The sequence below is a fragment of the Ailuropoda melanoleuca genome, chromosome 6, assembly GCF_002007445.2.
Source record: "Ailuropoda melanoleuca isolate Jingjing chromosome 6, ASM200744v2, whole genome shotgun sequence".
In the NCBI taxonomy this organism is placed as follows: domain Eukaryota; kingdom Metazoa; phylum Chordata; class Mammalia; order Carnivora; family Ursidae; genus Ailuropoda; species Ailuropoda melanoleuca.
This window is the reverse complement of record NC_048223.1, coordinates 61,162,772-61,293,964: the sequence shown is the minus strand read 5'-3', so window position 1 is coordinate 61,293,964 and position 131,193 is coordinate 61,162,772. Positions and strand designations below refer to the sequence as shown.

Genomic DNA, 131,193 nt, shown 5'->3' with positions numbered 1-131,193 from the left:
ACCACGGGAACCCCGCCCCCGAACCCGCCTACTCCCGGGAACCCTTTCCCCGCCCCCACCCAGAGCCCGCCCACTGCCGAGAACCCCACCTTCCACGCCCCTCTCCCGCGGCCTGATCGCGCTCTCGCTTTCCAGCCGCTCCCGCACTTTTCAGGGCTCCCCTTGGGCCGCTCAGGAAGTGACGGACGCGCCCCCCAAGTCCGCTCCCGGCGGTCTGACGGGGCTGCTGGTGGGGACCACCATAGCGCCACGTGGTCACATGTTTGACAAAGGAAACTTTTCTCCCTCCGATGCCGCTGAGAAAGTCCGATTTCAGGACCGAGCCACCGGCAGCTTCATTCCTGTCCTGTCCCTTTCCCTGATGGGCCAGCGGAGAGAGAACTAGCGTCGGGAGCGTTCAAAGAAAATTAGTTCCCGCTCCTCCTAAAGAGAGGAGTGAAATAAAGTGCCAGGTGGCTCACAGTGCCTTTCCCTAAATGAACGGCAGGACAGGCGTCAGGGCCGGCGGCTGGCGTACCTGGACCGGGTTTTGCCAGCGCACGTGAGGTTTCCCCCAAGCGGCGGCGTGGTCTTAACGCTTTCTCCCAAACCACAGGTGAAATGACAAGATTTACTTTGGAATCTCAAAAATCACAAGAACTCTCAGCAGCTCGGTATTTGCGAACTGAAGGAGGCAGAAAGTTTTCACAGGCAGAGAAGCAACATCCCAACAGCAGTAGGGACAGATTTGTCGTTTTCAAGTATGTCCCAGACCACAAAAATTAAAATTATACGGAGCCCTCATCTTCTTGCTGTCAGGCAGTTTTGTTTTGTTTTGTTTAAGATTTTATTTATTTATTTGAGAGAGAGAGAGCATGAGCAGGGGGAGGGGCAGAGGGAGAAGCCGACCCCTCTACAGGGTTCTCTGTCCCAGGACTCCCGGGATCATGACCGGAGCTGAAGGCTGACGACGCCTCACCTACTGAGTCACCCAGGTGCCCCTATCAGGCTGTTTTGAACAAGACTGTAAGGTCTCAGATGAGAATGTCCGCTCTAAGAATAACAAATTTGCATTTCAGCTTTTACTTAGGGTCTTTGCCTCTAAAATAACACTTGGATAGTTCTGAACACAGTCCTAGAAATAACGTGCAAATAACTTGTTTTAAATATGAGATAGCCTTTCATAGTCTGGCCCAGAAATCCTAAGAAAATATTTTTGGAATGTCATGAATGTGACAAGATCTGCAAGAAAAGATATTGCTATGACAGTGTTATCAGCATAATATACTGAAGCAGTGGGAAAAGCCACCAGATAATAGCCTGGGTTGCACAGTATGAAGGACTATTTATGAAGCCATCAGGTTGAGAAGAGCTTGATATTATTAGTCTCTATTTAAATCAATGCTTATGTATATGCTCAGTACACTAACCTGAAGGCAAGGGACCTTATCTGTCTTGTTTACTGCTGGGAACAAGAATGCCAGTTCGGAGTAAGTGCTCAGTGACTCTTTGTCGAATGAATCATGAATAAATAAATGAATGTTACATAGTTTGCATTATTATCCCTCTAATCCTCATTTCATAATGGGTATGGGTCCTGTTTAAAGATGTCTTCTGGAAATTTAACATCTTCTAGCTTGCTTTGAAATTCATATAGGAAGGATTCTGTGCTATTAGAAACTTGGTCCCATGTGGTTTTCCAAGCAGTTGCAAAAATAAATTTTGCTTTCAGAAAAGCACAATCTGATTAAGTATATTTCAGATCAGATATAACTTATTGCCAGAGAGGTCATCATCTGAATATGATAGGAGATAAATCAGGGCCATCAGCCAAAGCATGTAAAGTCCATGATCTGGGTGATCAGGCGTAACTAAAAGGAAACTTCTTCCAGATTATAAGTAAAAACTCCCAGGAAATAAAGCACTCTGACAGAGACGTGACCAAAATTGGAGGTGGGGTGGATTGTATACACACACACACACACACACACACACACACACACATATATGGCTATATTTGTCATATTTCCCTACATAGAAGGTCCCTTGGTGTTTATGTATGGCTATTTCAGGATTTGATCTTACTTGAGGGTAAGGGCAGGGCTCCTTTCTGTTGCCCATCCCAAATCACCCTCTACACAGCTGAATGTCGAGTAGGCTCTCAGTACACGGTCTGGTGAATGAATTCGTTGTCCCAAACAAGTAATTTGTGCGTCCGCTCTCCCCACAGAGATACCCCCCAAGGTACTGGAAAACCACAGGGCAAGCGTTCTAGTCCTGCTTCTAAGAGTTGATTGACCAGCTGTAACATTTTGCGAGGCGGTTGCCAAAACTTATGGTGAAATTCCAGACACTACGGCAAACAGATGACTGTTTTGGGAAGGGATCCTTCTGATGACATGACCGGGCAGTGTACTGGTGGATGAAGCTGGCCTTCCTTACAGAGGCTTTCAGCTTGGATGCAGGCGGGCTCCCTGAGTCCGATGATTCATTACTACATCTGTTACTGGTTATTCCAGCTGCTGACCTGCGGGAGGATTGTTCTCTGCTGTTCACTCCCACACTCAGAAAGAATGGGCGATGGGCCGAAGTGAGCCTGGTTTATTTAGAAGACTGGTACCCTGGCCAATGAAGGGCCAGTGTTCATGACGAAGACAAGGGAGAAAGAAGGGAAAGAGAAGATGAATTTACAAATCTCCTCTTGGCAGAAAATGTGCTTTGAATATTTTGAGGATAGGGGTTATTTTTCCAATTGGAGGAAGGGCTTTCGCTGAGACAGCCTTGGTCTGTCCCCAAGTCCGGGCAGGTGTGAGGCACTCCCTGTGCCTTCAGGAACACAGTCAGCTTCTCTGGGCAGAGCCACGTGACCCACATGAGGCTCAAAAGTGGGTCTTTCTCCGTGGACATCATATTTTACAGAGCAAAGACAACCGGCTTAACTGCTCTGTGAAAAATGCTAAAAGGCCTCTTGAAAACAACACCAAATCTCTTCTACCTGCCTGAAACCTTACCTGCAGAAAAGTCTCTGGGATTTTTAGCCTCTGTAAGAATCTAAATCAGTCTAGAAGCAATTGTTCATTCTTTTTTTCCCTTCATCTGAAATTTCTACCCCACTAGCTCCAAAAATAGAAATCTCATTCTTAAGCCCAGCTCAAATGCCCCCTTCTCCATGAAGTCCTCATGATTGCCTGAGTTCAAAAGAAGTAGGTAGACACAAAAGAGATGGTTCCTCTCCTTTATAGCTTGATCTCAGATAGTCTTCAGTGTCCCGGGAAGAGCGACACCAACGTTTTTGGCATTATACATGCGTTTGATGGACCGCATGTTGCATCCCCCAACCCCTACCCCCACCACCAAGTTCATGTGTTGAGTACCTAAACCCCAGTGTCTGGCACTTGGAGGTAGGGCCCTTGGGAGGTGATTGGGCCATGAGCCCCCACAATGGTACATTGTCTTCATAAGAAGATGGGAGATCGTGTGCCTCTCTCGTTGCTCTTCACCGCATGAAGGAGGAGGCAGCCATCTGCAAAAAGGCTTCAAATTCATATCAAGTCTTGGTTTAATAAGTGTGTATAAATGTAGCAATGTAGCTAGAGGGAGAGAGAATAGGGAGGGGAGCAGATAAAAGTGGCCGCTGGAGAAGAGGGTGTGAAAGAATGGGCAACGATTTATTGACAGAGAAGTCAAGGAATTCCTCTTTCCTCTAAAGTGTTCTCAACTTCTAAACACTCCTGGATGTGGAATGCATTTTCCTGCCTTCTGTCCTTCTCTTCAGGCTGCCCCTACATTTGTTAAATGAGCTCCTGGCTCTTGGCTTATAAATGTAGATGGTTATCCCAGCTGTCTTGGGGATATTAGTGGAATCCACTAGAGCTCTCTGCTTGGCAGGAGACATGAGTCTGTTTGTTCCCCTACCTCTTTCATCATTAGCCAGAGCTCAGGGACTTGGTCAAAACTCCATGCAGTAAAAAAGACAGACTTCTGGTTACCATCATATTTTCACTATATGGTCCCTGCTGGGACTGAATCTATGTCCTTGAATCCCTTGAACCTGAAATGCTATCAAAAACACCAAGATGCTATAAAAAAATGGAAACAAATATGGAAAAGTGAAAACAGTTGTCTGTTACGTTTCTGGGATTGTATTTTATGTTTTAATTTCTGTGGAAATATTGATTTAAATTCTGTGAAAATATAGAAACATTAAAATTGGCAAGTGCTGTGAGTCATTCACATCTCCAGAGGGTGAGATGCTACACGACACTGAAAACACGAACTATGTGTGTTCGTGTCAGTGATCTTGTCATCTATCTAACGCAAGACGGGCAGGGAGGGTGGCTTGCACCTCTTCCGAGGGCTCCCGCTTCTGAGTAAATGAAAGTCACTGGCCAGTGCCCAAGGGGAGCCCTTCATACATACTTTTTAAATGCGAGGTGGATGGAGGGGGAAATCATGCCGATAACTTGGCCTTCACATTTCACGTGGTAATGCAGCTCGCCACTTCTCCGGACAGGACCACGCAAGAAAAGAGCTGAATCATGCTTGTAATGCTCTTCCCAATCTCTATTGTCCGTTGCCACCACTGCCACCGTACAACGCCAGTTCTTCCCGTCCATCCTGGCGCAGCCGGCCTTCCCATCTCCAAGCCACTCCCTGCGAACTACCCTGCATGCCCCTGCCAGCCTCCTCCTCCCTCACAAACCCTCTGCTTGGTGTCTCCCTTTTTGTTACCACTGGAGGTCTAACTCTCTCTGGCCTTCACTGGCCTCCCTCCCTCCCAGCACATCACCAAAGCCTCAGATAAGCAGATCTTTCCTCCCTTCTAGCTCTGTGCCCATCAGTCCATTAGCCCTCCTTCCTCGTGTCCGCTCATCCAAAGTTTCCTGACGCTTGACCATTTGGCTTAAATGCCATCTGGATGACGGTCACCGCATCCCCTCTACACTGGTGGCTTTGCATGCATGGCCACCGGTACAGTAGAAAGTATACTGTAGGCGTTAACTGCTACATAAGGACAGTGGCCAAGTGGCTCCAGGGACAGCCAAGAGGCTGCAAGGAGGCCAGCGTGGTCACAAGGTGGCTCTGTGCCCACCTGTGGGCAAGCTGTCCCCAGGGAGCCTCTCTGCCCACCTCTTTGTCCCTTCTTCCTGCTGGTCTGGTACCTCCAGGCTGGCACCCTGCACACGGCCAGCGTGAGCTCCCTGTCCACAGGGTGTAGCGGAGCTCCTTTGGGTCTCTAAAAGAAGTTCTTGCTGGAGACCCGGAAATATGGACAGCTCTGATGAGGCTGCTTGGAAAACACCATAAAACAGAGACCAGAGAGTTCAGGAAAGTACATTCCAGACCTATTAGCTATGTTCCTACATCAATAACCAATAACTGCATGGCATCAGCGACGGACAATCTCTGTGCTCTTGTCTAAACCAGTCACAAAGAGCAAAAGCCAGGCTTTCCGTGTATCATATACGTGGGGGCAAAGTCAAGGAACTTCCTGAAGCGAATCCTGTTTAGTAGAAACGTCCATCGAAGCAGCTCCGAGCGCTGGAGACGTGTCAACACCCCTATTAAGAAGAACGAAGCAGTAAAAACATCTTATTTGATGTTACGAAGAACGAAGATACATTTCCCTCCGCTCATGGTTGGCAGCACTAGTATAGACAGAGAAGAGTGACTTGCTCAAGCTCGCGGATTACAGGGTTGAGACGGGGACCTCGGGCTAGGGTGCCAACACCATGCTCCTTGATGCTCGTGCCCTCGCTCACCCCCTCACGATACGCCACACACTGTGCTAGTCACTGGGAAACGGCAGTGGCCAAGACCCTGCCCTCACCAAGTTGATCACTGAACAGGCGAGGCAGAAAATGAAAAGCAACCAGACAAAATACCCAGAATGCGTATGAAGGAAACGCGATCCCTGCAAGGAAAGGATTTTATGTGGGAATCCGGGAAAGCCCTAAAAGGTCAGGCACGGGTCCAAAGTCTCCCCATTAGCCTATGCAGAACAGGAATCTGGCACACTGCTGTTTCCCCCCAACACCCGCCCCCCCTATGGAGCCAAGTTGTCCCCACCCGAGTCGCGGTGCCCGCCTGCAAAGGGCAGAGTAGTCCAGGCTCTGGGCGACAGCTCCCTGCTTTTTCTTGAGTGCTGGTTGGATGACCCTCTTCTTGCCCATTCATCAAGGAGAACAGGGCCCCGGGGCAGTGCAGCCTAAGGAAGGGAATGAGCTCCATCCTCCCGGCTCAGGACCTCACGGCCTGGGGGAGACTGCAGGACGTTCCCCAAACTTCCAGAGAAGCCAGCAGGAGCAGGTTTCTTTGACATTGCCTGAACCCTGCTGCATCCTCACAGCCTGGTGGGAGAAACCCGCTCTCGCAGGGCTGTCTTCCCCCGGGTGCCCTGCCTCCCCGCCGCCACCTCCTTCTGGGCGAAAGGAACCTTAGCTCACGGTGCTGTAGGACCGTGCTCGGGCTTGTGGTGCAAGCTCTGTACATGCAGTGTTGGCCTGCTGACACACAGAGCTAAGCTTCTGACACAGAACAAAACAAAAACCCTCTCTCTCATCTAAACACACGGAGCCTGGTACTAATAAACCCAAAGGCACCCGCTTACCAACCGGCCTGCTTTTTCCAGGACTTCTAGATGTGCTGAGAGAGACACGTGGCCCTTTGTTCTGCTGGGTGCTTTTGGGGCTGCCTGTCCTTGGTGCCAGTCTTTCCCCAGCCAAGGCTGGGCGCGTCCCTCCAAAGAGGCCGGGTGTAGGCTCGGAAGCCAGACTGCCCGCGTTCCACTGCTCGCATCACTGTGCACGTGGTGTGACGCACACCATCTCCTCCCTGTGCCTCAGTTTCTATATGTGTTCAGGGAGGATAATGATTCCGAATCAACTACTTCAGAAAGTTCGTATTTGGGTTAAAAGAGAGAAACCACATATATAAAGTCCTTGAAAGAGTGCCTGGCAGGGATGCCTGGGTGGCTCAGTTGGTTAAGTGTCTGCATTCTGTTCAGGTCATGATCCCAGGGTTCTGGGATCGAGCCCTGCATCGGGCTCCCTGCCCAGCGGGGAGCCTGCTTCTCCCTCTGCCTCTGCCGCTCCCCCTGCTTGTGCTCTCTCTCACTCTGTCAAATAAATAAAATCTTTAAAAAAAAAAAAAAAGCCTGCCTGCCTGGCACATAGGAAGCGCTGAATGCTATTAGGCTCGTGAAATTCAGTTCCACCCCAAGAGCAGAGCAGATGTGGCTGGATGGCTTGTGTGTGTTTACAGGAGATTGTCCACCACCCCCCAACTGTCCCCACTCTCGGGGACTGGAGAGGATGTGTGGGAGCTGCTTTCAGAGAGGCTTTAAAGGTTTCGGAAAAGCTATAAAGTGGTTCTGAAGGGTGGAGGATCAAGCAGCCCGGGAGATTGGGATCATGGGAAGAGGATAGGAAGGAAGGGAGGGAGATTTCCAAAGAAGAGGAGGGCTGCCCGGCGCAGGGGAGGAAGGCCAGAGCAGAGGATGGGGGCCTGGGGGAGCTCCATGAATTGAAGAGGTCTCGGGATTCCAAGAGGTGACCTTGGCTTGCCCTGGGAGAACTGCTGCTACCCCAGGAGTCTCTGGCGTCAGGACCTTAGACAAGGGAAGGGGCACCTAGGTGGCTCAGTCCCTTAAGCGTCAGACTCTTGGTTTTGGCCCAGGTCATGATCTCAGGGTCCTGAGATCAAGCCTCGCGCCGGGCTCCAAGCAGCAGGGAATCTGCTTGAGAGTCTCTCTCCCTCTCCCTCTGCCCACCCCTTGCCCCAGCTCACACGTGTGCTCTCCCTAAAATAAATAAATAAATATTTTTTTAAGAAGAAAAAAGAGCTTTAGGCAAGGGACATGGCCCCCAGGGAGGGCCTCAGGTGGCCCCCACCTAAAAGAGCACAGCCTCCTGGCTTGGAACCTGTCCTGTCTCCCGCAGACCGAGATTGTCCTTACTTAGCCCAGGCAAGCAGGTAAGGGAGGAGGGCCCTCTGTGGCTTAGCTGGGGGCGCCTCTCAAGGCTCAGGGGGCTGGGCCCAGGAGGACAGACACATGCCGTGGACAGGGCAGCCTAGTGTGGGCAGAGATGTGGGGCGCACAGGGTTATTCTAGGGGGGCCAAGCGTTTAGACCTTGTGAGGGACCAAAGCTGCTCCTTTGTCTCCAGGTGACAAAGATTGTTGGCTTCACCCAACTTTCGTCAGCCTCCTGAACCTTCTCCTACACTCATCTGTGGCTTGTAAAAGCCAGTTTAGCAAGAATCCGGCTGAGTCAGTTTAACCCGAACCCCCTACTGTTGATATCTGATCTGGTACTTCATGCCCCCCACCCCCCCACCCTGTGAAATCTGCTCAGGCAGGGCCCCTCCACCCCCAACCCTGATGTTTGCTCTTGGTAACCTGCATCCACTGCCCCCCACCTGCTCCTGGGCTATAAATCCCCACTCACCCACACTGTATTCAGAACTGTGCCTGGGGAGGGGGGGGCGCCTGCGTGGCTCAGTCCTTAAGCGTCTGCCTTCAGCTAAGGGCATTCTGGGATGGAGCCCCACATCAGGCTCCTCCGCTGGGAGCCTGCTTCTTCCTCTCCCACTCCCCCTGCTGTGTTCCCTCTATTGCTGGCTATCTCTCTCTCTGTCAAATAAATAAATAAAAATCTTTAAAAAAAAAACAAACTGCACCTGGGGCTGTGCTGAGGTCTCTTTTCCCTGTTGCAATAGTCTCAAATAAGATGTTTTTACTGCTTTAACTACCGTCCGGCTCTGGTTTTTCTCAGACACAGGCTGCGTTCTCTCCCTTGGCCCAGGATCCTTCTCTGCATCCCCAGAAGCCCGCTGGGTCGACACTCTGGTCCCTTTACCATTCAGATGTGTGTGCCACATCTCCTATCCATTTCCTCTTGTCTCCTCAAAGTGGACTGAATTCCTGTCCATTCCCTCCCTTATTTTGTCCCATTTTCTCACCATTTCCAGGCTCTTGTCATCTCCTCCTGCCCTCTGTCCCTAACAGCCAAGGCCTCCCCTCTGTACCACTGGCTGTCATACCCTGCCCCCTGAGTGCCCAGCCTCAGGGCTCCTCTAGCTCTCACCCTCCTAAGCCCCCTCTGCTGGATGAGACGGAGACCCTTGGTGGCTGCAGGAAACTTGTCTCCCAGGATGGTGCTGCTGTGCTGCTGTCCTGAATTTATTTCTGCTTTTCTCACCATTCCACCTTGTTGCCTTACTCTTGCCCAGAGCCCAGTCTCCTCTGTCTCCCCTCATCTCTCATCACCTTCCCTGCTCCAGGATTACCATAGCATCCATAGCATCGACGCTTCTCCTCCGGCATTTCCCAAATGTGTCCCTGAGGGTTCCAAGGAATAGTGCTGTCACTCAGGCAGCCAAGAGTCTGCATTTCCACCCAGCTTGGAGCTGATTGGGATGCTGAGGATCTGGGAACGTCTGTGAGGAGCAAGGGTTGAAAAACAGAGTGCCACGCAGAAATCTAAAATCTCTACCTAGCAAAATTGGGAGCATTTGGGGTTTCCTTGCAGTGTAAAAGGGTCTAGGAGAGAGAGCCAGAAGGAGCCCCGAAGATGTGGAGACAGACAGTGAGAATAGCCCCAGGGCTTCCCCACCACAATTGGAAGATGTTTATGCTGTGTGGTTGTGCACTAAGCCCCCACTGCTGTTTCTCCCTCCAGTTCAAGAAAATGAGCTACATATAGCCAGCCACCCTAATATTCATGGGGGCTAGAGCAAGAGTACAAAGAGTGGGTCATCTACCATATGTCCACATAGTTAAAAGTTATTAATCAGGGTAATGAAAAATTATATATTTATTATATATAAATTATATATAAAGTATATTGTATATTTTATTTATTTTATTTATATTTATATTATACTCTTAACTTGAAAAATGTACCTTCATAAAGACCTAGAAGACCAAGTTTGAATTTAGAAGTTTTGGAATCCTTGGAGTTCACCTGAATTGGTGGCACAGGGGGTGGACTCCAGGTACCTTCTCTGCCCACCCAGCTCTGACCAGCACAGTGAGGGGCCTCACATGCAGGCATGGGACCCACTGCCCCATCCATCTGAGCCATGGCAGTGAAATCTCTGCTTAACTCCCACCTACTGAATTATAGATCTCAGCAAATATTTTTTTTAAGAATTTAAAGGACAGGGCCAGTATGGGAGATGTTACATGCCATATTTTCCATAAGCATGTGTCCAGAGTGAGTGTGAGAGAGATATGAATAGGCTGTGCTCTTGGTTAATCTTGAAGGGCGGCAGAATACTCCAACCTCCACAAAAAGCCTTTTTGGCATAAGGATTATTTTGAGCTGAAGACAACTGAAAAGAAGTCCATACAAGAAAAGTTCCCTGGCCTCCCTCTACGTGCCTAGAAGCAGGACATCAATTTATAAAGATGTCCCTTCTCTCTTCCTTATGAGGAAAGATAAAGGCTAATCCCCTGAGACAACATTAAACCCTTATCGATGGAGAAGATATAGACTCATATCTGCATAACAAGCCTTACTGTTGATTTCTATGCTTTTTTTAATAATCTCTCAAAACTCTCTTCCTCCACACCTTTTTTTTCCCTTGTATTTAGTTGAAGATGGTATTTAAGCCAGAGTTCTAAGCCACCTCAGAGTATTACTCATTTTTTCCTGAGTATCTTTCATGTATACAGGAGGTATACATGTCAATAAACCTGTTTGGTTTTTTTCCTCTTAGTCTGTCTTTTATTATAGGAGTCTCAACCAAGAACTAAGAAGAGTAAAAGGAAAATTATTTTTCCTCCCCTACAGTTTCAATTATTTCTTGTTCACCTTTCACAGAAGGAATATTTAAAAATACATTTGCCCTCCCAAAATGAGTTCTAAATGCAAGCCAAATACATTATTTAGTGCTGGACAGAAGAAAGTACAATCTATTCCTATGTTAGAAGAAAAAAATTGTGTTTCATTATTGTTGTTTTGGGGGGCACCCAGGTGGCTCATTGATTAAGCATCTGACTCTTGTTTTTGGCTCAGGTCTTGATCTCAGGGTTGTGAGTTCAAGCCCCACATTGGGCTCCACAATGGGTATGGAGCCTACTCGAAAAAAAAAAAAAAGCTTCATTGTTGTTGTTGGATTTTTAGAGAGATGGTTTGTCAGACCTCAATATAGCATCTTCCTAAGGGACTTTCAAAAGTAATTTGGACCATGCTCAATATCTACCTTATACGTGGCCCTCTATAATCAAGACAGAATAGAAACTATACCAGAACAGGACCATCCAGGAGAGCCACTGGAGACCTTGGGACACCAGCTGGGATACTGTTGTTACTATAACAGAATTGGGGGGTGAGGAGGGTCTCAGGTTGGATGGTTGCAGTTGGACTGGGAAGCCACAGATGTCAGAAATCACAAAGAAATCTTGACAGACTTAAACATGGGTTGAACATGAGGGCCAAAGAAAGGTGCAAGTAACAACCAGCAAACTCTGAGCTCAGGTAATATGGAGAATGGTGGGACAAAGGGCAGAAACGAAGAATCAGGGGAAGAACTGAGTGTTCAGGGAAGGATTCAGAGAGTTTGGCTACACACATGTTGAGTGTGAGGGACTGGGGGTGCATGTCGGTACACAGGGTTGGTAGTCACCTAGAAATGCAAGGCTAGGGTTGACAGGGAGGTCAGCACCAGATATTGTGTCAAGATGAGGGTTAAAACCATGAGAACAGACGTGGGACAAGAAAAGGCCTAGAACTAAACCATGGAAGAACACAGTCCCCATTAAGGATCTGACTGGGCACGAGAGGGCCAAGGCTGCAAAAAGAGTCAGGGATGGGAGCCAGAGGGACCTGCCCCTTTCAGCCACCCTTGGTGACAGAGCAGAACCATCTTTTTAAATGATTCTAATCAAGTCCTCCCCATGCTTTAAAATCTACCTTCGGCAACTGCAAGACTCTCCGCCTTCTTCTGTTCCATGCTGCCTCTCCAGCCCCATCTACAAGCCGCCCTAAGGATGCCATGTACTTTCTCATCTCTGATTCTTTTCTCCCAGTTTTTCTTCTTCTGGGAAGTTCCTTCCATCCTACCTGGCAAACTCCTACTTATCCTCCATGGTCCAAAACACTCATCACCTCCTCTGGGTAGCCAGCTCCCAGAAATCCACTTCAGGTGGAAATAATTAGGTCCTCTTGGTTTTCCCACAGCACTTTTTATGTTGTGTTTTGTTTTTTCTTTTTACAGTCACTGTCATTTTGTATTATTATTATTATTATGTCTTCATTCTGAACCAAGCCCAAGATCAAGCAGTCCAGACTAGGGAAGCAAGAACAGGTACCCAAAGAAGACAGCAGAAACCAAGGCAACACTAGGACTATGGACAGAGTGAGAGAAGGTATCAAATTGGAGGCTAAGATGGAAACAAGAGACCATCTGAAGCTGGTGCTGGAGCACGTTCTAGAAACAGCAGATCTGGGAGTGACAGCATTTGGACTTTTAGTTGCCTTGATTAGCTGGTGAGAAGGGCCTCTTGAAGTCCTCCCTGATCTTCCAGAAGCTCTGCCCTCATGGGTTTGGGGAACAGAATGAGGCCTGACACACTAGTCTCACCTGAGATTTGATAAACATACTTTTCTAACTCACATTGACACTTTCCCTGACTTTTCCAGATTTGATCACATCCCCAAGACTCCTAGTAAAATCTGTACCAAAACCTCTTTTAGGATGTTCCCATCAATAGCTTTAGTCTTTTTGGAGCTTCAAATACCAGTTACATAATGGGAGAAGGGTCCATCTAACTCAAGCTCTCTTTCAGTGCTCATCGCCTGAGAAACTCTCTGGATGTTTCTCTCACTTCACCATAAAGAAAGAAAAAGCAGTGGTTTATGTGGGATAATGTGATTGTCCTTTCACTCTCAAATATGTTTCTTTGACTTGCCCACATTTTTCAATAATACCTATCTCTAGAATTATTATTCCTAAGTTGCAAATGATGTTTAAATTATGTCTTGAATACTACAGACACAGGTTTTCAAGCTGATATCTAAAACAAGGTGACTTCAGGCTGGGAGCTTTTCAAAATCTTGACTTTAAAGGAAGCATTTAAATGGGACGTTACAAAACTTTAAAGCAAATTATTTCCCCAAACGATTCCTAAAAAGAGACACTTACTCTTTTTAGGTAAACTTTATTGCACTTGTTTTTATGGTTTTATAAATTATAAAATATCTGATTCAGGATATAAGAGGATTTTTTTTTCATTTCCATTTCATATGATTTTACTTACAAAATTTGTCAATTAAAATTAACTTCGACCATAGTTAAAAATTCAGTTTAAAAATTAACGTTGATCATAAAAATAATAAATTTCAACATAAACATATTTGAAAAATAGAGAAAACACAATATAACTATGTAAACATTCAATTTCGTTTCTTTTCTCCATGCATACGTATACAAACTACAAATATTAGTAAAATTATTTTCATTATATAATAAAGTTCTTTTTATTATATAATAAAAAATAAACGTTATTCTGTAACTTGCCCCTTTCATTCAAGAATGTTATGAACATTTTTCTAATTTTGTTAAATATTCTAACACATGATTTTAATAGTCATCTAGTATTCCAAAATAAGGGAATACATAATTTACTCAACCAAACTCATATGTTGGGACTTTTATAAATGCCAGAAGGAAGGTCCTTAGTAAGATTCACTTTTCTTGAAACCCTATCTCCCTCTCCCTCAGTGGGTGGGCGTGGTCTTATACCTGTCTCCCTGGCAACAGGGCAGGGCCAATCAGAGCACTCTACTTAGGAACCTAAGTTGGGGCGGGGAGACAATCTGGGAGCAGCAGACACACACACACACACACACACACACACACACAGAGGCTTATTCTGTCAAAGGGAGAGAACATAAACATCCTGGTTTCTCTACAGCCAGCCCCTCACTTCCGGTCCTTTCCTGAGGCCTGGGTTTAGGAAACATAAGGGCTGGACTGTCCTTGTAGGAAATTCTCCCTTTTTTTCCTAAGTTAGCTTGAACAAGTTTCTATTTCTTGCCCTTCAAAGGGTTCCATGTAATGATAAAGGAGTAAGCATTTTTATGGGTACATACACCAATGCTTTTCTCCAGAAAAGTCATGTCTACCTATGAGTCTCTTGAATTTTGGCACGGACGATCTTCGTTGGAGATAGTTCTCGCTAGAAAGCCAGTCCACAGTTTACTATTAAGAGCTAGCAGAGGGAAAGAAGCAAACATATCCATTTACAAGGTATTAACAGAGCCTTAAGTTGCATTCACAGGGATACACATTGTAATTATAGTTGACATGCGTGGGCACAGGATCAGTACAAGTGGAATTTTCCTTTTGAGAGGCTGAGGCTAGGGTAATTTTCCTGACTAATTTGAAGCAGAGAACTGTTCCTGCAAATTGTAGTAATCTAACCCATTTGCCTAGGGCAAAGACTTACGGGCTTGTTTCTGTCATCTAAGCTCATTTTAGGTGCTAAATGTTAAACCCTGGCTTCCTGGTAAGGGGGTCTCTGCAAAGAAGGACCGGAACACAATAAAGCTGAGGCAGGTCTCTGCAGAGCTTTTCATAGCCACACCCACCATATGGACTGTAGAAGTTATGACCCTGTTCTTCACGAGTCCTCACAGTCAAACCTTCCATGACTTGCTCTTTTCACTTGCTGTCTTGCCTCTCATGATTTTCAACAGGCTGTTTGTTTAGTAGCTGAACACTGCCTTTACACCAGGGACAAGTGAAGAATGATAAGGGAAAGAAACTCACGTACTAATCAGGGTCTGGCTGGACCCTACAACTCAGGCTGCTTTCCTCGTGCTCCTTTAAAAGGAGAGATTCCTCAGCAGCTCCTCGGGCTCTCAGGTATCTGCCAAGGGCCACCTAGCCAGGACCATCCCATTTTTTTAAAGATTTTATTTATTTATTTGACAGAGAGAGAGAGACAGCCAGCGAGAGGGAACACAAGCAGGGGGAGAGGACCGCCCTCATTTTACAAACAGGGAATCTCCCTAGTGCCCAAAGTTAGAAAGTTGGTGAATGCCTTTTCCCCAAGCCTTAACACTAGTTTATTTATAATGCTCCAATGCCACATTAATGAAACTAAATTAAGGCCAGAAGTGTCTGTCAGGGCATGGACTGAATCGTTTGTCTACACTCCAGACAAGAACTCCCCCTTGCTCTGGAGGGCATCTCATTGAACCCTACTACCAAGCCACTCTTGAAGAAGCATTTCAAGATGTCAGTGTCCCCTTTCACCCTCTGTCATTGCCCTCTCCCATTTGATCATAATTACTGATTTCCTCCGGAGACGACTGTTGAAGTTTGTAAAGACATAGGCTCTGGGTCGGTCTGCCAAGATTCAAATCCCAGGTCCACCATCTGGTGGCTGTGTGATCTTATGTTTTCTGTGCTTGCATTTTTCCACAGGTGCTATTTGCTGACACATTCTGTATGTCTCACATGAGGACTAAATGAGAGAATACAAGCAAGTGCTTAGCGCAGTGCCTGCCAAAGAGTAAGTGCTCCACAATTCGGAGCTAGTATTATTATTATTTACTGGTCTATTTCCTTTTTAAAAAAAAACATTTTATTTATTTATTTGAGAGAGAGAGAGATCGAGTGGGGGAGAGGGAGAGGGAGAAGCAGACTCCCCGCAGAGCAGGGAGCCCAACGTGGGGCTCAATCCCAGAACCCTGGGATCATGACCTGAGCCAAAGGCAGATGCTTAACCAACTGAACCACCCAGGCACCGCCCTACTTGCCTATTTCTTAACTTGGCTATGAGTCGACAGAGACTGTGTCTTTTTCTTTTTGTTCCCCGGCATTTAGCTCAGTGCCTGGCACCTATGGTGAGTCCTCAGTGAACATTTGTTGTGGATGGATGGGATCAATGAATGAATGAATGAGCTAGAGACAAACTTTTGTAAGCAGTGTCCATGTCCCATCTTGTTTCTTTTTCTTGTGTTGGAAGGACAGGTGCAACACTGAGAAAGGATCACAGAGAAAGGTTTTCATGGCATGTGCTCTTCCTCATCTCTGTTGGATTCCATGTAGATACCATGTCCTTTGTCTACCATGTGATGATCTGAGAACCGTCTTTTTGCTATTGTCACCAATGGTTTTCCCTAGATAAAAATTAATGGCCTACAGCTATGATGAAGAAGGGAGAATAGGTATTGAACTATAGGGATTAAGCTACCTCATGGAAAGCATGGATCTATAAGATCTGTTTTCTAATGAAGCAGATTGCTACAGATACAGCCATAAGCAAAAAGAAATAGTAGAGAAACGCATACGTGTAGTAAAAATATAAAGAGATGCACAGGTCATAAGATCTCAAACCTGAGGGTCAAGGTTACCTCTTGGGTATGGCAAGGGCTGCTGCTGAGATTGGGGGAGAGAGCATGGTGGGTTTCAGTTGCACTGGTGATGGTTCCTGAAGCCAGGTGATCAGCTCCTAGGTGTTCATGTATCATTTTTTATACTCCTTGTGTGTTTCACATATTTCTTAATAAATCGGAATTGACAGCCAAAGATCATGAAGACAGTTCAAAAAAGGAATACAAATGGCCGATAAAAGCATGAAGAGATGTTTAAGTTGGTTGGGGGAAGGGGAGGGATATCTATCTATCTATGTGTCTATATATAGACATAGATATGTGGAGGGCGGGGAGACAGAGAGAGATACCAAGCAGAAAGAAACCCTAGACAAAGCGGATAATAGGTCTACCAACAAGAGGAAGTACTCTACAGCAATAGCTTCCATCTTATTGTGCTTCTGGACAGATCAAGGAGTACAAGGCAAAGAGTCAGACCCACACACTTTGCCTCCAGCTCCTGACACTAAGGACAGAGGGAGGGATCTGAAAGGCTCTCCTGAGAGTGCTTGAGTTTTGCTCATCTACTCTGAGGAGGGAGGAAAAAAAGCAAAGTTGAGACAGTGACATTATTTCTGGCCCTTGCGCCCGGCACGGGCTGCTTTAAGGAAAGCAAGAGTCAGAACTGTATTATTCTGTAACACGTTTCCCCTACCTCTGCCACACAGGATTCAAAATGCAGAGGTCATTTGATAAAGGTAAAGTTTATCTGTGTGAAAGCCTTTGTGGCTACGCTAAATGTATATAGAAAAGAGAAACTATCTTAAAGTGGCTCTGATTGTTTGAAAGAATCTGCTTGAATTAGCTAATTAATTAGAGATAATTTGATTTAAGGATTTGTAGTTGGCTCACTCTACAACACACAGAAATTTTAAAGCTGGAAGAAACACTGTGAATCATTTAGTTTCACAGTTGTGTTTTCCAGATATGGCTAGGAAGATTAAGTGATTTGCTTGATGGTAGGTGGCTGGGTTGGCTTCCGAGCTCAGGTCTCCCGACTGAATACTTTGCATGGTTCTAGACCAGCCTCAGAGGACACCGACTATGAAATCTGGCAGGTGCCTCGGCCAGGGACTTGAGGACATTCTGGTAGTCCTATGTGGGGCAGAAGTACATCCCACTCTGCTCTCCTCACTACATGCACTGGAGACACCTACTCCAAGACTGACGTTGGGGATGAGGTGACCCACATTCATTGCTGGAAAGGCATCCCGGCTCTGATTCTCTCATCAGTGATCATCTGAGCAATGATGAACTTCTTGGTTTTGGATTATGTAGCTAATAAAAATAAAAGGTATATCTCAATATGCCAAATCAATACACTAAAGTCAGCCATGTGGAGATTCATGTCATCTGGTCCAATGTGTCATCCTCTATGGGGTCTTTCTCAGTTTTCTCAGGCAGAGCTACTCCCCCACCCTCGGTTCCCACCAGATTTCTTAGGCTGTATTATAATGACCTGATTTGTGTTCTCTCTCCTAGTAGAACCGTGAGCCCCTTCAGGACAGGGTTTCTGTCTTACTCAACTGTATCTCCAGCATCTAAGACATTGCTTGGCCTCTAGCAGTTGCAGGGACCAAAGGAGGAAAGTGACATGTGGGCCAAACAGGAATATAAATTAACTTTCATGCTACCAAACATAAAGTCACTATAATTAGGGGTATGATATGAGCTATCACCTAAACCAGAACACCTCTGAATGAGACACTGTTAATAATTACAGTGACACAACAGGTGTAAATTGAGACTGTTCCCAGAAAACTGGGATGGATGGCCATCCTTCTCGTAGCCTAGGCTTAAAAAGCTTTACCTCTGGAAATTACATTCAGTAAGAGACATTATTAAATGTGTGACTTGAAACCACTAAGAGAGGTCGGTTAAAAAAATAAGACCACTTTCTAGCAAAGTGTATCGGACAAGTCAGGGATGGTTAGCCCAGACATTGCCAGGACACCCCCTTTCTGCTGTTGCTACAAGGTTATCAGGTGATGACTGGCGACAACTGATGGGTCTAAGTGGTCACCGACCATGACCTAAACTGGCCCAATCAGAGTCCTCTCCCTGAGATTCCAGGCCTAGAACTGAGGGCAAGAGCCTGTGTGTGGGCCCAGGATGCAAATGCTTGTGGTAGCCTTGCACCCAGCAAGTGGGGAGCACGGGTTTGCAGACAGCAAGAGAGAGAGACAGGCCCCTGCGGCCCATCCCTAACACTGTGAGGGCCCAAAGCAAGACTACGAATGTCTGAATACTTGGAAATTATAATTCCATTGTCAAATAGAATATGTTCTGTCCTCCTATCTGAATACATCTTTGTGACAACATAGATGAACAAATATATGTAAGGCTACAGGTTTTATATAATCAAAAGTTGGCAAAATACCAAGGACAGTTGAATTCTTTTTTAAGATTTTATTTATTTATTTGTCAGAGAGCACAAGCAGGTGGAGTGGCAGGCAGAGGGAGAGGGAGAAGCAGACTCCCCACTGAGCAGGGAGCCCGATGTGGGGCTCCATCCCAGGACCCGGAGATCATGAACTGAGCCGAAGGCAGACGACTTAACCGATTGAGCCACTCAGGTGCCCCCCAAGGACAGCTGAATTTAATCATAATTACACATGTCTGGGTGCTCCCATAGACAGAGAAGTCCACCGGAGTAATAAAGATATGCATGATTCATAAATCATATTAATTCCATAAAATTATTCTTCTTGTTTTAATTTCAGCAAAATCAGTAATGTTATATTCAGGATTTTCACTTAATTTGTGCTCTAGTAATAATCTAAAGGATTAAAAAGATGTAATTGAGGTCAACATAGACAAAATTTGAATATATTTTCATAACATGTAAAAGTGTAAAAATGTTTTAAACAAAATACTTGCTTTCTAAAATGCTTAGTATGATCTAATAAAGGCAATAAATTATCATTCATAAATATCAAATTTAAAATCAAACCTCTTTAAATAAAGCTGAATTTCTCATTTGGTTTTGGAATATAACTTCGATTTTAAATACAGAAACATGCAGCTCCAGCAATCAATGTCCATCTAGTTGCCTGTGTAAAGAACAGGTATCATACTCCATGTAAGTCATGCACAGCTTACCTCTTACCTTGAGCAACTGTTACGAACGCCATGTAAGTTCATGAGACCCTCCAGAGTCTGGCACGGAAAGGACTCAGCACTACTAAGACAAGACACCTCCCCATGGAAAAATCCATTGCATTCATACTATGTGAAGGGAAGAATTTGACAAGACAGTTTTTGTCTTTTATCTCAGACATTCTGGCTGCTCAGAAAAGTTCTAAGAGCAATGTACCAGGGCATAATCTCAGTACTTCCTGGTCTCTTCATGCGCATAGGACGTTGGGAAGCTCGGGGAGGCTCAGGTCTGCATGTGCATGACTGTGTTTGTGCCTTTACCAACATTCGGGTATCAGTGGCCCTGACCCAAGATATAGAAATTAGAGGGGTCAAGTAGTATGGGGATGGATGAAGATTTTTTTTAATGAAAATCTGGATACTAAATGTTGTTACTAAATGAATTGCAAAAGTCAAGATTTTACTAGTTACCTAAAGGCACTTAATGCAAATGTTGATTGACAATAAATTTTTAGAGTCACAGATAGAACGAGAATGTCAATTGTGTTATGATAGGAGAACCTTGAAAAAAAATATTTTGGGGGCACCTGGGTAGCTCAGTCGGTGAATTCAGCGTCTGCCTTCGGCTCAGGTCATGATCCCAGAGGCCTGGGATCAAGCCCCTGTTGGGCTCCCTGCTTAGCGTGGAGTCTGCTTCTCTCTCACTGGCTCACTGTCCCCGTCTTAAATAAATAAGTAAGTAAATAAATAAATAAATAAAAATCTTAAAAAAAAATATTTGGAGGTATCAAGTCTAGAATAAGCCTGAGAGTACATATACTTTTCCTTATTGGATTAATCCCAGTAAGAAATCACTTACTGCTGACACAAAACTGAAAGGGTAGGTAACATACTGGATTCAGCCAGATTCTGCAATGTAATGAAGAAGGACAACAGCTGTTAGCAAGAACAGACCAATGTTAATACGATGATGCTTTATGGAGATAAAACGATCAACTGGCAAAGCTTTATGAAACAAACATTGTCACAGCTGGGGAAGACTTAGAAGTTTTTAATTGACTTGGGTCAATAGTGTGATGAAAGTGCCTTAAAGACCTACTTGTCATCTTCATTACACTTATATAGATTTTATGGTATATATTCAAGTATGCATATATACCTAGGTGTATATAGGTGTACATAACAAGGCATGTACATAATACATGTATAAGTATACATTTTAGTAGAGTTCATTCTTCCCCCACTTGCATCGTTCTTTGGTGTTGTACATATTTGTACATGCTATTCTAAACCTTTGTGAAACGGGGCCCATAGTTAACATACATGGATTTGCCTGAAGGACGAGGTTGCTTTGCTTCAGAAGTTACTTCTACACCAAACCAGTAATTTAGGACTTAATTTGCATATAAAAATGTTCTAGACCTAAGCCTACTAATTAAAAGATTCATTGATTCAGACTCTATTTTTGGACAGATGTTATTTATTTTAAATTCTGATCCAAATAAGTGACAATTCCTAGTCTTAGTTGAGATTACAAGCCTTGACAAATTTGCCCATTCTCAGGTGATCTCTAGAATTGCATTAAATAATAAGCCAGTCTCTATTGTCTCCTGATGGGCTGCTGCTGGGAAACCCTTCAATATAGTGGTGGCATTTCTACCTGGTGGATGGCTGGAAGCAATCAGTCTCCTTTATGTGTTTGTCTGATTGATTTAGTGAGTGTACCTATTCTTTGGGGTTAAGATCAAGGGTGCTGGGTTGATCCCTACCACCCCCTTCCCAATCACCTTCCCCCAGGTTCCGTGAGTGCTCATGAGGTGGCAAATTTTCAAGGGCTGTTATGGGTGTAAGTGGCTTCCCTATGTGAGCCCTCAAAGTGGGGATAACACAAGTGCTTACCTGTAGTATAAACTCTTTTTTATAATGCACATGCCTGCCTTAAGCTTTGATGGCCCAGGTTTCCACTTCAAAGAGGTTATCTGAATAAACACATTGACAGCCAGTCACTCAACTAGGTAAAGAGCCAGGCCACCTTCCCCCACTGAGGCTTCTTTGCATTAGGGATCTTGGTTGGTTTCCATAACTTACCATTTGGGCCTCTTACTTTTTTTTTTCTCTTCCTGTGCTTTAAATTCCTGCTCTTATGTTTTAAATTCATCGACAGAGTGAACCCAGAAACCCTAGGTCCTCCCATCCTCAACCGCAATAAAAGCAGAACCCCAGGTCCGTGGTCTTTCTCCTCCCAGGACCTTGTTGTGTGGCCCCGTGTGTGCTGTGTAATTTTCAGGTCCTGTAAGTAATAAACCTTTATTTTTTCAAAGTTTCTCAATGGTTATTGCTGTAGGGCACCTTGCAATCATGGTAAGAACCACAAGGGCTGGTCCAACCATAACAATGGTTATTGACAGACTGGGACTGGCACAAAACATTGACTCGTGGGGTTTTTGAGAGGATTAAATAAGTTAATAATGTTCAATGCTATGAAAAATGCTACCTTGAGTACCTAAATACTCAAAATGTGTTAGTTCCAGAATGGCCTCTCCCCCTGGAGAGGGAAGCATCTGGTTTTAATCTCCCTAGAAAAGATGGCAGCAAGCCTCATAGAGAAGGCAAAGCCCAGGTTGGCACCCAAGAACAGAGAAGCAATGGCCAACAGGGGAACCTCCACAGTGTTTGGGCAGTTCAGCTGAGTCTTATGCTCAGCATGGTGCCTGGTAGGCACCAGGAGTCTGGAGTGTTGACAGACCAGTGGCTGCAAGGAGGAAGGGGAATAGGTGGTGTATGCCTGGACTCTTGCTTAAAACCACAAGGGCTCCCATTACACAGGGACACAAGTGTGGAGGGGCTGTTATTCTCTTGAGGGTAACAGTACCATCCAGTAGAACTTTCTGTGATGATGGCAATGTTCTGCATTTTCCCTTTCCAATATGGTAGCCACCAGCCACATGTGGCTACTGAGCACTTGAAATGGGGGTAGACTTGTTGAGAAAAAGCATTTACTTTTAATTTTTTTAAAAAGTAATCTCTACACCCAACGTGAGGCTAGAACTCATGATCCTGAGATCAAGAGTCACATGCTCTACTGACTGAGCCAGCCAGGCACCCCTACTTTTATTTAATTTTAGTTAATATAAATTTAAGTAGCATGGGCTGGGGAATGACTGGAATGATGGCCAGACATGAACCTATCTGGAGTATTTGGAGAGGTAAATTGTACTGGACATGATGATGAACCCGGTAGTGATCTGGAAACTAGGGAAGAGCCAGTGTAGATCCAAGGAGGCCATCTAGGTTTCTGGCTGGAGCCACTGGGTAGAAGGGTGCCATTTATGAAATAGGGAAAGGTGGGGAAGGAACAGACTTCCAGGCAAGGAATTAGCAGCTCCAACATGGACATCTTAAGTTATGTTCACAAATTCAGCCAAATCTGGTCTGGGACACACTGGCTTTTTAATCTATGGTCTGATCCCCATAAATCTCCCTTCCTTATTTACAAATTACTGGAAGGTAAGTATATCAGAAAAGTTTCACATACAATTCCTCCTTTACTAACAAGTTTTATCTAGAAGATCTTTTTAAGTTTAAGCCTTTGGAAAGTTTGCATATTAAATTCTTCGGAGCAATTTTATAAATAGAGCTCAGCTATACAGATAAGTCTGTAAACATCAAGTTCATATTAATTGCCAACAGAGAACATCATTTGGGAATATTTCTGTGGAAAAAACTTTAATCCTAAAGTCTAACCAGGGTCTCTCTAAGCTGTGCTGTGCCTTAGAATAGCCACTAGCTACATGTGGCTATCTAAATGTAAATTAATTAAAACTGAATTACAATCTCAATTCCTCAGTCACACTGGCTCTCTTTCAAGTGCTCAGTGGCCAGATGTGGATGGTGACTACCATATTGGGCAAGGCAAACACAGAACATTCCCACCATCGCAGAAAGTTTTATTGGACAGCAGGAAGAAAAAGCCTCGGTGAATCACTGGTACAAACAAGGCGCATGGCTGGCTCAGCCGGAGGAGCAAGTGACTCTTGATCTCAGGGTTGTGAGTTCAAGCCCCACATTGGGTGTAGAGATTACTTAAAGAAATAAATTTTTAAAAAAGGAGGAGAGTGTGGTTAGAGCACATGGATGAGGGGAGTAGTAAGAGGCGAGGCTGGAGAACAGAGAGAGGCCACATCAAGTGGGCTATTTGGGCAGACTAGGTTTCATTTTAGGGCAGTGAGAGGCTGGGAGGGATTTAAGCGCAGCAGTGGGAAGATAAGCCAGAGACTACCGAAGAGGTCCCGCAAGAGTACAATCTGGGGAGGTAGCAATGCAGCCAAGGAAGAGGGGGGCGGAGTTTTGTGGGAGGGACAGAAGAGCTGCCTTGCTACTGGACGGTGTTGGGCCTCGAGGAAAAGAGCTGGGTTCTGGGTGACATTTCTGGACTAATCCATGGTCCCCTCTAACACACGTTTCAAATTCTCTAGTGGATAAAGGGATTCTAAGACTGATGAGTAGGAGGCAAGTGAGTTATCTGAAGGCCCTGTATTGGAAATAGCTGTAGTATAAGAGAACCAACATGCATGCACCCAATTGGACCCACCTGCGTGACGCTGGGAACACAGCCTCTCACACTCGCATCTGACCGGGGCAGAGATGAACCTCTAATGTTTCCAGTTCTTCATCGCAGAGCTGCAGGGGGAAGAGGCTGAGGATGTCACCCACCTATCAGGAGGGCCTTAATTTTACGCCATAAAATCAAAAGGGTAAGAGTAGCTAATGAGGTAAAAACCAAACACAGACAAAAGAAACATGGCAGTCTTGTTTCCTCAGAAAGACCAAAAGGTTCTGATACGAAATTTTAAGGATAAAAGCAAACTGAATTCTAATTTTTAAGAAAGAAATTTATGTTTTTTAAAAAAGCCTTAAACAGAGAATAACTTGTATGACGGGACTGTGACTGATTTTTAGGTGCAATTTTTCAATGTAATAGAAGAGGTGATGAGAGAGCTTTAAATATTACAACGTAAAAATGCATTTCAAATCTTCTTGTGACAAGAGCTCTTAAAGATGGGAACGGGAGCGCCAGCGGTTAGCACCGTCTTGGCCACCAAACAGAATTACCTGTAGTATTTTGTTCAGACTACAGTCGACTTGGCCTGAGTATCTTAGGACTCGGGGCAGAAGATGGAATGTTCTCCCAAAACATCTTGAAGTCACAGAATTTAGCATGTCAGTACTTCTGATGTGATAATCACCTTACCTGAATGAGGAGAAACTGGGCTTTCTAAATAAAAATTGAAATGTAGGAATATGGAGTTGGTTTTAGGAAATGTTTCAAGAAAAATATGTTCTAACTCTGGGGTTTAGACATAATTGTCAGATTTTAGAAAAGTCAGGGGTACCTGGGTGGCTCAGTGGGTTAAGCGTCTGACTTGGTTTCGGCTCAGGTCATGATCTCATGGGTCCTTGAGAGAGAGAACTCAGCTCAGGGCATGGAGCTCTGCACTCAGCAGGGAGCCTGCTTGAAGAGTCTCTGCTCTGCCCCTCCCCCACTCACGGACCTGCACACACTCTAAAATACATACATAAATCTTAAAAAAAAAAAAAAAAGAAAGAAAAAAGATGGCAGTTGCCATCTTGCTTTGCAATCCTGCACAGCATGTCTGGATGCAGCCCTTCTGTGGTTAAGTCATCAGCTAGGTCAGTTTGGCCAAAACAGCACAAAGCTGAGAGCACCAAGAAACACAACAGATACGTGCAGACTCTGCACCGTGCCGTGCTATGTGTTCTCTGAGTCTTGAGAAGAGCCTGTGAACTGAATCTTTGGTCCCGGAGACCACAGTGGGGCAGGGCAGGCCCTGGGCTCGGAGAGGACCGGCTGGAAATCAGCACCGGGCATCAACAGTTCGGGGTCTCGGGAGCGTCAACTCCCTCCCAGAGTCTCAGCTCCCTCACCTGCAAAATGAAAACAGACCCTTGTCTTCGGGGAGCACAATGCTGGTCTCAGGAGAAAAACCGACCTGTGGGTGTGAAACCTGCTCATAAAATGGGGTGTGCCTGATAACTGGGATCATTATTGCCCTCCCTCAGAGGAGACGAAAACAGGAACACTCGGTGGCTGTCCTGAAGCGTGTCAGTACTCGGGCATGTGTCCGAAGGGCTGGTTGTCTCTATCAAACAGCTGTGTTCTAGCAGACAACTGCTCCTGTCCAGTGGTGCTAAACTCCCCACGAGCCCCGACGCCCCGAGACACTGAACTGCTACTCTTCCGTGAGATTTCAAGACCAAAACTAAATAGCAGAAAGCAGTGAACAGTTCAACTCTTTAACAAACACCAAAGAAAAATGAAAATGATTTGGAAATGGCAACAATTTAATGAACCCATTTTACTCACTGTCATTTACCCTCTCTTGGGAGAAAAAAAAAATCCATCATGTTCTGGAAGTTCTTACACCTGAAAGCAAAACTAGTTCACAAAACAAAAGCATACATAATCCAGTGTCAAAAACTGGTGATTTATAGAAATCACCCCTCGTTTATTTTTTCCAACACAGAGAAAAAAAAAACATGGTTCAATAATTCAGTGTTTGGGTCACTGGCAAATACTGTCTGCATCATTCAAAACAAACGTTTGCAGCGGTGAGTGCGGCAGTGAGCTTGGCGGCGCACGGGGACAGCGCACAGGACGGCCCACGAATCTTCATCGTTCAAACAGAAGGGAGAACCCACTCGTGAAGATTATGCGAGGGAAAAACACGATGCCCTATCACAATGTGCATAAAAAGGCCTTGAAAAATCTCTAAATCTTTCAAGGAATGAAAACACTCCCATTTTGTTGTTGGTTTTGTTCCTTTTAATGATTAATTTTTGTTTTTGAAGTCAACTTTTTTGCTGTGAGGAAGGAGTTTTAGGACCTTAAGTGGAAAACAACAAGGCCGCTGGCCTCTACACACACTTTCCTGCCCCAACATAGAGCTTTTTTTCCCCCAAAAAAACCCTCTTTCATGATTTTTGTTATGGTTCGAAAAGTAAAGAAAATGATTTCAAGTATTCAATTCCTATCAAAAATTGGTATCAAAAGTAATAAAGGACCTAGTTTCTTTATAATTCCATGTTTTAAAAAATAACTTAAGAAGCAAGAGGTCCGGCCCTTTACTCGTATAAATACCACAGCATAACTAGAGTTTCTTAAGACAACGTGGAGAGGAGTCAGTGTTTAGCACCTCGATCATTGATCTTAATGTCGGGAACGTCTCTGACACAGATGGGAGAGCCTTATAAGAAGGTGAAATACTGGAAAAGAAAAACACAAAAAGGAATATGAAAATTAACACAATTTCACAAAAAAGGCATTATTCCTATTTTAATAGTCTCTTTCCAATGACCCCATATGTATGCTGTCAGACAATTTTACAAAAGCAGGGAGGAGCTGTGACCAGAACAGATGCTTCTATGGCTGGGGACCTGATATCCAGGGGCGCCCATAATGGGCTGCTGGCCAGTTCAGCCAGAATCTTCGGAAAGGAAAATTAAGCTCTGTTGTATGCGTGACTGTTCACACATGTCCCGCTGGGGAACCGCTAGACTTGAATCAGAGACACAGGGTCCTGGCTGGCCTAGCTCCTTATTGGCTACAGCCCTTTCTCCGGCCCCACTGCCCGTATCAGCAGGACCAGGCACAGTCTTCTTAACTCGCAGGGGGACCCTGAGCCCAGGACAAGATCACGCATGCCAGAGGGCGGTGTGAAATGGCACCTGGACAACGGGAGGCAGGTTTTTATTCATTCCTTAAAATATTGTTGGAAGGTTCACATTGTAAAACTACAGAAGAGACAGAAGCAAGATGTTTGACCCCACGGTCATATTATACTAAAGCACGTGTGAGCCAGTAATCCTGAAACGGGAATACACTGGAACAAGGAGCGACTGTGAGAAGCGATTGTTACAAAACTAGTAACGTACTTACACCTTGAACAAGACTGCACTACAGACATGAATTTCTCTGTTTTAAACAGAGCGCAAATTACCCAGCAATTTTTAGAGCGGCTGCTGTGTCCAACAGATGGGAAAGGCAAAACTGGAGGGGGTATGATGGAGAAAACACGGAGAAGGAGCAAGAATAAAGAAGGTCAGTGACATGTGCTTGTTCTTTCTTAACTATTAACGCATCTATGGGTTTAATTTCATCCCAAATTTCCTGGAAACAAGAGCCAGGAAAGATCAGGGTGTGCTGGACTCGTGATGGTAGCCACAGGGGATGATGTCTGGTTAGTGTTTACAGACTCACATGCACTCCTCGCCTACGTTACTGTGAAGTGCCACCTTCTCAAAATCTACTGTGCAGTAAAAGTGTGCTCCCACTCAGGGCACGTCTGAAATGGGCGCAGCTCACAGTTTTCAAGTTCCTTCCTGAATACCGAACCTAAGAGTTTGGGATAAAGGGTAAATTAGCCAAGAGAGATGAATGCCTGATTACACAAAGAGGACATGTATCACTTTGCTTTTTATTCATTACTTATTTTTATCTGTAGACTCACATGTTCAGGGGTCCTACACGACAGAACACCTTAGCTTCAGAAAAGGGATTACATCCCTTGCAGAGTAAGAATTCAGGAAAGGGAGCGTACTCTCAGTATCACACAGCTAGCTCCAAAGGGAGGGGGTCCCGATCCTCCTGTACAGGTAACAGCCCTCTGCTGACCGCCACCAAGTAGTTACCTTTTTAGGTTCATCCAGCTTTTGGCTATTTTGCTAAAGGCCTCTGAACCAGGGGCTGTCATAGCTTCAAAGTCAACTAACTGAAAAAGAAATTTAGGAATGTAATTAATATGGAAGAGAGAGGCTCACTTTGAGATCTGTTTAACTTCTGGATCTTAACACAAAAATCCGAGGGCTGGGATTTAAACACACAGCAAACCATCTGCCCTTCCAGATTCAACATACCTTCCCTTTGGGGATTTTTCCTGCTACTTCCTTTCCACTTGCCATCAATGCTCCCACGATCACGGAGTAAGCTATTACGCTATGTAAATAAAGAACAATTACCAGTCAGTCCTGGTTTCCAAACAGGGATCACATGAAAAGCTCACTATGGACTTTCTATAGCAAAAGATGAAATTTTATTTAAGAATTCTTTAGAAATTAAACTAAAAAATATTTTCACATCTTAAAAATATTTACTAATTTACTACTAACAAAAATATTTAGATTCACTATTTTAAGGGTAAATGCGACCCAGAATATTCTTATTCTGGGGAAAAAAGGTGTTTCTTTTAATTAGGAGTTTTCTTCCCACTTGGTTTTTCTATTCTTATGAAATAATGAATTAGAAGATGTGTCTGCTTCTATTTCTAGCAACTTCACAAGGCCCGGCTTTTAAAATGCATGTATACAATACACTTTGTAACGCAAACATATTAATCTTACTGTTTAAGCATTAAAAACTTCAGCCCCCAAAGAAGAAAAGCAGAACATATACTCAGAAGGTGCCAACAAACTGGTTTGAAAGCTGATGTATTCTATAAATTCCTTTCCTGGCATATAACAGACTCACTCCTGCTTCTGACATATCTACTACACACGGGCCACGTGTGCCCCATGCAAGGCACTCTGTGTGAAGATAGCCAGAACGAGGCTCTCGCCTCTGAGAGCAAGCAGGCTGACCAGGGAGGCAGATAGCATGCACGTCTTGGAGAAAGCCTGCAGGTGCAATGAGTCAAGCCCAGGGTGGGGGGCAGTGAGCCCATGGGGAAGACCCCACGGAGGCCAAGGGCATGCCTGCCACATCTTCAGGGCCCAGGCAGGGCATGGGGGGCAGAGGTGAAGGAAGGGAAATGGCTGGCACAGAAGGAGAGCCTGTGTGGACACGAAGGTGTGAGGAAAGGCAGGGAGGTGCACTGGGAGGGGCAGGGGAGGACCTGCAGGGAGGGGCAACAGGAGGACCTTCAAGAAGGTCCACAGGGTAGTAAAAGGGCAGATAAAGGAGAGCAGTGATGAAGCCAAGAGAGACCAGGACAGGACACAGATGGGCACTGTGCCCGGTGCCCCCGAGCTTGCACCTGAGCCACCAGGTAGAAAGAACTGGGGCAGAGATGCTGAGTCTCTACACTGTACGCCCGAAGCCAGTGTAACACTGTATGTTAACTATACGGGAATTTAAAAAAAAAAAAAAAAAAAAAAAGAACTGAGGCAGAGAGGGGAAGGAGAAAAGCCTGGAAGCAGGGAGAGGAGTCAGAAAGGCACGGGGTGACGAGGGTCTGAACTACAGTGGTAGCTCTGAGCACAAGAGAAGACAGAACCAACGGGATCAGGGACTGAACAGATACAGCTCCAAGGGAAAGAGTGCAGGTGACGAGAGCTGCACTTCCTTCCCGTGTCACCTCCTTCCTGTGTCACCAGGAGCCAACACAGCTGCTGTGAGGACAAAGGGGAAAATGCTGGTTGTGCTTGACTGAAGGGGGTGTGCGGAGAGCGTAAGCACATCACACATTCCGTGCCTGCTAGTACCAGTCATGCTGATACTACAGTATTTATGCTCCTAGCTTGTTTCCATGCCTTTGTAATATCACAACATCTACTGCCACATTTAGGAGAGTTTTACTTTTTAAGTGTTAAAGACAAGAACATTCAAGTAAATTGTTTTAGCTCAAACATCTTAAATTCAAATTCCGTGATCTACTGCACATCGTGCTGGCTAACAGAGAACAGACAGAAACCCTGGTTTTAATGACACCTAAAAAGCTCCTGATGGATTCGTAAACAGCAAGAATTGATTCACAATCGTACAAGTAGTACAGAGTGGCTGGTGACTCTAAAGTATAAACCATTAGGACTGGAGGTCGAGTGACGGACAAAAACTGGGGGAAAGGGGAGAAGAGGGCAGGGTAACAGCCTGGGCAAATATCAGAAGTTAAAATACAGTGAGTGCATTGCATGCACATAGTAGGCCTTCAAGACATTTGTGTTGTCGAGTGAATGGATCCCCAGCCTGTAAAACGTAAGCACACTATCTTAGAAAAATCTTTCATAATTCTTTTGATGGTGTGGTAGGTCAAGGACATAATTTCTGGGTGGATTTTGAAAAAAACCAAAGGGGACTTCTTGTGACTGCTTGGGGTACTTTTGTACCCACAGCCACAGCAAGTAATGCAAGCAAAAAAGAACATGTTCTTCAACGTAAAAACTTTCAAAGTATAGGCTATCACTCACCTGGATCCTCGAGAGAGTGGCATTAAATTATAAAAGTAATAAACTAAGGATAAGATTAAGTTGCAAACAGCATCAGCCTCCTAGAAAAAAAAAGACACATGCTCACGAATTTAAATACTAGATTATAAACTAGTTTTTTACAAGGTGACAAGACATAAGAATCATTTACTACAGGAACCTACTTTCACATTCTTGAATATTTTATACTCTGCACTACCATTTTTTCCTAACGAAAGGGTATATAGACAGTTCGGTTTAGAGCAGTATTTTCTGAGCTGTTTCTAAGACTGAAACCTTTTCAGGGCACCTGGGTGGATTAGTCAGTCAAGCAACCAACTCTTGGTTTCAGCTCAGGTCTTGATCTCAGGGTCATGGTATCGAGCCCCAAGTTGGGCTCCGTGCTCACTGGGAAGTCTGCTGGGGATTCTCCCTCTCCCTCTCCATCTGCTCCTCCTTCCCCTCCCTCTCTCTCTCAAATAAATAAATAAATCTTTTTAAAAAAACACCTGAAACCTTTTCTGATAAACATAAAAATCTAAGCCTCCTTTAACATTACTTGCAATGTCAAAATATATATTAAGATTAAAATAAAACAAAGTAATTATTAAAACTGAATATGGTTTCCCAAGATTCTGATGAGCACACCCTCTGAGATTTAGGTGATAAATACACTTAATAATGTAAAAACCTGGAATGCTTAATTATAGGTATGAACTGATTAGATGCAAGAGAAATGAAGCAACTTCCCAGGGGCCACAGCATCCACTCCAGAACGCCGACGGAGTGCCTGTGATACTTCCAGCACAGCGGCAGCTGCTGCCACGAAGGTGACAGGCCAGATCCTACCTCCGAGGAGCTCCCTCAAGTCAGGTGGGACACGGAGGGAAGAGCCACAGACCAGGAAAGGTCCACCGAGAGCCCCACAGGCCACTGTCACTATGGACCAACTATGGACAGAGCCCAGACTCACCATAGAACACAGTAACTGTGTACAAGGATCACGTCCCTTCCTCAATGACTACTCTTATTAAATATGGGAATTGGGGGCACCACGTGGGTGGCTCAGTTGGTAAAGCATCTGCCTTCGGCTCAGGCCATGATCTCAGGGTCCTGGGATTGAGCCCCGTGTCAGGCTCTCTGCTCAGAGGGGAGTCTGCTTCTCTCTTATACTCTCCCTCTGTGCGCTCGCTCTCTCTCTCTCTTATATAATCATACATACATACATACATACATACATACATAAATAAAGGAATTGTTTCTATAAGAATTTTTTTTTAAATTTTTTTTTCCCCTCCTCATCGCCCCTCTCTATAAGAATTTTTAAAAGAAGTCCTTATAGGTCATCAGTGAAAGCCGATCTCAAGCATAAGCTGCATAATAACCGTGAGCGGGTAGAGGCTTTGAAAAGGTTGCAGGAGAATCCTAGGAAGCACGGATAAAATGGAAAAACACAAAAACCTACCCCAAATTCTGATGAAAGAATCAGTACTTTTCCTTTTGCTGTGAGGTCTTTATAAAGTGCGTCTATCTCAGCATGATAGAATTGTGTTCTTTCTTCTGTGGTTTGCGTTTCCACAGAAAACAGTATGTTGCCAACCCTAAAAATACAACAATGTGTGTCAGAGGCATGTATTATACAATTCAAAGAGCCAAACATGGAGAGAGAAAAGAAGGAAGGGACTGGTATGCTGATGTGGCACAAGACATATCTGAGAACGTGTCCCACCTGTCCCACCTAACTACACACACACAGGGAGGCGTGTTCCGTATGTAGGCACATTTTCCATGAAACACGATATTTTGTTCCGTCTAACCATATGTACGTATTATAGGAGCTTAAGCTACTACAGAAGGAAACAACTACACATAGGCAAGAATGAATGCATCATAAAGACTTTCTCAGACAGCCTCCCTATTATGATTGAAGATCGGGAGCCAGAACTGTGTGCAGAAGTTCACAGACTCTACTGTGTTTTTTTTAAACTTCTGCTGCATGCTTAGCTCCATGACAGGCTTTATGGAGGAGATAAACTGATGCAACAGGCATGTATTATATAAATAAATAGTTCTTAGATCCTAGAAAGAGGAACATGGCGCAGCTGCTGCATTTATGAGAAAGGAGGGTGAACAGAGGCCATGAATTAGAAGACCATGTGCAGGGCGATCACACAGCGAGTCAGGGTTCAAAAGCAGGAGATCAGGTCTCATCTGGAAGACATGGAAGACAACAGGAAATACTTCACGGGGGAAGGGGCCTGAATGTGAAAATCAGGATGGGAGTGAGAGGCTCAGAAGCAGGAGGTGGGAGGTGATCTCAGGGAACGAGCAGTCCAGCTGAGTTAGCAGGCCAAGCCCTGACAGGAAAACAGTTTAGGCAAGCAGGAAATGTTTTGGGAGGCCACATTATAAAAGGCCTGGAGTGCCTGGCAGGGGAGCTGGTCCTGGTATCTATGGGCAGTGGAGGGGATGGAGTGGGGAGTGGTTTAATACCCAGTGGAATGGGGCCTCAGGGACACTGACAAAGCACTGTAAGCCACCAGGACACCAGGGACAGAGACACCAGAGTCTACTCGAGGGGTTAGAGCCCAGAGCAAGAGGTAACAAATATGGTGACACAATGGAGGAAAGAAACCACGTTTCAGGGGGAAGGAACTTTCCGTACTCTCTCACATGGTCAGTCCCTTTCTGCCTGAGGAGATTCCTATCTCACAAGTGGGTGGGAAGGCAGGGGAGTCATTTTTACATTAATAGCAAACCCTAGAATTCCTTCTGGGGAGGGGAGTGTGCTATTTGTTGGGAAAAATACTTTAATAAATGGTCTGGGATAGATTGAGACCTCAAGGATACGGAAAGGTCACAAAATCTGGAAGTTGCTAAGCGGGTGCTTCCTCATGGAGGCCTGTGTGGGTTTTGACAGAGAACATGACAGAGATGCTCCTGTGGTTTGACAGTAAAGCATATGAGAAAGCTGGAGCCCAAGAGGCGGAGGGGTTGAGAGAAAGCAAGTCATAGCCCTACTGCGGAGCTGGCAGAAACCAAGCCGGAAGTCCCGATGCAGAAATCATGGCGCCTTGCAGGCTACGCAACTGAGGGATGCGTGCTGTGGGGGAGGGCAGCACATGGGGAAGGGGCAAGGTTATCCACCCAAAATTCAAGGGGTATGGAGGCTCCTAGATGAAGCTTGGGCTTCAGAGGTAAATAAGTCTGGTTAATAAAAACAGTCACTGTGAAAAATGAGAAATACTCTACATGGTCGATAACAAAATATTAGGAAAAACTCTACAAAGTCCATAAAATGGAATACTATACAAGCATTACAAATGCTCACAAATACATGAAAAAATGTTCATGATCAAGTAATGGTAAGATACGAAAGAGGCGGGCTCTAACTGTGTGGAGTATAATCTCCGTTTTTAAAGAAAACAACTCAATGATTTTATTTTTTATCTTTGCTTATCTGTGTATTCTAAATTTTCCATAAGACTGCACTGCTCTCATCATATATTAATACCTACATTTAAAACTCTTACAATGGCCTTCAATCTACCAATCTCTCATCTCTTTTCATTTTATTACTAAAAGTGTTACCCACAAGGAATTTTAAGAACCCAGAAGAATGCTTTCCATATGAGATATTATACTTAATATCTAAAAAGCTATTAGATCCAGCGATCAGAAAATGTATCTGCTGGCATAATATTCTATAAAGTCATGTCAACAAAATAACTGGTTATAGCTACACACTGGACCTTGACAATTTTCATTTCAGGATAAAGCAAAAGCTGGTACGTCTAAACTTCTGCGGCAGTATCAGACAGAGCCCACCTTGACACTCACACTTAGGAAGCATACATACTTGTCTCCTGTAATTGTGATCGTGAATCCATCATATTCCTTCCCTTGATCTTTGAGGCTGGGAACTTTTGTGTTCACCGTGAACCCATCCTTTGTTTTAGTATTAAACTGCTTTCAGGGAAAAAAAAACTCACATTACTTGTGTGTAATTCATTGTAAACCCCCAAGCGCTCTTCTGTAGCACTAACCCCGCCTTCCACGTCTCTAAGAAGGGTCACAGAGTTCCTGATGCAAGAGGCCATGACCGTGCACACCTCTACCGTGACCAGGGACGCCTCTGCCCGTCCCCAGGACCCCACACAAACGCCAGGCCCATGCGGCACCCCCTGGGGCCCCCACCAGAGGCCAGCAGAGAGCCTCCGCCACAGGTTCCCTTAGACATCGGGGGTGCCGCTCCCTTCTAAGAGCGCCCTCTGGGTTCTTCTCATGTTCATCTTAATTGGCAGCAGCTTGGATTCTTAGCAGAACGGTTGTACCCCGAATCCCGTAACTCAAAAACATCTTGTGCTCCTGCTCGTGCTCCTTCAAGGCAGTCTGATTTGTTCTGAAAAGTACTCAGAATTGTATTTGTAACCTGGAGAATTTCATACACACACACACACACACACACACACACACACACACTCACTCTCCCTCTCTCTCTCTCCCTCCCCAACTCTGCAGAGCACAGAAAAGTATATTAAAGGAATGACAGAGCCAAGAATGGCCTTTGGGGTGACAAGTCTGAAGGTAGTTTCAGATGTCAGCTTTTTGTTTAAGATATTTCAGACAAAACAAAATATTTCAGATTCTGTCATTACTCCAGAAGAAATCCTCCCCAGACTGTTATTTAGTGTTGCCAACTTTTCTGAAGGGCTGATAAGACTTGAATAAGGGAACCAAGGATAAAATAAGAGGAGGCTGTGCTTCAGGTAAGCCACTACTGGGGGAAAGGTTGTCTAAAACCAGTAAGACCCAACAGGTGGTCACGAGTGGTGCAGAGAAGAACCGGGGATGAACAGACATGAGGCACCAGCAATCAGAGCCAGCACTGGGACCTGGAACAGGAATATCTCCCATGAAGAAGGGGCTTCTAGAGGAAGACACGTGCTAACCCTAGACGCCGATTCTCATCTAATGCTCACAATGAACCAGTAAGACAGGGCGTGGTCTCCATCTTACAGAGACCAGCTGGGAGGGCAGGTCCTGCCCGAGTTACTGAGTGGGGAGTGGCAGCGTGGGAACGTGGACCCGGGCCTTCATGACCTCCAACCACATTATTTGCCAATAAGCTTCCTCAAGAAGAGCTGAGGTATACCGTTGACCTTGAACAATATCAGTGATAGCTGATCCCCCACTTGCAGTCAAAAACCTGGGTATAACTTTTGACTCCCCCAAAACTTAACTGCTAATAGCCTACTGCCGACTAGAAGCCTTACTGATAACATAAAAGGTTGATGAATATATATTTTGTATGTTGTATTCTTTTTTTTTATTTTGTTATGTTAGTCACCATACAGTACTTCATTAGTTTTTGATGTATGTTCTATGATTGTTTACATATAATACCCAGTGCTCATTGCAATACGTGCCCTCCTTAATATCCATCACTGGGCTACCCCCTCCCCTGTGAAACCCTCAGTTTGTTTCCCGGAGTCCATAGTCTCTCATGGTTCATCTCCCCCTCCGATTTCCACCCCCTTCATTTTCCCCTTCCTTTTCCTAATGTCCTCCCTGCTATTCCTTATGTTCCACATATGAGTGAAGCTATATGATAATTGTCTTTCTCTGCTTGACTTATTTCACATAGCATAATCTCCTCCAGTCCCATCCATGTCGATGCAAATGTTGGGTAATCATCCTTCCTGATGGCTGAGTAATACTCCATTGTATATATGGACCACATTTTGTATGTATTCTATACTGTATTCTTACAATACAGTAAGCTAGAAAAAATAAAGGTTATTAAAAATCACAAAGAAGATACATTTACAGGACTGTGCTATATTATTGAAAAGAATCCACATATAAGGCCCAAACAGCTCAAACCCATGTTGTTCAAGGGTCAGCTGTATTTTAACGCGGTTTTTCACCAGAAGAATATTTCAGTGGAAGCTATCATGGCATCACATTGCACCAAACACTTTAAAACCAAAGGTATTTATATACTTCTACATGTGCCTTAAAAAATATGAAGATGCCCACAGTCCCCGGTGCAAGCTAGGCGTCCAGCGCTGCCGGAAAACGGTCACTTCCACACTGCAGCCGGACACGCAGGGACTCTGTACCGGGAGGCCGGCCCTGGGTGGGCGGGGGCCTCTCGGCTGCACCAAGTAATCGCAAGCTTGGAGCCCGCTAGGCTTTTCTTTTTAAACTAAGACATACATAAAACATTAAAATCCCCCTCAGTTGAGGGGCGCCTAGGTGGCTCAGTCGGGTAAGAAACCGCCTTCAGCTCAGGTCATGATGCCAGGGTCCTGAGATCAGGCCCCATGTCGGACTTCCTGCTCATCAGGGAGCCTGCTTCTCCCTCTCCTTCTGCCGTTTCTCCTCCTCTCTATCAAATAAATAAAATCTTTAACCAAAAAAAAAATCCCCCTCAGTTGATGTGGCCTTCTAACCAACAGGTAAATGTAATGCCTAAAATACCAACAAGAAATAAGAACATTAAAAACTGAGACACATCAGTTTTCTTTCCGTAGGTCCCTCCCAAGGACCCTCTGTGGAACGGTTCTGCCCTCTGGGGGGCATCTGGGGAATTTATGGGAAAGTTAGTTTGGCGGCCACAGGGACATGGGGTGGGGAGTGGCAGGGAGGGCTACCACTGGAACTTAGCAGGTGGGGCCAAGAACACTAGATGTCCCACAGTGCAGGGGACAGTCACACATGATGGATGACTGACTGCCAGTGCCCCACTGGGGTTCCATGTCCATGGAACCTATTTATAATCTAATAATCACCTGGCCTCAAACCAGACTCCATTTCACACTTAGACACTACATATTTTACATGGTTTGGTTTTTTTTAAAAGTTATTAATTTATTTAAGTAATCTCTACACCCAATGTGGGATTGAACTACATAGTTTTAATACACACTGAATTTTCCATGAATGCAAATAGCGTCCAGTTGAGGGAAGAGGGTTAGGCATTAATCTGCAAGGTTACCATTTCAAAAAACCCTGTCACCACCAACACTGTAGCTCATGATTCTTAAGTCAGCAAGTAATGCCCAGACACGGGGGTGCGTTTGCAGCTGTCGGGTTCAACACCACTTTCTGTGCAGGTGTAAACAACCAGCTCCTTCGATACGGCTTCTCGAGAAGATAAGCCTGAATGCTGCCATCCTGAACTACACACATGCCTATCTATCACAGACGGTTTCCCTGGCAGACCTCCTTTATGGCAAGATGGTGACGTTCTAAAGAACTTGAGTAGGTGTGATATATTCTCTGTGAATTTGAGTATAGGAAAGGAGGCATCGAACACGGTTACTGAGTTAATACCAGGGTGGCTTTGAGAAGGTTGAGAACCACTGCATTCATTCATCAGACACTCGCAATAAGCCCCTGAGGTGAGATCTGGCCAGAGTCATTGCTCCCAGCAGACAGGAGCCTGGGATCTAGACCGTGGAAGAGGTTCCCCCAAGCCCAGTGAGGCACAGAGCACCAGCTCACTGCTTCATTCACAACGTGATGGTTCCTGGTTATTCCTTAGAAATAGACAAGCTCTGGTCCTACCCATTTCTTAAATTTTATTTGATGTAATCAATTCTTTCTAGTATAGCTACAAGAACACTGATTCAACTTTTACATTAAAGTTCAAGCCATTAATTGGAAAAAATAAAATCCACCTGCTGTTGGCAAATTTTTGAGTAGTTATATTCCCGGGCAGAGAAGAGGTTCATAAAATTATAATTTCTTAATGGATTATACTTTTAAACAGTAAAATTTCTGTCCCCTGAGGTCTTCATCTTGAATTACACTGCTTTTGATGTTAACATGTTAATATTTCCTTCCATTACCATTTGCCTGGTACACCTTTCTTCCTTCCCCTTTTTAAACGTTCTCTTATTATGCGTGTCTCCCATAAACAGCACATAGCTGGACTTTAAAACACCAATCTGAAATCCTCCATCTTTCACTGAGGGATCAATTATAATGCCATGCTGACTTCTGACTGCCATTACATCCATTTCTTACCCACCCTACTTTTTTCCCCTTCTCTTTTTGGGTCAGTCAGTGATTATACTCTCTCACTGAAAAAACAAATACCTTAGTAACAGTTTTACTTCCTTTCTCTACTTTCTTCAACCTCTAATGTTGACATTAGCTAGTACTTTAATTTCAGACATGTATATTTTTTAACATCAGGCATTAACAATTCATTTCAGTGCCTTATTCACCATGATTTCTTATATTTCATGTTTTCTTCCTTCTTGGGGTTATTTTGTGAGAGTACATATGTCCTTCAATCATTCTGACAATCTGAAAATCTAGGCTTGATGAGGTTCCTAAATGACTATGTTTGAAACAGTTTTTATTTGACCCTCACACCTGAACACTGGTACAGTGGGTTCAAATACATTTCCCTTAGTTGTCTTCTAGAATCCACTATTGCTGGAGGGAAGTCGGGCATCCATAGAATTCTCCTTCCTTAGTATTTGGTTTTTATTCTGGAAGCTTGAAGATGTTCTTTTTATTTGTTGTGTGTGTTAAAATATACATCATATAAATTTGCCACTTTAACCATTTGTGAATGTATAGTTTGATGGCGTTAAGTACATTCACACTCTTTGCAACCATCACCACTGTCCATCCACAGAACTTTCCAAATACAAACTCTGTCCTCATTAAACACTGATTCCCCACTCTCCCTCCCCCAACCCCTGGCAGCCACCATTCTACCTTCTGTCTCTGAATTTGACTCCTCTCGACACCTCATATGAGTGGAATCATAGGGTATTTGTTCTTTTGTGACTGCCTTGTTTTTTGTAGCATAATGTCCTCAAGCTTCATCCGTGTTGGAGCCTGGGTCACAATTTCTTTCCTTCTCAAGGCTGAATAATATTCCATCATATGGCTAGAAGACATATGATTTAGCCAGTCATCGCTCAAGGGACACTTGAGCTGCTCCCATCCCTTGGCGCCTGAACAATGCTGCCACGAACATTGGTGTACAAGTAACTGTTCAAGTCGCTTCTTCCAATTCCTTCGAGCGTACACCTAGAGGTGGAGTTGTTGGATCATATGGTAACTGTATGTCTAATTTTTTTGAGGAACTCTCTTTCACCTTGAAGTCCCCAAATTTTATCAGAATGTGTCTAGGTGTCAATGTTGAACATCATGTTGAACATCCAGGGGGCCCTCGACTGATCTTTTCCTCTCTCTACAAGCTTTCCTTCTATTGTTTTGTTGACTAAGTGCTCTGCTTCTTTATCTTTCTTCTTTCCTTTCAGAATTTCTATCAGACAGGTCCATTCATCTTCTGTTCGTCATCTCTCATAGTTTATATTTCTTTGTCTTTTACATACTACATTCTGGGAGAATTTATTGGTTTGATCTTCTAGCTTGTATATATTTGATATTCAGCTGTCTTTAATGTACTAGCCTATCTGAGATTATTTTTTAATTTATGAGAATTCTATTTTTTTCTACTGTCTGTCTATCTATCTATCTATCATATGATAACTGGCTCAAATCTCTCAGGAAATTAATTTATGTACTTTCTTTTTTTTTTTTTTTTTTAAAGATTTTATTTATTTATTCGACAGAGATAGAGACAGCCAGGGAGAAAGGGAACACAAGCAGGGGGAGTGGGAGAGGAAGAGGCAGGCTCATAGCGGAGGAGCCTGATGTGGGGCGATCCCATAACGCCGGGATCACGCCCTGAGCCGAAGGCAGACGCTTAACCGCTGTGCCACCCAGGCGCCCCTAATTTATGTACTTTCTATTGAGGTAAAATTTACATACAATGAACTTCACATGTATAATTTGCTGCATTCTGACAAATGTATACACCCACGTACTCACGTACCCACTATTCCATCAAGATATAGTGTATTGCCATCATTCTGGAAAGTTTCCTCCTACCCCGTTAAGGTAAATCTCACTTCTCATAAGCTACCATTACTCTGGTTATCTATCCCCGTAGATCAGTGAAACTTATTAGAAATGGAATCACACTCTTTTGCATGTGGCTTCCTTTGCTCAACATCATATTTTTTCTGAGGTTCACCCTGGTTGCTATGTGCATAGCAGTCCCCTTTCTCCGTTTTGTTACTGAATAGTGTTCCATCACTTGCCTCCTGTGAGAAGTGATGGCAGATCCTTGTAAAACCTCCTGATCTGGAAGACAGCCTCTGGACAAGGAACTGGCACACAAACCTTGGGCCATATGCAAAACCCAAGTAGTGGCTTCTCTGTGAGGCTGGGCACCGACTTTGCCTTCATTCGCCATGTAGAAAAAGGGAGCAGGACCCACATCTGGGTCCTTGTTAGGCCTCACAATGAGACTGAGGATGCCACAAAGCCTTGTTCTCTGTCCGGCATCCTGCTAAGTGAACCGAGTGCTGGATTACAGACAATGTGTCTTGTGAACTGACTACCCATATGAATCTGAGACCATGGACTTTCGGGTTCTCCAATTTTCTTTTGGTTGTTTTATAGTTTCCATTTCCCTGCTGAGATGTTTCATCATCATGTTCATGTTTTCCTTTAAGTCCTTGAACACATTTATGAAGCAAAGACTTTAAAAGACCTAATTCCAACTTCTGGATCATCTGGGGGTCTGTTCCTGTTAAATGGTTTTGTTTTTCTTGGTTATGGGTCACGTTTTCCAGTTCTTCATTTATCTAATAATTTAGAAGTCTAGATTGGGTTTCCTTCTTTTAAAGGGTATTGAGTTTTATTTTGGCAGACAGTCAAATCACTAGCAGATCCATTTAATCCTTTTAGGCTTGTTTTTTTTCTCTGTTAGGGTGCACTATTTAGAAATTGTCCTTTGTCCTAGGATGTGAACCTTTCCCTAGGTGGTCTCACACCTACAGTGAGTCCTTCCTGGGGTTGCAATGAGATGCCCAAGGCGCTCACAGGATCCCTCCATCCTGGCAAGGCCACAACTCCAATGTCACTCAGTGGTGTCAAATCACCAATACCTCTGTTCAGCTCTCACCCCCACAGCAGCCACTCTCTGCAGAGCCTCTCAGAGTCTCACTGCATGCACACAGTCGAGTTCTCAGCCAAGGATGACAAGGAACGCCATGACCTCCAGGTACTCCTCACCTTGAGCAGCGTCTTCCTCTTCTGGACTCTGCCCTGTAAATTCCAGACACTTCAGCAGATCCCAGCTCCAATCTCTGCCTCCTTAGCTCAGTAAGACCACCATACTCTGTTTAGGCTCCACATACACAGTGGTTTAGTAAATAACCCCAGGTAGAAAGCTGGGGTGAACATGGGCTCCCCTCAGGTGTTTCCCTCTTCTTGAAAAATCAGTCTTATAATTGCCAACACCTGAAAACAGCTGCCTTGTAGTTTGTCCAGTTTTAGAATTGCTATGGTGTGGAAAGGCAGTCAAGTACCAGGTACTCCACGGTGGCCAGAAGCAGAATTCAACTGCAGAGATTTTTAAGTTTCCTTCTGTTTCCTGCATCAACTGCTTCCTCACAGATTGGCTTTTATGTTTGAGACTGATGCCTGTGTTTATTTTGGTTCTTATTCAGAGTGTGTTCACATTAGTGTTTTCAGGTAGAATGCTTTATAAATTTTAAAATACTTACAGCATAATATTAATGAACATGAATTTAAAGTTACAAATTCTTTTTAAAAAGTGCCCTAGTTTGTTTTGTTTTCTAAAAACACCTCCCAGGATTTTGATGACAAACTTACCTTCATAATTGGAAGAAGGTCTTCTACTTTGTGTACCTTTTCCAGAGCTTCTCTAACTTCCAACAGTCCTTTAGGATTATTAGCTCTTAAAAAAAGAAAGAGCAAGGGACAGAGAGAGAGGGAGATGGCAAACTAAAATTAATACAGAAATGTAATAATTGCCTACATTAATTACTATTACCTTTAATTTAAATAAATCATCCTCAATTGTGAGTAGCTCAATATTCAAAATGGTGGGCCAGGACAAAAGTTTCTAAATAATGGGATGATTTAATCCCATGAATTTGGGGCTGCAGATGACAATCAAGAAACCAGCAGCCCATCTAGAAAGTGAAACAGAGAAAAGCAGAACGGATTGACAGCCAGTGCTTGTATACACATGTATGGATCTTGATTTGGCCATGAAACCTTGATTCTCCTATGCCATCTCTGAAATTAGAAGTGATTTTTTTTTCCTTTTGAAAGTCGCTCAAATGGAAGTATCCTGCTAGATTTTTATATCAATTCTATATTTACTTGGTGATAACTTTCCATTCAGAATTCTTTTTTCCCCAGTGTTTTGTTCACTATTATATCTATACCATATGGCCTTTCAGGTGAGGGAGAATGAATATGACGGCTGAAATCCCTAATAAAGAAATTCAAAGAAACATCCTGCTCTTTAGAGAAAAGAGATGAGAAAAGTCACAATATTATAAGATTTAAAAAACCCTGTGGATTTTGTGAAGCTGTTAAAAGAAGGTTGATAAGTCATTACCGACAGAGTTTTTGATTCCAAACACTGTGTAAACATTTGATATACTTTGTTTAGTCTGTCAATAGGCTTAGTTTTCAAGTTTCACAAATGAAACTAATGTAAAATATATCAAAGCTAGCAATTACTATGAAAAAGAAAACTGAAGGGTTACCCGTGATAAACAAGAATTCTATCTTTAATAAAATGAAGAATCTTCTCAAAATATTCCAGGTATCTCATGTTAATCACCTGACCCCTGTAAGAAGAAAAAAAAATTAAGAATCTTTTTACAAAAGAGTATATCTGAAACAACATCTGATTTCCAAGTTAATTCAAAAGAACAGTCAGAGAGCCAAGAAAATAATGCAGCAAATAATTTTGGAAACTTCACTTGTTTGTAACCAATGAATGGAAGAAGCAAACAATTGTCTTAGCAAGATTGCTCATCAGCTCTTGCAGCTTTTTCTGGTAGGAAAGACACCAAACTCAGCCCTGGAGATGCCAAAACGAGAAGAAAAATCCTCAGGTACTTATATGCCAATTTCATTTTACGAAGCCCTCTACTTTTTCTCCTCTTTCTTGGTTCTCCCTGTCGTATTATCTGCTCCCACTCCTTCTTGCAGTCTAGCTCAGGGAGCCTTCATCTCCTCTGCCTGCTGTAAATATTATTTTACTCACATTTCTATCCCCACCTCCTAATTTTAAAACTCCCTCCCAGAACTTCATGTACAGCCAACACGCTGTATACATCCCACTGGCATACATGTATCTTAACACGTACACACCCAACTGCTCCCTGGGCATCGCTCCCTGGATTCCCTATAGACATCTCAAACCTGAAGTCCATAATTGTGAACAGGAAGTCACTCCTGTACCCTGCACTTCCCCCAGCCCCAGCCCCAGCCCCAAACACGGCCACCTACTTTTTGTCCTATTGTCACCTGGCCTACTGGAAGGACCATGCACCTGAGAGGGAGAGGGGACTGCCTCCCATGGTTGCCCACGCTCTCCCCGATTTCCAACCCACCACCAGTGCTCCTGAGTCTACACTCTCAATACCCATCTCGTCCCCTCCCACTCACTTCCACAAAGCTATCTGAACCTGGTACTTGTTCACCTGAATTATTACACAACTTTCCAACCTCTTCTCTTCCCTCCCGGGTCACCACCCTCTCTCATCTATCCTGCCACCTACAGCCCAAGTGACCATCTGAATGTGCAAATCTGCTCTGTCACTTCTCTGCTTACAATCTCTGAACTGCTCTCCGTCACCTTTAAGGGGGGAAAAAAGCCTTAAGTGGCATATAAAGTTATTTCTATTTTGGAAAAAAGTTTTTATATTTTGATCTCTTTCAAGCCTCAATTCCTGATGATTCTCCCTGAATTGTAAATTAATCACCAGTCCTAATGAATGAGTCATCCTTTCCTGACCACGCCTGACTCACTTGTCGTCCATGCCTCATCCACCTCTCTGCTTCCCATCTTCCCAAACAGCTCAAGCACCACCTAAAGGCTAGACTGGACACCCCTCTTCTGTGTCCCCCTGGCATCCTGTACACATGACCACCATTACTCTTAACACACTATGTCACAGTTCACCAGTCTGTCCTCACTAAGCTACGTCACTATCGCGCAGCACAACACGTGGACAGTGGCCTTCAATTAAAGCAGGCGGAGTCTATCTATACATGTCACAAATTACTCCATAAGAAACAGGAACACACAAGTCACAAGAGGAAAAGAAAATTCTTTTCTAGAAAGTAAAAAAAAAAAGAAAAGAAATGTATAAATGACATTCCCATTAAACTTAACGTCAGAGTTGTATTGAATGATATTTTCTTGATCAGGCTTCTGGAAGAAGAAGCATTTTAGACATGACACAACTCCCACATTGGTAAATTTTATCTAAAAGTAAATTCATGGCTCCCCTTGAAGCTGATGTTCTTTAATATTTGTTCATCATCTATTTGGCTAAGCACATGCAGGTGGCTAAGTCCCCATGTCCCTAATCTGTAGAGCCTCTGGACAAGACAGAAACTCTCCTGTTAACCTGCTCACCCTTTCAGGAAGGCTTAGCTACCAGTGCTACTGAGCCTACCCCTGTTTGTTGGGGTTTTGGAGATGGGACAGAGGAGCCCTTCCCCCACCACAATTCTTGTCTAAGAATTCTTTGAGCCATGCAACATTATCAGGATATTATGGGAAATGTAATGTACTCCATATGATTACTTGCTATGATGTTTTAGGACCTTTAAGAGGAACATCCTTGGCAAAAATCTGGCAGTCTTCCCCTCAACTGAGCTGTGCGTCAAAGAGAAGAGCCAGGGGAAGGAGCATGTACTGCATTTCTTCCTGCAACTGGATTAGCTGAAATGAATGCAGGCAGGACCTCACAGGTACAGAGCTAATCTGTGTATGCCTTTGTCAAAAAGTCACCAGGGAAGGAGCAAGGGCCACTCACAGTCTCCATGACTTATTTAGAATACACTCCTGTGAAAATAGGGAAGATGCACAAAAGGTTCCTACCTGATTAAATTGATGTGGTTGTTAAAACCTCTGCTAAGGCTTCGTGCTGGCATTTGATCTAACCACAACACTGGCTGGTCTGGGTCAGCAATCCTATAAAACAGAGCTTGTTAAAGACGAAGACCTTATAAAACCTACAAATGCTCAAAAGCACTAACAATAAAACCTGAGAAGTCTTTGCAAAAGCGGGGAGAAAGCAATTGCTCAGTCCTTTACATCTAAAAATATGCAACACCAACCTGCAGATTCCAAATAGATGTTCCAATTGGACCAAGTAGGACGTCAGTACAGGTTTACGAGAAGGGCAGTATTTTTCTCATATAAATGAGTATCAATGGTTTCCCCCACTAAACTGCAGCTGGTTAGGCAGGCACACACTTCAACTATCAAGAACAATGAAGTTCATTCAAAGGTACCATAGATCGTGACACGCTCTTTCAAAGAGACTGTTTTTTCTGAAACACTTCATTAAAATATGCTTGGAAACTTGATAGCACTCAATCCTTATAATTCATAAACATTAGTTGAGTGTATTTCAAAGAATAATGATGCCAGCAACTTCTGACACACCTGAGAGAGGAAAACATAACTTACAAGGCCTATTGTTAGTAACAAGACAGGATTCAAAACCTGTTAACTAAGTGGGAGGTACAGGCCTCCAGTTATGGCAACAAGTCACGGGGATGAGAGGCCCAGCATGAGGACCACAGTCAGTAATACTGTAACAGTGTTGTGTGGGGACAGATGGTAGCTACACTCGAGTGAGCACGGTGTAATGTACAGACTCGTCGGATCTCTATGCCGTACACCTGAAACTCACGTAATACTGTATGCCAAGTATACTATTCAAAAACACCTGTCAGCTACAGGAGGCTTCTATTGTTTTACAATGATAACGCTCCGACTTTATTTTCATTTAAAGATTAGTCACCGTCTCCACTTTACTGCGATGTCAAACATGTCTCTCCACTGCATTAGCCGTGTTTTCCCATTCATTCGAACTTTTGAGTTGGTCCACGTCCGCTGGACAGCTTGCATGACCTCCAATGCTGCCAAACCCATGGCTAAAAGAAGGAAAATGTTGAGAAAACAAGCATTTGTAAGTATGCTTCAGAGGAACTGATTTTCACCCACCTTACAGAGTCTCAGGGATAACTCCAGAGTCATTGTAGAAAGAAAGAATCATAAGTGTTGGTAATTTAACAAGACCAGAAGTACGTCACAGTCATCATAGTCCTAATAAAACTAAAATCTATCAGGGGGGGGCGCCTGGGTGGCACAGCGGTTAAGCGTCTGCCTTCGGCTCAGGGCGTGATCCCGGCGGTATGGGATCGAGCCCCACATCGGGCTCCTCTGCTATGAGCCTGCTTCTTCCTCTCCCACTCCCCCTGCTTGTGTTCCCTCTCTCGCTGGCTGTCTCTATCTCTGTCAAATAAATAAATAAAATCTTTAAAAAAAAAAAAAAAATCTATCAGGGGAAACTACAGGCATGCCCAAAGTTGTCTCCTCCCAGCTCTGCCTCCTACTGATGCAACTGGAGGTTTAAATTCTCCCTCGCTCCCACACTAAGCCAACAGCTCCCATGGATGGACTGTCTGATCTGCAGTGATGACTTAAGACCTATATTCTGTATCTACACTATAGCATCAGCACAAAAACCATGCTGGCGGCAGTCTTCTTTCAGAATTCACTGTGAATGAATCTCTACATTTCTGTCCTGATCAAATGGAGATTTTGAGTCAGCACAATTATTTTTTTTTTAAAAAAGCACAACATGGTTTGACAATCCTTGCTCTTATGTCAGAAATATTTCCATTTTCAGACAGTTTCAGAATACCTCTGTGTATTCTCTTGTTTGGCAGGAAACCAGGTGTCTCATATTGCATCAGTGATCCCAAACGATCAGCTACACAGATGAGCTCTTGTACCTCAGGCTTATAACTCTCAAAGTTCTGATGTAACACGTCTCTGGAAGAAACATTACATACATGGTAAGGACTTCTACAACAAATGTCTGGTAATCCAATTTCAACTGGAAAGCAGTCACTTCCTCCACTGGAAAACTAATCAAGAAACCTATGACCACAGAATCTTTACTTCAGTGCTTGGCACCCAACCACACACAAATTGAAAGACGTAATCTTCGCGAGTGTATGCGCACACAATTATTATCACATGCTTGTAACACTGATAACTGGAGTGCAATTCAGGAAACAGCCATGACCATTATTTGGTTTATAAACGTCCCCAGAATACATAACCTGCACGGACTGTCTTTATCAACAAGCAACCAAATCTCTGCCCTATGTCCATCCCCTACCCCTGCCCCAAGTTGTATTATACCAAGTATTCTTGGAAATAGCCTATGTGACTAGTATGAATTATTTAGCTGCCAACCTCCTTGAAGTTTGCATAACAAAGTTTGCAATTTTAAGTTATAGGTATGTAGAGGTCCCCAAGACCACCCGTGGGTTCAGTGACTCTGCACAGTTGTCCTCATGGCTGTGATCTGTTATAGCAAAAGGACACAAGCACAAGCATCAAAGGGGAAAAGCTCATGGGGCGAAGTCCAGAGGAAACCAGGTGCAAGCTTCCAAGGGTCCGTTCCCAAGGGAGACACACAGGATTCACTCCCCCGTGTGAAATGCTGCCAACCACAGGAGCGCATGAGACACTCACTGTAATTAAACTGCAATTAATTTGCAAAGAATCGACCCATTGATATTATTGAACTTCCTATTCTTGAACACAGTATTTCTATTTGTTTTCTCTCAGTAACATTCAATAAAGTTTTGTGAAGATTTCCATACAGGTTTTGTACAACATTTGTAAGATATATTCCTAAGTACTTATTGCTATTATAAGTGGTATTCTTGTTTGTTGCTATTATACAGAAATGCAAATGAATTTTATAAGCATAGTAATTATAATCAACCGCCTTGTGAAATGCACCATTTCTTATAATTTGTTTGTGGATCGTATTTTTTTGTAAAAACTCATACGAACTGTACATCTATGTAACTGGTTTTTCTTCTGTTTTGCATTGTCTAGAACCTCTACTTCACTGCTGAAGGAAGGCAACGATTCCAGGCTTTTTGGTCTGGTTCCTGATTTTATTTTTATTTTCATTTATTTATTTATTGCTCCTGACGTTAATGTGATTATATCTAACGCTTCATTAGTTAAAATGATGTTTGCTACATGTTTCTGATTGTTACCATTTATCAGGCTGAGGAAATACGGCAGTCCCCACCCCCCATCCACTGTTCGTTTTGTGCAGTTTCAGCTACCTGGGTTGCTCTGTGGTCCAAAAAAAGTAAATAAAAAATTCCTGAAATAAACAATAAGTTTTAAGTTGCACATAGCTTTTATTATGTATATTGCTATAACTGTTCTATTTTAGTATTAGTTACCATTGTTAATCTCTTACTGTGCCTCCTTTGTAAGTCACACTTTCTCAAAAGTATACATGTACAGGAAAAGACATGGCACAGCTGGCCCAAATAACACTGGTGGTGGAAGCATGGGGCGCTGACCTCCACTGCCCTGCAGTTGAAAATCCGTGTGTAACTCCTGATTCCCCCAAAACTTAACTACTAATACCCTACTGTTGACTAGAAGCCTTACTAATAACATAAACAGCTGATTAACACATACTTTATATGTTATATGTAGTGTATATTGTGTTCTCACAATAAACTGAGCTAGAGAAAAAAATGCTGTTAAGAAAATCACAGGAAGAGAAAATTCATTTGTAATACTGCATGGTATTTATTTAAAAAAAAAAATCCACATAAGGGGTGCCTGGGTCAGGCTCAGTCGGTTAAGCGTCTGCCTTCACCTCAGATCATGATCCTGGCTTCCTGGGATCAAGCCCTGCATTGGGCTCCCTCCTCCCCATCCCTCTGCCCCCTCCCTGCTCATGCTCGCTCTCTTGCTCATAAATAAATAAAATCTTAAAAAAAAATTTTTTTTAAATCCACATAAAAGTGGATCTGTGCAGTTCAAACCATGTCGTTCAAGAGTCAACGGTACTCACAGGGTTGAGTACTATCCACAGTCTCAGGCATCCAGTGGAGGTCTTGGGACATATCCCCTCACAACAGGGGGGGGATACTGTACTGTGGTTTTCCAGTCTGCTAAGAGTTTTATCTTTTATGAAGTGTAAATGGTTATTTTTTTTCTACTTGTTTTTCTGTATCTGTTGGCATAATTAATGTGGTTTTTCTCCTTTAATCTATTAACTGCCAATTATATTTATACATTTTCTGAAGTTAGATCACCTTTCTATTCCTAGGAAAAACCCAAATTGGTATGATACTATCTTTCTTATATATAGATAAGTTTGGATTTTGTTTAGGATTCTTACATCCACACTTAACAGTAAGAATGGCCTCTAAGTTTCCTTTCATGTACAATCTTTCTTTTTTTTAAGATTTTATTTATTTATTTGACAGAGAGAGAGAGAGAATGCAGCAGAAGGAGAGGGAGAAGCAGACTCCCCACTGAGCAAGGAGCCTGACAGAGGGCTCGATCCCAGGACCCCGAGACAATGACCTGAGCCGAAAGCAGATGCCCACTGAGCCACCCAGGCGGCCCTTTCATGGACAATCTTATCAGGTTTGGTATCATATCAGCCTCACAAAATGATTTGGAAATATTACCTTCTATTCTCCTGAAAGTTTGACAGAACATTTCTGTGATACCATTTGGGCTTGGTGATTTTGGGGTGTATGTGTGTGTGTGTGTGTGTGTAGATATTTTTAAATACCAATTCAATATCTTTAATAATTATAGAACTATTCAGTCTTCTTCTTCTCAAGTCAGTTTGAAAAATTGTGATTTTTCTAGGAATTAGCCCACTTATTTTTTTGTGTTTAAATTTGCATGCATATTTTCATGGCATTCTGAGCATTTTAATATCTGCTCATGTGCAGTTATATCTCTTTTTAACATTTCCAATAGTTAGAGCTTTTTAGTTATTTTCATTAAAAAAAAATCAATCTCACCAGAAATTTCTGTTAGTAAAAGAAGATAAAAGTCTGACTTTGACAAAAGTCTGTTTTATATTTAGTTTTCATTAATTTCTCTCTTCAGCCTTCAGTTTCCTTCTTTCTGCTTTCTTTGTTGTTTTTCCTGCTCCATAATTTTTATACATATCTATTGACTTGCTTTTTTTCTAGTATAGCATTTAAAGACACTAATGTTTTTTATAATATTAGTCTCAATGTATTCCACAATTTTTGGTATGTGGAATTTTCATCTTTTTTCATTTTTATTTTTATTTATTTTTTTTTAAAGATTTTATTTATTTATTCGACAGAGATAGAGACAGTCAGCGAGAGAGGGAACACAAGCAGGAGGAGTGGGAGAGGAAGAAGCAGGCCTCATAGCAGAGGAGCCTGATGTGGGGCTCGATCCCATAACGCCGGGATCACGCCCTGAGCCGAAGGCAGACGCTTAACCGCTGTGCCACCCAGGCGCCCCTTTTCATTTTTAAAGTATATTCAAATTTCTACTGTGGATTTCATCTTTAATCCACATTTCAATATGTGTGCTTTGTAATTTCCAAATAAGGAGGATTTTTTTTCTTATATGTAAGTTTAATCATACTGTAATCAAATATGATATCAGTTATTTGAAATGTATTTAAATATGAGTAGTAAGTGGTCAATCTTTATAAACGACCTAAGTAAATTGAAAAGAATATGTATTCTTTGATTATTGGATACAGAGTTCTCTAGTAGACTAACAGATCAAATTTGTTAAATATGTTGTTAAAATAGTCTAAGTCTTTACTAGTTTTTTTGTGTTTGACTTCTCAAAAATTAGAATCTCTCATTAGGATACCGAATTTATTGATTTTTCTGTGTATTTCTATCAATTTTTAAAGTTATTTTATCAGGTATATATAAATTTAGATTTATATCTTTCTGGCGATTTGAACCCCTGTCCTTATGTAGTAATAATCTTTTTCCCAGTAATTTAAAAAAATTTTAGGGGCACTTGGGTGGCTCAGTCAGTTGAGCATCTGACTCTTGGTTTGGGCTGAGGTCATGACTTCAGGTTGTGAGATCAAGCCCCACATCGGGCTCCACACTCAGCTCAGAGCCTGCCTGAGATTCTCTCTCTCTCCCTCTGCTTTCCCTCTGCTCGCACACCCTCCCTCTAAAATAAATAAATCTTAAAAAAAAAAAAAAAATAGGGGCACCTGGGTGGCTCAGTCAGTTAAGTTTCTGCCTTCGGCTCAGGTCGTGATCCTGGGTTCCTGGGGTCAAGCCCTGTGTCAGACTCCTTGCTCAGCAGGGCAGTCTGCTTCTCCCTCCCCCTCTGCCCCTCTTCCCTGCTCATGCTCTCTCTTGCTCTCTCTCAAATAAATTAATAAAAATCTTTTAAAAATAAAAGTAAAAATAAATTTAATAATTTTAAATCTATTAATATTACCTACATCAGGATTCTTTTAGTGTTTCCCAAGTATAACTTTTTCCATTCTTTTACTTTCAATCTTTGTGTCCTTATGCATTACATGCCCCTTGTAAAAAGCAATTAACTGGATTTTTAAAACATTCCAATCCAACTATGTCTGTCTTTTGACACTTAGTCCATTTGTATTTATTTTCATTATTAATATATCTGGATTATTTCAACTATTCTTATTTTTTTCTTTTTACTTGTCCCACTTTTTTAATGCCTCCCTCCCTCCCAGTCCCCTCTTTCTCTGGTTGATTTTAGTTTTTGTTTTGTTTTTGTTTTTACTTTTCTACTAATATAGAAGCTGTACACTGTTTCTAACTTATAGTACTCACCCTAGATATTTTAAATATTTACGTATAACTTAAAGCTCTATCATAATATTTAACCCATATTCCTTTAGAATACTTAATTTTTGCTATCCCTTAACCTACTTGCTATTGTTCCCAATATTTTATTTCTGTCCTTTTTATATAGCCCCCAAATCAGATATTTTATGTAGACAATGCTTAGACTTACCAATTTATCATGCTTACCATTTTTCTTTTCTCATTATTCCTTCTTGTATCTCAAATCTTGCTTGAGGTTAATTGCCTTTTTCTTTAATTACATGCCTTAGAAGTTTTTTTAGTGAATGGGAGGTGGTGATTAATTCAGTTTTTGATTATCTGAATATATGTTTATTTGGTCTTTATTCATAAAAATTAGTTTTGCTGAGTATAGAATTCTAGATAGAAAGTTATTCTTTTTTCAGCACTTTGAAGATGGTCCATTATCTTCCAGCTGCCGTTTTGATGTTGAGAGGCTTATAATCAGTCCAATCATCGGCCTTAAGTAGATGATAGGATTTGTCTGTAAAAAATTTTTTCTCCGTATGTGTTCTCCTGTTACTTATGATATGTCTGAATATTGATTTCTTGCCATTTATGTTTCCTTAATTCTGGGAGACCATTAGCGATTATATCTTCAAAAATTGCCTCCCCTCCATTCTCTCCTCCCACGATTTCAATTAGATATAGGCTAGACATTCTTACACCTTCCACACCTTCTATCTCTCATGTTTTCTAACACTTAGATTCTCTTGCTACATTCTAGATAATTCCTAATGCTCTACCTTCCAATTCTGCAATTTTCTCTCAGCTATGCCTAATTTGCTATTTAGCTTACAAGTTGAATTCTTCATATCAATGGTTATATTTTCTATTCCTAAAGCTTCCAATTTATTTTTAATCTGCCTGGTCACTTTTTTTTTTTTTTTAAGATTTTATTTATTTGACAGAGACAGACAGCGAGAGAGGGAACACAGGCAGGGGGAGTGGGAGAGGAAGAAGCAGGCTCATAGTGGAGGTGCCTGATGTGGGGCTCGATCCCATAACTCCGGGATCACGCCCTGAGCTGAAGGCAGACGCTTAATGGCTGTGCCACCCAGGCGCCCCCTGCCTGGTCACTTTTGATAATCTCTTGTTTCTTGCTGATGTTTGTGATTTCTTCATACTTTCTTTAAACATTTCATTTGGAGTTTGAGAGTGTATTCAACAATTCCAATACCTGAAGTCCTTCAGAGTCTAAATTTGCTGTTTGTTATTTCTGTTGATTTTCACATATGGTTTTGTGATCTTGGTTTTTGATTCTCATACTAATGATCTTAATCTGTGGGCATACTTGGACCCCCAAATTGGCACTACTATCTTTCCAGGCAGGATTTGCATTTGCTTTTGTTGAGAACCTATGAATGTGGTCCTCCAATCTGGAACCACTTTAGCTCCTTAAAAAAGTTCAGCAAACCCATCTTGCTTATGCCTCAAGGCATTCCATTGCAGTGGCTGTTAGATGCCCTTACCTCCAGGATACTTTCTTCCTTTCAAAGGTGCCTATCATTCACCACTTTAGTTTGAATCTGCCCCCTGCTTTTCTTTCTTTGTACAGAGTGAGGGGATTGATCTTTGCAGATTTTTCTTAATTTTTAAGGCATTGCTAGACTCCCAGGAATTAATTTCTATTCTAGATCTTATTGTTTTGTAACGGGATAGCCCTTTAGCCAAAATGCAGCAGTAGACGACCAGCACTGTGATTTCAAACGTTTGGTTTTAAGTAATCTGTTCTAAAAGTAACATGGTAATAGTAAATGCATATCAACAGCCACCAATAAGTACATTTGAAGTCTGAAGGTTGGGCTAGAAGGGAAGGTGATATCCACAGGTAAGTTTCAAAGTACCTTATAAACTAAAAGAAATATTTGCAGACATATCAAATCCAAAAATAAATTCCTGAGAAACACGGATAGGAAGCCATTACTGAGCAAGAGTTAGCACGATGAGCTAATAGCTCAGCCTTGAAAAAGCAAAAAAAGCTGTTTTCACTTAAAGCACTTACTTTATGTGGGGCTGCAACCCTGGCTGCTCTTCATAGTCTTCTATGAGGAAAGGCAGATTTTTAGCCCAATGGTCTTTAAAGCTTCCAGGCAGATCCACGTCGATGTTATATTCCGTAAGAGGAGTATCGAGGTGTGCGTGAAGATATCGAGAATACTCTGCAGATAGGAGACAAGATCTGACACACTCAAATATTGCTAAAGAAATCTTTTGTATTGCTAGCTGCCATATAAATACTTTGTAACAAATGGTTAACTCCAAGAATTCCAAGAATTCTAAATGGAGACTCCAAATTGTAGTAAGTCACTATTATTATGTGATACAGGGTAACTCAAGGTGCCAGGATTGAACATAAGCCTGTCAACCTGGGTCCACTTTGGCTAAGTTTTAATCAACTTTGCATGAACCACACCAAAGATCTCACTTGCTAGTTGCATTGTCTGAGAATCCAAGTTCAGGGTCAGACAAACCCTGGTTCTCTGTCAACTGATATGAATCAACTGACTATGTATATGATTTCATCAACTGACTAACTGCTACTTATCTCTACAGAAACAGTGCAGAAAACTGCCAGGATACGGAGTGCTCCTCCTTCAATCTATAGCTCACGTGCTCTACTAAACCAGGAAACAAGAGGAAATCATAATTTAGAGTGAAGAGCTATGCTGCCCAGTAGGCAGCCCCTACCACCTGGCTAGGGAACGCTTAAAATGTGGCCAGTGTGTTGGATGCCTGGGTGGCTCAGTCAGTTAAGTGTCCAACTCCTGATTCTGGTCATGATCTCAGGGTCTTGAGGTGGAGCCCTCTGTCAGGCTCTATGCTGGGTGTGGAAACTGCTTGAGATTCTCTCTCTCCTTCTCCCTCTGCTCCCTCCCCCACTGTTCACGCTTATGTACCCTCTCTCTTGTAAAAAAAAAAAAAAAAAAAGTATAAAACATGGCCAGTGTGACCTAGGAACTGTATTTTAAATTTTAATTAATCTAAATGTTAAAAACTGATAATTATTAGAAAACTTCAGTATGTTTGGAACAACTGACATATACGAATCTACTTTTTCAACTTTAAATTTTATGAAACATGACTTCAAATTAAGAATTTCCAATGAAAATTTAACATCCAAATTGAGATATAAATATAAAGATGTACTGTAAGTATAAAATATATACCAGATTTCAAAGACTTAGTACAAAAAATAATGTAAAATATCTAATGATATTAATGAATAGTGTTTTCATATTAATTATATGTTGAACTAATAGTATATATATACTGAATCAAATGAAATGTATTATTAAGATTAATTCCACCTTTGTGGTCCATATACACAATGGAATATTATTCAGCTATCAGAAAGAACGAGTTCTCAACATTTGCTGCAACATGGACGGCACTGGAGGAGATAATGCTAAGTGAAATAAGTCAAGCAGAGAAAGACAATTATCATATGATTTCTCTCATCTATGGAACATAAGAACTAGGATGATTGGTAGGGGAAGAAAGGGATAAAGAAAGGGGGGGGTAACCAGAAGGGGGAATGAAGCATGAGAAACTATGGACTATGAGAAACAAACTGAGGGCTTCAGAGGGGAGGGGGGTGGGGGAATGGGATAGACTGGTGATGGGTAGTAAGGAGGGCACGTATTGCATGGTGCACTGGGTGTTATACGCAACTAATGAATCATCGAACTTTACATCAGAAACCAGGGATGTACTGTATGGTGACTAACATAATATAATAAAAAAAATTAAAATAAAAAAATATTAATTCCACCTGTTTAATTTTACTTTTCTCATGTGGCTACTAGAAATTTACAACTCCAGGGCTCATAATTTTTTTTACAGTTGGACAGTACTGGTATGAGAGAGTTAATGATGACAAATGAAAGAGCAGAAGTGGAAGTAAACATCTGTGCTCTGTGTCAACAACAAAAATATTATCATGATGAGCACTGAGAATGTACAAAATTGTTGAATCATTATATAGTGTGCCTGAAACAAATATAACACCGAATGTTAATTGTACTTCAATTAAAAAATCCATTTGAAACAAAACAAAAAACAAAAACAAAAAACAAACCCAAATCCTGTTATGTATGATAGAGAAAAGGTGAGACTCTGACAAACCAAAAAGAGCTAGCTTAAAGATTGGCCTTCTCCCTTATCCCAACTGAATGTCTCCAAAGTATGTGATCACGAATTGTGATATGAAGGAATGACAGAGCAAAGATACTAAGTTTACATTTAACAGTAAAACCCTCAGAAAATGTTACTTTCCTTTGACTCCTATGTCTCTGGACAAGATGTGATGAGACACGTCGACAGTCAGAAGACTATCGCTTTCAGCTCAAAATAGGTTTTTCTGACTGAAGTAAAATTTTTTTCACTTTAAAAAGAAAAAAATGTAGGCAGTGGCAAACAAAGTACTGGACCAGTCTTTAGAAGACAGGAGCCCAGGCATGCCTGGGTGGCTCAGTAGGTCAAGCGTCTGCCTTCGGCTCAGGTCATGATCCCAGGGTCCTGGGATTGAGTCCCACATCCCACATCAGACTCCCTGCTCAGTGGGGAGTCTGCTTCTCCCTCTGCCTGCTGCTTCCCCTGCTTATGCTTGTTCTCTCTCTCTCTCTGACAAATAAATAAAATCTTATAAAAAATATTAAAAAAAAATAGAAGACAGGAGCCCTCTCCAGTGCAGGTACTGTTGCTAACCAAGGGAGGGGCTGTGTGCAAGCTACCTCGTGTCCTCGAGACTCAGCTGTCTCCTATGAAACATAAGAGGGACAAGCAATATGATTTCTGCAGCTCTGAGCGTTAAAATTCAATGACTGAGCCATTTTGTGACTTACCGCGGAGATATTTCACTTTCAGATACTCTGGGCTAGCCTTCTGGCCCGGGAGAGGATCATTTAGCATGACTTTAGTCTGCGCTTTTATTCCTTCATAGAACTGTCCCATGGCCACGTGGCTGAGTCCCTTCATGTACTGGCACACCTCGTTATAGGGCTCGAGCTGCAGACACCGCTGATGCACGGAAGGAAAAAATGCTGTGTTAGTATGAGTACAGTCGAGGATGACTTTCAAGTGCTTTATTCTTCGGTCTGGAGTTAGAGAAGTTTTCCCTCCAGGCTAAATGAGACCAAACACATGCTCTGTAAATTAGTCTACAGGACATGGCAATGGTTTTTTCTCTTTCTTTTTGTTAAGGTGTAAACACTGCTCTTGGCCCTCCTCCCTATTCATCCCACTCACTGTCATTGAAGAACAATCCGAGAGCTGCTAGAGTGCTCCTCGCTCATGGGTGCCCACCTTGAAGTTCTTCAGGGCTTCCTGCAGGCTGCCGTGGTGATAAAGCATCATTCCCCGGAGCTGCAGGGTCTGCACGTGATTTTGGTTGAGCAACAGTGCCTTCTGAAAGCTCTCGGTGGCAGCTTCGAAATTGCCCAGTTCTCTAGGTATTTAACCACAGTTATGAGCACAGTGCAGAACATTTCCGTGAACACACAGAATAAGTGAGCCTCAGGATTACAGTCCCATAAGTGATTCAGACACCTTGATGCGGATGTCCCCTTCTCTATTCTACCATTTTGAAACTCAGCTACATCCCACTTACTTTTCCTAAATTCTACCAGATTATAGGATAGCCACAAAGCCTTGAAATTCTTTGGGGAAAATGAATTTATTGATTTCCAAAGGCAAGTGCTTACTCAAATCCTTTTTCCCAATTCATGAACTCCAACCCCTAAAAAACTGTGTGTGAATTTTAATATTTAGATAAAACCATGCTTCTTCCTTGGGGAAAAAAAAAAAAAGAAGTATGTAGGTTACGATCATACACGGGTTCATCATTCTGAATCAAATTCAAAGGCTTAAAATTGTATTTTTTGTCACAGAAGTTACTTCACTAAAAAGCTGGTAAATCATTTCATAATTTAAAAATTTTTTAAAAAGTATGTTTTAGAATTCCATTTCAGAATGGAAATGATTATTACCAGCCTTCTTTTACATATTATGTTTTTACAAATAATAAAAGCACCTTCAAAACGTCCCATGTGTCAAATTTTCTGTAAATAATGAATATTTTTAAATAATATAACACTTGCTTACGTTTCTACAGCACTTTACTAATTACTCTGGGGGCTTTCAAATCTGTTTTCAATGTACGTCCCCAACAATTCTGTGGGACAGCAAGGATAAATGTCATCAGTTAAACCCAAAATGAATCCAAAGACACTTTCTTCAAGTCGGTGTCAGAGAGCTTCTCCAACTACTGCCATCAGATAAATAAGCCCTTGAATTCAATCCTTCCCGAGGGAGGGCCAACAGAGTTTTGAAGGGGATCTCTGTCACTGTGTCTTTGCTAACTTTTATAGAACCTTGCAATTGAGAACCCCGATGCTCAGGGAAGTTAAGGACACACAAGTATAAAACTGGCAGTCTAGAACTAGAACCAAATCTCTTGACTCCTGAATCCTGAGCCCTTTCTTTCACACCACTGAAATCTCCTTTTCAGGTCAGCGTGTAAAAATTTTTGAAAACCATAAAATCCGAGTAGCTCTACTACTGGTCAGGGTAATGCATGGAGTTGGGACGCCAGGCTCCAGGCACAACGTGTCTCACTCCTGAGAGAGATGCGTCGTAACTAGATCGTAATCAATCATACTGATGATAGGAATGCAGATAATTTTCCATCCCTTTAATCTAGGAAACTTCAAAGATCACAGTGATGTGGGAATTAACCTTACTCATTGTCTAGAAAAGCAGCAGGATCCAGGACTCAACAGCATATAATGCCACTATTCGAAACAATAACCCTTGAAGAACTAACATCTTCTAGACCAATACATATGAAGCGAAGCCGTTTAAAGAGGTAATAATGGATATCATGATATTCTCTGACACATGGTTCTTTCTATATGCCAGAGAAGCTCTCAACAAGCTTATTATAAATGCTTATGTGATTTAGAATGACAATCTTTTTTGGTTCAGAAATGCAATTTCTTTTAAAATATCACTACTATGTGAGGCTCTCTTGTCTCCCCACTGTACGCCTCCCTCCTACCCGGACTGCTATTGCTTTTCTTACCTATAGGCCTGTCCCAGACTTTTATATGCATCAATAAAATCAACTTTCTGCTTTAAGGCTTCTTTGAAGGATTCAATAGCTTCCTGAAAGAAGTATATAAAAAATTATGTCATTTGCATAACTGTTAAAGTCGAGTTTCACTTAAATCACTTAAAGGGCTTAAAAAATACATAACACATGGTCTCAGAGTGATTTTTTTTTTTTTTTAATATGAGGCCTTCAAAAAAAGAGAGGTAGACAGTATGACAAACTATGAGTCAGGAGGATTTAAGTTTAACAGTAAACAAGGCACTGTTATGAACAATAACAGAGCCATAAGTTTCTCCCTTTCAGAACAGGAAAACAGCTGCTCACTACCTATTTCATTAGGGCTTTGATTACTAACATATCGCCTTCATGTCAACATCATTTCTTTAATTAATAAAGGCCTTGTGGAATAAAAGTCAGCTTACTAGTTGTGTGAAGTATAATCTTAAATGATCATAACTTGCAGCCCTTAAACTGAACCAACAAAAGAAGACAAAAAAGCAAGCCCAATGTGACATTGTTCATAAAAAAAGCAACAGGGCTCCCAGACTGACTATCGGAAGGATTCCCATGATCTATAGGAAAAAGAAACAGTGAAACAAAATAAAACAGAAACCCTGAGGTTGGGGCATTTGGGGCATAGCTTCTGTCCACAAAATCTGGGTCTGCAGCCAGTGGAGAAGCGGGCATAGGTGCTATCCTCTAGGGAGGAGCCCTTAGGGAACTCACAGCGCACATGGCTGCTGTGGAATCCTCTGGAAACTGTTAAAAAAAATGCACCACTCTGCTTCACAATGAACACCCTAGTCTTAAACTGTATTCAATGTACTTTCCATTATGACTTGACTATTTACTGTAATAAAAAATGATGAAGACATTTCACATATTTCCCAAGGAAAAGACATGTCTTACTTAAGTTAGTGGCTACAAATATCATGATCTCTAATAGCTTTAATGAGAAAGACTAAAATGTCTATGTATTTCACACCTAATTAGGTAACTCATAGCAAAAACGACTAAAGATGTCATATGCCTTGCACATGGTAGGCACTCAATAAATATTTAATGATTTGTAGGCACGTAATCCTAATTCTTTCAAAAAATCATCCATTCCCTGCTTCTTGACTTTCTCTGTAGGGGGCAGCAGGGTCAGAGGGGCTGGCTTTCAAACTCTTCTAAAGCAACAATGGGGACAACCACCTAAAGGGGACAACCACTCTTTAAGGAGTCCCACTGAATGTATTCCGTTTGGTAGAAGGATGAGAAGGGGTAAATTTTAACACTTCAGAAATGTTGAAGACTACTCCTCATTAGGCTTCTGGCCCTGGCATAGTCTTGATCTTTTGGGAGTATTACAACTGTATTTTTAATTCAACAAACATATATTGAGCGCCTACTATGTGCCAGGGGCAGTGTGAGGGGCAGGGGACACAAAGATGAACAAGTCATTCTCTCTGTCCTCGAAGAACTCACTCTAGTTAGAAAGCCAATTACTTAACCAGGTTATTAGAATACAAACTAAGAGCTACGACAGAGATACAAGTAAAAGTCTTGGGGAATAAAGAGAAAGGAAGAACTAACTGAGCCTGGGACACGAGGAGAGGCTTCACGGAGGAAGTGGCAACTGAGCTGGTTCTGGGAGAACGAGGAGTTTGGCAAGGAAAGAGGGCATCGTGGACAGGGGGAACGCTGGTGTGCAGTGGCAGGGTGCTCAGCAGCAGTGGGGAAGGCGGGACATCAGGAGTGCAGGTGCATGGGTGGGAGTGGGGGTGAAGGAAAAGATGTGAACCAAGCTGGTGTGTGGAGCTGGGGCCGTGGTGGGGAGGGCCTCTGCCACGCTCCGCAGTCGGGTGTCACCCTGCCAGCAGTGAGGACTGGGGGCTGTGAGTAGGTGCAGGACCTCACAAAACTCTTTAGAGATGATTGCCACGAGCCACAACAGAGCAGACGGGCTAGACAGGGGAGAGAGCAGAGCCCAACGAGGAGGTGGCTACAGAGGTCCAGGCAAGAGATAATGGAAACTCAAACTGAGACAGTGTCTCTGAGGACAGAAAAGGAGGGTCAAACATAGGAGGTATTCTTAAAGGCCAATGAAGAATCTGCTGGCCATGGATACGGGGGATGAGGGAGAAGGGAGGGGAGAAAGCTTCGAAGCTGAAGAACGTGGGTAGAAGGTGAGAGCGTGAACCAATGTCAGGAAGTAGGGGGGACAGCTGTGGGGCGGGGCGGGGGTGGAAGGAGGTCAGGAGTCCAGCCGGGGCGTGGTGAGTCTGGGGTGTTTGTGGACGTCTAGGGGAGATGCCCGGGAGACATCTGCTGCCCACTGCACTTACAGCATGCTGGGACGCCACAGTTCTTCAAAGTCTGATTTCTCTTCAGCTTTTAAGAGTCTTTGGTTTCGGGGTTCCTGTCTAATCACTGCACAGCTCTCTACCTCATTCTGCCAAAGAGGGGACATAGCAGAATCAAGATCTGAAGCCACTGGGAACAAAGACACTATGTTTGAACGAATCAATCTCTAAGAACACAAACTGGCTGTGAGTTTGTCCGCACTGTAAGTGGGAGCATCGCCACCTTTACGCCACCATCATCCTGGCTAGTGGTGGGTGGCCATCCCTTGCGCTTCCCTCATTTATTACAACAAAGAGAACGGTCTCAGGGAACTCTCAAAATGAAGGCTGATCAAAAAATATGTGCACGGATATACAATTTTTGAAATATCCTTACATCACAGATAAAAGTTTTTGCTAGGGAAATCCAAAATGTCTGCTATAGCTACCAGATTGGACGGTTGCGACATTTGTCACATAATAATGCCTAAATAATTTCTAATGTATTACATCATAAAGTAAATAAGCACACCACCCACTTAATTAATTTCTAAATTGCTTTTGACCTGAAGAGACCAGCTTTAGGATATAAAGATAGCTCCAGTTCATTGGTCCATTTAATATGTTGTCTCTACAGGTAACAAGAGAAATAAAGATATCTAAACTAAGTTCATTAATTTGATGAAGGCATGTCACCACTGACTCAGTTTTCCAATCTGTGTAACTGGGACACCCTCTGCTCCTTTTACACTTCATGGGGATGCCGTTGGGATGAATGAGACAATACGTACACATTCTGACCTCCTCGGACAGCAGATCTATAAAAATGCAAAGAAAAAGTTCCCATCTATTACACACATTGACGCTGTGTTTGTGAGCACAGTGAAGAGGAGAAAGCACCAAATACTTTGGCAAGACTGGTTCACTGAGGGGCGTCTACTGCTTGTGGAACAAAAGTACTTTGTCTAGGTTCTCATCACATGGATTTGTAATAAGCCAAACTGACTCTCAGCCCTTGTCCAATGTGTAGTTAGTGTCTCTGTTACAGCTTTTTTCTGAAAAATTCTCATTTCAAAGTAACACAAAAAGCCCTCCCTGTCCACGTTCCTAAACCCGGATTTAGAGTCCATGGTGAAATCCTCTGTTTGCATTTGTTTACTTTAAAAAATATTTTTTAACCTCTCAGTACTGATTGTTGGATTTTTTTTGTTTTGTTTTGTTTTGTTTTTTGCATTTCAAATCTTGTTCTCCTCCATGAGATATTTAAGGCATAGACTTCGAATATAAAATTGTGATTTTGAATTTTTTAATTTAAGGCAACTGAGAGAAGGTGAGAGGAATAGGGGGCAGATACAAAATAAGCTGGAAAAGCCCATCTGGCAGCTGCTCAAAGCGCATTTTAAATACCTGCCCTCCATGCCTACAGCTGCTGGTCTGAACCCAGGGGAAGACGGGAAGAGTCTCCATGCGAACCACCCTTCACAGACTTGCAGGAAGGACAGTAGGAAGGAAACGTTCAGTTTCCTCTGGTTTGGGTTTTAGTGGATGGCAGTTATCTTTTTAGAGTCCATGAAACTGAGACTCAATGAAATGTTCACATGTAACAAAATCTGTAATAACTGAGACCTGATCTGTGCTCACAGCTCCTTCACACACATTATTTTATTGAATCCTCACAACCCCTTTGAGAGGCTGGGGAGCAGAATCGTCTCCACGTGACAGATGGAGGAGTGGCTGAAGAGCTTAAGTCACTTGGCCGGTGGTAGAGTTCGCAGGATTCAGAGGGGAAGCTCAAGCCAAGGTCTTCCAACTCCAAAACCAATGCCTTGTCCTTGAAGTTCATTTACTCCACTAGCACTTACTGAGTGCCTCCTACATGACAGGCACTGCCCATAACGCTGAGGATTTACAACACAGGCCCTTTTGAAGGTGAACTGTCCCTATCCTCCAAGAGTATGTGCATGATGCTCGGAACTACTTTCCACAATAAAATGCATGCTCTTTCCTTTCATCCTTCCCTGCCATGCGCTATGGAAACTCTTCACAGCTTTCAAAGCTCAGGTGAAGAACAACGTATCTGGAAGACTCTCTTGACCTCCTACTCAGCATGAAGTATTTTTCACCTGCAGAGGCCGACTCTCAGGCCAGCCCGTTTTCAATCAGACGGGGATGCGTCCCGCTCTAGAGCTCCAACCCTGTGCTGGCCGTGGGCACTGAGGACACCACCATGAGGACCAGAGCTCCACTCTGAGCTCCCATCTGGGTGTCTGCCCCAAGGTACGGCTGCTGCACAATAGGTCCTCGGCACACTCAGGGCCGGACCAAGGGCAGGAGGCAGAGAAAGGCTGGAGGTGACATTGCCACCCCACATGTCAGTCGGCTTAGATGACACCTTTCCTGTTTCCTTCAACTCCTTCCCTGCTAACAGCAGTCTCCAAGTGGCAGCAGCATTGTGTCTGTCGGAAAGCTGTCTCCAGAACTGCTCCTGCAGCCCCCAGGGGTCCGATCAGGTCTCCAGCTCCAAGCTGGGGATGCTGCCAATGTCTCCCCATGTCCCTCTGCCCTTCCCAGCCACTGGTATGTCAGAATCCACTTCCTAAATGGCAGATTTGGTCTCAGTGACATACTTTCCTCCAAATCTAGATTTTGCAGCTCCTCTGGGCCTACAAATTAAAGTCAAGATGCTCAGCATAGCACCCTAGACATTTCAGGGCCTGCCCTCGGCACACCTGCCAGCTCATCTCCTTTACGCTCAAACCCAACTATTTGCTAACCCTCAAACTGGTTATATCACAATGTTCTATGCCAGCACTCATGTTTTTCCTCTCTGTCTGAAGTAGCTTACTGCCCCCAATCCACTCCACCTGCAAGGCCCAGGACAAGGTCGACTTGTTCTCTGGAACCTTCTCTAACCCCGCAGTTTAAGTGAATCATTCTCATCTCTGTTGCCAAAGCACTTTGTTCATATTACCTTTTTTAGTGTGTTTACCATATGATAAATTATATGTGGAAGAAAACGTTATAAACTGTATCCTTTCTCAGTGTCAAGTGTGAAGAATTCTTTCTCCCTCTCACTAACCCTTTATCCTTTCTCTGCCAGCACCTTCCTCCAAGTACCTCCCACATAGTAGAGCTCAATGAGTATGTTGACTCCAAACCCTTCCTAAAATAAACCGATTAGATGGACACGTGAGACGTCATTTTAAAACACGCCAAACAAAACCCCACGAAGGTCCTCCCCCTCAGGACAGAAAAGCAGAATCATGATACTGTACACACAGTACACAACACTTTCACCTTCAAAAGTCCTCTGTGAAAGAAAGTTAGACCTTTGTATAGCATAGCTATAGGCTGGTTTTTGTTCAGTTCTAAGGACTGCTGAAAGTCTTCGTGGGCTGTTGCATAGTCCTACAAAAAGGAGAGCGGGGGGAAAAATAAAGCAGTATTCATTAGACATTCGGACATTTCTTACTTCTGACTGGTAGAGATAAAAAAAAAACCCAATTCATTCCATGCCTTTTTTGGCTTTAAAGGGAACATTTCATATTCATAAATATCAGCTGAATTCTCATCCTGTTTGTTGAAATAGTTGATTTGCTTAGGAAATTGATGGGGAAAAACCCCAAAGGTTTAATTTAAATAGACTGTCTCGACCACAGAAAGATTACTTGTAAAAAATAGTATTAAGGTTATAATCTGTTAGAGAAACTTTACAAATTATTTTCTGGTACTAGCATCTTATTACACTGAATACCTGTAAAGTAATTATGCCATAGGCCAACCTTAAAATGTGTTATGCTGAGATTGTTTCAAACCTATTTTCTTTGGCAACAGAAAATTGTTACTAAAATTATGTAAACCCACAAAAATAACTGTGGCAACATAAATATCATTATGATGATAAAAGACAACTTGCCAGATCTGGGTCACTTACACAGAGAAGCTATAGTCTGGGAAGCCACGCTGGTTCTGGTTATGGCTCTTGAGTGTGATACCCAAGGAAATTCAAACTGTGCCTTTCAGTTTAATAATCACGTCGATAACACACACAACCGTTTCCCTATGCTGACATTTGCAGAAAAAGCTGAAGTATAGTCAATGAACCAAATTCCTCTTCTCTCCCTCTCTCTCTCTCCGTTTGTCCCCTGAGTCTAGAACTAGTTACTGCTGACAGCTCAAGCAAGAAAATGTGCTCTTGATACTTAACATTTTTCTACCGGGTTCAATTTCAGCTAAAGAAAGTGCTTTTTTTAACCGTCTTGTATCACAAACATAATATCATACAGCCCCAAACCCAAATCTATCAAACCCAAATCCGAAGTAAACGGAAAAGTGAACTCCTTATCATCACAAAAGGGAATGTGTCCAGGCAAAACCAACCCACCTCCGATATGAAGTACAGGGTCCCCCGGTGTCTGTACAGCCGTGCTGAGGGCTGCAGCTGGATAGCTTTGGTGAGATCATTCACTGCTTCATTAATTCGTCCCAGAGGGGACAGAATCTACAAACCCAAAAATGTGATTAAGGGAGAAATCTTCCAGTGATCAACCCCAAAACTGCCAACGTTTTTGACTTTTCAATTCCACTTCACCACACTCCACTCACAAGATTGCTTTCTTGGCGGACAGGATCCCTGACCCCACATACCACATAGCAAGGTTCAAAGTCAACAGGCTGGGGCACTGTCGGTCTTTGTCTAGCCAAGGGGGAGGCTGACGCACTATAAGCACATCAATCGCTTTGTCACAGTTTCACATTCTGGGTTACAACAGATGTTGCTTTTCTTGAAATGGGACCATTTTTTCCTTCAACCTCTCTCAAAACAAAATTTAGCATTTCAAAGTTGATCTGAAAGATAACTTTGAACCATTAAAAACAGAGAAATTGTTGGACACAGATTAGAGTCCTCCATGGCCTTTAGCTATGTCCTCTGTGGTAGTAAGTGCTGGCTGACAATGTCTAAGATTCCAGGTGTCTCGTGAGCCCCTTCGCGTTAACTCTCAGCTCATCGGTCACGATCTACAGAGCAGAAGAACATATGCCTGCAAGCTTGTTTGGGAAGCCCTCGCGATCCAGCAAATGAGCTTATGCAGGTGACAATAACAACACAGAAGAGAGTTCAGAATGCAAAAGTACACCAAAAAGACATAAGGAAATCCAAAATGGGTATCAGTACGCATGCAATCAAGCTCAAGCATTTCACCCTGAGCCAATGTCCTGAAATTAGGGTTAATTTTGTTCTCATGATATAGGTCATTTCCATTAGGTTCTACTATGTGGTTTCCTACTCTGCAGGAACTTAACAACAGCAAAAGAGAGAGGATTCGGGCGGGCACATCACCAGTGGCAAGAATGACGGTTCAGAAAAAGGAAAGAAATGAATTAAGGAATATACACTTGAGAATTCAAAAAGCATAGCGGTCTGGGGTTATATTTTGGAAGGAAGAACATCCCTACCTAGTTTATTAACCCCTAGGTACATAATTGAATTATCATACCCCAGCACAATAATCAACATGCATAATAATGACCTGAGTAACTAAAAAAGATTAAATTATGTTCATTAAATATAGACTATTACAGCAAGTATGAAAGAGAAAAATATCTCATTAAATAATTTCTAACATAAATAAATGATAGGCTATAATAAGCTGGAAAAATCACTTTGTATTGATATTACTGCCCAATAATGCCAGAAAAGGGGAATATTACTATATATATTTAAGATCATTGAAAATTACTTTTTGGATTACCGATATCATTTTTGAGTACACAACTAGCTTTTTATTAGATACACAAATCTTCTAAAGCTGCTAAGTAAGTCTTCTTTCTATGTACACTTAAGTTTTTGCTTTAACATAACATTTTAACATAACATCAGAGTAATGGAGGGAAAAAGCATCAGCACCCCCTCCCCTGAGCAGATATCACCAAACTGGCCACCAAATGCTCACCATAAACACCAACAAGGTTCTCGTGCAGTAACAAACAAATTACAATCACTTAACCCTTATGGTTGTAATCCAAAATAGACAAGCGATAATGAATTATATTATTAATTGAGAAAGATTTTTATTCAGAAACCCAAATTGCCAATAAAACATAAAATTCACTTTAAGAAGCTGAACTATAGAGACTATCATTTTGAGAATACAAACATGACAAACATGGTTTTTAAATTACTAACACGTTTAATGTTTTCTTTACTTCTGAGTTTTCTTCCCCCCAAAAGGGGGGAAAAAGTCATTTTCCTTTAGTTGAACTATGAAATCCCATTATGTCAGATGATTAAAAGTTAAGTTTTCTCCAGATTGATTATATTAACAAATTCGAAAGCATTTAATACAGTTGAATGAACAGTAAAATGAAATCTGGATAGTTTATTATTATATTACACAAACGGTAAAATGAACACGTTTCATTTAAAAACATTAAAAGGAATGCGTCTCCGCACACCATTCTCCACCTCGTCCCCCAAGCCGCGGGCTCTGACTGGCTCTAGCGGCACCTGTTCTGCGAGGCCTCCGCAGACACTCCCACACCTGCCCCTGCCAGCCTCCCCCAGAGTCCCCAGGCACGCCTTTCTGTGCCTAAAGAAGCACCTCCTCCGAGTGTCTCCTGTCACAAGTACTACCTGGTATTTTCACCACGTTACCTCTGTTTCCACCTCAAGTCCTAAGTTCCTGCAAGAACTGGTTGCGGTCACCCTCACTTGATCTACGTCTCTATGTAGATAAGTACATCTCACAAGAATTCCATATAAGTGTACACACACACACGCACACACGCGCACATGTGCACGCACACACTATGCACACACTTCTAATGGTTATAAATTTCATTTTGATCATGTCATAGAGTTTTGCTCAAGTATGTCATATATATTTATAATAAACATATGTGATATACTTTTCAATGAACACTGACAGTGGTACATGTCATAACCACATATTTTTACACTAAATATTACTATTAACTGTTAAATCGGGAGTATCACTCAGCCCATAGTTTTCTAGTAATTTCAACCATGTTTAAAGGCATTCAGTACCTACAAAGGAAAACGCAGTAGGTATCAGGGAGCTTTAAAATTTACAAGTAGTAAGATAATAGGGGGAAAAAAATCTCAGATTCAACCAGTCCAATAATGACAGAGGGAAAAAGAAAACCACACTCACTTCTGCTCGCTGTTCAAATACCTCTGGACGATCTGGTTCCAAGGTAATTACTCGGCTCAGTTCGAACAGAGCAAGCTCAGCATTCTTAATGTCCTTGAAAAGGCATTAGCTCAGTATAAGATACACTGTTACACAAAACCAGGTTGAATAGTTCTTCTGAAAAAACTAATAAATTTAGTAATGATATAACTATGTATTGAGAAATAAATATGAACTTCGTGTCTGTACAAAAGATCTTCTGGTTTAAATAAGTTATATTATAATTATTTAATTCACTCAAGTCTACCTGCCCATCAACAGCCCATTAGACCTGGCTACATATGACCAGTTCCATGGTAGGACATTTTCTAAATTTAACCTATTTAAATATTAAATCAAAGAATTTCAAGGGATGAGGATGTGGATGGACACCAGCATGCAGAATGATGCTGACCAGTGGCAATGTGGGGACAGCAAGGGGCCGAGTCAGTGTCAATCGAAATCCCTAAGCCCACACACCTACACCTTAGCAAATCTAAGTAAGTTCTCTTTAAAATTTGCAGGTTATTCTTATATTAAAAATATGAGCATGTTACTTTTACATTAAAAACACATTAAAGATATAAGCAAATTTCATTTTGAGATATAAAATTAGAGATGAGAATTAGGAAGAAGCTTATCTCTGAACTTTACTAAGACAACTTCTGTCATTTACTGATGCTCTCACGTAACACTGTTTTTTTCCTAACACCTCTGTCATCCCCAAATCTGAGCTCATTCTCAGTCCTCTGTCTTAGAAGTATACAAATAGTATATAAAATTTCTCCAATAGGACAGCACCCGAATAGTACAATTTTTTAAAATGGCAAAGACACAAAAGTGATCTTTCTCCCTCAATCATCATTTTATTTGAATATTTCTAATATACAATAAGACAACAGAAAAGTTCACGTATAATGTTCTAGACTGACAATATGGAAATCTGAATCTTAAGCTACTTCATTATTTACTATATAATCTCAGGAAAATCTTCATTTTTATACCACGGTGCCTTTATTGAGTTAAAATATATTTATTATACTGGGGGACCTGGGTGGCTCAGTCAGTTGAGTGTCTGCCTTCAGCTCAAGTCATGAACCCAAGGTCCCGGGATCAAGCCCAGCATCGGGTTCCCTGCTCAATGGGGAGTCTGCTTCCCCCTCTGCCCCTCTACCCATTTGTGCTCTCTCTCAGGTAAATAAATAAAATCTTTTAAAAAATAAAATAGATCTATTATAACCTTCTCTCTACATTCCCCAGAGAAATAAGGGGACTACAACAATATACTTATCTGGGGAAAGTATAATATATGATAACAAATAAAAATAAATTTTACAAAAAAAAAAACCCTTTTGTTATTTTATTCAACCTTTAAAAGTTGTGAAAAAAACTAAAATTCTAAGTCTTACTGCCCTGTGGATACCTAGACTTCACTTTTACCAATGAATATTTCTTAGGAATTCAGTCAAGGTTTCATGCTTTCCTTGGTCTATGTCTAGCTCATCACCAAATAAAGTTTAGGCTGGCAAAGGCTGTCCTCTTGGAGTAGAAGGTGTGGCGAGACTAACTTCCAGAAGCCCTGGCCAGAGATTCCCAGTCCCACCCTACCCTTCCTAGACATGTGATATTGAGTACATTCTCTCCTGCCATTTTCTCATCTGGGAACTGGCGTGACACCACCGCATGTCCATCAGAGCTCAATGAACAGGGAGTGGTTCTGTCGGAGCCCTGGTCCGGGTCAGGTCATGTAGGCACTAGGGCAAGCGGAGCTATTCCATACTCACATGTAGTCCCTTCTTTCCATAGGCTATCCCTCGGCCATAAATTGCACTAACCAGATCAGGCTCCTCCTAGTCAGACCAAAACAGAAACACGTCAAAAACTATAAACAAAACAAAACAAAAAAATCAGTTTCTGCTTAAAGCATGTTAATGCCCCAAGTGACAAGCTCTACTTTTTGCTGCCACCACACATACGTGGATACACGCAGTCCCCAACCAGAAGAGCCTGTGTTCTTGAAGGTCATTTGTATGAGACACGTTAAGAAGAATTTTGCATTAAAAAATAATAAAGAGAACCAACATTAGGGAGCCCTGCGCTAGTTTCTGTCACATGGTCGTCTCGTTTAAAATGCAATCCTCCCAACAACCCTATGGTCAGCATCATCTGCGATCCTGTCTCACAGGGGGAAACGGAGGCTTGGGGAAGTAAACGGTTAGGAATGAAGCACTGGGTAGTGCCTCTTCCTCGTTTGTCCCCCTCCCACTCATGAAGTAATCTGAAAAGGGAAGAACCTGTCGGTGCCAGCCCCATCGAGCAACAAGAAATGAGTCAACTCCACAGTCTGTTGGGGTTAATGCAGTCCTTTACACTATGTGTCAGAATAGGAACCAGACCCTTTCTGCAAGACGCCCCAGGTGGACTAGATGAAACCACCCTCAGGCCCAGGGACGGGGTCCACTGCCCCGCCACCACCTCCCCAAACAGGTGGTACGAACCATCCCACCTCCTGAGGGAAACGCCTCTCTTCTACATTTAGCCTCTGCAATTTCTACCGCTTCTCTGAAACCTCCCCCTACATTAAGAAAGAAGAATAAACGGCCTCTGGCTATACGTTCTAGGGTGAAACTCTCAACACTGCTAAAGAATCTAACAGAACAGGGGCGCCTGGGTGGCTCAGTCGGTTAAGTGTCTGCCTTTGGCTCAGGTCATCATCCCAGGATCCTGGAATTGAGTCCCCGCATCAGGCTCCCTGTGCCCCTCCCCCTGCTCTTGCTTGCACCCCCCCAAATAAATAAAGTCTTAAAAAAAAAAAAACAGAATCTAAGAGAACAGTACCAGATGAGGCATTTTATAGACTTATCTACTGTTCAGTTTCAAATCTGAGACAGGGAGTCTGCCCCTATTGCAGAAAAAGACACATCAACCTCAATGACGAGTGAAAGGAGAAGATGCCATATATTGGAAAACAAAAGGCTAAATAGTACACCTGTATCAAGTGGCAAACTAGTGCTGGCTGGGCTGCCAGCAGACTGGCTCATAGTGTATAAAAATTGGAAAAATTCAAGTAAGCAATAACAGATCTCTAACTTCTCTTGAAAAATCAAAATGTGCAACAAAGATAAGCCCATATTTTTGCATTCTTGCATGAAAAAAACAAACAAACTAGAGCTAAGTATTGGCCACCTCTTTAGATGAGGGGTGTGTATGCATCAGTTTACCGGAAGCCCACCCATCACCTCGAGGTCACGACAATGCACTTTGCTCATTGAAGTCACTTCCCTGGCTCCACAGAGTTCTGTTTGGAGTTGTGACTTATAACTTATACGTGACTGGCATGAAAGGCCGCATGCTATTCACTAAATGGAAAAAAGTACAAGTTAACAGAACCACAGAGGAACAGCAATTACTTTTATAAATACATATGATTGTGTGGGTCAGTATGTACACAGAAAAAAACGCTCCAAAATTTTAACAGTAATTTTCTGTTGGGAGTGGGATTGCTAGATGTGTTCCCATTCTACTTACTACACTGCTATTTTCCTTTTCATGGCTTAAAACAAATGTGTATATATTTGTAATCAGAAAAAAAGATGTTTTAGGTAATATGCATTATAGAAAAGAGAAATTTTTAGTACAAATAAAAAATTTTATTCAAATAAATAGTTGGAATATTTATTACAAATTACAGAAAATTTAGAAAATCAAGAAAAGCATAAAAAAAGAAAGTAAAGGGCACCCTATCATCCTGTCACGCAGAGATAAGATTTTAAACATTTAAAAATCCTTCCTGGCTTGAAAAAAAAAAAAGGCAGAGCAAGTAGTTTGGAGGGAGAAGGATACAGGTACGGGGGGGGGGGGCTTCATGTGTTTGCATAGTAATTGTGCCTGCCAGGAGACAGAACACAAAGAACAGCCCCTAGTCCGGGATGGGGCAGGGGCAGTGAGCCCACATGGCTCTTCCCCTGTGAGGATATTCTCTAGTGAGAGGAACACCTACTCTCAGATTTGTAACATCTCAAAACAGACTACCTAAGAATCTTTCCTCCTAAGAGTGAAAAAAAAATTATGATGACCAAGGGGTAAGTTCGAAAAAAGTGTACTTAAATAAATAGTTCTTCTACCGAAGTGGCATCTCTGTACACCCTGTGCCAGGGCCAGCCACTCAGGGGGTCATCCTCATCTCCCCACCAACATGCCTACTCAGGAAATCCCAGCAGTCTCACCTCTGAATACACCTGCTGCTTCCCCCCAACCCCAACCCGGTGCACCAGCCACTGCCCTGTTGGACGCCTCCCTCGCTCACTTATGCTACTGCAACCAACTTTAACCACGTTCCTGTTCCTCCCATCTAGTCTCCACTAGAGTTAACTCCACACTAAGAGTTACCTAGCACGAAGTATGATCATGTCATCCTGGCTGAAGTTATTCCTAGGCTCTGCAACACCTCCAACAGCCCCCATTCAAACACATTTTTACTCTAACCCACAGTTTACGTTGTAACCCGGTACAGACAAACATACATACACAACATGCACGCACACACATACACTCATCAGAAATAAAAGTTGCACGAAGTCAAACCTAGTCTTACTATTTATAATGCAACCTATTTTCTATTCTAGTGTATTTCACTTTTTAAAAAGTGCTAGTCTTCACTTGCCAATCAATTTCAGTCCCTACTAAAACGTTGCAACCACAATTGGAAAAACAATGAGGTAACATCTAAATGCTTTTGAAGAAAATAACAATCATTTTCCTTACTGTTGAGTCTCATCACCTTCCATCTTCCAACCGTAATTCATACTCTAGAAATCAGCATTACTTCATAGTTCTCTAGACACAAGCTCTCCCAAGCTCAGGGCATTGCAGATGTTAGCCCACCTGCCTGGAACGCCCACCCACTGCCTCAGCTCCAACGCTCTCTCTCCTCTGACTCCTTCCAGACTCCCCTGGAAAATAAATAAGCCTCAGTTCCTACTACATGTTGTATGGACATTAGTGACTCAGTCAACAAATATTTACTTAGGTCCAGCTATTAGCTATGTCCGGTTCCATGTGCTAGAAATACTGTAGTAAGCAAAAACAAGACAGAAGGCAAGACTCTGGCCTTCTTGGAGTGTAGCCAAAGAATCACAAACATAAATGTAAAGTTACATATTCAGTAAGCGCTGTAGTAGTAAATGGTGCTTTTGGAAAATGCATAAAGATAGACATGGTTAGGAAGGCTTCCCTGAGGAAGAGTACTTGAGCTGAACTGCGTCAGGGAGTGTGGGAATCTCAGAGCAGCTGGTCCAGGCAGAGGAGGCCCCAAGGCAAGCAGGGAGCATAGCATCTGCTCCAAGATAAGGCTGGAGAGGTAGGCAGGGACCTCAGTAAGGATTTTAATCTTTAACCTACAAGCAACAGCAAAGTATGTGTGTGTTTAAAGTGCACATGTATGGATGGCATACATATGTGTGGAGGGTATGAAGTGAGAAGCCAGGAAACCACGGATGCCAGTCATCTGGCAGATATCATGGCTTGGCTGTGGTGTGAACAGAGCCAGGAGAAGCAGATGGACGCCAGAGGTACTTGGGAGGTTTCCAGATAGAGCTGGTGCTGAAGGAAGCACACAGATGTGAGGAGCAGTGAGTGGACTCATGTAGCCCTGTGGAGAGGGTGCCACACTGATCCAGGCAACACTGGAACACGACTCAGGATCCTTTCTCAGTGAGGGGTCGGGGTATGTGGAGGGATCTGGGGAGAGCGTGCAGTCGAGCTGGAACCTCTTCATGGATATAACTCCATTAAAGTAATTCTCTTATTATTTTGCATTTGCACATTTGTCACCCACGGGCACACAATATCGAGGGAATGTCTTGTCATGTTTGGCTCTGTGGCCTCTAGCACAGTGCCTGACACATAAGTCTTACTATATCAGTTATTAGCCAGCCACAAACCCTGGCCATGTCCTAGGCAGCTAAGAAGATCTCGATGCATATTAAAGACATCAGATCAAAGCCAGCTCAGCCTGGCCTCTTCTCATAAGGGAAGCAAGCGGACGAGCTGGGCGGAAACACTAGGGTAGTCATTGGTAAAAAGCCAGATCCAGCGGTCAGGAAGGCAAAGCTGTATGACGATGTGCCTCAGGGGTGGCTTCAGGTGGGCCGCCTGCTGTGGCAGCTGTACCGTGTTTATGGCAATACAAAATGTGAAACTTTTAACAAACAGCCATTCAAAAGTTTGCAACAGTTAAAATATCTGAACACTGACAACTTCCTGCATTCAGCAATCATTATTTTGGCTCTGAGGATTTTACGTGCGGCCCCTGCTGGCAGAGAGCGCTATGGTGGCCCTACGGGGCCTCCCCAGCCCTCCCTCTGGATCCCCCACATGGTCTCACCATGACCACAGCCGGGATTTTCCATTCTGCCAGTGACAGAATCAAGAAAAGAAATAAATCTATTATTTAACAACAACAGTAATGATATATCCTTCTATGCTGTTGAAAAAAAATTCTAAAAAGAAAGAATAAATTAAACACAGAAAGCCTAAATAGGTGAATCTGTAAAGGACCATTGTGGTTGTTATCTCAGTTATAATCTAGCATTAAGATTTCCTAAAGGTAAATGATGCATTTGATTACTTTTCTTGATTGATATAGCTTTATTATTCTATCATTGGCTTTGGATGTTAACAAGAAGTCAAGACTCTTTATGAAATGTCATAATGTGGGGCGCCTGGGTGGCATAGTGGTTGGGCGTCTGCCTTCGGCTCAGGGCGTGATCCTGGTGTTATGGGATCGAGCCCCACATCAGGCTCCTCTGCTATGAGCCTGCTTCTTTCCTCTCCCACTCTCCCTGCTTGTGTTCCCTCTCTCGCTGGCTGTCTCTATCTCTGTCGAATAAATAAATAAAATCTTTAAAAAAAAAAAAAAAAGAAATGTCATAATGAATTACATTTTCAAATAAAGCCAATGTCTATTTCTAACAGCAAATTAGGCTCAGAATATTCATTTTTCAAAATATGTCTGAGTATATAAGACTAATAATATTTACATTTTATAAAGTGTTCAGAATTTTAAACGATTTGAAGGAAAACTAGTATTTCAATCTTCCAATATTACTTACTTTATGCAAATGCAAAATCATGGTATAATAAGACAGTCACCTTACTGGAGTCATGTACACTTAGATGTCTCGATTCCCAAGACATCGATCTTTTCACATCCAAAAAGGTCTAATTTCCTAACCTCATTATACCATTTATATAGTGACTTTAAATTTTATAAATATTTATTTTTCCACCACCAAGGCTGGCTTTTTGATTAGAATTCAAAAGTCACTGGATTGAAGACAAATTAAGTAAAAAAAAATTAACCGCACGGCAATGTAATGAGGATTCCGTTTTGCCCAAGTGGCAGACCCATGTACCTAATTACGAGAAGGATGTTTACAAATGGTATGCATAGTCATGTTTCACACTTTGTCTGCTAATGTAAAATAAGAAACAAACATTTTTATGAATTCAGTTCTACCCGAATCAGATAAGCTCAAGGTCACACAATTAATAATAAAGATCTTATTCGATTTTTGCAATACTCATGTTTCTGAGCCCTGGAAGGGGACCAAAGAAGCATGGCAGCTGGGGAATGGTTCCACTTTCCAAGAGCACTGTCACCGATGCACTGACACGGGAGGAAGGACGCTGATGTACAGCCAACACGAATGCACAAGCTTTTAAATCAAGAGTTTTCAATGCAGTCTGACAGCTCCATTAAGCTTTGAAACTGTGTTCAGTTAGAAACCCTGAGGAGCACTTCTTTCCTTCATAGATGTACCAACTATCCCGTAGTTAAATACCTACTCAAACACACACCTCACAACAACAGAGACCATGGAAATATCACCTAAGTTTGCTCCTCGTGGTACAGCTAAGACAAAAGGAAGGTTTCAAAGCTTTACATCAAAAGGTCATTTCGGAATGTAAGCAGTCCTCATGCGCAGATCCCAATGTCACATTACACGATGTTATAAAAATGGTGACTCTAATACAATCAAGCTCTCATGGTGTCATTTGTTTTCAGCTTCCTAGGAATGGAATCAGATTCCACACTCTGCTGCTGCATACTGGAAGTCCCGGGCTGTCCAAAAGAAAAGTTTTGTCAAGTGCTCACGAATTCAAAAACCCTGAAAAGTTTGTGTGCCAGGAGCTGCCACTGCAGAGTTGCTAGAGGCCATTGGCTGGCTTACAGATACAGAGTTTCTGCAGGTGTGGAGGGCCCTGCAAGGAACAGGTGAACGCCCAGCGGCAGGTTCTGCGGCCATACTCAGGCCGGTCCCAGCGTGGAGAGGGAAGGGCGGCAGGGTGGCAGCCACACAGCAGGGGTGAGCAAACCGCCCTCCTGAACCCTGGCCATGGAAAAGCATTGCTGGGACAAAAACCAATGTCATTACCGCAAGAAACAGTGCCACTACATTCGCCAGTAAAAGAAAAGGAAGAGCAGTTAGATTTAAAGAAAGATCATGTTTTTAAAATACAATTTGAAGAGGCTGACTTCTGCGAATTCTGATTCATGGTACGAAAAGAAGTTTTAGTCAATTGCGGAAAGAGCGCTAACTCTTCTTTGGATACTGGCTACCCCCTACTTGTGCAGTTTCTTGATGAGTTCGGCTATCAAGAATTTGAAGAAAATAACGAAAAGCTCTTAAATAGGAATCATGTGCATCACTTTCAAATATAAAACCTAACATGGAAAAGTTTTATCTGGAAAAGCAGGACTGAGCTTCTTATTAAAATTTTTGAACAGGGGCACCTGCGTGGCTCCGTCAGTTAAGCGTCTGCTTTCGGCTCGGGTTGTGATCCCAGGGTCCTGGGATCAAGCCCCACGTCAGGCTCCTCACTCAGCAGGGAGTCTGCTTCTCCCTCTCCCTCTGTCCTTCCCCCACTCGTGCTTCCTCTTTTTCTCTCTCTCAAATAAATAAATAAAAATCTAAAAAATAATTTTTAGAAAAGAATTTTTTAATAAGAATTTCAGCATTTTTTTTTAAAGATTTTATTTATTTATTTGACAGAGATAGAGACAGCCAGCGAGAGAGGGAACACNATTTCAGCATTTTTTATCAATCATTATATCCCTGTATTTATCATAGTTACGTAACACAAGGAAAATGTGACAAATTTTCACTGAGCCCCACCGGATGCCTCTAAATTTGCTTCTGTTTACTCCCGTGGGTCATGCAAACAGGGTTTTCCACCTGTGTCATGATGTGGAAAATGCTGGGAAGCACCAAAATAAAGGGAGAGAAGACAGAAATCACCAAGAAAAGCACCCGCAGGAAAGCCAAAGGAGCTCCTGTTCCTGTATAAAAATATGTTATAAATGGTCACCCAGCTCTGTCTTCTGTGGGCCAGAAGTACTGGAACTTCTACTGCTCCCCATTCTCTGTTCCTGCCCCATGAACAGCCTGAATCCACAGAAAAGGAGTCCCACCTTAGAAACTGCATATTCTCAAAGAAAAATGTCCCACTTGAGAGCAACCCATTATACTGCAGGTGATGAGCGTGCTCAATCAGATTTCAATATTAAGACCTTTTCTTGGCACAAAGAGAGAAATTTTGATCTACTTTCTGAATGCAGTTGCAAGAGAAAGGAGTTTTACAACAATAAATGGACAACGTGAGGGAGAGTATAGAGCCATTAAAAGCATAAGATTAGAGAGAAATACTGAAACACACTTACAGTATAAAATTCAGTGGAAAAGTAATACAAAATAGTAGACATATTCAGATTATAAAACAAATGCAAACTTTGAAAGGGTTGTAAGCAAAAAATTTCAATAATGGTAGAGTGGCAGAATTAGGAAATTTTTTATTATTTAGAGTTCTTTCTTTAACATTTTTATATTGCTTTCAACTACGACAATAGTATTTTTCAAAAAGTTGAATGCATTGGTAATATCTTCAAGCTCTCACTGTTTTCTGCTATTAGTTACCATAGATTAACCAACATTCCTCCTATAAATGCACCAAAACCTCCCTTGCAAACCAGGGTCAAGTGTTAACTGTATGAAGTGCTTGCTTACCTTTTTAAATACTGCAATGTCTACCAGAAAGGCGATTTGCAAAACTACTAATAATCTACCCTTCATACTTTAAACACCACTTAAGACTGTCATTCCATATGAGCACTCAAACACACAACTGGGTGGATCTGAGGACTTCAAAGTAATCACTAAAAATATCTCTGTGACTTTTTTGAGAATGAAGACAGAATTATCAATATAATTAATTCTATGTTTAAAGAAGAAAAAAAGTAAAACACAAATTTCAAAATTGATATTTAAAACGAAGTTTACCTGCTGGATTGTAAATTATCTGTTTGTTCTATAACTAGGAATATGCTAGAATGGTGCTTTGAGAAGCTAAAATTAACTGATCACTTATTATGTGCCAGGCAATGGGTACTAAGGACTTTATAGAATATTTCATTTAAACCTAACAAGAAGGGGCGCCTGGGTGGCTCAGTCATTAAGCGTCTGCCTTCAGCTCTGGTCATGATCCCAGCATTCTGAAATCAAGCCCCGCATCGGGCTCCCTGCTCAGCGGGAGGCCTGCTTCTCCCTCTCCCATTCCCCCTGCTTGTGTTCCCTCTCTCACTGCCTCTCTCTCTGTCAAATAAAAAAATAAAGTCTTTAAAAAAAAAAAAAAAACCTAACAAGAATATTTTTGGAGGTTATGGTTATTATGTCCATGAGCCAGGAGGTAAAATAACTTGCTAGCCAGGAGCAAGGGGGAGTAGAACATGGGCATCTTCAACTCTAAAGACCACATTTCTTCACTGTAGTCTACTGCACAGACACATCGACAACTATCAATAATGGTCAGCACCGCAAGAGCACTTAAATAAAGATAAGGGATATAAGGCCAACAATGTAAGGCTGCATTACGGGTCTCCCTTGCAACTCTTAGATGTTTGTTCAAGCCTTTTATCTTAGCCAGATTTTAATATGGCCATCAATCAGAAAAGGCTTAGTACTTCCACTGAAGAGTCCCACAATTACACTTTGTGGCGAGAAATAAATCCACGAGTGGAACCATGCAGATCAGCTCCTACATGGAAAGTGAACATATGGACGCCCAAGAATTTCCAGCATCCACATCTTCTGGGAGATAGCATGGTAGAGAGGAAAGTGAACTAAAGCTAGTTTTTTTTTCTTTTAAACTGCATTTGAGTCCCACGTCTTCCAGCTAATGGTGGGGAGACTGTGAGCCACTGTTTGACCTCTTTTGATCTCACTTTCCTCATTTAAAACAAAGTTAATACTGCAAAGATTAAATGAGAGCGTTGTTTCAAGGCCTACTCCAAGACAGTGCTCAGTTGGGACTGATTTCCTTCACTCTTATATGATCCTAAAAGCAACGCATTCCTGCAGCGCCTTAGCTACACATAAGTCCAGATTTCTGTCATGACTAACTTGAAATTTCATAATTAAGGAGAAAAATTACCTGAAGCATTGTTGAAAAATGTCTTATCGCTTCATCATAGAGTCCACTGCCAATCAACACATAGGCAATAGCTATGAAACAAAATACAAAAATATTAAAGGAAAGAATGAAGGATCTCCGAGTGGAATCAGTAACTAAATTCTTGGCTGAGTCCTAACAGGCAGCTCTGGGGACCAGAAGCAGTTAAAGAAAACCTGCAAGTTAATAAGATGTATCTGAATTCTTCCACCATTCGGCACCTGGTATCAGCCTTCCAGCACTCTCAAGATTTAAATTATTAAAGCCATCCATAAAACATTGCCTATAAGAAGTAATTATCTTTTTCTAGGCCCATCACTCATTTTCAAATATGAATAACCTTTATGATGTTTCCTGTCAACACATCAGAAGAGCTAGTAATGAGCCTGAATAAAGCCCACATAACATGGCAATGTGATTTTACTGTGAAAGTTATGAGAAATACCCAAATAGCCTCAAAAATCTCAATCCCTGGGGGGTGCTGAACTTACTGCCAGTTACTGAGTAAGAACAAAAGCACAGGCTCCAATTAATATATATTAATAGAATGCTTAATTCACACCACTGCAATGCAACAGTAGTCTTTTTCCTACCTCTTCTGCTCAAAATACAGTCAAAACACTACTCAAAATATACACTAAAGATGAACACGTAGTTTCTGATCAAACTGTGTCGGTAATTGATATTTTGAAATTAGAGCCATGACAACCTCTTAATACAAGGCAATACTTGGACTAAATTTTTTCACCTGTCCAAAATGCAATAAATTATTGATAGTCTAGATTACATTTCATGTATAAAGTTTGCCCTAAATCCCCAAATATCCCTGAAAAAACTATTCCTCACTCAACACAATACTATTTTGATCATATTTCTTTGCAAAAAAGCTTTATTACAATGCTCCAATCCTAGAGGTATTCAAGGAGACAGACCACTACAAGTTTTACTGTTGTGAAGAGCTGAAATTTCCTGAGAGTTAAAAGTAGTAAAAACACTCAATGTAGAAAGAGACTTAGAGTGTCCCCATAACTAACCTGAGAAAAGTAAACTTCAAAAGCACTAAGTGTCATAATAAGACAATAGCTTTGGGGGCATTTGTCAAAATAAAGAGGGCTGGTTTGTCGTAATTCCTTTGAAAAGATAAATTAAGGTCAAACTCATAATTGGAAGAATAAGAATGGATACATTCAGATGCATCAGCTAACAAGATAAGCAGAGACACCTTTGGGGAGAGGCCAGGAGTATTAGCAGTAAGAACAACAGTGACGGCTATGTGCATGGCACTCTGTACATTTCCATGTATTAACTCATTTACTCCTCGATCACGATGAGGCAGGTACAGTTATTATCCCCGTTCAAAGACAAGGAGATGAAGCATAGTGCAGTTGAACAAACTGTCCAAAGACAGTATACGGTAAGACAAAGGATCCAGGCTGCCTGCTCTGAGACCCACCCTAACACACTCCCCTGAAATAAATCAAGGCTGTACCAAAACTGCTGTGTATTGGGCTGGACTGCAAAAATGGTTTGAATTTCTGGATGATTACATGAACGGGGATGGAAACATAAATTTGTCCTTCTCTGAAGGCAGGAAGATGGCGATATATCAGAAAGCCAAGATCTGGGCTTGGGTTTTGGCTCTGCCAGCCACCAGCAGTGTGATCATGGGGACCTCAGCCACTTCTCCCTACTCTCTGGGTCTTGCTTAACAAGCCTGTAGAACATCTTCTAACATTTCTTTCAGATCTAAAGTTTCAGAATTTCCTATGTCTCTCCCCACAACCAGTAAATATCTGTGGAATGAACAAATGAATAAGTGACCTGTAAAAGTGGATACAGTTTTAAGAGATAAATATGACTGTACTTAGGATCATGTTTAAATTGTTCTCCATGACTAGGCTGCTGAACTCCACTACATAAAATCAAATGCAGCTCTCAAATCTTTCTATCTAAAAGTAAACACTTTTTTGAGAAAAAACCCAAAACTATCCATTAAAAAAAAAATCCAAATCTTGCAAAACTATAAATAACTATTAAGATCTAAATTTTGTTATGGCAGTCCAAAGACATAAAGAAAACACTGGAATTCTCACAGAAATCATTACCGCTCAGCAATTCCACATCTCCCAGCAACACATGTGTTCACAGAAGCTGCTCTTCCAAGGAAAAAATACTGTAATATGAAAGATCCTAAGCCAGCTCAGGGCATAGAGGTCTAGTAGGATTAGTCTTAGAGCATAGAACAGGCCTGGCACATCCTGGGCCCTTAATTCATGACTTAATAAATGAATACGGGGCTGATCAGAACCCAAGGACCCCAGAAAAGACCAAATCTGATTTCTTAACAGGTAATTCTCAAAACCTACTCAAAGAATATCACCAAAAAGTGATTAATACTTTCAAAATAGTCAACTCTTATCTGCACTAACAGAGCAAAGGAGCCAATATAAGAAGTACTCAGTATTTTATTTAAGTAAGCTCTAGGCCCAATGTGGGGCTTGAACTCACGACCCCAAGGTAAGGAGTCGTGAGATCTACCGACTAAGCCAGCCAGGCGTCCCAAGGTGCTCTGTCTTAAGGTACAATGAACACAGCTACAAATGATACAATAGTTCTATGTAAATTAGAAAAACATTTCCGAAGGCACTTTAGGCCACCAGGCACAGGCAGGAGCACAGGCTTCTGTGAAGTCTGTCCAGCTGCCCTGTTCAGTCCTGTATTCAATTTTGTTTCCACTCCTTCAACAGCAAGCTGACTTGACAATGAGCCTATCAGACCCTAGTGGAACCAGCCTATTTGAAAACAGGCTCCCAATAAGCCAAACTGCAGGACCCTTCTGCAGATCTGAATGAACTCAAACTTTCTACACCCACTTTCTTAGACCCAACAATAACTGACGGGACTCACGGTAAAACTGACTTAAACCTAGCTATTCTATTACACAGCAGATTACAGTAGGTGGGAGTCTCCTCTGCTTTCACAAGTTACCTTTCAATGAATGATAAGTGCTCCTAAGGACTCGGTACCATAATTGTTAATTTCCAGAGAAACACCGAGGTCCTTACCAATCATTCCCTGCAGACCTTGTATTGTCTCCATTTCGTATTATATTGACATAGAACACACGGACCCACACAAAGGTTGAATGCCCTACCCAAGATCATAAATTCTAGGCAAATGCCCCAGGAATACCCCCTCTCCCAGATTCAGATCTCACCTAGTTCTTCATTTGTGCTGTCGTTATCTGTAGCAAACGGGAATCTCTTTTGTTCTGCAATAGACTTGGCCTGGCTCTGAAACAGAAACAAACATATGACTTAGCTTATGGCAAATGAAGATAAAGCTTACAATGAAGACCTGCAATTTAAAAAATTAAAGTGCCATTTAATTTATATGGAAGCAAGAAAAGCTTCACTTTAATAAACACCAACTGTGTACTTCATACACATAGCTTGTGGTATAACTGATTTGTCTCCTCCCCTATCATTAGTGGTTCTTTTCTTTCTTTTTTTGATTGATTTATTTATTTGAGAGAAAGAGAGAGAGAGCGAGCGCACGAGCTGGGGGAAGTGCAGCAGAGGGGGTGGGGGAGGGAAAGAATCTTAAGCAGACTCCGAGCTGAGCGCAGAGCTCAATGCGGGGCTCAATCCCATGACTCTGAGATCCTGACCTGAGCCGAAACCCAGAGTCCGGAGCTTAACCGACTGAGCCACCCAGGTGCCCCAGGGGTTCTGTTTCTAAGAACAAGTTTCTTTTCACTTCCATAGGGATCCATCCTGCTGGCTGCTTCATGCTCCCTCCATGTTTTCAGAAACTATTCAATGACCTCATTCAGGTTGCAAAGATCACATTCTAGCCAACAGTCCTCCAATGAGGCTGGATGACAGGACGTTGTTTTTTAACTAAAAATATTTTTAAAATAAGAGCTACAAGTTGTACAGAGGTAATGCCACCAAAGGACCAACAAAATCTGACCAAGAAACACGACATTCTAGTGAAAAAAGCACAGCAGATGATGAACATCTCCCTCCTACTTAAGGCAGTAGATCTGCCTACGAAGAAATTATACAGACATATGCACATTTGGCAGGAAAGCTAAAACAAGAGTGCAAACCAGGGGAAAATGAAATAAATAAGTTAGCTTAGTAACTAGAGTGATTTTATAGGCAGTACTGGTCTACTGTGGGTAATGACGGCTCTATAGTGTCTTGGAGACAAATCATGTCTGACACTACAGCTGTCACTTCGCCAGAAGATTCAACTGTTGATGCTAACTTGTGGTACTCTTAGTCACAGGGTGCACGTTAAAGTGACTACTTCATACTAGATTCGCCTAAGACATGATTAAAACTTGCACACACAAAAGAAACAGCAAAAAACTAAGAGAGAGACTAAAGATTTGTGGCTTTTGGCAAAACCACAGGATTAGAACCCAGTGACATCCCAATTAACTGAGTTCCTTTTTTAAAAATGCATAGTACAGATGCCTACAGGCATGTATTAGCCAAATAATTTTACATGAGATGCTCTTCCAACTAGTATATGTGCTATTCAGCTAATGATTGGTGTTCATGAGCAGTAATGAACTGTGGCGCCTTGGGCTTCACTGACTCAAATAACAGTAACAAGGCACTTTCACTTATACTCCCTGTACTCTCAAAATCTAGACTGATGTTTAGATACAGCACGGTATTTAGTATGCCTATAAAACAGGTCAAGACAAAATCAGAGAGGGAGACAAACCATAAGAGCCTCAACAAACTGAGGGTTGCTGGAGGGGAGGTGGGGGGGATGGGGTAACGGAGATGGACATTAAGGAGGGCACGTGATGTAAAGAGCACTGGGTGTTACATGCAACTGATGAATCACTGACATCTACCTCTGAAACTAATAATATGCTATAGGTTAACTAATTGAATTTAAATTAAAAGAATAAATAAAACAGGTCACGAATAAGCTACCTCTGGGGTTAGAACACAAGTTAGAAGCTATGGGCCAGAAGGGCATCCCCTGTCGGGATGAATGCTCATTCCATTCAGGACTCCAGACAAAATGAAACATCTGAAAATCCCACTACCACGGGAATGTTTAACACTCGATTGCTTCCCGTAAAACCCTGATGACAGAAAGAAACTCTATCCTCTTTCGGCTCCTTCTCATTCTGCTCCATAGCTGGAACTTCCACACGGCTATGGGAAGCCTTAGAGTGGGATCCTCGAGAGACAGCTTTAATAAGCGGCAGATTTAAGGACATGTGAAGACATCACAGTATGTACACCTGGGTGTGTCCAGGCACGAGACTTTCCTCTTTGTCAGACCGTCACAGATAAGCACACAGATGCGAAGATTTTTCTGCTTAATAAATTGCTTACAGCCAAGAAAAGGAGTCTATGAATAATGCTTTCAGTGCTTAAAAAATCCAGTATTCAGTGAGAGTCTTCCATTTGCCAAGCCTTTGTGCAGAAAGATATGGGAAGAGACCAAAAATGAAGTCCCATAAAAAGAAATCATGTACCAAACAACATCAAGATATACTGAAGAGCATATCCGAGCTAAGTGTTTTTATTTTATTAGAAATAAAACCTGACAGAAGTGGGCAGGAGAGTATAGCATGGACAAATTGATTTCTTGATCAGAAAGAATCTCTCCCACTTCTAATACTGCATCTATCAATATCCTCTGTGGACAGTGGCGAGAAGCTCTGACCAAGGAAGTTTACATACGCATCCCCACTTCGCTGGCAGACTAACTCCAACCCACCCGTCAGGTCCCTGCTTACGTTTCAATTCCTGAAAGCTGTCCTACTCGATCCCCTCTAATTTAAGGGAGATCATGTTGACCTTTGGCTATACTTCTACATTTATGTGTATAATAATCAGGTTAGTGACTAGGAGTCACGAGCGTAGGGACTGGGGCTGGCTGGCTCACTGTGGTATTCCCAGTACTTACTTAGCACAACGCCTGGCACATAATAGATGTAAAATAAATATCTGGAGAATTAATGAAGAAATGAATAGTCCGATTCCCATATTTTCAACCTAGGGAAAATGAAAGGCCAAGATTGATGAGCTTTCTCCCATAGGTTACTAGCTAGTGCCATCTTAAACTAGAAATGCAACACATAGGAAATATTTGAATTCTTGTAAGAAGATAGGTCCCTAACAATTCTAAGAATCTAATCGCCTATCCAAGGTGGGGATTACCCAATTCCTACTTAAACATTTTTTAGTGATGGCCAACTCACTACCTTACAAGATAGCCCATTCTGGCTTGAGACCAGTCTAATTCAAGTTTTTCCATATATCAAGTTGATCACTAGGCAGCGAGTTAGGTAAAATTTGTTGATCATTCTCTAGCTTGGAATTTCTACCTATTTTCAGTAGTTCTTACATGTAAAGGCAAAGCTTCGCCTGGAGAAAGAAAGACTATCCTAAAGGGAAATTTTAAATGAGAGAAGCAAGCAATATCTACGTGGATGTTAAAGGAAAAGGCCTGGAGAAAAAATATGTTAATCTTGGGCACTGAAAGAACCACTCAGCTTAAGAGAATTAAGTGTGAGCAAAAAGCAGAGCCTTCCACCTCGAGGCAGCAGGGCTGAAGGAGCACATGTGCTAACATGGACAGGCAGAGACAGATGTCACACAGCACCAGGTACTCCTCCCTGGAGTGGAGAGGTCTCCTATGCAGCTTGACTGGTACTGATAATTAAAAACATAAAAGATACCCACACAGGCAAAGGCTGGAAAAATAAGATCATATCATACCTTCAAATACATGAAGTTTCTAGAAATAAGGGTCAGCTGTGATCTCCCCCCTTTATTCACTGGAACTTTAAAGTAAAAAGGCCGAGATCTAGAATGATCAACCATCCAATTCATAAGTCATAATAATTCAATGTGACTGAATACCAGATGACCTATCTTTATCTTATGCAAGTAGAACCAACTGGAACCAACTCCTAGTTGATAAACAGAGGTGACCTCCGCCTTTTCAAACCAGTACCATTGTGCTCTAGGTCACAAAACAGAAGGCATGTATGGAAGATGCGTACCAGAATCTTTTCAGTGTTGAGGGAAAGCAATGAGTCACAGGGTGGTGGTCCTTTGGGTTCGCAGTCTGAGTCGTGGAAGTTCAAAAAGGAGGACTCTGAAAAGCAAACATTCCTGGTTATTCTCCTCACCTTATATTTATGGCTCTTTGGTGTCTAACTATGAATTATAATGTGAAGAATCCACAAAACCAAACCACGGACAAAGCAAAAAACACTAAAAGGGGCATCCTACCTTCCACGTCAGAGCTCTGTAACATTCTGTGGTTTCCAAATATCCTCACAACCAGTCATTAATACAGTAGTTGTTCAGATCCCTTTGTGAGACATCTCCTACCTGGCAGCATTTACCAGAGATTTAAAAAAATCACAAAGGGGAGACCAAAGTCAAGACAGGAAGATCTAATGTTAAAAGTTAAGTACAGGCACGCCTGGCTGGCTCAGTTGGTGGAGCGTGCGACTCTTGAACACAGGTTCAAGCACCACGTTGGGTATAGAGATTACTTAAAAATAAAATCTTAAAAAAAAAAAAAGGTGTGTACTAAGGGTCTAGTATCCAGAATATATAAATATCTCTTGATTTCAACAAGAAAAAGACAACCCAGTTAAAAAATGGGGAAAGGGGGGCGCCTGGGTGGCACAGCGGTTAAGCATCTGCCTTCGGCTCAGGGCGTGATCCCGGCGTTATGGGATCGAGCCCCACATCAGGCTCCTCTGCTATGAGCCTGCTTCTTCCTCTCCCACTCTCCCTGCTTGTGTTCCCTCTCTCACTGGCTGTCTCTATCTCTGTCAAATAAATAAAATCTTTAAAAAAAAAAAAAAACGGGGAAAGGAGGAATGCCTACGTGGCGCAGTTGGTTAAGCATCTGCCTTTGGCTCAGGTCATGATCTCTAGGTCCTGGGATCGAGCCCCGCATTGGGCTCCCTGCTCAGCGGAGAGTCTGCTTCTCCCTCTGACCCTCCCTGACCCTCCCCTTGTTTGTCCTCTCTCTCAAATGAATAAGTAAAAATTTTTTAAGATGGGCAAAGAACTGGAATAGGCAATTCTCCAAAGAAGATCCACAAACGGCCACTGAGTACATGAAAATATGCTCTACATCATTGTTAATTAGGGACTGCAAATCAAACCATAATGAGGTACCACTTCATGCCCACAAGGATGGCTATATTTATTTCAAAAATGGGAAATCACAAGTGTTGGCAAGGATGTAGAGAAATTAGAGCCCTTTGTGCACTGCTGATGAGGATGCAAAGAGGTGTGGCTGCTGTGGAAATCGGTTTAGTGGCTCATCAAAAAGTTGAACACAGGATTACCATGTGGTCCCACTATTCCATTCCCAGGTGTATACCCCAAAGAACTAAAAACAGGGACTCGAACAAGGATGTGTACATGCATCTTCACAGAAGCACTATCTACAATAACCAAACAGTGGAAACAGCTCAAATGTCCATCAACAGATGATGGACAAATTGTGGTATATACATACAGTAGAATATTATTCAGCCTTAAAAAAGGAAGTCCTACAATCATCACAAATTAGTACAACACTTCACGCCTGTAATAATAAATCTACATTTATACTTTAGCTCGCTAACAGAATTTCAAAATTGGGAGACTTCACTCTAAGCGATATCTAAAATGCTTGCCTATATTTGGAAATATTCAAATATTAAAGATAATTTTTTAAAAAGAATAAAATACTGACACATATTACAATACAAAAGGACCCAAAAATATAAATAATCTGTAAGAACCTCCAAAACAAAAGTGAAAGAAGCCAGACACAAAAGGTCACCTATTGTATGATTCCACTGATACAAATAACCAGAATAGGTAAGTCCACAGAGACAGAATGCACATCGGTGGCTGAAGGGGGGAGAGGGAGAAAATGCTGAGTGGGTAAGGGGGCTTACTTTGTAGTGATGGAAATGTTTTCGGGTGGTTGTACGACACTGTGACCATACTCAATGCCACTGTTCACTGGAAAACAGATAATTTTAGGTTATGTGAATTCTGTCTCAATAATTATTTTTACTTTTATTTATTTCAGTAGGCTCCATGCCCAACGTGGGACTTGAACTCACGACCCTGAGACTGAAAGTCACATGCTCTACCAACTGAGCCAGCCAGGCACCCCTCAATAATACTTATTTTTAAAGATATGATATAATTCAGCAGTCATTAAAGAACATCAAATTATGTTCAAGGGACTGTGTAAACTGACTGAGATAAATTCTCATTTGTGCCTGTCTTAACAACCAGAGACCAGACCTGATATACCAAAGCAGCACTGAGTGGTGAGCAATTAGTGAAGTTGAAAGGGTTAAATTTCACAAGGCTCAAGCAGGGTTTAAGAGGATGGGTCGGTTTGGACTGGGGTACAGAAAGGGCATGGGTATTCCAGGTGGGATGAGTAGTGCATACAGAAGTACAAAAGGAAGAAAATGCGAAGAGGCAGCAAGCAGACCATGCTGGCTGGTGGGAGCTGGTGTTAGAAAATAAAAAATAAGAGCTTGGAAAGCAAGTGTTCAGACTGGGGAAAATCCTGGGCCCACGAGAAAGGCTTTAGTCCGACAAGAGTCAAGAACCAATAGTGGTTGTGGGTAGCTAGCTGGATGTGCACTAATTTATAACCTATTTCTTCTTAAAGCTAACATCTGAGAACGTATGCTACGCACTGCGGTGAGCACTGCACATACGTGGCGTTATTCTAACAATCCCTCTACTTCATGGAATTCATTTCAGTTTCAGTAAATATCTGTCTGTATAATTTTAAGTGGCTGCACAGCGTTCCCTTGCATGAAACTTACCCATACCCCTATCCTTAGGTAATTAGGATGTCCTTTCCCCCTTAATATAAAGGTTTTCATAAGTATGCTTGACCCATCTTTTTGCAAATTCGCCCAACTTGGCAATTAAATTGAATTCTAACAAATATAATTGCTGAGGCAAAGGGTGTAAACAGTGAAAAGACCTTTCATATATGCTGCACCTTCCATTCATTTCCCTCCCAGTAGGTAAAAACAACTTAATTCCCACCTACCAGTGTCGAAGACTGTTTCCCTCTCCTCAGAGTACTGTTCTTTTAATCTCTTCCTAATCTGAAAATAGCACTACTGGGATCAAACTTTTGGTTTACTGGCCATTTGTATCTCTTCTTTTGTAGATCATTTATTTCCTTTGCTAATTTTTAGATCATTTGCTCTCTTCTGGCCTAAGATAGAAAGGAGAATGTCTTGTTTTCCAGTTATCTCAGGGCCACCTATTAAATTATCAATTTGAACACTGCCTTTACATTATAGTTATGGAAGTCTGTTTCGAGACTTTTTTTTTGAAAGGAATCTTTGAGATTATTTTCATCTAATGACAATAGCTCTGAGAGATGACTGTCCTATCTACATGGACACTGACATTTTAAAAATTACAGTAGTAACTCATGTTCATTCTAGAAAATATAAAAAAATCACAAAACATAAATAGAAGTCATTTAGAATACTACCACACATTGAGAACCACTGTGAAGATTTTGGTGTAACTAATGTAATTAAGTGACAATGCTGAAATCAGATGGCCTGGGTTTGAATTCCTGTTGTCTGTCACGACTTACTAGCATTTGGCCACTGACCTAGCCTCATCAATCTTTGGTTTCTTCATTTATAAAACAGGGTCAATAACAGTATCTACTTCACAGAAGTGGTTGATTAAAACAAGACGATTTAAACAAGGAGATAGAAGTGAAGTATCTGGTACAGTTTCTGGCACAAAGAAGGAGCTAAAATATGTTTGCTACTAGTTATCATTAAGTTGTGAGAATGGAAGGAGATACACTGTTTTGTAACCTGCTCTTTTAATGTAACAACATAAACACTTCCCCATATGACTAAATTTCTTCTGCACTATTTAAATTCAAACTTAGTGAGATTGGATAAGATTTTTAATTTAATCTTTAAAATTTTAATTCTCCACAATAAACCTGTATTTTGTTGTTTCTAGACTAATCCCTTATAATGATCTTATTCTGACTTCAACATTATCACATTGTTTCAATAACGTACCCTTTTAATAAATACATACATTTTAATGTAAAGCAAAGTCTCATCATTCTTTTTTTCAGGAGTTTCTTGGCTATTTGGATCAACATTCTTCTTTCAGATAAACTTCATTTTGTTAAGGTTACAAAACAAAAAAGGTCCCTCTATGACTTGTTCTTGTTGTTTTTTTTAAGTAGCCTCACACCCAGTGGTGTGGAGCCCAACATGGGGCTTGAATTCACAACTCTGAGATGAAGACCTGAGCTGAGATCAAGAGTCAGACGCTTAACCAACTGAGCCATCCAGGGGCCCCCACTCTATGATTTTTATTAGAATTGTTAATACTGCAGATGAATGAGCAGAGGAGTACTTTACAAAATTTAATCTATTCAACTCTTTTATTAACCTATGCGAAATTTTACAATTTTTCTATAGAATTTACACATTCAAATTTGTTGTGATTAAAAAGAAAATTAGTGGACAACCGTTGATTCAGTATATATTTGTTGAGTATCTACTATGTTGCATTCACTGCTCAGTGGTCTTCAACACCAAAAATGACCCTTGTCCTTTTATATGAAGATGATAGTTCAGGGACGCCTGGGTGGCTCAGTTCGTTAAGCACCTGCCTTCGGCTCAGGTCATGATCTCTGGGTCCTGGGATTGAGTCTGGCATCAGGCTCCTTCCTCAGCAGGGAGCCTGCTTCTCCCACTGCCTGCCGCTCCCCTTGCTTGTGCTCTCTCTTGCTTCCTCACTCTCTCACAAATAAAAATAAAATCTTTTAAAAAATTAAGAAAAATTTTTAGATTATAGTTCAGTGAGGGAAACCAAAAGTGATCAAAATCACACAGAAATGACAAGTCACAGCAGCTTAAAGAACTTAAAACGAGAGCATAGTCAGGGGAAGCAGTACTCAGGGACAGTTTCCTGAGGATGTGAGTAACAACATCAGCTCATACTGAGAGTGCACAGGGTAGAGGCATACTTCTGATCCTCATTTTACAAACAAGGAAACTGAGGCCAAGAGGCTAAGTAACCTGCCCATGGCTACCCTCTAGCAAAGCAGTGGAGGTGGGATTTGAATCCAGGCAGTCCGGTTCTGGATCTGTGCTGGAAAGAGCGAAGGGAGACCTGAGGGAAGTTCCAGATTTAAAAGGTGAAGGTCCATGGGCAGCTGGCTGGACAGAACGGCCCAGGCAGAAAGAAAGCATATTGTAAATATTCTATCTGAACTGCTAGAGCTGAATATTTTATCTACCCACATTACTGAATTCTTTCTTTTGTTTTTAAAGATTTTATTTATTTATTTGACAGAGACAGAGACAGCCAGCGAGAGAGGGAACACAAGCAGGGGGAGTGGGAGAGGAAGAAGCAGGCTCACAGCGGAGGAGCCTGATGTGGGGCTTGATCCCATAACGCCGGGATTACGCCCTGAGCCGAAGGCAGACGCTTAACCGCTGCGCCACCCTGGCACCCCCACATTACTGAATTCTTAATAGCTCTATTAATGATTCATTTATTCAATGGGTAATTGTATCATCTATTCATGTAATGATATCAAGGTCTTTTTAATATTTATACTCATTTAGCATCTTATTTTACTAGATAAAACCTCCAAAAAAGTGCTCAATACTCATACTCCGGCTTATTCCTGACATTAGTACTTAATTAAATGACCCCGAATATCCTCAAGTTTTGACAACAAGATTTTTCATTTAACACTCACGAGCTTCCAGTGGGAAGATGCTCTATAGGGCTATGGGTTAACATTGATGTATTTTACCATATAAAGGAAGGATTCTCCTATTCTTTGTTTTACCAAGAATTTTAAATCAGGAAAACTGCCTGAACTTTATCAAGTGCTTCTGGAAATGTCTGTATGATAATCATATGCTTTTTCTCCTTTGACCTATTAAGGCGATTAATTCGATTTTTTAAAAAACTTGAGCCACGGGGCGCCTGGGTGGCTCAGTCGGTTAAGCGTCTGCCTTCAGCTCAGGTCATGATCCCAGGACCCTGGGATCGAGCCCCACATCAGGCTCCTTGCTCTGCAGGGGGCCTGCTTTTCCCTGCCCCACTGTCTGACACTCTGCCTGCTTGTGATCCCCCTCTCTCTCTGTCAAATAAATAAATAAAATCTTAAAAAAAAAAGTTTAGCCATCTTCGTACTTCTAAAATAAATTCTAACTGGCCAAGGCACATCATTATTTTAACTGATTGCTGGCTTCAGCTTATTAATATTTTACTTAGGATTTTTATAACTATTTTATAGCTTTCTTCCCACCCCTGCCCCCACAACTATATTAAATTCTGGCATCAGTGTTTTTTGCTGGTTTCGTAGGATCTGTGAGAGAAAAACGGTTTGTTATAGTTATACCCACCGTTGTCTGAACAGAAGGTTAAATTTGTTCTTCAATCTAAAACTGTTTAGCTCACTATGGCTTTGATTATTTTACAATAACAACCCAACCATCTGTATTTAGATGGTATAGACTTCCATAGAAATGGAATCTATTCCAAAATTTCCTTGCTCAGATAATGCAAGTAAGATTTATTTTATTTTATATATATTTTTAAAGATTTTATTGAGAGAGAGAGAAAGCACGAGCGGGGAGAAAGGCAGAGAGAGAGAGTGAGAAGCAGAGTCCCCACTGAACAGGGAGCCCAATGCAGGGGTCGATCCCAGAACCCCGGGATCATGACCTGAGCCAAAGGCAGATGCTTAACCCACTGAGCCACCTAGGTGCCCCACAAGTAAAACTTAAAGATAATTACTACAGAAATATTCTCAAAACACAATACAGAATCTCATCTTTTTCTTTTAGATCATCTTCCTAAACATTTATTGATTCATATTTTAACCTTATTAGCAGGGATTTCTCCACATTTGTGTCTTAATTCTCATGGCCTCTACAATTGTCCACATGGCCCCTCATTCCTTTTTTTTTTCTTTAAGATTTTATTTATTTATTTGTGAGAGAGAGAGAGAGAGAGAGCACAAGCAGGGGGAGAGGTAGGCAGAGGGAGAAGCAGACTCCCGTCTCAGCAGGGAGCCCAATGAGGAACTCAATCCCAGGACTCGGGGATCATGACCTGAGCCGAAGGCAGACACTTAACCACTGAGCCTCCCAGGTGCCCCACGACCCCTCATTCCTAATGTACATTTGCCTCTGCTCGCCTATTTATGTGTTAGCCTTAGCAGGCTGTGTATTTTATTCTTTAAAGAACCAACTTTCAGATCTATTTATCAATTCTACTGTTGCTCTGTTTCTCATTCATTCATTCTGGCTCTGTTCTCGGCACTGCTTCCAATTTCCCTTATTTCCTTTTCTTGCTACTCAAGCTTAGTTTCCAGGTCACTTATTCCCTGTCTTCTTCCATACGAAGAAGCCACTGAAGACTTATGCAGAAGAAAGATCACGGACAGTTGTGTGAGGAGAGAAGAGCCAGAAGATGAGAGCAGGAGGCCAAGTAGGAGCCACAGCCAGCTAAAAAATGGGAAAAGCCCAAAGGCACAGACCACTGGGTTGAAATGGAGGGTCAGACTCCAAAAAGGTATAAGAAGTAAAGAACACAGGGCTTTGAGAAAAATTAGGGATGGAAAGAGGACAAAGGCACTGGTTTCCAGTTTGTATAGCAACACAAAGTGCAAGGCTATTAACTGAAATGGAAGTTTAGGAGGAAGAATGATTTTCAGAGGGCAGTCAAGAGCCCAGAGCCCGGGAAATACTCAACTAGAAGCTGTCTCGCATATAGTTAGGAAATTCCAGACAAAGATAAGAGCTACAGGTATGAATCTGATAATCATTAACTTAACATTGGATGAGTAAACAGGGGGAGGTAGGAGCTCAATGACAACTCAGGAAGCTTAACAAGAAACATAGAGCTGATCCCGGTGGGGGCAACGTTATCTAAGAGGAGGGTAATCAACTTGGTAATTTGCCTTTTTTCCCTAAAGAACTATCTGAAGAACATTTCTCTGAATTGTTTTACATCTTTGCCATAAAGCTATACACAGAGTTATTACAATGATTTTCATTTTCCATTATACTCCCTTATCCCCAAAGTCAAGTATTTGTTTCTTCTCATTTTTCTTGATGAGCCTTGCTAGAGAATTGTCTGAACGTTACCAGCATTTTCAAAGAACCAGCTCCTACAGTGAAATCTAATTAAATGTGCAGTCAGAGGAACAGTACTTAGTTTGGAGGCAAAGCACGAGATTAGTTTAGGGCATGGGCTCTGGAGCCAGCCTGACCCCCATCAGATGCCTCACAGGCCGGCTGACTGCACAAGTCCTTTCGTATCTCCTAGCCTGTTTCCTCATTTGTAAAACAGGAACAACTACCAACACATACCCTCCCAGGGCTTTTGTGAGGAGGAAATATAATGCCCACAATTCACAGGAAATGGCTGGGTTTGAACTGCATGGGTCCTCTTACATGCAGATTTTTAAAATAAATAAAGCATACTGCTATAAATGTATTTCTCTTCCTTACGATTTTTTTAACTACATTTCCTTTTCCCTAGCTTATCTTAGTCTAAGAATACAGTATATAATACATATACGAAGTACGTGTCCATCAACTATTTGTCATTAGTAAGGCTTCTGGTCAACAGTAGTCTGATAGTTAAGTTTCTGGAGAGTCAGAAGTTGTACACAGTTTTTGATGATGTGTGTGGGGTGGCGGTGGGGGGAGGATTGGTGCCCCTAACCCCCTCATTGTTCAAGGGTCCACTGTATACATATCTAGGCTAAAATTCTTGGAGAGTTTTGCTGTTCATTTCTTCTTCCTTCTTTCCTTCAGATTATTTTGGTTTTCACAGCACTTTACAGTTTTCAAAATGCTCTCACAACACTCTTTCCCTTGGTCCTCTGGGTTAGGCAGAACACACCTTAGGCTCATCACACACATGGGGAAATGAGCTCAGTGTTAATGGATGTGTACAAGGTCAGAAGACGAAGAAACTGCAAAGCCGAGACTTGCCACATCTGTGCTCTAGGACACCACATCAACAGAGGTGCCTGGTCCATTTGTCACCACCCATTCTGCCAATGCTGGGTCCTAATAATAGATGGTTCAGGTAGAGCAATGCCATCAAACTTCTTTCCTGTCCTCCCAAACCCCATAGACAGCTGATTTTAAGATCGGTTTTGGTGGAGACACGAGGGGCTGACTGCAGTAGGTTCAAGAAAAAACTGGAGACTGCATAGAAATAGCTCCTTTGAGGAATTCTGCTATAAAGGAAGCAGAGAGATGAGAGGCAGCTGGAAGGATGTGTGGTCCTGTTTTTGTGACTTGTTTTTTTCTAGACAGGAGCTATTACAGCCACTGGTGTGCTGACGGAAGACAAGAGGGAATGAGATCTCCCGCCCAGGAAAAAAGTGCTACACTCACGGAGTCTCCAACAACTGCACAGAGCTATGCCTAGAGCTGCAGGCGGGCTGTAGCTATGATGGCGGGGAAGTTCTCTTCGGATTGCTTCCTTCACAGTCAAATCAAATGACCGCTTCATGAGCAGATGGTGGCTTTGGAAGTTGCAGGTACATGTCATACATTCATGTCTGCAGGTGAAACTGACTGAAAGCTTGTGAACAGCAAACCCAGAGCCAATTCCTGAGGAAGATGTTTTATAAGGAACTCAACAGTGCTGGGCTGCACTCGCCACTTGACCACCTTGCTCTAGTTATAAGACTGTGCCAAGTTTACCCGAAAACAAGGATGATTGGGCTTTTCCCATGGATGGGCTAGGACTTGGAAGTCAGGCAATTCTAGTCCTTGGTGTAGGGTGGCCTAGGAAGAGCAGTAAGCATCACTGGGGCGGGAGGAGCTACCCAAAGGCCAAGCAGCTGCCAGGCAGCATCAATTATACTGCCTTTTGCTTTAATCAATTTCTGCATTTGTAAGACAACCACTGTTGAGGACCTTGTACATCACATTGGTTGATGGTCCCAAATGGTTAAGTTTCTTTTAGAATCTAATCCCAGGAAAAGTAGGAGGAGGAAAAGTTCTCCTCCTCTGAATTCACATGCTTCTTTTGTTGTAACAAAATATTAATCATCTGTATCTGAGATGTGTAAGTTATCATAAAACGACCTGAAAATAGAGGCTGCCCGCTGGGAATTAGATTATAAAGTCAACATATAATTAATCCATTAGAACAAAGATCTGCAAAAGCCATCTTAAAGAGACAGAATGGCTTTATAACCAAGCATGAATACAATCTGATCAAAGCTGTATTAACCCACACAAAAGTATTAACACACGTAAAGAATGTATACAACCAAAAGAAAAGGAGCTGGTCAGCCTCGCAGAATGGAAAAAGAGGCAAGGAAGCAAATGATGTGGCACCGATACAAGAACAGAGCTGGGTCGGAGGGGTGGGGCGCTGGAGCCAATAAAGTGAGCAGCCAGCCTTAGCCGCAAAGGCTACTCACTTAGCCTGGGGTTGCAGCATGGATTGAATACACAGCAGGTGCTCCAAGTGACACATACTTTTAAGAGCGGAAGACGTTTTCATAAACCGACACATGCTCTCAAAACCATCAACTCTACAGGGAAAGCTGAAGCAAATCTAGGCAGTGATGTGAGACCCTTAGTGAAAAGGGAACAGTCGCTTTGAAGACTGTATTTATTGATTTGAGAGCGAGAGTGAGAGAGAGCACGTGCCCACAAGTGGGGGGCGGGGGAGAGAGGCTGAGGCAAAGGGAGAGAGATAAGCAGAGCAGGGAGCCCAGCGTGGGGCTCGATTGGACCCCGGACCCTGGGATCATGACCTGAGCCAAAAGCAGATGCTTACCTGACTGAGCCACCCAGGAGCCCCCAGAGTCACTGTGAACACCCCAAACACAGGCAGGAAAAGGTCACAAGAGAACTCAACTGCTCTTCCATGTAGAAGAAACAGACCAACAGACCATCTGACCCAGGATTTCTGACTGTTTACCTACAGAACACCAGCACCTGAGTGGTGCAAATCAGGGACGAGGTGCTGGTACATGAACCAGAAATAAAGTCATACCAAGTTACCTCCAAATGAAAGTAGGGTAATGTGGAATAAGACTTTATTAGCAAGCTTAAAAACCACTATCAGATATGTATTTGGGGTTCTTTCTAGTTAACACAGGTTGTTCGGTTTGTGAAAAGTCATGAAGTAAGCACCCGTGACACATTTGTCTGCATATGTCACATTCCAATAAAAAGTAAATTTTTTTTTAAAAAGTAACAGGAAAATGTTAGCATTAATGCAGAGTGAAAAGTATTAAAATTCTGCTACTTCAATCAATTTTGCATTTATTCTATCTGCAAGATAACAAGACCAAACAAAAAAGATAAAATGACCTCTTTAAAACACCACATTGTGAAAAGGGGAAGCTTCAAAAGTCAGTCAGTTAACCAAGTATTTAGGGAGTGCAGTGAAGCCAAGCCGTGTCTACGTGCTAGAGAACTTCTTGAAAAGTCCGTATACACAAAGTGCTCAGCCACTTCCTGTGGGCATGGTCCACGTAGGGTAGGTTCTAAAACCCAGGCCACATATCTTTTGCCCTCATCCAGGGCGGGGAGAAAACGAATCCTCATTAACCAAAGCTGAACATGTCTACCAGTGTACAGACCTTTTAAAAGGTAAATGTAGTTCTTAATAACAACAGATCTATTTGAGAAAGCTAACGAGTATGCAAATACCACAGCTATCATCTTCATAGAGTTCATGCTACAAAAAGCAACTCCTAAAGCAGAAACCTTCTGAAAGATGCTGTTCAGGTGGCAAAAGAGGCAAGTATCCTCCAGACAATACCACAGTGTCCAGGGCTGGAGGACATGAATCTCTTTACCGCTCTATGCCTCGGTCTCTGCACTCAAAATAAGCTGGTTACCTGACACTGGCAAATTTTCTTGTGTATACCTTGAAAAAAGACTGGAAGAGATGTGCCACAAAACTGTATACGATAACACACAAAGAAAATCAGGGCCAAGGGAAAAAGGATCAAGCAAATATAACAGTAAGGGTTACCACAGTTACCATGACTGAGCATAAAATTTGGTCCTTATTTCCTCATAGCCAGAACAAAAAAGGAAATAAGTCTCATTATAAAAGTGTCCCTCTACTGATTCCCTGCCACCTCTAAGGCTTAGCAATGATTTAAGTGCTGTGAGCAGTAAGACCCGTGTCATGTATTTAAATAACCGATTCCTCCATTAAGGAAGATATATGGACAATCTTAAGTCTTACTGACTGTCAGAAACATGGGCTGGACTTCCTTATTTTTCTGGCAGTTAACACCTCCCAAATCAGACACAAATGCTCTTTTCTGCACAAAAAACCGTGGGAAAATAAGCTCAAATCTTGCATTATTAATTTCAATAAACTAAAGAAAATGACTTCAGGTTGTAAAGTAATCATTGAACTTGACTGAGGCACTAAGCGTAGGCAGTGCTGCTAGTTAGGTGAAGGCGGCCATTTCCGAAGTACCATAAAGACACCAGCACAAGGACCACCTCACTTAGGAGCAGACAAATATCTGAAGAAGGCAGTACAAAGGGAAAAAAATATCACAGTCGCTGTCCTTATAAATACTACATTTTCAAAGAAGAAAAATGAAAGTATTTTTGAAACAATTACAAGAAGGACACACGTTTGACCTATGAAAATACATGTTAGTCTGTAAAGAACATGTAGATATCTTTACTGCAGGATGAATGCCACCTTTGAATGAGATGCAGTTTAGCTTCAGCAGGAAAAGCAGAGGAGAGAGACAAAGTCTTCAACCGACACGTTACAGCTCATCTAGACCTTCACTTACCAGATCTACAACACTGGGGTGTCAAATGAAGACATCTCAAAGATCTCTCCAAAGCTCACGCTGTCCAGGGCTCTGTTCATGCCACCTTACCAGAGGCCTTCCCCGGCCCCCTCGCAAAGTCACACAGTACATTTTATTCTTCAAGGCACTTATCATTGAGCCTACTCCACACTCATCTCCCCGCCCTCCCCCCCCCACCCCGGCAAGAACGGAACGCAGGCTCCACTCAGGGAAGCTGGCCAGCTGTGCTGTGTTCCCAGGGTCCAGAACGCTGAGCAGGAAGTAGTAGGCACACAGATAGCTTTCCCGTCAAAGAACAGATCCATTCTAGCTCTACAGCTCAAAATACTAGGTGCAGTAAAGCGTCCTTCCATATACGCCAATATAAAATTCTAGAAGTTACTTACGAATGTAACTTTCAACAAAGGTGAAGGGTGTAGGACTTGATTATTAATACTGATAAGAAATTATACTAAGAGGGAAATATTACGAAGGAAATAATACACAAATGGTCAGGAGGGCAGGTTCAAACCCTGGCTCTACTGTGTTCTACCGTTCTCTGCGTTCTACCTAATTTCTCTCTGCCTCAGTTTCACCTTAGGTAAAATGAGGATAAAAACAGTACCTGCCGCAGTGCTGAGAGAACTAAATAAGAATGTACATAGTGTTTACAAATATAAAACTAGGGGAAAAATTAGGGAAATATTTCTGTTCCTTATTTCTTCCCACAATTTCAAACTATAAACAGGGCAAAGGTAACAAGGAAGGGAAATTTATTTTTATTTGAAAAATATGGGGAAGCCTGGGTGGCTCAGTTAGGTAAGTGTCTCTCTTGGACTCAGGTCATGATCCCAGGGACCTGGGATCGTGCCCCACATCAGGCTCCCTACTCAGTGGGGAGCCTGCTTCTCCCTCTCCCTGCCACTCCCCCTGCCTGTGCTCACTCTCTCTCTCTGACAAACAAATAAAATCTTTAAAAAAAAGAAAAGAAAAAATGTGTACATTACAGTATTTACTTTTCTTAAAAGTAAGATTATTTTTCCCACACTAAAACTGAGAGATGATCTGACATCTGTGGTTATACATGCCTTTCAAGTAAAATATAAAAATTGCACTGGAAGAGAAAGTTGAGGGAAGCCTGGTAACAGCCAAGTAAGGCTGCAACCCCTGACAAGTAAAATACAAAAACTGCACTGGAAGAGAAAGTTGAGGGGGGCCTGGAAACAGCAAAGTCAGGCTGAGACCCCTGGCGCCCAGGTCATCCATGCTGTCTTTGCAGCAGGACCTCAGTGGGGGTTGGCCCCGAGCATGCGGCTGCTCCCAGGGCATTGGATTCCATTTGATCGTGGTCCGCACAGCACAGTCATTGCCAGTGCTGTGTTCAGACCTATGAGCTCCCACCAGCTCTTGCCTTTGGCGTCATAATCACTGGGAGTTCTGTGTTAAGAGAATACACACACAGCTCATCAGAAGGTGTGATTTAGACCTAAGCAGGCATGAAATCAGCTATCTGAATCCAAAAGCTGTGGGAAGGTTTCTGGAAAGTGGCTTCTGTGTCTGTCCCCTGTATAGGGACTGGCTTGATAGGGACAAGCTTGTGGCTAGAAAGGCAGCACGTGATGACGATACGACTAACAGACGGTGAGGCTCTGAGAAACTAGCTCATCTGGATCCTGGCACTTATGTAGGCCCTTATGTTGCTCAGAGGGGGGGTTCTGGATTCAGAACATGAGCCCCTAGGTTACAATATGGTTAGCTGTAAATCCTGAATTTGTTCCTACATCTGTTCTTCTTAGAAAGGTGAGGGACTGGGGCAGGTTTCATAGGGTCCGGCTTCTACCTACTTGTCCACGATGAGGAGGGAGAAATGAGAGACACTTTGGGAGTTGCTACCACAATAGAGATGGCTTCTGTCACGTACTGCAGCCAGTAAAGCTAAGAGAAACAGCTGGAGTGCCAAGGAGCATAAGCAGTTGCCTTTGGGAATGATTAACTGGGGCTAGCAGCAGCAGCCAAGCCACTTTAGCACCTGTCAGCAGCTACGGGACATTGATGTCAGCCCAGGAGCGGCTGGCTCAAAGACTCATGCCACACATTTGCAATAGCACACTGGTAATTCCAAACTATGAAAATAAGTACTACGTGGGGGAAATAAATAGAAAAGTGAAACATCTAAATAAACTACACTTAAAAGTACTCGTAGTGTTCATCCTCTGAAGCAGAGAACACTAGGTAATGGTTTCCACATATGAGGGAATTGGTAGAATGGAAAGGGGAATTCCTCCAAATGCCTAGTTCATGAAAACCTATATAATCTAGGGGAAAAGCATAATACAGGTCAGAGTTGGCTCAAGTAAGGACTCAAACACTGGCATAAGCCTGATGCCACAGAGTGAAATGAGCCGCCTAGGTCAAGAATATCAAGCAATTTCATAATAGAAATCGATTTGTGTCTTTCATTGCCTAGAATCTGGGTCTCCCTGAGCCTGTGAGCATCACATGACTACAGGAGGGAAAGGGAAATGAAGATTTACATAATAACGTACTATATGCTAGCAAATACTACAGATGTGGTTTCCTACCTGTAACTACTTAGTGTCTAAGACAAAGTTTCGTCTGGAGCTTGCCTGCCTGGGCTCCTCCCTTTACAGCTGTGGGGCCCCAGGAAAGGGATGATTTCACTGTATCTCAGTTTCCCCATCTGAGGAAAAGGAGCTACCATCCCATGAGGTAATGACTGGTGTGCTGACAGATTTAAGACAACAGGCTAATCAACCTAAAACTCTTATAGCAGTGCCCGGCATACAGCAAGCGCTCCATGTATGCTGACTATTTCCCACTTTCCTCACAGCGCTCTTGTGAAGAAAATGAAACCCTGTTATTAGGTAACAGTGTCTTCAATTCAGAGAGGCAGCAATTTTGCAAGGACGAGCAATTAGCTTGTGCAGAGTCACAGAAAGCGACAGAGGTAAAAGCCATTCTTTTGCCACTTTACAACACTGGCCGTGTTTTGTATGCCGTTACTAGCCAATGCCTACTACAAAATAAAGAAGTCACATACCCTCCAATGAGTGAGACTTCCTTAAGGGAGTCAGATTATGCTTAAAGGAAATCAGAGTGTGCTAATCTTGACATTTCATCTCAGCTAAAAATTACTTATTGTCTTCCCAGTTACACAATAGTAAAGAACACCACAGTCAGGCCATAAAAGCAACCAGCCAGCTTCTAAGGAGTTCGATAGACCCAGACCTTTCAAAGGCAAGCCTTAAGTGAATTCTGGGGAAGAGGAAAAGGACAGGGAGGGAAAAGGAAGGGGAGGGGATTAAAGGGTGAAAAGACCCAATGGAGAACCTCAAAACAAAAAAAACCATACACACGAATTTTGCCCCTGAGGCATCTGCCATGACTTACTAAGCTGAGGGCAATAGCGCCCATCTTAAAGAACGAGCTGGCCTAGTTCCAATACACACACAGCTCTGACATACACGGGCTCAAGGCCTGCTGGGTTCTTTTTGCCCTCTGGGAGACACCTGACAGGTCACAGGTAAGTCTTAAATAACTGGAAGCAAGATGTCAACGAGAAGGTAAAATGGGCTTGCGCTTTTGTTCCCTTCTTTCTTTCAGGCATCAAATTTTTAGAGGTTGTGTTTAATACAAGACATCAACCCAGGAGGTCAGAAAACCTGATTTCCGGGCCTAAGACGGGCCAGGCATCCCCTCTCCGGGCGCGGCCCCCCGCCAGGCCCGGTCCTCCTTCGTCCGTCGGTCCTTCCCTCGTTCCCCCGGTACCCGCGGGCCCCGGAGCGGGTACCGGGGCTGCCCCGGGACACTTGCCATCTTCTCTTCCACCCTTTCAACAGTTGCTGGGACTCCGGAGAGGCGGCCCTGGCCCCAGGAACATGTTGTCAGCTCTTTTCTCTATTCACCACCCTCCCCACGGCTGCTACGAGAGGAGGGCGCGCAGCGGCGTGGGTGCGAGCGGCGGGAAGCGGCCCCGGCATGACACTTCGCGGACCCGGCTCCCGCAGGAGGATACGCCGTGCGGCCGCTGCGGGAGGCGAGGCCCCGGGCGGCCCAGCACCTTAGCCCCGGGGCCCGCCGTTCCCACAGCCCTGCCTCCCCCGCGGCCCCGGGCGATCCGGACGCCCGCCCGCCGCCGCCCACTCACCGCCGCACTCGACCGAGTACTGGTCTCCCCAGTCCCCGGACTGCGGGCTGCAGCCGCCGCCTGCCGGGGCCTCCTGCTGCTGCCGGTGCTGCAGCTCCTGCTTGAGCAGCGACAGCGGCGAGTAGTGCTCGGTGGCCAGGGCGCCCGGGCACGGCCCGGCGGACAGGACCCCCAGCAACAGCAGCACCAGGACACGCCGGGCGGCGTCCACGGCGGCCACAGCGCCGCCCCAGCAGCAGTAGCAGCAGCAGCAGCCGGCAGGTGCCATCTTTCCTCAAGGCGCATGTGCGGCGGCCCTCGCCGCACGCTGCGGCCTCCCAGCCTTAACCCGCGGTGGGCAGGTGGGCCGTGGCAAGGGGGCGGAAAAGGGGAGTGGCGTTGCCTGATGGGAGTTGTAGTCCCAGCTCGGCCAGCCACGAGCCCTCTTTCCAGGACTGAGACTACGAATCCCAACAAGCACCGCACGGGAGAGGCTTTCCGGTCTGGTTTCTGACGTCTTCCCCCGCCACTGAATCGGAAGTTCTCGGCTGCAGTTGCGTGGAAATGGGCACCGGTGGGCGGAGTGGGCTACGGCCAGGCAAGGGAAACACAGAAGGGTTGGCCGCGGGCAGGGGGAACACGGATGGGGTTGCAGCAACTCCTACTGCTGCCTCGGTCTCCTGCCAGTACAGGTGCATCGAATGCAACCAAGAGGCCAAGGAGTTGTACCGAGACTATAACCACGGAGTGCTGAAGATAACCATCTGCGTGAGTTGTCAGGTGTGGGGTGTCCTTGGGGAAAAAATGGCGCGACGGGATTTGGGGACCGTGAGAGACAATGGGATCTGTATTTCAGCTTTTTAGGGCAGTAAAAACCAACGAGTCTCAGGGTCCTCTAGTTTAGTTCTCAGTTCGATACTTGACATTCCTGTCCGGGATCAGTGGAGCCTTTACATTGTTACCTATAGTGTTAAAGAACTCACCACCTACAGCGGTTTTCTCGTACCCGTCATGTTTGTTGGTGAGACCTAACGCGGCGAACGGATCCTCGAACGGAGATGGATGTAGACGTTGTGCAGAGAAATTTAAAGATTGGAAGATGTTGACATTCGAGTTCACGCCCAAACTCTTTAGTTCTTAGCCATTCTCCCTTTCATAAATGAATGTTATCATCCTTACGGTCCATACCCCTATTAAATTTTCCTGGAATATTTTATTTCAGGTTTCATCCTTTGCGGTTATTGAATGTACAATATGTGTTGTGTGCGGAGCACTAAGCTTGATGCTGGTGATAAAAAACCAAAAATGATGAAGTAAACATTTTGCTTTTAAGGTGTTCATAGTCTATAGAGAATGATTTAATGTTTCAGAGGTCACAAAATTGGAGGTTCTTTTTGGGGTACTAGCAAAGAACCTGCCACATTAATAGGCAGTCAGTGCATTTTTGTCCCATTTCTGTTCTCCTGATGATTTTCTAATAATCTCGTTAGAAAAACATGTTCTGTAGTAAAATGTAAGTGAGTAGACGAAGTGTGAACGTGTACCTGTTTAATCTGTCGTCAACTGACATAATCACTGTTCCTCTCTCAAGCGATTTCCCTCACTTGGCAAAATTTCAACCCTGGTTAAATCCAACATGTTGTCTGATCTGTCTCCTCACCCTTGCAGCAGTACTTCAACTGAAGAAAAAAACACCTAAATTCATGACCACTAACCTCTTGTAGCCCTGGATGCCATCTGGCCATCACATTACATTTCACTAATCCATTCACATTCCCACTCTAATGAACCATCCTCACAAACCTTCTCTCTTCTTAGGTTTCCCACATATGCTTCCCTGCTTTGCTAAAAAAAAAAAAAAAAAAGAGAGAGAGAGAGAGAGAGAACTTTGACAAGCTTCGCAACCACATAAACCCAGTACTAGCACCTGTTATTCATATGCTCTTTCTTCCCTCGTGTTAGAATGAATGAACTGTCCATACACCTGTCTAAAACCAGCATGCGCTTGTGCCCTAGACCCCATCCATCCTCTTCTACTTACTTAGGGACATCTCTGCAGCAATACTCTCTGCTCTCTGCTGAATCGTTCCCACCAATATAGGTACTGGTCTGTCTTTAATTTAAAAAACACACGCACTCTTCACCTCACTTCCTCCTTTAACTCCTCTTCTTCCCTTCCCTTTGACAGCAAAAGTCCTTTAAGATATTTGTACTTGCTACCTTTATTTCCTTTCCTACTTTCTTTTGAATCTACTTCAGACACACTTTCTTCCCACCCACAATTTCACTAGAAACTGCTCTTAAGATCATAGTCACTGACTTCCACTTACTAAATCCAATAGTCCATTCTTGGTGAACTGTCAGCAGCATTTGATCTTATTACTTCCCTCTGGAAACGCTGTGTGCAATTGCCCGGACACCAGACTCTTCTAGTTTTCTTATCTTACTGGCTATTCTTCTCAATCTCATTTCTGGTTCTTCCTCACCTTCCTTACCTATTAACCACGGAGTACCCTAAGGCTCAGTTCTTGGGCCTCTGTCTACACACTTTCTTTGAAGAGCTCATTCTGGTTCTTGGCTTTAAATTCCATCTAAACTTTGACAGTTCCCAGATTAAACCTCCAGCCTGAACCTCTTCCTTGAACTCCATCCACAATGTCTGCAAATGTCCAACTACCTACTGGATTTCTCCAATTGGATTTTTATAGTTACATCAGACTTTCACAGTTCATGGCAACTAGACCATTTTATTTCCCAAGAGCAAAAAGTCTTAGAGTCAGCCTTGATTCCTCTTTCTCTCACATTCCTTATTCATTTGCTTGGCAGATCCTGTTAGCTCTGTCTTCAGATTATGTTTAGAATCCACTGCTTTTCACCACCTCTACCACCATGAGCCATGGTGTCATCATGTTTCACCTGGATGGTGGTCCTAACTCTGAGCCCGTGTCACCCCTGCACCTCTTCAGCCTCCTTACCCAGCTGCCAAACTCTGGCTTTTAAAATTGAAGTTAGATTATGTCATTCCTTTTCTCAAACCTTCCAGTGATTTTTCATATCAGAGTTAAGGCCAAAATCCTTGCACTGGCTCTAAGGCCTGTGTAGTCCCCTGCTACTCTTCCCTTATTCTACTGCAGCTCCATTGCCTCCTGAATGTTCTTAAACCAGACAGGCTCCTTCCTCAGGGCCTCTGCACTATACGTGGAATGCTTTTCTGTCAGGTGTCTGACATAGCTAATTCCCTCACCTCCTTCAATTATTTTTATTTTTAACATCTCAGAGAGGCCTAGTCTGACCACCCCATTACAAATTGTGATTCTCCCTCCCGAGTCTGGTATACCTTATCACCTCCCCCTGCATTATCTTTCCCATAGCACCTATCATCTTTGAATATTCTATACAATTGACTTATTTGTTATTTATCGCGTGTACCCTCCCACTGGAATATAAGCTACACAACGGCAGAGAGTATGTATAATTTATTAATTAATATAGCTGGCTCACCCAGGACAGTGCCTGACACATAGTAAGTACACAATAAATATTTCCTGAATGAATGAACCATTTCTAGGTTTTCAGATGCTCATATCCTTGCCCATTCTGGTGGCCTTGTGAGTTATATGGCATCTAAATTTAATGACTTCTGGACTGGCCCAATTAAATGATCTGTCTTAAAGATGACAACCACATAACTGTGAATATAGTCTTTTGTCCAGAGTAAAGCTGTAACTGTCTCTGCAGTTTAGTTAATGATCTTTAATGATATAAATTAATCTTTATCTTTTTGAAATTATTGGCATTAAACTAAGAAAATCGTTTCCCTAATCATCAGATGATGGCTTCCCTAGAATTATATTTGAAATATTGAGTGGTGGTACAGTACGTTATTGCACACAGTCATTCCCTGATGGCTTAGACTGTGTAATATACTCGTTTTTATCATGATAATGCATAGTAATATGCATAGTGGCATTATTTATGAAAAATCATTTAGTTGATGTTAGACTCTGAATATTAAGTCGTGAAATAATTTTTTAAAGCTCTCCCAAGGCGTGAGAGTAAAAAGTTTTTAGACATAGGCTATTTGTTCTGAAAAAGTAGCCAAAGTTTCTATAAGTTGGTAACTCATACATACTTTGGTCTCTTAGCTGCTGTCTTTGGAGTCAGCAGTATACTCAGCCTGATCCCCTCCCTATATTTCTCTGTCTAATCTCCCTTCTCTTTCCTCTTCCTGTTTTTCCACTGCCATTCCTCCCTACTTGCCCCTCTGGGTTTCCCTAATTTTCCTCCATCTAATGGAAGCGTGTCCCTTGCGTTTAGCCATTCCCTCTCCTTCAGCTTTTCATAGTTCATTATAATTATGTTTAAAGATATAGTATTTTGGGGATGCCTGGATGGCTCAGTCGGTTAAGCGTCTACTTTCAGCTCAAGTCATGATCTCAGGGTCCTGGGATCAAGTCCCGCCTCAGGCTCCCTGCTCAGTGGACAGCCTGCTTCTACCCTCTACCTGCTGCTTTCCCTGCTTGTGCTCTCTCTGTCTCTCTCTCTCTGACAAATAAATAAATAAAATCTTTTAAAAAATAAATAATAAATAAAGATATAGTACTTTTAATATCCTGTAGTCCCTGGACTCTTTTATGTGCTCAGATATTTGATAAATTCATGATGGTAACAAAACAAGACTCCTGTGAGATTCTCCTAAATTTCAAGTCTGTTCAGTACTACAATATTCAGCTTCCACCTTCAGATGCTGGATGCAAAGATGAATAAGACATTCTCCTGCCCTTGAGGTGCGTAAAGTCTAAGGGGATCCACTTTCAAGATACGTGTTTGCTTATCGTGGAGCTAAAATGAAACAGATGGGAGAATGAGTGGGGAAGGGGATGGCCCTGAAGATGATGGGGAAGGAAGAAGCAAAAATATTCACAAAATATTGGCCAGTTTATATTCTAAAAGAGGTGTGATTCACCAGAGAACTGGAGAACATAGCAGCAGAAAGTCATTTGTATCCATGGTGAGATAGAGGTGGTAAAAGTGTTTGAGTTTCTGGGGTGTGCATGGTCCCCGTGCTGCAGTGGTTTCTTAGAGGACAACTTTCTCTTTCAGGATATGTGTCTAGTAAGTAGTGAATGGAATGGAACAATTTTTCCAAAATCAGAAAACATATCTAAATGTAGCCATCTGCCACTAAGATGTTTTACTACATTTGTTTGCTTTGTGTGTGTATGGTTTCCCTCCTTACATTCAAGGTGGAGGAAGCACTCAAGGGAAAAGCAAATAATAGAAGCAGAACAAGGAAAAATTAGGCTGAAGCTGATAGGGAGGGAACCAGCAGACTCTAATGAATTCTCGATGTTTATAAAATACTCAGAATGCTAGGAAGGGAAGATGGGCATAGCACATGACATCGCACCTGAGGCCAGAAGCCATTCCTTCTATTTGCGCTCATGTCACCATGTATTAATTCCACTAAAGCACTTAACAGTAGCAGGCTTATTCGTCTTTCTCTTCCAAACTATAAGGTCCTAGAGGATAGAGACTTATGTCTCAAAGTGAATATCCAGCACCTTGGAAGTGCCTGGTCCATAGAAATGACTAAGCAAAGAGAGCTGTTCTAATGAATGTTGTAGCCACTCCGAACACATTGGTCAGATGAGTGATTGCAGAGGGAAAACTGGCCTGCCATGTCCGCCGGTGCTGGTTTCTGCCTACCTCCTTCTAAAAATTGTCCAAATCCTGGTATAGACTTGCAATGTCTGAAGATGGGTTTTAGGGAACTTTTAAAGGACAGAGAAAAGACCCTTGACCAGCCAGTAGTCTCATTTTACAATGAAGTAGCATCTCTGGTGTTGCAGTGTGGCTTGTAGAGAGGAAGTGTTTCCCACATGGGTAGCACAGGGACGGCGTCTGGAAAACAGCTCTTTGTCATGAACGTAGGATTTCTGATTCGGTGGCTTCTGTTCAGGCCCCGGCTCACTCTTTGCCCAGCTGAAAAACTGCAAAATTATTAGCCTGTTAGGCCTCAGTTTTATTAGGTGGATTTAAATTTGAGGTAATAGCACATCTCCCTTCATTGGTTCACTTGATGACTCAAAAACACACCCATTTCTTGTAAATGACATGAATGAAGTGGAGAAACTCTAAGTTGGAAGTGATTTTTTTCATTACATTTGGAGTCAGGGTTAATATTCGTCAGTGCACTTCGGTTTTTTTCCTAGGGATTTGATGTCATTAAAAGGCCATCCCCATATGTTTGCATATCCATCACTTCTGTTTCCATTTTACCTTCTCAAAATTTCAAAATGTTTTATGTTTGAATTGTAGCCATTAGAATAGTAGCCTTGATTCAACTTTGTAATTAAAACTGTTTCAAATGTCACATTTCTGATGAGCTTGTTCTTGTACACCTGTGTTTTATATGTTCTGATGATGCTGGGATTTGATAACATTGTAAACACATGTGTCCCCCAAAAAAAGGGGCAATTTCATAGGAGTCACGGAGAGTCCAGGAGTCTTGCTTCGAGTAACCTAGAACCAAGCTGACCAACCCACTTCCTTGCATGCAGCTTGGGATCCTCCAGGGTCTTCACTGTCCCAGAGAAAGACCATTTTCTTTCCATAGTCTCGATGTTATTGGAGGAAAAAAACGAGTTTCTCTTGGTATCTGCCACCCCCAGATTGTTGACACTGTGCCACACTCTTTACCTGCTTTTAGCTCTCAGAAGCTTTGGGTCCAAGGTAACTCTTCTGAAGCCCTTCCTCGAAATCATGTTTCAAGAACCACAAAGTCAGTGGCCATCTAGCCAACAGGGAACAATTTCTCAATGAAAATACATTATAAATTTATTTACTTATTTTATAATAATCCCTACAAATTGAAAGTAGAATTTTCTGGGATACTTTTCTGCCTAAAACCAGTCTTTAAATCAAATGTCTTTTTAGCTTCTTACATATGAGATTCAAAGATTACTATCTCTCGCCTAGAAGATTATATTTAGTCATTTGTGAAACCAGGGCTTCTATAGATGAATATTTTGTGTCTGAAGAGAAGTTAATGTAAATAAATGCTGATACGTCCTTATTGCTGTAGTCCAAAATAGACTCTGCTAGTTTGAAATCCTTTAAGATTTCAGAATGTATAAATTTGCTTGTTCTAATATTATCTCACATTATTTCAGAAATCCTGCCAGAAACCTGTAGACAAATATATCGAGTATGATCCTGTTATCATCTTGATTAATGCTATTTTATGCAAAGCCCAGGCCTACAGACATATTCTTTTCAATACTAAAATAAACGTAAGTTGTGATAATTTTTTTATTCTCTAATTTTCCTTGATGGTGCTCTTGCATATTTAAAGAATAATAATTTTGAACAGAATTAAAGAACATTATTTTAAAAAGAAATTCTAGGGGCACCTGGGTGGCTCAGTTGGTTGGGTGTCTGCCTTCAGCTCAGGTCATGATCTCGGGGTCCTGGGATTGAGTCTTGCATCAGGGTCCCTGCTCAGTGAGGAGCCTGCTTCTCCCCCTGCTTGTGCTCCCCCTGCTTGTGCTTTCTCTCCCATTCTCTAGCAAATAAATAAATAAAATCTTTTTAAAAAAGAAAAGGAAAAGAGGGGCGCCTGGGTGGCTCAGTTGTTAGGGTCTGCCTTCGGCTCAGGGCGTGATCCCAGGGTTCTGGGATCGAGCCCCGCATCAGGCTCCCTGCTCCACTGGGAGCCTGCTTCTTCCTCTCCCACTCCCTGCTTGTGTTCCCTCTCTCGCTGGCTGTCTCTCTCTCTGTCAAATAAATAAAGAAAATCTTAAAAAAAAAAAAAAAAGAAATTCTAATGAGAATAGGTCTTTTATTTCAACAATGTCTGGAAGTTTCTAGAAATAACAGGCATTGATAAACAAGGTGCACGATGTTTAGTGAATATTTAAGAATATGGTCACTGGGAGGAAACTGACAAAGCATAATCTGGATCGCCTTTCAGTAGGTTACCTTTTTGAAAAAGACATCAGTTATTTCTGACAATAAAATTAAATATATCCAGGTAGGGAGAGAATTACACCTGAAGAGGTAGCAAACATTAAAAGAGAAATATTTTTAAACAATTTGTTGCATTTTATATTCGACTGAGGGAATCCCTCCCCTCCACCACCCAAGTTAAGTAACCAGGGCAGTTTTTAAACCTCTAGAGTGATTCCCAAACTTTGGTACACAATAGAATCACGTGGGAGAGAGGGAGGGGATGGCAGTTAATCTTTCCAAGTGAGGCCACACCGGAATCAATTAAATCAGAATCTTCAAGGATCTATTTCTTAAAACTCCCCAGGTAATTCCAGAGTGGAGCCAACTAGAGGAAGCTCAGAAGCCCACACTGATACCTATTCCTGGACTACATGGCATTTGCGCACACACTTTCTTTTCCCCACTTTCTGTTGACATAGAAGGTCCAACCCATGGAGTAATGTATTTTTTTTATTTTTTAAAAGATTTTATTTATTTGAGAGAGAGCACACACGCTGGGGGTGGGAGCTGAGCACAGAGCCTGATGCAGGGCTCAGACCCCACAACCCTGGAATCATGACCTAAGCCAAAACCAAGAGTCCAACGCCCAACCACCTGAGCCATCCAGGTGCCCCAGTAATGTATTTTAGAAAGCCAATTCTTGGGGCTCCTGGGTGACTCAGCCAGTTAAGTGTCTAACTCGATCTCAGCTCAGGTCTTGATCTCAGGGTTGTGAGTTCAAGCCCAGCGTGGAACCCACTTATAAATAAAAGTCGATTCTTGTTGCCTGGTATTTTATTTTTTGCCAAAAATTTCAGACTCTTTAAAACTTGCAGGGGATTTTCTATCTTTTAATTGTCTTCAATATATGAATTCATACTCATCAGGCATGGGGCCATTTTTTAAAAATTTATGTTCGGACTAATAGTTTCCTATGAGGTATGATGGAATCTTCAGGTTACATCTATTCTCATGGCTGCTTCCATCTATCCATGAGTCACAGAAATTCTGTGCCTGATTCTGTTCTGATGCAGGACAGATGCTGAAAATACAGTGAAGGGTGAACTGTTTAAAGCAGTATTTCTTAACTAGGGGTATACATCAGAATCCTCCTTCTCCCCCCAGAACTGTTTCAAAATTGCATGTCTAGGATTACTTCCAAAGATCCTGGATCAGGATTGGGGCCTAGATGTTTGTAGTCTGAAAAATCTCCCTATGATTCTGATGGACGTTGCTGACAAAAACCACTGGTTTACAGACAACACAGTGACACGCTTAATTGAGCAGTTCTGATTTGAAAAGCTATGAGATGGGAGGCTCTTCAAAACCCCAGATATTTAGCTGCCTGTGCCTATTTGGTGTTACGTATAATTGTTTCTTTACCCAGTGGATGGCGTTGTTTTTTTGACTCCCAGATGCATGGAAAACTCTGCATATTTTGTTTGCTTTGTGAAGCATACCTGAGATGGTGGCAGCTTCAAGATTCAAACCAGAACACTGATCCTAACGACTTCATCAGATATGCCAAGGAATGGGATTTCTATAGAATGTTCGCAATTGCCTCTCTAGGTAGGAAGAAGTGAACTAGTAACCACTATTCTGGTTAAAAGTGAGGTGGGTGGTCTTAATCATTGGTAAGAGGAGGGGGTTAATACAGGACTTGAGACTAAATGTTCAGCTCTATCACTAACCTGCTAGATGAGTTTGTCTAATTAGCTGCTTTTTTACTTTTTTATTTGTTACCCCAGATATGTTATGAAAATGGTTATATTTATCAGATTAGAGAGTTTCATAAAATATCGTGAGGCATAGTATTGTTGATAAGATTCCTCCATTTAATTTCTCGATTGTCCAATTTAAAGATTACCTAGGCCCCATCTTTATTAAAACAGATTGATAACTGCCAGACATTATTCAATATATTGTGCTAATTGCATTGAACTAATGCAATCTATTTACTAGGGAATACTTCTTATTTATCTGACTGCATACAAGGAAAGTGGCTACTGCCCCAAAATTCCTTAAGTTCTAGAATAGCTTTTCTTCAGAATTCGAATTTATGACTTAGGTCAGAATTGTATTAATTTCTGTGACTTATTTTCTTACTTACTGGCTTCCATGCTTCTCTGTTTCTAAACTCTTTGATTATAAAGAAATATTATTATAATAATATCAAGTCTCCAGTTCACTGCAGTGTCAGATTTCTGGACTATGTCATCTTCTGTCCTTTTCTTCTCTGCTCTCACTCTCTTGGTCCTCTCGTGCAGTTCTGAGGTTTTAAAATTTGTATGGTGGGGTGCCTGCTGGCTCAGTTGGTAGAGCAAGTGACTCTTGATCTCGGGATTGTGAGTTCGAGCCCCGTGTTGGGTGTAGAGATTACTTAAAAATAAAATCCTTTAAAAAATAAATAAAATTTATATGCTAAGAATTCCCTAACATACATAATAATATTAAAAACATCCTTGAAAACATTGCCTAAGCCAAGAACAAGAACCTAATATAATTTTAAGGTTTAAAGCAAAGGCTTTTAAAATTTCTAAGCATAAACTCTTTTATGTCTGTAATTTTTCATATAAAAAATAAATCAGGCTCATTTCCAGAGTTTGAAATTACTGTACACCTACTCTATAGCGGATATTCTGACACTGAATCAAAAATCTTTTTCTATTGTTACTTAACTTTTTTATCCAGTATTAGGTTATGAACCTCTAAAATAGTTATAGAAAATGTGTTACATAAATGCAGCATTTTATGATTTAAACGCTGCTTTTGCAGTTTTATCACTTCGTGTTCACAACCATCCTCTTTGGTAGGTAGGTTGGGGTCTCCCCTCTGTGTGGCTGTGGAAGCCTAGAAGTGGGAAGGCAGGTGGTTTCCCCAAAGTCCCGCAGCAGGTTAATGTCAGCACAGAGACGGGTGGCGCTCTGGGCTCCCCATACGGCGCTTCTCCGTGCAGCACTCTAGATCCTTCTGAGCCCATCTGACCTGCAAACACCTCAGGAGTAGAGGCTCAGTTCTGCAAGGTGGTCTAGCTTTGTTTGAGTCTCTCCGGTGACAGGACACAGCCCTCTATGGTGAGATCATTCTCATTGTCAGGGAGTTCTTTGTTGCTTTTGTTATTATTTTTGTCCAAATCCCAGGCTATAAGATCTACCTATCTGAGCAGATCCTTGCGGCTGACAAGTCCTGGAGTTACTTTGCAGGGAGATGGGGTGTCTCCCCTGAGGGATGTATCAAATGCCATGTAGGTCAGCCATCCAAAATTACTTTTAGTGATTCTAGTCGCCTATGTTTGGAACCTCTTTAGTTTGGCTCTATTTGGTTATACAACATTGTAGGAAAAATACAGTTGTCTCTCTTAAAATTTGATATATGTGTTGCAGAAAAACCTGATTCTGCAGAAACCTGAATAACACAGCTATGGGGAGAAATAGAATTAGGGACATTCCTCTCAAAACATACGCAGCTGGGTAATCAGAGGACTAACAATCTTAATAAACATAATATTGCAGTTGAAAAAAATGTTAAATTCCTAGTTAATGGGAACAGAACAGACTGTGCTCTGTTCTGTGGACCCGGTGGAACTGTGGCTTCTGGTCTGGACTCCATCTTTGAATACTTTCTGGAAGGATAAGGAATTGCACTCAGAAAGTTTTTTGAAATGAGTAAGGGAAGTTTTAAATTTAGATAACAGTATTCAAATGTTGTAGACAATAGGCAATAAATAGTGGGAGACTGAACAAAGAAAACATATTCGCACGTAATTTTTAGGGTGGGTCCCATCTTTCAGACTTAAAAATCTGCTTGCTTCCCATTTTATTCTTTCTGTGGAAATCTGGAACACTGAAGTTGTTTAAACAGCACCTTACTTCCTAGAAAGAACTTCAGAGAGCTGATGATTACAGTTCTAACGGACTGACTTTTACTTCAGTGGACCGTGAAATCCTGCATGAAACAACTGCTGAAATATGCTTCTGCAGTCACGCCAGCAGGATTTGACCCAAAAGGCAGGGCCTTATCTATTGAAAAAGAAGGAAGGGGAAAAAGAAAATTTGGTCTCAATGAAACAGTTCTAATGAAGTCAACCGATAAGTTGTATTTTGGAATTGTGGTTTATTTGTTCTTAGAGACAGTTTGGAAAGAGACATTCATATTTCTGTTTTCCATTTCCTCCTTAGAACAAACTGCCTTTTTTGTTGGCATTTTTACTTTCCTGTGGGTAGGACGACCGATGACAGCGAAAAAAAAACCCAACTTCATTTTGCTGCTGAAAGCGTTACTATTATCTAGCTATGGAAAACTCTTGCTGATTCCAGCTGTCATTTGGGAGCACGACTACACAGCCCTGTGCCTCCGACTCATTAAAGTATTCGTCCTTACATCAAATTTTCAGGCAATTAGAGGTATGTTTATCTTTTATTCGTTCTTCTCAGTCTTCAACCCACATACAAGCTTAAAGCCTTGTTTCTCCAACACCGTCGTATTAACCCTGTTAAACAATGGAATTCTCCATAGAACAATAACAGTGTCTAGCATTTCTCTAGTGCCTTATACATAGCACATAGTCTGTATTTGCTCAAATTAACGACATAGTATTTTTTAGTTTTCGGAATGCATTCTTGTGTGTTATCTCAGTCCTGGGAGGCTGTAGGGCAGCCGTGATTACCCCCACTTTGTGAACGACTTGTCCAGGTGTACACAGCCCAGCACTTATCAAGCCAGGAAGCACAATTCCTATTATACCAACAAAGGGATGAGCAGCCCTGTGGGTCTTCATTTTTCCCATCCATTGTGAGAAGGGTTATTTGAAGTAAACCTCTTACCTGATACCTTTTATTGAAATGCTTATCATCTTGTAAACTGTAAAACTGAGAAAGCTCTGATTTTTTTCTGCTAACCTCTTTATAACCTTAGAATCAATTTTTTGTTTTCTTCTATATTCATGGAAATCTGTGTCTTGATTCCAGGAGGGGAAGCTTAGTGTTTTTGTTACAAGCACATGCTTTGTTTCTCTCTAGAGATGAAAATGGGAGAGAAGGTAGCAGCCCGAATTAATAAGAATGAATAGAGATTCTCTAAAAAAACAGTTTACAGAACAATTCCATTCATAATGCCACAGAATGTACATGCCAATATCACTTAATTAAACTCTTAAGAACTTATGAGGTGCCTTTTCTTTTCCAGTGACTCTGAACATCAACCGAAAGCTCTCCTTGCTGGCCATCCTGAGTGGCTTACTGATGGAAAGCACCATGGTCTACTTCTTCCAGAGGATGGAATGGGATGTGGGAAGTGATTGTGCCATCTATAAATCCCAAGACTTCTGAAGAGGTACAGAAGCCTATTGGTGTTCACACATTCAGACAGGCATCCTCCTCAAATGAGACAAACGCCATTATAAAATAAGGAGATGCCCTTCCATGACCCCTCCCCAGCGCCTGATGTCCTCTGGGTCACCTCCGTCCCCCTCGAGGACTGCAGTGCACATCTCAGGGTCCTTGTCACCCTCAGGGACATCCACATCTGTGTTTTGTTGCTTCTCGGGGCCCTGTTCTCCTCTTCTTTAATAGCTACTCCCCACACCACTCGTACTGAGACCTCAGACTCTGAAATCTGTCCCCTTGGCAGCTGGCCCTCCCCCACCCCCCAGTCCAGTTGTTCTGCTCTCTCCCTTCCACCATCCCTGCTTTGGGCTGCCTTTTCACCTCCAATCCCTTGACCCCCCCCACCACTCTGGCTTACCTCACCTCTCTTTTTACCGCACTGCAAATGTAGGCAGCTGCCAGTTCATCGCCATTAGTCCTTGAAACCGTTGGCTTTTTGCCCTTCCACCAGACATGCCTTCTTAGAGCCATTTGGGTGAGTCTCAGCATGTGTTTTCCCTGAGTCCAGCGCTGTGAGCACAGAGCCTCAGCTGGCCCTCGGTATTGCTCCTCTGCCTTCCTGGTCACCTCCTGGGAACCTCCCATCACATGGTTCTGGAACCTTCCCCATACTCCTTCCTCCCATGTGTCCCCTCACTTTGCTGAGAGTCGAGCCCATTACAGATTCCTTGAGCTTCCTTCCTTCCTTCAATCCAGAACTGCTTTGGTCGTCTGTCTTCTTTCCTCCTTCCCTCTATCCTGGCCCGGACTTGTGCTCCTCTTCCTCTCTGTAAGTGTCCTTCCCCCTCTGGTCACAGACTCCTGGCCCACAGCCTGGGTTGGGTGTAGGGTCAGGGAGGAGACTCGGATGCTGGATTGGGGGGCTCAGGGGGCAAGGAAGGCACAGAAGCAGCAGGGAAACAGCCCAGCTCTGAACCTTCTCCACCTGGTTCTGCGGCCTCCGTCTCCCCTCATGCTCGGTCGGTGCTCTTCCCTTCCAGGTCTTCAGACACTGCTCCTCCATTATCCACCGCACTGGCTCCTTCCCCTTGGCAAATGTACACACACGGCTCTCTGTTCTAGAACAATTGGTCTCAGCCTGTTTCTTCACCACCTTCCCTCTTTGTGCAACATACTTGCTCCCACATTCTCCTGAATCTGCACTCCTACAAATCAGAGGGAAGCCGGTTGCCAGCTCTTCGTCAGAGTCCTCCTCCCTTAGCTCCGCTCTGGAAGCGAAGTCAGAGCCCCCCTGAAACAGGCTGCCTATGCTGTCAGGACCTTTCGTTCGCAGACTTCCCAGTCTGTCCCAGGACTCCTCCAGGCGCTCCTCCTCTCTCCTGCTGTTGACACACTCAGTGGCAGCTGAGCCCACGGCCTGGACCATTTGTTCTCCCAGGGCGCAGGCCTCCCAGACCTAGCAGCTCCAGCTCGCCCCTCAGCCTGGCCGCTGCGCCCTTCCACTGCCTCCCAGGCGGTGCCGCCTGGCCCTGCCATTACCTCAGAAGTCGAGCTCCGCCTCTCCCCCCACTACCCACTGAAACACAGTCCTCTCCTGATGCTTTTCTCTGGAAATGTCCCTTTTTACTCAGACCCCAGGGCAGTTCTTGTTTGTCTCCTGCCTAGAGGTTTGTAATAGCCTCCTCACGGCTTTCCACCCAGACACCAGTGCCACATAACTCCTCCTAAAGCATCACTTCTGGGGTCTCTCCGAATTTTCCGTCATTCCTTATTGCCGACACAGGAGTCTGTAGTCTCTTCCTGAGGAACATCTTTTAGCTTTCTCTTCGCTTAAGTGTGGTCCTCGATATTCCGGTCCTAAGTCCCTCTCCGCAGGCATGTTCCCACCCACATCCTTTATTACGGTCTTCTCTATCATCTCCAGATACGGCTAATGCTCTCCCCTGGGCCTGGAGTGGCCTCTTCTCCACCTAACCAGATAACAGTCGGTCCTCTTTGCTTCTCCATGGATGGAAAACTTTCCCAAACCTCGAGTCTGTGCTCTCACTGCCACAGACCTGCCAGGGCCCAGCTCAACACCACAGCGGTCGTGTCCAGGATCTCCTGAGACTGCTGGTCCCAGATGCTTGGTCCCAGCTTCCACAGGTTGGAAGCTTCTAGTTGTCAAGCTATCATCGTAATTTCTGGTCAGGGTAACAAGGGCATCTGTCTCTCACGACCATTTGAAAACCATTCTCCTCCTTTATGTTACCTCATGTTTTCTATTGTCCTTGTCGTATATTCAAATCCCATGTGTTTATGCCTGACTCCCCCAGCCTGGTAAACAGAGACTGGGAGGTTACATGTGAGGAAATACGTATTTCCCACAGCACAGGGCCTACCCTAATAAGTATTTGATGAATTGATTTTCAGCAGAGAGTGCCACTCGAAATACTTCTTTTATTATCCACAGTTGGATTCTTTATTATCTGTGGCAGACCAACTGCGTCTGAAAAAGAGAAGACATAAAATACAAACCAAGCTCCTCATTTGCGTTGAGCAAAATGAAGCAAAGATTTGGATACATTTCCTGAAAAAGAAAGTGATGGTAATGGCATCGGAAACCCCGAAAACTACCACGCCTCCCCCCTCCCCCCGATATAAAGACCATCAAACTATATATAGATACACACAGACAGACGCAGAAACACAGATGCAAGGACACTGCCATAGGGAGTGGGGTGCATTACAAGCAAAGACTCGGGCAATGCAGACCCCTTGAGGTAAGCATTGACCTGAGGAAGAACGTGAATGCATGACTCGCACATAATAAAAAGATCTATGTTTCATTCCTTTGACATGTTTATATCTCTTTAATTTAAATGTTATTGGTTCTAAATAATTTATTTAAAATAGTATTTCGTGTTCTTACAACAAAAACATTGTTCTCTTAATAAAGTCAAAATAAATGGAGCTTTTGTAAATTTTTTGTAAATTTCCATATTTTCCCCTGTAACTAACTTACTCTTTAGAAATGGCTGATCCAAAAATAAAGAACTAAAACCGGTGAATTGTACACATTACAGAGGTGAATTCTATCTCAGTAAAGCTGATACTAGATAAATGGATAAGATAGCACCTCCCCCTTTTTTCTCTCCCCATTTCATTTACTTGTTCTTTTATTTATCATTTACTTATTCATGCAGCAGAAATTACTAAGCACCTACTGTGTATATCAGACAGCATGGACACAGTGGTGAGCAGTCCTCTTAAAGTTTATGGAGCAATGGGGCACCTGGGTGGCTCAGTCAGTTGGGCATCTGACTCTTGATTTCGGCTCAGGTCATGATCTCAGGGTCATGAGATCGAGCCCCATATTGGGATCCATGCTGGGTGTGGAGCCAGCTTAAGATTCTCTCTCTCCCTCTCCTTCTGCCCCCTCCCCCCATGCTCAATCGCTCTCCCCTCTCTCTCTCCCCCACCTAAAATAAATAAATAAATCTTTAAAATATCCCGTACAACTAGGTGGAGTATGGGCACTGGGAGGTTTAAAAATGATACCAGGAAGCCATGTAAAGTTGGATAATGAGGGGCCTCGGGAATTGTAACTTACCCCAAGGATCATGAAACCAACCCAGAATGTTAGAAAGAAGGATCCAACATGAAAAACAAAACCAACTGGAATGACATCGCAGAATAGCAACAGTATGGAGCCTGTAAATTGTGAGGAAAGAGGGAGTGAAACATGGTTTAAAGGAGTACAGCCAAAGAGAAAAAGTCAATTAAAAAACAAGTATAGAAAAAATGACAATGTGATATACTGATCACAGCTTCTCAGATCTTCGACCTTGCAACCCAGATAAGTGAAGATAAATGCATCACCGATTTTTAAATTTATTTATTTATTTTTTAAGTAGGCTCCACCACCAGCATGGAACCCAACGCAGGACTTGGGCTCACGACCCTGAGATCATGACCTGAGCTGAGATCAACAGTCAGATGCTCAACCAACTGAGCCACCCAGCTGCCCCCATACCACTGATTTATTAATCCATACACAATACAACCCAGTCTTTTTTTTTTTAAGATTTTATTTATTTATTCATTCGACAGAGATAGAGACAGCCAGCGAGAGAGGGAACACAAGCAGAGGGAGTGGGAGAGGAAGAAGCAGGCTCTCAGCAGAGGAGCCTAATGTGGGGCTCGATCCCACAACGCCGGGATCACGCCCTGAGCCAAAGGCAGACGCCTAACCTAACCGCTGTGCCACCCAGGCGCCCCCATCCCAGTCTTTCTTGAGCACCTTAAAGGTATCTGCTAATTTTTTTTTTTTTAAACAAGTTTTAGAAACCGCTTTCCTTGGTATCTGTGAGCAGGAGTCAGCTAAAGGCTGTGCAAGGTCTGCTAGAGGACTACAAGACCCACCTTATCGACTGATCTTAGAGTCCATTCAGCATGCTGCTTATTACATCAGGGTAGGAGTACAGGAACGGGGGAGAGGCTGTCCTTGGGTGCCCAGTAGGTGCACGTGAACAAATGATTAGTTCTCCCCCACCCTCCACCCCACAGAGTTCATCTTTCCCTACGTAGTTTTCAAAATTTTTTATGAAAAATTTCAAAGATGACAAAAAAGTTGCAAGGATTGCACAGTGAAAACCCATATTCGGACCACCTACATTTTACAGTTGTTACATTTTTCCCTGACTTTAAAGTTTGTTTAAATAATGATTCCTGAAACAGCAGAATTGCTCGGTTAGTTACACTGGGAAGTTACAAGGTAGCAGTGGTGCTTGGTGTTTGAGAAAGAGGTCTATGATTTCCAAGCCCCCCCACTTCTGTGCGAAATCGAGATGTGCTCTAACAACTATAAAAGGTATTTATATGAAAATCCACTGGAAGCTTTAAAAACTAAGTCACTCTTGGGGGCACCTGGGTGGCTCAGTTGGTTAAGTGTCAGACTCTTGGCTTTGGCTCAGGTTGCAGGATGGAGCCCCGAGTGGGGCTCTGTGCTCAGTGGGGAGTCTGAGATTCTCTCTCTGTCCCCCCCAAATAAATACATAAATCTTTTTTAAAAATCACTTTCAGATATCCCCACTTTCATTGAAAAGCATATGCATTCAGGCAATCACAGAAAACCTGCCTCATACACTCTGATCCATGAAGGTCACACAGTGCTACTCTGACGGAGCCCACTGCTGGCCCTGGAGTTTTCAATGCAGCCCAGAACCAGAGGAGAGAAAGTGCCCAGTTTATGAGAGCACAATATAGACCAATAAGGCACATGGAAAATAGAGAAGTGGTCTTTTGTCAAAAGATTTGTGTCAGTGTTTGAAGCCCTTTGAACTAAATTGGGACAAAACAGCACAGTGTATGTTAAAAGCCATAAAACTTTTTTTTAAAGATATTTACAAGACAAAAAGGCATCATTTAGAAAAGTTAAAGATTTTTTTTTAAAGATTTAATTTATTTATTTGACAGAGATAGAGACAGCCAGCGAGAGAGGGAACACAAGCAGGGGGAGTGGGAGAGGAAGAAGCAGGCTCATAGCGGAGGAGCCTGATGTGGGGCTTGATCTCATAACACCGGGATCATGCCCTGAGCCGAAGGCAGACGCTTAACCGCTGTGCCACCCAGGCGCTCCAAGAAAAGTTAAAGATATTTTTAAAGTCAGTCTTACATGAAGAAACTGAGGCTTAGATTGGTAAAGGGATTTACTTAAGGCCACACAAGCAGATAGTGACAGGATTGGGATTAAAACCGTGGCCTCTACTCCTAGTCTAAGGGGATGGGGGGACCATGGGGGGAGGCTGGGTCTGTGTTGGTCTCCCCCCCATCTACCGCTCTGGGCCCTGGGTTACCCACCTTCCCTTGTTGAGAAAAGCATAATTTACTGTTCTTCAAACACCGTTTGGAGTAGAGAACAAGAGAGGTTTGTTGTTTTTTTTAATACAGAACTCACATGAACAGGACTAGGTTTCAATGTTAGTCCTTGTCTCCAAGGGAAGAAGCTATAGAAAGAAATGAGCATTTCACTGTAGTCTTTTCTCAGTGGAACAGCCGTGAGCCTTAAAGCTTGGGTTGTCTCTTTCTGGTATCTAACACATCTAGCCATAACCTTTCATTATAAAATTGGGAACACATTCTCAGAGGAAATGTTATTAACCTAAGACTAAATTTAAAATGTTCTCTGGCTCCCGAAGAGTCAACAGAGGAAAAGCACTACAAAAGCCAGAGCCCCAGGACCCAAAACAGGATTCTATTTATTTATTCCCATTTGACAAATATTTATATATACCTTGAGCCAGGCACTATATATGACTTACATAGGACTTATTATATAATGTATCTATATATTTACTTTGAGCCAGGCACTATTTTAAGGGTTTTATAATTAATAAGTCATTTTATCTTTATATTAACCCTAGAAGATGCCCGTCAACTAAATTGCCTCTAAGGGCCCATCAGGAAATGTATCTGAATATGCTGGAAGGTTTAACAGTGTGTCCAGCCAGCAGATTGAATGATGATGTCCCAGCATGACACAGATAAATAGCAAAGGGCGGGGGGGTGGGGAAGAACATAACCGTGTCCAGAAATTCGTGGTAGTTCCCTGTGCTTCTATGACAAATTAAGCTAGATGGCTTAAAACAACATATTTATTCTCCCACAAATCTAGAGGCACAAAGTCCAGAACCAAGTTTCCCTGGGTCCAAACCAAGGTGTTGGCAGGGCCATGCTCCCTCCAGAGGCTCTAGGGGGGAAGGCATTCCTTGCCTCTTCCAGCTTTGGGGGCTGCTGCCATCCCAAGGCTTGTGGCCACATCTCTCCAATCTCTCCTCCAGCTCCGCACCACCTCCTCCTCCATGTGTCCAGATCTCCTTCTGTTTCTCTTACAAGGACACTTGCAATGGCATTTAGTCCCCACTCGGATAATCAAGGATAACCTGGTGATCTCAAGACCCTTAACTTAATCACATCTTTTATAAAAGGCCTTTTCAAAATTAATAGCAACGTTTACAAGCTCCAGAGAGGATATCTTTGGGCAAGATGTTTTTGGGGGGGCCAGTTTTCAACCTACCACAAAATCATCTGGCAGAGAGCAGCTGCCTGCACTCAACACGTCGGTGCACACACACACACACACACACACAAATGTGAACAGAACTCTCCTGTGAGGCAAAATCCTTTATCTGCAACTTCATCCAAGGGAAAGCAGAAGTCAGAGCCTCACAAGAAACTCTCTGAAAGGCACCTTGCAACCCAGCTTCCTGGTTTTGGAGCGTTACCACAGAAGCCCGGTGACCAGATCCGTATGATGGAGGAGACCCTTGCATTAGCTGGGCGTGGACCCATGTACCTCTCAGGAGTCCCTTGCAAACGTTAAAGAGTGCTCTCCTGACTCATATCCATATTTTCCAGAGGTCACCTTGCCTGTACACACTTGGCAGGGAAACACCGAGGTAAACACCTGCCCCAGAGCTGAGCATTCACTGTACCCATGGCTTTAATTTGGACGCAAGGTCGGAGTCGGCCTGTTTGTGTTTTGCTAACAAATAGGACGGCTTGCACTTCTCACAGCAGGCCGTTCTTGTGCTGATTTTACACCTGGCTTCCTCTTCTCTGTCCTGCCCTTGTATTCCCTTTGTGCTGATTTCTAAACCCACTTTTTTTTTAATTGCATTTTATTATGTTGTGTGAATTTTCATTAAGCAGCCTTAAGTAGTTTTTGGGACAGAGGTGGTACAGAAGTCCTATCGATCCATTTAAGACAATAAGTGTATGACCAGGCACACGTCTGTTCTAGGGTACGTCTCTGGCCCCATGGAGTGTGAGCCCCTTCTTTCTTCGACAGCAGAGGGAGATAAATTCAACTTCCAGGTCTTCCATCAGGCTCCTTCCAATTTGAGGTCCCAGCACAACGGAAATGCTTTGGTAGGAGTGGCCGAGCCTGGAGAGGTTTATTCATCAATGAGACAGTCATCTATGGTGTGTCTGATAGAAGCTTGTTGAAAGGAGTCAGTCACGTGGCCTATGACCACAGGGGGATTGAGTTGAACCTGACTTCCCTGGTGTTTCTGCCAGCAGGGCAAGTGGGGGTCAGCACACAGAGAACCAACGCCCGGTGGAGCGTGTTGCTGGCCTTGGCGTGCCAGGAACACCCTGCGCATTCAGTCTGGTGAATGAGCCCCATCCTCAATCTCCGAATTCATCTCCATCTAGATTCCCGGGGTTCGATGCAGAGGGACAGCCAGACAAATGGGCGGGGTCACCAGTTTGCCCTTCTACCTCAACTCCCCGTTGTTTTCCCACCCTTGTGAAATCCCTAGGATTTCAAAGGTGCTTTCTTGTTTCTAACACAACGTCTTGGAGGCCATCTTAATGGTCTCCCCTTTCATCTTTTCCCCTGGAGCCCCACTCTGGGATCTTATTCCCATCCCGAGGACAGGAGAAAGACATGGCATGGAAGGTAAGGTGCTCTCTTCCCTCGTCTCGGAACAGACCTGCACTACCTGAAGGGAAGTGGGTGCTCTCAGCAGTGGGGTGACTGTGGCTTTGACCACGCTGATTCCTAATGTAAGTGCTCCTCCCACCCAAACCGGCCTTCCCAATAGCAATGATTTCTGTGCTCCTGTAGGACTTCCATTGGAGATTCTCCATCTTGGAAACAGAACGGGAAGCAGGGAGGGAGGTCTCTGAGCTTCTGCTCGAGGTTGGCAATGCATAATTCTCCAGATGGCATTTGCCCCTGTCCTCTCCTCTCTGGCATCGGCTCTCTAGGCCCATAACGCATCCTTACTGACTTGCTTCACACTTACATTTTGCTAACATTGCTCAGTTAGCATATTTAATAAAGGTTTTGCTCAATGTTCTCTAGATACTCCATTTGTGCACATTCTTCAGGGAGTCAGGAGAACCAGACAGGAAACTGGGTATCTAGGGACCTGTCCTCAGCTGACTGGTAGCCAGAGAAGTCGGGTGGAAAGGTAACGCATTCTTATCAGTTGGCCAGCACAAAGGCATCAGGCAGGCTGCTGACACTTCCAGAGCCCGCCCTCACTCTGGTCGGAGGCCCACACGCTCCCACAGCATTTTCGCCCCCAGAAGCCATGACCCAGCAGGCGTCAGCTGTCCTTCAGGTGAAACCTCCAGGTGCCATCTTTGTAACATAAGCTCTACCACCTCCATAGAGAATGGGCTCAAGACACATCTCTCCGAACTCAAAGGATAAGCTTTTCATGAAGACAAGCAGACTAGACATTTTCGGGCTTCTATAATTGGTAACTTTTCTCCCGACAGAAAGATGAGATTGAACTGCCACCTTGCCTGATGTTGGTGGCCAGAGAGCCTTTCGGTCTTCCATACGCTTGGCGTATGTCCCTGATCACGGCCATGCATGTGGAAGTCAGAGTAAGACCGAGTAGAAAGCGGTGCTCGACCCATCGGGGGAGGCGAATGGGCTGCAACGTGAGACTGAGGCCACAGTGGAAGATCTCAGATTTCATGCTGTCCCAGCCCCTGCATGGGCCCGAAGCGTAAATGCAGCACAAACTGCATCTCAGAACCCCAGCTCTGTCGTTTAGCCATGACCTTAGGCAAATCACTTGACTTGTGTGTTTAATTCTAGAAATGGAAATGTTTTATGAAAGCACACATTGTTATATGTACGTTTTTGGAGGCCTTATGCCCTTCCATCTGCCTGGTCACTCTTCTTTCTGAAGAACTTATTGACCCTTCCGGGGCACCTGGTTGGTTCAGTCGGTTAACTGGCTGGCTCTGGATTTCAGCTCAGGTCACGATCTCAGGGCTGTGAGATTGAGCCCCGAGTAGGGCTCCGCGCTCAGTGGGGAGTCTGCTGGAGATTCTCTCTGTCCCTCTGCCATTGCCCCTCCCCCCACGCACACTCACTCTCTCTGAAATAAATTTTAAAACACAAAAAATATATTCACTCTCAAAACCAGCTCAGATGTCACCTGTGCCAACGACCCCAGCGTTTGTTGAGTCTCCCAGGCCTCGGCGGCCCTGGCGTTTTCCTGATCCCAACTCTTAACCTCACATGTTGGGCTATTTGTGGAAGCGGCGTCTGCCAGAGGCTCTTCACGTTCTGCAGCTTGTGCTCTTGGTGTCTGACTCGACGTGACCCAGACCAGCGCTAAATAAATGTCAGTGGAATGAGTGGCGTCACCCCAGGTTACAGAAAAATGGAAGCCAGGAGTCAGGTTGCTTAACTGACCCTGAATTCCACTCAGGGCGTGAGAGGAGATGTGTCATTTGTGAAACACAAGGTTTAAATTATCAGCAACTCTGGGCTCATGGCACAAATGCCGTTGGAGGGTAAAGGTGGTTTCTCCAAGTGCTCTGTATATTGCCTTACACAGTACCTCACTGCTTCGGGAAACGTCTGACTGCCACAGCCTACCCGGCCCTCTGTTGGCCACTGAGCAGCAAAACGGTCCCACGCCAAACCTGGAAGTAACGATGTATGCCAGGAAGCAGTAAAGGACACCAGTGAATTTATTTTCTAAATAATAAATAAAGTGTATTAGGGAACATCTTATGGTTTGGGAAATGTTTACTCCTCGCCAAGCTGTATTTACAACACTACACTGTATCTGGAGTCAGAGAAAGTTTGGGGCAATGTGTATGTATTTCAAACTGCGTATTACGAACTGCGGTGGCTTCTGTATACATGCTGCTTCACCATCAGGCTGAGGAATGTGTCAGCCCCTCCCCACAGCAAAGAGGAGGCCCCTTGCTTGCCCTGATTCATTCCACTTCTAGCTCTGATAGCCTACCTTGCAACGAGATGAGCACCCCCAAACTCAAAGGCCCTATGAACCTATGGTTGCCGTTCCAGAAGAACCCAGAGGCAGCAGACCCAGGGAAGCCGTGCATTCTAAACTCAGAGGCTCCCTTGAGCCCGAGCCAGCCCTGCAAGCTTCCCTCCCAGAGATGCTGAAATCCTCCGGGCTGACAGGAGCAGCGCCTCCTGAACTTCCTGTGAAAGAATCACCGGCCGTCCTGTGAAGACACAGGGACTGAATTGCTAGGTCCAGGTGGCCTGCAGTTCTCCTGTGTGTCCCACGATGCCTGCTGCACGGGCCAGTCTGAACACTAGATGGCAAATGGATCTGCGTTAGAATCACCTGCGGCACTTTTGGAACCATGCAGAGACCTAGGTGTTACCCCTTACTAATTAAATCAGAACGAAGACGGGGGCTCTTGAGCCAGGCTCAAAATTCTTCTAAAAGCTCCACTCCCCTCCCTGCCCCCCACAAGTGATTCTAATGTGGTCAGGGTTGAGCACAACAGACCCAAGGTTCAATCGTTGTTAACCTTTCATTGTCGAAGTTTCCGGAATATGACCAGACTTCCCCTGGTCCTATCACTTTTACTGTTCTCGCCCCCCCTGAACAGTTGGGCCACATACTGAAGGCAACTTACTATGATCTCTCATTTAACTATTACTTTCAACACAGGAAAACAGCAGGAACGCTCTTCCTTCTCTGTACTCACCCCAGTTCCTGACACACGGTCGTGTACGGTCATGTACGCAACAGGCTGTCAATATACTGATCTGTGAGGATGAGTTTGACTTCCTCTCTCTGCCCCTGAAGGGTTGTGAATGAGCAATTATCACATCCAAAGAGAGAAGAAGGGCGGGGGTTCTGAAGTAGTCAAAGATACAACAGCACTAGACCTAACTGTGAATGGGGGTCTCCTGTGGATCAAACAATTCCAAGAATAAGTCAATAGAGGAATAGAGCTGCTTTCAAACCCTGAATGAATGGCAAGAAAACAAACTATCGTTTTCTTTCCGTAGTTGAGTGGATTCAAAGCATTCAAGTCATGAAAATGGATGATTCTGAGTTCAGACCAAAATAATACACAACTACAGTCAGAGAGGTTAGCATTTTATCCTCATTTTTAACCTACAAAGTGTAAAGCGTTCATCAAAGATTTTAATAAATATATTAAGGCTTAAGGTGATCATTGTTTCGAGTGGAAGAGGCAGGACTGCTTTCTAATACGCTAGTTTACATTTAGAATCTTCCAGGACAAAAAATGTATGCCATCTTACAGTGAATGACACAAACCAGGAGCTCACCCCCGTTTCTTTTTGCCAACGTAACACATGTCCGTGTTCTCTTCCTCCCTCCTCCATGGAAGAGACAAAGGAGGATATAAATTTTGACAGGTGAAGGGAATGCAGTTGACTAGTGTGACCTGAAATGTTCACTTTTTTGGTACAAAGCTTTCACTGAGTCACCGGGACAGTTAGTAATGCAGCTTACAAAGAAAAACCAACCAAGAGCCCACAAAACGAAAGCAAGGAAGGCTGCCAGATGTATTAAGGGAGGGGGGCCACAAAATGTTAGTTCTCCTACACTGCAACTTGGAGGCAATTCCTACGAGAGAGAGTAGCAAATCGTCTACCACCTGCAAGACTAGTACAAGTCGTCTGTGTGAAATGCCCGGGACGGTCGTCCCCCAGGATCCTCCTGTTAGATTCCCAGCATGGACAGGACTCGTGGGCAGGAGCGCACTGGTACCGCGGTGCCAAGCAGGTCGCCGAGCACCTCGAGGCCACCTAACCAGAAACTCCAGCCATTGCAACAGGCTGCCACGTGTCCTCCTGATTAAACTGGCAGCATTGGCCGCTGGCGCCCGAAGACAGCCCACAATGGAGGAACACAGGAGCTTTCTTCTAGAGGAGAAGCTGAGGCTGACGGCGTGTCCGGCAGCAGCAGTGGCCTCTCCCTCTGCTGAGATCCCTTTCTAGATGGACTCCAGAATCCAGTCGCTGCTGGACAGCGAGGAGACAGGCAGCAACAGGTCCCTCGGGGGGCCCCGTTCCCTCCCATCCTGGAGGGCGCTGTGCTCCTGGAAATATTCCTCCTCCTCATCGAAGAAGCCATTCTCCAGAGCGTAAGTGCTGTCTGGGCTGGACGCGGCCTGGCATGCTCCCTTATATTCCTGAATGGACTCGTAGAGGCTATAGAGTTGGCAGAGCAAGGACATGTCCAGCTGTCGGAGGCCAACCTTGAGGGAAGGGGTGGGGAGGTAAAAACAAGAAGTCAGCACTTGAGTTTAATTTTAGTTGAACACTCAGCCAGCGATCTGCTCATGCCAGCACATTCTTTCCATACAGTGAACGACTCGGAGCATCCCTTGAATGCTTTGGATTTCCAATTTTGAGAAAACCTTAATTGTGGGATGCCCACACCTCAGACATGACTCAGAGTGA

The 131,193-nt window shown here is 42.9% G+C and overlaps 3 protein-coding genes and 1 non-coding gene across 9 annotated transcripts in view; 1 reads left to right on the top strand and 3 right to left on the bottom strand.

The window, feature by feature from the left end:
* Positions 1 to 25,811: 25,811 nt before the first annotated feature.
* On the bottom strand, positions 25,812 to 104,977 carry TTC13 (tetratricopeptide repeat domain 13). 6 transcript variants are annotated; one of them, XR_004626124.1, is made up of 24 exons: positions 104,674 to 104,977; positions 87,679 to 87,773; positions 83,845 to 83,920; positions 80,610 to 80,680; positions 70,904 to 70,969; positions 69,102 to 69,194; positions 66,311 to 66,427; positions 65,224 to 65,334; positions 59,570 to 59,652; positions 57,793 to 57,934; positions 57,333 to 57,507; positions 54,491 to 54,647; positions 47,484 to 47,614; positions 46,578 to 46,710; positions 45,647 to 45,739; positions 43,293 to 43,376; positions 42,385 to 42,469; positions 34,523 to 34,632; positions 32,129 to 32,264; positions 30,667 to 30,746; positions 28,402 to 28,480; positions 28,177 to 28,256; positions 27,746 to 27,880; positions 25,812 to 26,751 (listed from the first exon to the last, which is right to left on the bottom strand). XR_004626124.1 is itself a non-coding variant. In XM_034662518.1 (23 exons), exons 1-23 carry the CDS (start codon positions 104,939 to 104,941, stop codon positions 26,637 to 26,639), a joined length of 2,580 nt encoding a protein of 859 aa, XP_034518409.1. In that variant the 5' UTR covers positions 104,942 to 104,977; the 3' UTR covers positions 25,812 to 26,636. The 6 variants fall into 6 exon arrangements, 5 of the variants coding, with proteins under 5 accessions (XP_034518409.1, XP_034518410.1, XP_034518411.1 ...); XM_034662518.1 differs by lacking the exon at positions 27,746 to 27,880; XM_034662519.1 differs by lacking the exon at positions 27,746 to 27,880 and having other exon boundaries at positions 34,523 to 34,629.
* On the bottom strand, positions 89,736 to 89,808 carry TRNAE-UUC. Its single transcript has one exon. It is a non-coding gene; the product is annotated as a tRNA-Glu (tRNA).
* Positions 104,978 to 105,022: 45 nt separating the features above from the next.
* ARV1 (ARV1 homolog, fatty acid homeostasis modulator) lies at positions 105,023 to 121,019 on the top strand. Its single transcript, XM_002917092.4, has 6 exons — positions 105,023 to 105,420; positions 111,828 to 111,947; positions 114,060 to 114,213; positions 116,823 to 117,047; positions 117,829 to 117,975; positions 120,421 to 121,019. Exons 1-5 carry the CDS (start codon positions 105,217 to 105,219, stop codon positions 117,969 to 117,971), a joined length of 846 nt encoding a protein of 281 aa, XP_002917138.1. The 5' UTR covers positions 105,023 to 105,216; the 3' UTR covers positions 117,972 to 117,975; positions 120,421 to 121,019.
* Positions 121,020 to 129,843: 8,824 nt separating this feature from the next.
* The window catches only part of FAM89A (family with sequence similarity 89 member A), a 45,160-nt gene continuing 43,810 nt past the window's right edge, over positions 129,844 to 131,193 (bottom strand). The window contains exon 3 of the mRNA XM_034663573.1: positions 129,844 to 130,988. Coding sequence (XP_034519464.1) covers positions 130,725 to 130,988 — 264 coding nt within the window. The 3' untranslated portion in view covers positions 129,844 to 130,724. The remainder of the gene's footprint in view (positions 130,989 to 131,193) is intronic.

Bases quoted from the DNA above. Each gene is read 5' to 3' on its own strand.
- TTC13 (XM_034662518.1), bottom strand. From the start codon at position 104,941: ATGGCACCTGCCGGCTGCTGCTGCTGCTACTGCTGCTGGGGCGGCGCT. The intron at 57,935-59,569 runs GTAAGAAAAGCA...TTAAATACCTAG, and splicing joins AGTCTGGGACAGGCCTATAG to AGAACTGGGCAATTTCGAAG. The intron at 43,377-45,646 runs GTAGGAACCTTT...TTCTTCTTACAG, and splicing joins AACCACATCAATTTAATCAG to GGGTCAGGTGATTAACATGA.
- ARV1 (XM_002917092.4), top strand. From the start codon at position 105,217: ATGGGCACCGGTGGGCGGAGTGGGCTACGGCCAGGCAAGGGAAACACA. The intron at 114,214-116,822 runs GTAGGAAGAAGT...TTTCCTCCTTAG, and splicing joins GTTCGCAATTGCCTCTCTAG to AACAAACTGCCTTTTTTGTT. The intron at 117,048-117,828 runs GTATGTTTATCT...TTTCTTTTCCAG, and splicing joins AAATTTTCAGGCAATTAGAG to TGACTCTGAACATCAACCGA.